General features: G+C 44.7%; 2 long non-coding RNA genes across 2 annotated transcripts; one reads left to right on the forward strand and one right to left on the reverse strand.

Annotated features, from left to right (window-relative positions):
* The first annotated feature begins 21,196 nt into the window (after positions 1 to 21,196).
* LOC108352981 (uncharacterized) lies at positions 21,197 to 81,002 on the forward strand. Its single transcript, XR_001841471.3, has 6 exons — positions 21,197 to 21,319; positions 22,351 to 22,423; positions 28,603 to 28,707; positions 29,272 to 29,359; positions 38,547 to 68,673; positions 80,621 to 81,002. It is a non-coding gene; the product is annotated as an uncharacterized LOC108352981 (long non-coding RNA).
* Positions 81,003 to 93,818: 12,816 nt separating this feature from the next.
* Positions 93,819 to 94,715, reverse strand: LOC134482024 (uncharacterized). Its single transcript, XR_010058078.1, has 2 exons — positions 94,166 to 94,715; positions 93,819 to 94,064 (listed from the first exon to the last, which is right to left on the reverse strand). It is a non-coding gene; the product is annotated as an uncharacterized LOC134482024 (long non-coding RNA).
* Between the last annotated feature and the right edge of the window lie 49,464 nt (positions 94,716 to 144,179).

The following is a 144,179-nucleotide window of genomic DNA, read 5'->3' on the forward strand; positions in this document are numbered from 1 at the left end:
TGCTCTCGCTGTGGCTGGAAGACAGTGTCTTATCTGACATTTCTGAGTGATCCAACGTCTCCAGTCTCTGTACATTGTCCAGTTGCAGTTCTGTGTGTGAATTACCATCTTCTGCGAGAAGCTTCCCTGATAGGGGCTGAGCATTGTACTAATCTATGGGTGTAAAACTGAGCACCATATCAGCAAGCTGTGAAATATCTCAAGAAGCCTAATTATGTTTTTAATTAGAACTACCACAGAAAGAGAAAACGGGATGGTGGAAGGGAGAGGAAGAACAAAAGAAAATATTTAAGGATGCAAGGCTAACAATTTCCCAAACTTGATTTAAAAAAAAAAAACTATAAAATCCACAGGTCCAAGAAGTTAAAAAAAAATCAAGACCAGTGTTATCACTATTAAACTGACTAAAGTGATAAACAGAAAATCTTAAAAGTTTCTGTCGGGGGTTGGGGATTTAGCTCAGTGGTAGAGTGCTTGCCTAGCAAGCACAAGGCCCTGGGTTGGGTACCCAGCTCCAAAAAGGGGAAAAAAAAAAAAGGTTTCTGTCGGGGCAAGGGTGAGCAGAGGACCTGCATTAAACAAAGGGGGAAAGTTCTGACAGAAGACTTCTCATCAGAAATTATGGATGTGAGGTGACAATTGAACATCTTCAATGCAAAACAAAAAAAAAAAAAACAAAAAAAAAAAACTGCACCTATAATTCAATAGCATTCAAACATGAATGTTAAACACAGACCCTTTCATTGTGTGCCTGCTGCTTGTCCACTAAGCTCTCCTGGATAGCTTCATACTTATGGTCTATACCCAGGCAAATGTTGAACATTGTCTAACCAGAAGCCACAAAACAAGAAATGTGAATGAAAGATGATGCCAGACAGAAGCAAACTCCACACAGAGGGATGAAGAGTGGTAATTGCCAAGTGCAGGGCAATGTATCCTGCAGAGCTCCCAACCACCTGGAAGTTCTCCGTGTGCTACAAAGTCAGAGTTAGAGCCATTTGCTGGAGGTTCAGAAGAAACAAGTCACTATTAATCAATTCCTGATTCGTCTGCCACATTGGAGAAAATGGATATTTTGTATGCTATGGGGTGATATTATGGCAAGGACTACTGAATCGTACATTTTCCCTCAGTATATAGATGATAGGATTCATGAGTTTTACCATTCCTGTCCTTGTCCAATGAATTTTTAGTAATTAAGTTTGTTCCTTGACTATTTTATAACCTATATATAGCAAGACTTCCTCAGAACCACAAGCAGTATAAATAATGACACGCGGACTTTTAATACAATTTAAAGCTTGGGCCATTTACTTGGGCAGTCTCCTGGCTCTATGCTTAACCCAACTGTCTTGCCCGCAGCCCGCCACTAGGCTAGTTCTATACCTTTCTCTGTTCCACATGGCTTTGTCTCTTCCCTTCCATGTTGAGTCTCTGAATCTCCTGAATCTCTTTTTCTCCCAGTGTGCCTCACACCTCTCGAAAGTTCTGCCCTCCATTTTCTGTCCAACTATTGGCCATCAGGTCTTTTAACAACCAGTTAGGAGCACGACAGTCTCTGATACAATTCTAGATTGCACAGAAGGCTGTCTGACCTCCAGTATCTGAGCAGGTGTGGAAGGACAAGCATTTACAAATGTGATGGGCCACATTTCTGGTGATGGGCCACAGAAATGACAATACCAGTATCCTGCCAGCCTTTAGCACTCTGCCAGGTACAAAATTAACAATTGAAAATATAGAGACATATCTCCACAATGTGATTAAAAGTTTACCCCAACACCTATATAATCAATCTGGTTATTCTCACCTGCACCATTGAACTTCACCCACCCCTGTTAAGTCCTCTCCCTACTGATCTTTTCCCCATGTTTGTTTTGCTCTGTGACCCACTCTGAGACCATTGGAGTGACTATGGAGCCAGCCAGTAGAGTTGGAACTAACCAGTGGCTGCACGTCTGAAGATACTTAGTCTGCCTCCCTTAGAGTCTGTCAGTAGCCAATGCCATTGCTATGACCCCATGACCACGACACTAACACTTTGGCCTGATGACCGTTGGCTTCTCTGAACTGCATTATCCAACCGGATAGCATCATCCACAGTGTTTGATGATAAAGTGTTTCCCCTGTAGCTAAACAAAACTATGGACACAACAGTGAACAACAGAGACCCAATCCCACCCTTTGGACCTTATTTATTTAAGATCCTTTTGATTCCAGGTCCTTCAAATATTATAGCACCTATAAACACAAGACCAGATGGGTAAAGGGTAAGGCATCTGTCTTAGGTAGGATTTCTATTGCTACAAAGAGACACCATGAACACAGAAAGTCTTACAAAGGAAAACATTTAGTTGGGTCTGGATTATAGTTTAGAGCTTTAGTTCTTCATCACCACCACCACTACCACCACCACCACCACCACCACCACCACCACCATCATCATCATCATGGTGGGAAGCATGGTGGCACGCAGGTATACAATGGAGGGAAGCATGGTGGCATGCAGGTATACATAGTGCTGGAGAGATAACTAAGAGAGCTACATCTGCATACACAGGCAGGAAAGAAAGAAAGACAGAGAGAGGGGGGCTGGCCTAGGAAGCATCTGAAACCCCCAAGCCCACCCCAGTGATACACTTCTTCCAACAAGCCACACCTCCTAAGAGTGTCACTCACTGTGAACCTATGAGGTCCAGTTTCATTCAAACCACCACAGCATCTTTAAACTACTACAATAATTTCCCCTCAGCATCCTAAAGTATTTGTGCACAAGTATACATCAGTCCTCTGGTTCCGAGCTTTGTTTCTTGCACAGATACTCACCTGCCAAAGTTGGAATTGTGAAGAGAACACAGTATGGCAAAGGATGAGTTTTGATAGAAATTTAGCAAATATTTCTTCAATGCAATCACATTCGGATGTTGGCATTTAGGTTGGGAGATCTCAAAGACACTAGGATGCCTGAGGTAGGTAGACAGAGGGAGACCACATAGACTAGAGAGTCTATCTTAGTCAGGGTTTGTATTCCTGCACAAACATCATGACCAAGAAGCAAGTTGGGGAGGAAAGGGTTTATTCAGCTTACACTTCCACATGGCTGTTCATCACCAAAGGAAGTCAGGACTGGAACTCAAGCAGGTCAGGAAGCAGGAGCTGATGCAGAGGCCATGGAGGGATGCTGCTTACTGGCTTGCTTCCCCTGGATTGCTCAGCTCGCTCTCTTATAGAACCCAGGACCACCAGCCCAGGGACAGCACCACCCACAAAAGTCTGGGTCCTCCCCTTGATCACTAGTTGAGAAAATGCCTTACAGCTGGGTCTCATGGAGGTATTTCCTCAAGGGAGGCTCCTTTCTCTGTGGTAACTCCAGCTTGTGTCAAGTTGACACACAAAACCAGCCAGTACAGAGTCTAAGCTCTGCTCCATGGCTGGATGCAGACAGCTTAGGACATTCAGTAGCCACACAGCCCTAACAGGCAGTTCCAATCCACACTGCCTTTCCACAGTGATTTCTGGGTCATCATTCTGCCTCAGACAAGACACTTACCTAACTCAAGTTGCTTTCCTTCATTTACCTCCTGATTTTCCCAGTAGATAGGAGGGCTCGTGTGAGTGCTATACTTTCCTGTCTGTGTCAGATGAAGCTTAGTAAGATGAAAACATACTGATTTAAAGTGGTCTGATGCTCTAACCTGAGTATATGTTCGCTCCAAAACCCATGTTCAAACACAGCTCCTGATATGATAGCATGGAGAGCTGGAGGAGGCATCTAGGAGGCCTCGGTCATGAGGGCTCTACCATCATGGAGGGGCTGATGCCACTCTCATGGATCAAGGCTGCTTCTCATGGGAGTGAGTTCTTACTCTCTTGGACTGGATTTGGTAACAAAGAGAACTGACTCTCTCTCTCTCTCTCTCTCTCTCTCTCTCTCTCTCTCTGTGTGTGTGTGTGTGTGTGTGTGTGTGTGTGTGTGTGTTATAACAACAGAAAGAGTAATAATATAATACACACACTTTCCTCCTTTCGAGAATATGACGTCAAATTGGTCTCTGTACATACAAAATGGAGGAAATGACAAGTTGTGAAAATCTAGTATCACAAGAAATGCCTTTAACAAATCTCAATATCTCAAATTAAGTTCCCAGGAAGCTACTAAGACATTCTATAGATGATGAGAATAACAGTTAACATTTGGGATGTGGTGCCATGAATTCTGCTAAATGCTCTATGTAACAATTCTAAAAGGTCGGTGGAGCAAACCGAGACATGGAAATTGAACAGATTGTCTAAGGAAGGCCATATAATGGTTAGGAGTTTCTTTTCTTTCACTTTCCCATGGTCCCTAGAAGAGTGTATTATACATACTCATATGATCATGATACATAGTTATATGATCACCATAAATACTCATACAATCATCATATGTACTCATATGATCATCATATATACTCATGATCTACATGCATACTCATATGATCTGCATGTATACACATATGATCATCATACATACTCATAAAATCATCATGCATACTCATATGATCAGCATGCATACATATATGATCATCATGTATACTCATATGATCATGATGCATAGTCATATGATCATCATAAATACGCAAATGATCATCATGCATACTCATATGATCATCATGCAAATACTCATATGATCATCATAAATACTCATATGATCAGCATGCATATTCATATGATCAGCTTGTGTTGTAAGATTAAACCTATTTATAACACGTAAGGACTCAGGACTGTCTGTCCCCTTATGGGCCCCTCAATTGGGACAGACAATATGTTTAAGCTAACAGAACGAAGTGTATGCAGGATTATCAGAGAGCCTGCACAGTTGGCTCTGTGTGACAGGGTGCCACTGTACCTAACAGGTGACATTCTGCTTCTCTCTCAAGCTTTTCACTCCTTGTCACTGGCAGTGAATCATTCTCCATCCTGTTGAACATCACTTAAAACCACTCATCTGCTTCTTCATCTCCCTTAATATGAGCCGAGAGCTGCTGGTGGCTGAGCCGGCTTGATCTGGATTTGCAGAGTGGTGGCTGCACCAAGCCCCTCTGCTCATAGTGGGGGCCAGCTCCTGAGGGGTTGGGGAGCCGACAGTGTTCATCGGGAGCATGGTTGCTTAAGGGTGTCATCCCGCACATTCGCTCTGGGGTACAGATTCACGGGCTTCCATGTTTCCTGTTTGCCACAATTCTGAAAGATCATTTATCTTACATAGCTGCAGGTGAAGTCTCTGCTCAAAGCAGCCAAGTACAAAATGTGTTTCTTTGCAAGCTGGCGTGCCAAAATGAGTGCTGCCATAGCTAGCATTTGTCATCTTGTCTTCCTGCCCCTCCTCCCACAGGTTGAAAACAATCTTAATAGATGCTCTAAAATGATTCCTTCAACAACGGCATTTCAAAATTGACATGTTATGGGTGGATCCCAGGTCAAAGAGGAGAGCACTGACTTCTTTTCTCACTACTGTGAGCTAATCCCTGATAAACAGCTTAACGGGGAGGGTTAATTTTGGTTTGTGATATGAGAGGATACAGTTCATGGCGGTGCGGAAGTTCGCACTAAAGAAGAGAGGGGACCGGAAGTGGAGCCTGACTGTAAGGCTTCAAGTCCCACCCCCCAGTGGACTACTTCCCTTATGAGGACCCCACCTCCTAAAGGTTCTACGACCCTCCCAAACCGCACTTCTAGCCGAGCACCAAGTGTGAAGTGCATTAGCCGACCAGGGACATTTCACATTCAAACCGCAATGGACCAGAGCTTGCCTGTGGTGATGTTGTGGAGATCCTCTGCCCTCCTGAGTTGCTATCGTACCATGCTCCAGGCCCGCTCTGCACAGTGTTCCTGAAGAAGGTCTCTCCTGTTTCTGGGAAATGTGCCCGTCTCAAACAGCTAGTGGGGGGGCCCATCCACATGGCTCAGCAGGTAACCCGGCCTGTAGCCAAACCCGATGACCTAACTGTGACCCCCGTGTCCTACATGGCGGAAGGAGAGAACCAACCCCAGAAGCTGCCCTCTGACCTTCAGACACACGCTGAGGCATAAATATGCAAACAAGTAAATCAATGTGAAGAAAAAAAATTTTCAAAACGGGGCTGGTAGAAAACTCACAATTGCATCCTAACCCATTGTGAACCCAAGAGGAAATAAAGAGAGGAAACCTCTGGGACTTCTCTGCCTAACGGAAATTTAATATTGCACCAAGTTCAAAGGCTGGAGATCTCTAGCAGCTAATCAGACTATGTGAGGCATAAGGATGTTGGGAACAAGGGCACAGAATTACCTAATGTGTGACAAACTGACCGTGTTTTCTCTCTCCGTGGAGCTTTTTTTTCCCTCTTCCGTTTTCTGGTTCCCATCCTGAAAATACCACAGGAGATGAACTGAGAGGTATTGGAGCCTCCCCAGTGCTGTCCTTGGTGATTCCAAGTTTCTGTAAGGAGCTTTGGAACTCCTTTTGGCTGGTTCCGCTCTATGCTCTGCTGAGGATGACCCCTCACCCTCCACCCTTGAGGGAAAGCATCCATTTAGATCAAGTCCTCCTGCATCTACCCAGGGAGTGCAGTAGGAAGCAGGCTCAGCAACACAGCTGAGCCTGCATCTCCCTGCTTCTCATTCACATCCTAGGTCACTCCTGAAGTTTCTTGGAGGCTCCAGTGCTGGAGTCCATGAGTCATCAGGAGAAACAGATAATAAGAAACATCACCAACCAAGGAGGCAGTAAAGAGAGTGTGTTTGATGGTGCTGCCGCCTGGTCCAATGGTCTCTGGCATAGTCCACTAGCCCCTCACCTACTCAAAGCCCTGTGTCCCACAGGTGTGCCTGATTGAGTCTGTGGAGCACACAGCTGATGCTGAGTCTGTTACAGGGGCGAGCGATATCCTCGTGACAGGTGGCATGGTAAGAGACGGTGTGGTTAGCCCATTCCTTGAAAGTATCTGTCCAGTGCCAAGATTCTGGGCGTTGAGTACCAAGTAAGAACATCCGCTGATGGATGGGACACAGGCCTGCTATCTCTTTTTCCAGGCTTGTGCCTCTGGCTCCCTAGCCGTGCCCTCCACTCTGCCCCACGGGCCCCTGTGTTTAATTGGCGCTAAATGAAGTGGAATTAAAACATGATGGAGTCTCTGCTTTGCACTTAAACCCTTGTGAAACATTGCATCTGAGTGATATGAGCACTTTCTGCTTCAAGGTGTAACTTGAGTCTGAGGAGAGGAGTGATTATTTTTAAAGTTCCTTTTCTGTAAAGAAGAAAAGATTGCTAAATTTAGCAAGGAGGGAGGCGAGGGGTGAAGGGAAAGCCTGACTGTCCAAGAAGAGTTGCTGGCTGAGGCCTTGGATCCACCCACGAAGGGAGGGGAAGACAACAGTGGAGATGAGCTTTCTGAAGGTTAGAGGACGTAGATGATAAATTGGAGTCTTCAGTTAGTCTTTCTGGTGCCTTCCAAGTCTGCAATCTCCACCAAAATACTAATGCAATTGTGGGGCGGTGGACTGTGAAAGGAATCCTTGTTCCTGGTTGAGCTAAGGCTTGAAACCCTGGTGTTCCTTAAAGGGATGGTAGGCATTTTGCCTGTTCCTAGGCTCCATGCCCAGGTCGTGTAGCTACAGACTCCACAGCCCCTGTGGAGAGGATTGTGACCATCAGTCACGTAGGAGCAGCAACCCCACAAGCCTTCCCACATGTAGATGAGGTGTCCCCAAACTCTCAGTCCAAGCCAATAGGAAATATCTGCTGCCAGACCCTGACCCACCCCAAAACTATAAGTAAGGATCCTATACAGAAGGGATAAACGTGTGTGAGAATTACTCTGTAGTCTGAGAGCTTCTGTCATGAGAGCTGTAACACTGCTGCTTGGCAAAGAGATCTGTTCTCCCAAAAAAAAAAAAAAAAAAAAAAGTCATTCCCCTTCGCCTGAACCCTCAAACCTGGCCAGGCCAGAGATCTCCGAGAAAAGCCTCCAGTGCATAGGCCCACAACATGAATGTTGCATATCCCAGGGCTCTTAGGTATCGAGGAACTATCTCTTCCAGCTCCCTGACCAACCCCACCAACTACTTTCAGTGATGCTCAGAAATGCCAAAACATTTGTCCAAGACTGTATCGATGGACAGTTGCCAACAGACAGCCACCACCAGTTGGCCCCTGTTGGTCTCTCCATTGCTTCACATGGATGAATAAAACACTCAAGGTTGAAAAGCCAATGCTACTAAGACCGTGAGAACCTCAAGGACTGTAGACTGTTTGATGCTACTGACAGAAGATCCTCCACTCAGCCCAGGACAGACCCTCTTGGGAGACTCATCCTACAGCCTCACATTTAGAGAACTTCTTGAGGAGACTGACCTTTCTGAAGATGCTAACTTCTTCCTACAGGTGGACAGGGGCTAGCCTCCTTCAGACATACACACTTACAGGGGTTGCAAATCTAAAGCCTGCACTCTTCCTGCACGGTGCTGAGACTGGTCTAGGACAGTGGCTCAGGAGATCACTCTTCCAATATGAACGGCAGTTTGAAAAGAAATGGACAACTGCTATAACCCTCTGTAATGACAGCTGTGGAGGGAGTCAGTCCCATTTGTGAACAGGGTTCTGATGTTGGCCCTGAGAAAATACATTTTAAAAAAACACAAGATAGCCTATGATATTTAGGGAGACATTATTAGTCTATATAGGGTAACTGTACTTAAACATTCTCTCTCTCTCTCTCTCTCTCTCTCTCTCTCTCTCTCTGCTCTGCTCTGTGTGTGTGTGTGTGTGTGTGTGTGTGTGTGTGATGTATATATTTTAGGAAGCTTCTCCAGTAGTATATTTCTATATGGTTCTTTCAAAAGCTTTTAGAAGTAGCTACACCCTCCCTGTTCCCCAACTCTACCTTGTCCTCCAGGCTCCCACCCTACTGAACCCTCTCTATCCAAACATTCCCTTCCCCCTTCCTACAACCTGGCTTAAACTGCCCCTGCCTTGAAGTCCCCCCTCCCCCCTCTCTCTCTCTTTCCTGTCTCGTATAGGTATTCTAGTTTAAACACACATACCTAAGATTTGAAGCTAGGGTCCACATATGACGGACAACGTGTCCCATTTGTCTTTCTGGGTCTGGATTAGCATATCTGTCTGGTTATCTCTCCAGCTCCACCCATCTGTTTCCAAGCTTCATCATTTCAGTTTTCTTCACAGTGGAAGGAAACTCCGTTGTGTATACATCTCATATTGTCACTATCCATTCACTGGCTTATGGATATTTAGACCATTTCTTTTTTCCAGCCATTGTGAGTAGAACAGCAATGACCATTGGTGAGCAAGCACTCTATAGGAAGACATACAGGCCTTTGGGTATATGCCCAGGAGTTGTATAGCAGCATCCTATGACAGATGTACTTTTAGCTTTGGAGTGGGGGTCCCCAAAACCAACTGAGCAATCAATGGGGAAAATTTGAGAGATCAATGCAAACTGATTTCCACAGTGGCTGCTCCAGGTTGCTCTCTGACCTACAGTAAGGGTCCCATTTCCCCATCTCCATGCCGGCATTGCCTGTCCATTGTGGTCTTGATCTGAGCTATCCTGACTGGAGTAATATGACAGCTCACAAGCAGTGTTCCTGATCATTAACGACACAAAGAGCCCAGCCTCGGGTCCTCCTTCAGGTCGTCAGTCAGCATGGTTCTGTAGACCTTCATAAACAATGCAGTATACTGCCGTGGTGTATTGGTTTAAACACATTAGTGATAATCTCGGAGTACCCAGTGCATCAGTGCCACGTTAAGATACTTTCCCTTGAAGTAGGTAATCTTAACCAAGAGCATCCCCGGGCATGAATTCTCTACTTCTCTCTGTGTCTTCCATCATCTCCTGTCTGTCTGTCTGTCTGTCTGCCTGCCTGCTTTACGAGTCTGAACTTGTGCCTGCCTGAATGTTGTCGTGTGAATCTGTCTGGTCCTGTACGTGTCTGTAACAAAGGGCCTTTCCTCTGTAATTTACTGAATAAAAATGAACGTGGGGACAAAGGGAGGGATGCATTACAGAAATCTGTTAACGGAGTTTTACAAGGAGTAAAATGTTACTGACTCCAACTGACCCAAATAAACCAATAAATACGGTCAAGCAATATCCATATGCTGTTTCCAGTGTTTACAGCAGACATTTATTGTGTAGGCTTTCTTTCCAACCTATTTGCCTCATTCAACACCCATTGCTCCCTGAGTCAGGAGTGTGGAGGAGCACACAATTTAAGATTACAGCTACACATTAGCTTAGGGTGTTAAAAAGTTTACTACATGAGCAATCTAATGTCGGGGAAAGCAATGTTGGCTGTGACACTGTTCTTGCAAAGGCTAAACCAACAGACTCAGCGGGATGACTGTCTTAAGTCCTCGGTGACCTCACAGTGTATTATTAACTCAGCTGTGGGGGTCCAACAAAATGTCCAGTCTCTTTGCATGTAAGAGATATTTGCATAATAATACAGCATCATACCATTGATCTATCTCCCAGAAACTGATGGTAAAGGACCCAATGGCAGAAGACGCTATATGAGGGCCGTGAGATTCCGTGCTAGAGTTCTAAGACATGCAGCAACCAAGCTGTCACTGATACGGAAGCTTCAGCCCTCCTGTCTAGCTTTCACAGCACCACAAGGGGCTATGCACATTCCTGGGGGAGAAAACTCGTCAACAGTCCCAGCCAGCTGTGAACTCCTTGAATTATGATCAACTTGCCTGGCAAGCTATGCCTGTTGGTACAGTCATGCCGTGTATGCTGTAGGAGAACCTTTCCGGTTTATTTAAAGCCCACTCCACAAGATAGAACTGTTAACTTGGCAAAGAGCCTATTCTGCGCAGGCTATATGGCCTAGGGGAAGACCCACTACTATCACTCAGCTAGATGGGTATAATATTAGACTGTACCCTGAATAATGATATTTATACCCATGGATTAATGCAGTTCTCAACCCTCATCAGAGAAGCTCTTTTACAGTGGGTGGTGGTTAATACAGAGAGCCCTATCTGGACAAAAAAAAAATGCAGAGAATAAAAGACTTTGAAGGGTTTGGCCCTATGTGGGATGTTTATAGTACACCGCTCCCTCAAAGGATCGGGGATCACTGCAGAAGAACCAGCAGAAAGATTGTAAGAGCAGAGGCTTCATGTTTTCCGGGCCTTGCAGAGACACTGCACACACGGAGTCGCAGCAACTGTGACTGCATGCACAAGACTCCCACAGTGTCAAGACGGCCAGTACCAGTGTGGAAATGGGAGGAGCTTATGAAGTCCAACCCCCAGCTGTGAAGCTATTGGCTATCAGTGGCTCTGGGGGAATGAAGAGTCCATTTACTTATTAAGGGGCTACCCAGGCCCCAGCTGATGGACTTACACCCATTAGTGAGCAGAAAGCATTAAACTCACACACTCAGCAGATGTGAGAAGGGAGACATGGAGTTGGGTAGGAAACATGTTGGAAAGGATACGCAGGAAGTCGGAGGGGACAGAGGGGACTAGTCGAGAGAGACTAGGCTTGACTTTTTTAAAATGAACATTGTATTCTTGTATAAGAATCTTAAACAATTTTTTAAACCAGTCATCTTGGAAAGCTCAGTAAAGGAATGTTCATGAGGGTTGGGATGCCAGGGACTTGCTACAGATGAACTGTGGCACTTGGGGCTCAGCTGGACAGTCAGACAACCAGGCACAGGCAAAGCAAAGTGAGTAAGACACAGGAGAAGGGGACAAGAATAAGGAACACAAATGACAAAGTCTGAAGGTGACTTTGGTTTTACATGCCACGTAGAAAAGGGTTTCAGATTTAAATCATCAATTTTTAGCTCTCTCCTCTCTCTGCAGTCTTGGTTTGCCTAAAAAAAAAGTCTGTACAATGATTCAAGTAAAGCTTGTGTAGTAGGATAGCTTGCAATGGGAGACCTAAAACCCCTACATGGATTGAACACGACCCTCATCAGATCACCTAGGAACAACCAGCCAAAGACACTGCTATTCTAGATAGGAACAACTCTTGTGGTTTTTATTCATTAATTTATTTATTCACTTTACATCCCAATTGCAGCCCCCCTCCTCCCAGACACCACCTCTCATAGCCCCAATAAACACACACACACACACACACACACACACACACACACACATACACACACACACATACACACTTTTCCCCTCCACTGAGAAGGGGGGGACCCATGGGTATCACCCCACTGTGGCACTTCAAGTCTCTGCAGGATTAGGCACATCCTCTCCCACTGAGGCCAGACAAGGCAGCCCTGTTAGGAGAATAGGATCCACAGGCAGGCAACAAATTCAAGGACATCTACTGCTCCAGTTGGGGGAACTCGCATGAAGACCAAGCTGAGCATCTGCTACAGATGTGTAGGGGTCCAAGGTCCAGCCCATGCTTGCTCTTTGGTTGGTGTTTCCATCTCTAGGAGCCCCCACAGGTTAAGGTTGGTTGACTCTGCTCATCTTCTTGTTGAGTCCCTAACACTTCAGGTCCCTCAGTCCTTCCCCCAACTCTTCCACAAGAGTCCCTGAGCTCCATCTAATGTTTGGCTGTGGGTCCCTGCATCTCTTTCCATCAGCTGCTGGGTGGAGCCTCTCAGAGGACAGTTATGCTGGGCTCCTCTCTGCAAGCACAACAGAGTATCGTTAACACTGTCAGGGATTGGTTCTTGTCTATGGGATGGGTCTCAAGTTGGGCCAGTCATTGGCTGGCCATTCCCTCAGTCTCTGATCGATCTTTGTCCCTGTGCATCTTGTAAGCAGTGGAGGGAGAAGGGAAGCAATCCACCCACAAAACCTTTGACAACTTTGTCTTAATCCTGATATTCAAGAAGCATTTCCTGTAGGGCCCACCAAGCCCTTTGTTAGACTCAGCTCCATATGCCATAAGGCTCACCACAGCCTTAGCTCCAGAAGGAAGAGAATGTCGTTCTCAGGATATTGTTCCTGGCTCCTTTTTGGTTGTTTAGTTGGTTGGTTGGTTGGTTGGTCAGTCTTGTTTTTTGTAAATATTCAAAGATATTAGTGTCATCTAAAGCAAAAGTCCAAGAAGTTGTAATAACCAATAAGAGCCTAAGGAGACTTACTTCTATAACAAAATAGGGTGTCCTAGATGCAGTGCTGGGATAGAAAAAGCACTATGACTAGGAAAGGAATTAGGTGTTAGGAGACAACCATGTGTCACCACTGCCCGTTACCTCTACCAAGTGAGCCACATAAACACAGAGGCATCAGTAAAAATGGAAACTTGATGCAAGGGACATGGGTCTCTGTGCTACCTTCCTGTGATCCTGGGAATTGAAAACTGTTCTAGGACAAAATATGCTTTAGCAGTAACGAGGAAACACAACTATCAGCAAATAGTAATATCCACAAAGGGGGCTAACTCCCATGTGACCCGCTATCCAGTTTCATTTGGATTGGATATTTTTTTCACTGGAGTCACATCCAGTTTAAAACAAACACATCTATTAAAAGCAGCAAAATATTTTCCATAAATGTTATAGTTTGTATATGCTCGGCCCAGGGAGTGGCACTATTAGGAGGTGTGGCCTTGTTGGAGTAGATGTGGCCTTGTTGGAGTAGGTGTGTCACTGGGTGTGGGCTTTAAGACCCTCATCCTAGATGCCTGGAAGCCAGTCTCCTGCTAGCAGCCTTCAGATGATGTAGAACTCAGCTCCTCCTGCACCATGGCTGCCTGGATGTTGCCATCCTCCTACCTTGATGATAATGGACTGAACCTCTGAACCTGTAAGCCAGCCCCAATTAAATGTTGTCCTTATAAGAGTTGCCTTGGTTATGATGTCTGTTCACAGCAGTAAACCCTAAGATGAATGACGCTTTTCTCTAGGGTCCCCACAGTGTGGGAGGGGACAACTCACCAGGAACCCTCCCCTTCTTTCCATCCACCTATGAATATCTCATGAAGCTTGAAAGTCAAGCATCCTCCTCAATGGCCATTCTCTGCTCCCCTCCCCCACAACCCAGGAGCCTGATTAATCATGTACCTGAACCTCTTCATTTCCTCTAATTATTTCAGTTTATCCAAGAGGAAGTCAGTTCTGAAACCACATTCGACCTCAAAGGAGTGTCTCTAATGAGACAGAAAATGGGACCCCCTGCTATGCCCCAGTAAAGGGCTCTATCCATGTATAACATCCTCTGTGTGTCTCCATCCTGCCTTGACCATGAAGCTGTTCAGCACAGAGTCGGAACATGAAAGAACCTGTCTTAGTTAGGGTCTTATTGCTGTGAACAGACACCATGACCAATGCAAGTTTCATAACGGACAACATTTAACTGGGGCTGACTTAGAGGTTCAGAGGTTCAGTCCATTATCATCAAGGTGGGAACATGGCAGCACCCAGGCAGGTATGGTGCAGGAGGAGCTGAGAGTTCTACGTCTTCCGCCGAAGGAAGCCAGGAACAGACTGAGCATCCCCAGGCAGCTAGGAAGAGGTCTCCAAGCCCACCCCTACAGTGACACACTTCCTCCAATACGGCCGTACCTCCTAATAGTGCCACTCCCTGGGCCAAGCATATGTAAACCATCACAGAACCATAGGTGGAGATAACATTGAAAATGTCAACAATTACAAGTAATGTTTATTGTGCAGTCACTATCGGACATTGGGCTTGTTTGTTTGTTTTAATAAGTTATACTCGGAGGAAACACGCAACTTTGTGCCAAAGATCCAACCATTTGTTTGTTTGCATTTTAATTTGGAGACAAATGGAAGAGCAGGTTCTTGTTTACTAAGTATCCAAGCTGACCTTAAACTCACTATGGCCCAGGCAAGCCTTGATCCAGGATCCCTTCTTTCTGCCTCTAGAATATCTAGGATTCCATTGCTGTGTCACTGGTGTTAAACAAGGCTTCAGTCTCTGAAGCTTCCCTTCCTACAGACCTCAGGGCTGGCTCAGTCAGAGAGCTGCTTTTCAAGAGGTGTGCCCCCCGCACGTCTATGCTCTCCGTTCACCTATAATGATGTCAGAGGAGAGGACGGGGAGAGAAGAGAAGATCCACCATTCGAAAATATATTTACTCTCTGAGGATTTTATACATGCACGCAACGTATTTCTCTCACGTTTACCCTCTATTTCCTTCCAAAACCCCACTCATGTCCCATTCCCAACTCTGGGTCCTCCTTTTCTTTTTAAGTCCGCTAATTTGTATATGTGTGGGTACAAGGCCATAAATCAGAGCATGGCTGGAAACCCTACCAGGGACCACCCAAAGGAAACTGGTTCTATCAACAGCTCCTCAGCTAAGAGGTAAGGCTGCTCAGCCCAGCCCCATCCCTCTCCCTGCTAGAGTGTTGACTGGTTTGGTCCTGTGCAGGGTGCATGCAGGCAGCCACAGCTGCTGTGTGGCCATGAGTGCAGTGGTTCCTCATGCCTAGAAGACATAGTTTTACCTCATCTTGTGCTGATATCACTTCAGGCTGGTGTCCAGGAGAGGTGTGTGCCCAGGTGCTAACTCCACACTTTTGAAGGGTCTAGGTGGTCTCCTCAGTAGAGACTACCTACTGACTACTACCTGTCTCTGCCCCTCTGACACAGCCCTGTGAAACCAAATTATCCTTATCTTCCAGTTATAACGAGTATCCTTCAGGGCGCTCTCTTATTAGAGCTGGCCCTGTTGAACAGATCTCTGGAGATGGGTCCCTTCAGCTGCTCCCAACTACCTTTCATGACACAGTCTGGGAAGCTCTACTTCACAGTGGGTGTGGCCACTGAAGCCTTCTGTCCTTGTTTGGCCATCCAGATAGTCTCCCATGTGGAGACTCTGCCCTTTGCACCAGTCTCTCTCCTCTGGTCTTAAGCCTGAAGGTGCCATCGAGGAGGTACAGAGGAAGTAGAGAGAGGGGAGTATCTTAGTCCTTTCGGACTGCTGTAACAGACTACAATATGCTGGGTGGTCCATATGCAGCAGAAATGTATTACTCACAGAACAGCTAGAAAGTTCAAGGTCAAGAAGGCACAGTTGGGTTCAGTAGACACTTCTGGTGAAGGCTTACTTGACACTTTATCCTAGCATCTTCATATGAAGAAAGAGAGAAAGGATCTGTCTCTGGTAGTCTCAACAGGAGAACCACCCAGACACTTCACAAGTGCAGGAGTCAATATCTGAGCACACAAAACTCCCAGACACCAGGACAAGGTGACACTGGCACAAGATCCATTAGCGTTTACCTGCTGCTCCTGGTCCTTTCTTCCAACACTGTTAGAGATGGACAGTGAATGTGGAAGACAGTGATGGGGAAATACCAGAGGTCAAACCTCTACCTCTTACAAAGGTGCAGGACTCTTTTATATGGGTCTAAGTGCTATCCATTAGTGTGGGCCCTTGTAACATAACATCCCAAAGGCCTGACTCCTAATACCATCCTTGGCAGTTCAGATGTCAACACCCATATTTGAGAGAGACTCAGAATTCAAACCACAGCAAGAAGTAAATGTACCAAATATGCCCTCACTTCCTTTTCCTCATGATAAATTTCCAGCACATTTCAAAGTGGAGCTAAAGTGAAAAATCAGAATTTTTTGCATTGGGTAGGGGAAAATTGAGTTTGACTATGTAAACTGATTAAACTCAACATTTCTTTTGAGAAAGGGTTTCTCTGTGTAACCTTGGATGTCCTGGAACTCACAGACAGCCTCTTGCCTCTGTCTCCTGAGTGTTGAGATTAAAAGCATACGCACAACAATATCCAGCCAAGATCAACAATTTTGATAACTAAAATATTCTGGAGTCTGTAATATATGCAAGCAAAACCTGAAAGTGACCAGAAAAACAGTGGGACCAACTTAAAGCATGGCTAAAAGATTGGATACATCATTGTTGAAATACAGAAGCAGGAAGGAAGAAAAAAAATAAAATCTTTTCACAATTCACTCCCACTATGGACAAAGTGTTCCAGGAGCAAACCATACATACTAATTTATCCTTACAACTGTTTTATGGTGTGCTGTGCTAAAATAAGTTCTCTGAAGAAACCAACTGTTCTTGAGTGAGACATTTTGATTGTTCATTAAAATAAGCCAATTCCCACCTATGTTCTGTACCAAATGATGGAGAAGACAACTCCAGTCTCGTGACTGTTTGCTGATATAAAATTCAAAATGGAAGAACTCTAATAATGAAGGACTTAGAGAGAAAGGGGGAGAAAGAGACAAGCAGATCCTGGGGGTTGCTGGCCATCCTCTCTAGCCTATTTATCGAGTCCCAAGTCTGAATGAGAAACCCTGTCTCCCAAAAATACATGAAGAAAAAGAAGTGACAGCCAGTAGCAACTCTAGCTTACACACACACACACACACACACACACACACACACACACACAGATACACACAGATACACACATGCATGCATCCTCACAGATACACACACATGCATACTCACACATTCATATTCTCACAGAGACACTCACTCACACACTCACACACAAATGCACAACTACAAATACACACATACACACACTCACACACATACAAACACACATGCACACCTACAGATACACACATGCACATACATTTATGGAAACACACACTTTTTTTTAAGCATTTTTTGTTTTTATTAACTTGAGTATTTCTTATTTACATTTCAAGTGTTATTCCCTTTCCCGGTTTCCGGGCAAACATCCCCCTAATCCCTCCCCCTCCCCTTCTTTATGGGTGTTCCCCTCCCCATCCTCCCCCCATTGCTGCTCTCCCCCCAACAATCACGTTCACTGGGGGTTCAGTCTTAGCAGGACCAAGGGCTTCCCCTTCCACTGGTGATCTTACTAGGATATTCATTGCTACCTATGAGGTCAGAGTCCAGGGTCAGTCCATGTATAGTCTTTAGGTAGTGGCTTAGTCCCTGGAAGCTCTGGTTGCTTGGCATTGTTGTTCATAAGGGGTCTCAAGCCCCTTCAAGCTCTTCCAGTTCTTTCTCTGATTCCTTCAATGGGGGTCCCATTCTCAGTTCAGTGGTTTGCTGCTGGCATTCGCCTCTGTATTTGCTGTATTCTGACTGTGTCTCTCAGGAGAGATCTACATCCGGCTCCTGTCGGCCTGCACTTCTTTGCTTCATCCATCTTGTCTAATTGGGTGGCTGTATATGTATGGGCCACATATGGGGCAGACTCTGAATGAGTGTTCCTTCTGTGTCTGTTTTAATCTTTGCCTCTCTATTCCCTGCCAAGGGTATTCTTGTTCCCCTTTTAGAGAAGGAGTGAGGCATTCACATTTTGATCATCCGTCTTGAGTTTCATTTGTTCTAGGCTTCTAGGGTAATTCAAGCATTTGGGCTAATAGCCACTTATCAATGAGTGCATACCATGTGTGTTTTTCTGTGATTGGGTTACCTCACTCAGGATGATATTTTCCAGTTCCAACCATTTGCCTACAAATTTCATAAAGGCATTGTTTTGATAGCTGAGTAATATTCCATTGTGTAGATGTACCACATTTTCTGTATCCATTCCTCTGTTGAAGGGCATCTGGGTTCTTTCCAGCTTCTGGCTATTATAAATAAGGATACTATGAACATGGTGGAGCATGTGTCTTTTTTATATGTTGGGGCATCTTTTGGGTATATGCCCAAGAGAAGTATAGCTGGATCCTCAGGTAGTTCAATGTCCAATTTTCTGAGGAACCTCCAGACTGATTTCCAGAATGGTTGTACCAGTCTGCAATCCCACCAACAATGGAGGAGTATTCCTCTTTCTCCACATTCTCACCAGCATTTGTTGTCACCTGAGTTTCTGATCTTAGCCATTCTCACTGGTGTGAGGTGAAATCTCAGGGTTGTTTTGATTTGCATTTCCCTTATGACTAAAGATGTTGAACACTTCTTTAGGGGAAACACACACTCTTACATATGCATACACATGCACACCTACTGATACATACATGCATGCATACCTACAGACACACTCACATGCATACGTACACACACCTACAGATACACACACTCACACACATATAGACACACGCACAGACACGTGTGAACACACATGCTAACACATATGCACCATGCACACCTACAGATACAGACACACACATCTATAGCAACACACACTCTTGTACATGCATTCACACACATGTAAACACATGTATACACATGCACACACATGCACACACATGCACGCACACACACACACACACACACACACACACACACACACACTCCAGGTCCATTTCCCTGCCTCCACTCCTTACGCTTTGTATAGTAATTACTAATGAACCATGCCCACCAGTCTCTAGTAGTTTTTCACTCCCATTGTCTCAAGCCCTGAGACTACACTGAATCTTCTTTATCAAGTTAAATCCCTAAGTTCAGCTGGCACAACACTGGAGGGAAGAAAATGAGAGAATGCACAGATACGTCCGTGAGCAAGCCCAGGAAGACAGACCGAGGGACTGCTTTGTCCACTCGTTTGCTCTGCATGCACTCTCATGGTAGGCAAGGGCATCTGCAAGTGAGAGAAGCATGTACATCAACTGCAGAGAATTAATGACGCATAAATATGCCAGCCACACTTGGGCTGTTGTTTTTTGTTTTGTTTAGTTTTGTTTTAAGCAACCTGGTTTTTTTGTTCTTTGAAGGGTAGAGACAAGAGAAGCTCCTAAAACATCTGCAACAGCTAGAGCACCTCGGGACAAAAATTCCTACAGTCATTTTTCTCTTTTTAAAGTACAAAAAGCAAACTTTAATAAGATACCCTTAACCAAAGAAACCACTGCTCCCACAGAGTTACATTCTACATTTCAAATGACTCAGGACCGGTCTTATTTTCTCCCTAACAATGGTTTAATCAAATAGGTAATTCTTCGTGAGAATCTATCCTTTCATTAAAAGTTGCCACAAATGTCTCAGCTAATCAGCCAGCTTTCACACTATAAATCAACACTCCCAATTTAAATGTATGAGGTCTGCGGAGGTTGATTTAGGAAGGCAAAGCAGAACCGGCTCACATCAAACTGCCTTCAGTTTAGTTAAACTTCAGAGAAGTCCTTCCATGTGTTGTTAGCTTCCTGCTATAGAACACATTTCATGCATTTTAAACCCAAATGGTAAGTAAATATTTAGATTTTTCTTTTATTAAAAATAGTTTTTTCTTACAATATATTTTGATTACAGTTTCCACTCCCCCTACTCCTCCCAGATTCTCCCCCCCTTCCTCCCATCTGGAGCCACACCCTTTCCATAATATGACTAAGGACATTAAAAAATTCATAGGAGACATTTCATGCACACTTTAATATGGTCTGAAAGTTCTTGTTTTGTTTGAACTCATCTACAATAGTTATTTTGATGCCCTTTTCTTTCTAAGTAAGATTAAGATATTGGTCATTATGTTGCCTTTGAAAATGGCTTTGTCATCAAAACCGGCTGACAGATATCTTGAAATACAGTGCTACAAATAGCCCACCTGCTTTAAATTCCTGTGTTGAACTTCTAGGATGGTGGTTTTAAGGAAGTTTCCTCCATGCTGACTGGCTCTCGGAGTCCTGAAAAGTGCTATGTGGGCTTCTGAGAGGTGGAGGAGCTTCAACAGTCTTACACCGCTGTGAATCCTGTGAACTACAATAATGACTGGTCCAACAATGAACACCCATGGGTGTGTGTGCTTGTGTCATGAATGTATGGTGACCACCAAGTGCTTTCTGAATGGATTTAAGGTCTTGCTCCATGACAGGAAAAGATATGGGGTAGAGAAAATCTGAAGAACAATCTGATTGGGGAGCTAACTCTGCTAGCAATGGCAGAACCCTCTACTATTATTCTGCTAAGAAACATTGTATCAAAATACCCTCTAAATTTGTATCTCTACCCACAGAATTTGTATCTCTCTACACACAGGTTAGTGCAGCTCCCAGACTTCATCCGGAAAGTTTCTTTGTGCAGTGGGCAGCAGTTAAGACAGAAACTCACAGCTGGTCAAAGTATAGAGGTTAAAATGCAAGAGTACTCAACCACAAATGAGGCACGCATATCAGTGCCCAAGCCCTACCACGGCACAAGGACTGTCTGGAACAAGGACTGTCTTGGAAGAAGGGTAGAAGCATTGCAAGAGTCAGAGGTCAGAGAGAACCAGAACCAAACAGTGTCTTCTGGTTATGACCACACTTGTGAATTAGAAGTAGCTCTGGTTACCTGTATGAGATCAAGACAGTCAACATTCTAGTCTGAAGGTGGCAGAGGCTCATAAGTCTTCCCTGCTGACTGAGGAGACATGGATAGTTGATGGCTTTGAAGAGAAGTGGAATCTGTTTTCTTCAAGGGTGTGGTCTCTGGTAGGTTAACCACACTTTAACAGATGGTCCCACACCCAAGAGTACATAAGAGACAATGGGACAAAATGGGAGGGAGTGACGTGGGGTTGGGAGGTTAGAAAGGTGCGGTAGAGAGGAGAGGAGTTAGGGGTGGGTGAATATGATCATACCTAGAGATACAAATTTACAGGGTATTTTGATACTAGGTCATGAATATATTGTATACAATTCTCAAAAAGTCAACTTAAAAAGGTTATTTAAAATGAGAGATGGTCTTAAAGTCAGACTATCTTCCTTGAGAATCACTTGAAGGTAATAAGAAGGGAAATTTTTCTTTTAGTGAAAACTTCATTTTTTTTCTTTTATTAATCAGTCAGGAGAATGCCCCCACACTACTAACCAGATGGGTGGTCCAACAAAAATAGAGCAAGTGGGGTTACCTGTAGTAGAAAGGGGAGGAGATGATGCTGTGGCCTTGGGTCTTGGGTTAAAGGCCAGAACATGTTTCTTGGTGATAAGAAACACCCTGGTGAGCAGAGAGGAAGAGCAGAGAGAAGAGCTTGTTTGCAGCAGTAGAGCAGGGGCACAAAGCTGCTACTAAAGCTAATGTTGAGAATGAGAAACCACACTGACCAGGGCGGTTACAGCTTGTTACTGTAGTAACCAGCAAACAAATATTCTACTCCGAGTTCCCCATGGGCTGGGAAGAGGTAAGGATTAAAGGACCAGCCAGTAAGAGTCAGGGGTGATCAGGAAAGGTCTAGTCCCATGCTCTTCCCAACAAAAACCCCCAAAGGTTGCTGATCCCAGAAAAGTACACTTCCCTCAAAGGTAGCTAATCAGAGGATCAAAAGGAACTGTCTCAGGAAGTATTCACAGTAGCCCATGGTAGGAAAAGAGAGAACTACTCACAGTAGCCTATGGTAGGAAGAGGGAAAGAAGAAAACAGCCACAGATAGAACACTTACCATCCAGAAGCAGACAGGAACAGAAAGCAAACACAGGCAATTTGAAAGTTCTAATGAGTCGATTTGCTCCTCCCAAACAATTAGGTATAAAAAACAGGGAATGAATAAAGGTCAGCCAGCTCATCTCAGAAGGACGCAGGACACCACAAATGCACCCGTATGTATGGAAGCGTCAGAGAGACGCTGCCTAGGCCACTAAAGACAGTGATGGCTTAGGGGGAAATTGGACACTGAAAGTCGTGGCGTCACATACCTTTAGTCCCAGCACTTGGAGGCAGAGGCAGAGGGATCTCTGTGAATTACAGGCTAACCTAGTCTACAGAGCAAGTTTCAGGACCGCCAAGCTGCACAATGAAACTCTGTCTCAAAAAACAAAACAAAACTGGGGACATCTGAAACATCAAAACAATGCAAAGGAAAAAAGGTAAAGCTAATAATTCCCAAAAATAAGACATGTTGAATTTACATAATAAGAGGATGTCATATACCAGAAAAAAAAAAACTGACCGGCTGTGTTCGGTATTATCACATACCCCAGCTTACTGAATTTCAAAAATAAGAAAATAATGCTTTGAAAGCCAGGTAAATAAATCATTTCCAACGGAAAAATATCCAACTAATTTAGACATCTCCATGGCAACGATCGATCCTGAGAGGCACAAGAACTTCACAAGACTTTTAGAAAAAGGGATGAGCACAAATAATCTTACAGGTTGACAAACAGAAAATAGTCCAAGGCCTATGCCGTGCAGTGAATTCTGGGAATGTTGCCACCGAAACCAGCCTTCTCCAGGTGCTGCATCTGTGGCAGGGGCGGGGCTAAGGTGCGGGATGGAGGTTAACAAACCACAAGACGTCTGAGGAAGCAGCAAAACCTGTGAGAACAGAAGGAACCTTGGCCAGAGAAAACAAAGGCAGAGTAAAGGCCGAGCACTGGATATTCTGACAACACAGAAGTTGAAAAACAGAAAAGAAGAAAGAACGCGAGAAGCAGCATTCATTCACAGATTTGAAAACAAACAGGGTGTTGGTAGAGATTGATTCTAAAGAGCTTATAACATCTAATAAATACCCAGACAGTCTACGGACAGGGTGCGGACGTCGACACAGACATAAATAAGTCACAGGACAAACGCATACTTACAAGAGAAAGAGAAAATTTGATTGGGCAAAAGTTAAACCCTGGGCTGGGGCTAACCCAGCTCCATTAGTAAACATTTGCCTTAGCAAGCATGAGGCCCAGGTGTGTGGGTTCGTGAACCTAGCTTTATGCCTAGTAACGCAAGATGTTTACTTTGTTTATTTATTTAACTGCATTTACAAGTTGAGCAACAATACATTCAAAGTGTGTGAGACAGGCCTAAACTACTAGTGCAGAAGCTGAATACATCTGTCATACTAAAAAGTGTAAATGGGACAGCCCCCCTTTTGTTAGAAGGAGAACGTTAGACATTGAAACTCAAAGCGAAACTCAACTCAAACGCATTGAAACAAAGTAACTCGGAAAGTCTGAAAAGGCTTCTGAGAGGCTAGGATTTAAAGGTCAAAGAAGGAAATGGAGCCACGTCGTGTCAGATTAATACTGGACAAAACACACAAACTGTGAAAAAAAAAAAACAGTATTCTGGGGATAAAAAGACACCATGGTTTTTAATATGTATATTAAAACATGAAGAGCTATTTCAAAGCATATGCCAAAATCTACAGCTGTCAAAAGCTTCAGCGACTTTCTAGATATGTGACCCCTGTTGTGATGACAGCCATACCCATGGTTCCTTTTGAGATATGATTTTCTATTTATAATGAGTTCTATGTCCTGGGGAATGGGATCAAAAGCCTCTACCCATAAACATTAGGGACCACTGCATGCAGATGAAACGCTTCGGCCGAGGTCAGCTATGGAATAAAGATAGACGTCTACTCTCTCCGAAATCCAAACCCCACCTCACTCGACAAAGAAAAGTGACACAGCAGGGAACATTACCAGAATGCCCTGTACAGACATCTGGTACAACTCTTTTTACTCTTACAAACGGGGTATGTATAAAAACCCCCACATGCCTACCATCATGGCGAGAACATGAGTGTACCTGAACACATACCCGCCAGTGCAGCCTTTCGCCCAAGTTAGTGAGAGTTTAAGTGTAAAAAATAAATGGGGACTGGGTAAAGACACCTGCCACCAACCCTGACAATCCGAGTTTGATCCTGAGGACCCACATAGGGGCCACCAACTCCCGAGGGCAGCATTCTCACCTCCACATGAAGCCTGACATATACACATCTACCAACCTACCCATCAACCCCTACACACACACACACACACACACACACACACACGAGCACATACACACACTTAAATTCTTACACACACATATTCTTGAAATCTAAAACACTTAATTAATTAATAATATAAACATGATAGCCAACTTTCCAGGGGTGCTATAATTAATGACACCCCTAAGCCACACATGAGATCCTGCTGACCCAAGTTCTCACATGTATTCAATATCAGTAAATTTTGTCACTTGTACTTTACGCTGAATTTTTCTAGTCTAAATAAATAAATAACATTAAGTACATGCTATTTTCCAGGAAACTTGTGTTTTCTTATTTTTAGACAGTCCCTGGAGCATTCTCATTTTAATCCTAGGCAGACGGTCTCTGGAGTATGATTGTTTGACCATGGAGATTTCAACCTTATTGTGGTGGGAAAGGGAGTAAATGTTCAGTAGAGGTTGGCTCCACCTTAGACTTTCTGTGTAGCAAGCTACAGCTACAACTTGAGATGGTTCACCATTTGTTTGCTTCTAGTGTGATATCGGGGATTGAATACACACTAAGTAAGCACCCTCACGCTCAGACATATTTCTAGACCTAAACCTAAGTTAGTGATTCAACCACTCTCCCTGTCTAGATCCTTTACATGGAACCCAAATGCCCTAACAATGTTGAAGTTGCCTTGCCTAACGTTCTAGATGCTCTACAATCTGACCCCAGGGGCAAATGCTATGCTTGCTTCATCCTCCTTCAGAGAGCAGTCATGGCACTATGCTAACAGCGGAGACACAGACCTGACCTCAAAGATATAATGAGGGCCGGATATGCAAAGGCAATACGTCAATGCCATGATAAACACCACAGAGAAAAGGTGGGTGTCTCTGGCAGGCATGTAAGGAGGTTCTCGATCTAGTTAGGAGGGGCATCACAACGCTGTTCCACTCTGAGGGCAACATCCACACAGAACAGAGTTGTGCAACGTGAAGCCTGACTTAGACATCCAAATCAGGCCTGGATGAGAGACACTTGGCCCAGGCTGTCCAGGTAAATGGAAGGGCAATTCATTCTAGGACTAGGGATTGGTGCGCTTGAGATACTAAGGCAGAAAGGGAGCTTAGTATGTCTGTGGAACTGATAGGATACTGTGGTTCTGGAGACAAGAGCTGTGGTCCTCCAATTCTGCCCACACTGACCATCTGCCCCGGCCAGATCACAATGGCCACCACTGCCTTCTGTACTTTTCTCTCACATCCTTCCTCCTGCTTTACTAGAATTTAATTCAGGACTCAAAACCAACCATACATCCCCTAGGGCAAAACCTAAAAACTACAAAATTTGTTGAAGAAAGACTTAGCTTTGGGTTAGCCGAAGATGGCTTATTAGATTGTGTTTATATATTTGTTTATATATATATATATATTGAATATAACACTCATGCATGCATTCAAGTACCATAGAGGAGTACAAGGGTGGCCAGAAGATCAACTATGGGAGTCTGTTCTCCCCTCCATTATGGGGGTCCCTGGGGCATTTTGGGGTATGATACCAAAAGCACAATTTGGAAGATTTTAAAACTTTATGAACTGGATTTCATCAACCCTATTTTTTGTTCCTCAAAAAAAATACTGAAAGAATCAAAACCTAAGCTAAACTGGAGGGATGAGCCATACGTGTGACATAGCTCTTGGACCCAGGATACATAAAATCTCACAATTCAGCTACATGTCAGATGCATGCCAGTAATCCACCACTTAGGAGTAGAGACCAACAGGAGAATCAAGAGTTCAAGGTTCTCTTCAGCTTCACAGCTCAAGAACAGTCCATCTACCTGAAGTCCTTTCTTCAAAAAATCTGAGAATATAGCTTAGTAGTAAAGTGCTCTCTTAGCAAACAGGTCCTAAGTTCTACCCCATCACCACAAAGAAAGCCACAAGGTCAATGATAAGAAAACACCAACTTGCTCAAAAGGCAGGAAGATATTTGAATTGACATTTCACCTGTCAAAACATATACTTCTGTCTTAGTTTGAGTTTTATTTCTGTAATGAGACCCCATGACCAAGGCAACTCTTTTAAGTCTTCTCCTCTGAAACCTCTTAAGTCAGGCCCCCACAGTGAAATTACCCTCAGCACCACTGCCTTCCATATTCCTACTAGGATGATCCATGAAGCTCTCCTTAAAGCATTCCACTGCCTTCCTAACCCGAAGTTCCCAAAGCCTACATCCCTCCATACAAAAGCATGGTCGAGTCTATGACAGCAATATCCCCCCTCCTGATACCAAATTCTGCCTTAACTAGGGTTTTATTGCTGTGAAGAGACACCATCACCAAGGCAACTCTCAAAAACGAAAACATTTCAATGGAACTGACTTACAGTTTCAGGGGTTTAGTCCATTATCATCATGGCAGGAAACATGGAAATGTCCAAACATGCTGCTATAGAAGGAGCTGAGAATTCTACATCTTGATCCATAGACACCAGGAGACTTTATACCACACTGGGTACAGCTTGAGCATAGGAGGCTTCAAAGCTCATCCCCATCATGATATATTCCTCCAACAAGGCTACATGTCCTAATAATGCCACACCCTATGGCCAAGCATTCAAACACATGAGCCTATGGAGGCCATTCCTACTCAAACCACCCAAGTAACTGTTCATCAACCAAAACCACAGAAACATGTGTCCATCAACCGTTTGTGAATCAATATCGCATCTTTAATCTGTAGCGGCCCCAAACTGAAAACAACCAGCTAACCATCGACGGGTATAGCAACAGGACAGTGTGACACATCAAGATGAACGTTCACTATTCAACAACTTTAAAAGAAGGAGCTACTGATACAGATGATAACCTGGAGGAATTTTCAAAATAATTGTCCCATGTAACAGACGGCAGAGAAAAGAATCCAGCAAGTGCAAAGGAAAATGACCCAGGGAAAAGGATGAGTCTCTGCAGGTGGAAGGATGACAAGGCCATCACAAACAGGAGCGGGGAAAATGTTGGGTGCTAAGCTTCCTTAGTTCTTGGATCTTGGTGATGATTTAATGGGTATGTACATGGGCCAAAACATACTGTACTTTTACACTTTTAATATATATTCCTAACTGGTGCCAGTTCTTACTCAATAAAGCTGCTAAAATGGAAAGGATGCCTTTGTAAGCACTTTCTAACTCAACAGTGTCTAATGGCTCTGTGTCTCTGTCTCTGTCTCTGTCTCTGTCTCTGCCCCTCCCTCCCCTCTCTCTCCCTCCCTCCCTCCCTCTCCACCGCCATCAGTACTTTGACTCATCTCTCCTTAGGTCAGTGAATACCTCCTACCTCTCTGACTCATCTAACTTCTCACGCTAACTGCCCCATGGGTCTTTTATCCTCTTTCTGGGCACGATCTCGAGCGACCCCTTAGAAACAGAGCCAGCATCTCAAGTCCTCTCTCAGCACTGGAAGGTTTCCTTGCACGTAGTAGACCCCCACCCACAGACACTGTGTTGAAAGATTCATCTCCAGAGAAACATAGTTTGTGTTATTTTCCAGAAGACAAATTATAGGGCTTCCTCCAACCCTTGATCAAGCTGATAGAAACAAATTCCTAATTTAAACTTAAGCAGTGCATTGCCAAACACAGCAATTTCCAGTGCGGGGGATATTAAGGAAGCCAAACACTCCAATAAATCATGTGTGACAAAATGTGCTTTGGGGCCAAGAATGAGAGGAATTCTCATCATAACCCCGTACCATTAGCCAGCCCGGCCAAAGTCAGTATCTCAAGAGGAGCTGATTTGTAAGCGTTCCCATTTGTTTCTTCATCTGTTTGTTTATGGGCAGCCATCCCAAAATGACTATGAATAAAACAAAGCAAAATGTAACCCCCCAAAAAGTCACGGCTCCAAAGTAAGTTAGTATCTCAGCTTCAGAAAACCTAGCGTTCACGCCAAGGTCTTGATTCCATCCTAGAACATCACCAAGGAATTATTGTTACACACAGCCCCAGCATAGGAAAGGTAGAGTTGGAAGCCAATATACATTTCTACTTAAACCCACTTATGTCTACAGCGAATCCCCGACAATGCCTGAGTAAGTCTGTGGAGACTCACTCTTACCTGAAAACTCCTATCACCACATCTAAGCCTGTCCTGAGTACTTCTCACTGAACAACGGGTGAGTGAGTTTTCTTGGACCTCTTTCTCGCGCCTCTTTGGCAGTACAAAGAGCCAGCCTCGGATGTGGCTCATTTGACTTCCCGACAAAGTATTTATAGACTTGGGTTGAGTTTTCATGAAGCTTAAGGCAGAGCCACCATAGCACTGTGGTGTGCAGGAAACTTGGGATAGAACACTGGGCAACCATGCCTTGTGACAATAGACCACTTGCCTCCTGGGGATTCTCATCCTCCGGCCACTTGGGCCACGCAGAGCCCCACAGTCTGTTCTCTAACGGGCTTCTCATACCTTCTCATTCCTACCGTCATGGTTCCCCAACACTCCTCCAGGTCCCATTCTTCTCCCTATGCCCTGCACAGTGTCTCCTTTCCTGTAGTGTTTTAAACATGAAATAGCGCCTCTCCCCCATGGGTTTGTGTGTTTGAACGCTCAAGCCCCAGTGGGGTAGCACTACTTGGGGAGGTTGTGGAACCTTTAGGGGGTAGAGCCTTATTGGAGGGTGGGTCACTGGGGGCGGGTCCTGAGGTCTTGTAGCTCATACGTACTTCCTGCGTATTTTCAGTCTCCTGGTCGCTGATGCAGCATGATCGGCCGGCTTCACTCTTGTCTCCATGCCTTCCCCACCGTGATGGATCAGAGTCCCTCAAACGGTAAGCCGGAACAAACCTTTCTTAAATTGCTTCTCAGTCATTCTTTTTCAACAGCAAGGAGAGGAACAAATCCAGTCTCTCTACCTTCATTCCCAGCCACTGCTCAGCCCTGTCTGGCCGTGTCCACAGTCCCATTAAATTAAGAGATAAACCTTAATTTCTAGTTCCCATTCTATTTGGCGAGATTTGGTTTTAATCCAAAGTTTCACTAATTACATTGGAACCATTCTAATAAACCATAAGATATTTTTAAAAGAACGTTTAAAAGCCAAACTTTGCCACTGCTCAGCCCTGCTGGATCCCAGGGTGTCTCTGCCCTTTGTTCATTCAGCCATCTCTCTTTTCTTTTCTTTTTATTTTGAAATAGCATCTCATAAGCTACTCAGACTGGCCTTGAGATTACTCTATATCCCAGACAACCTTGATAACAGAATCCCCCTTCTTCACCCATTGAGGGTGACACTAGTTACTGGGATGACCGGCAGATGCCACCAGATCCAGTTCAGATGCCAGTCTTACTCTATTTTTTTCCTAAAATAGGTTTCTGTGGGCCCCACAACCTTTAGTTGCTCCTTCTGCTGCCTGGAGGTTTACCTTTCCTGGGTATCTCTGTGGTGTTCTCTTCCACCAGCCTCTGTGGCCACACCAACTTCCACAATGTAGAATGAGCAAAACATTCAGGGAGTAATTGTCAAACCCAAGTATTTGATGCCAATGATGCGTAGTTAAAACTGGACAAGCAATTGGCTCCAGACAGCAAATATACCAATGCCTATAAAAGTCAATCTGTAGGGTTGGGGATTTAGCTCAGTGGTAGAGCGCTTGCCTAGCAAGCGCAAGGCCCTGGGTTCGGTCCCCAGCTCCGAAAAAAAGAAAAAAGGAGGAGGAGGAGGAGGAGGAGGAGGAGGAGGAGGAGGAGGAGGAGGAGGAGGAGGAGGAGGAGAAGAAGAAGAAGAAGAAGAAGAAGAAGAAGAAGAAGAAGAAGAAGAAGAAGAAGAAGAAGAAGAAGAAGAAGAAGAAGAAGAAGTCAATCTGTAAAGACATACATTAGAGCTGGTCTTCCGCATGCACACAGGCAACAGAAGTGGAGAGCATTGACATGCACAGAGGCACAGAGGTCACTGTGCGCTTGTTGTCACTCAGCTTATTCTGAAGGCAGGCTTCCTTCCAACCTCAACTTTCTACTCCTGTAAATGTATTCTGTCTGCACCACCTCTGGAACTCACAGTGCCCACTTCACCAGACGTGACTCGTGCTGGGCATATAGCAACGTCTTCCATTTGGACACCGTTCAAAGGCATTAATCAGAAAGACTGGACAAATCCAACTTCTGCACAAATCCAACACCAACAACAGAAAAAATAAAAGGTCTCTCAGTTATGAGTGTCCAGCCACCTGCTCCTTCAGTCAGCCTTCTGAAGAACAATCATGAAACCAAAACTCTAAGCTCACTGAATACGGGGTTGCATCTAAGATTCCTTTACATAACAACTTGAACTGTTGTGCAAGTTATGTGTAAGGCTGTGTGCATCTGTGTGCATATTCATGCAGATACGCAGGAACAGAGAGGGTCTGAATTAACAGGTGTCTGTGAGTAGCTGTGTTCGATGGCCACCATACCAAGCCACAGGTCATCCATTCATTTAATTATCTGTGAAGTTGCAACAAATCAGGTATCATTCCTAAGACTGGAAAGATTTGTCTTTTGACAGTTGCTTGATTTTCCTCTCTGTAGATAGAGTCGGGAACACTCTCTCCTGCTGACCACAGGACAGCTTGAAACATTACAAAGTAGGAAGAATAAACCCTGTGCAGGCTCCAGCATCACGGAGGTACCAAGTAGGTACCGGGAGACTGAAAGGTCATCAGGTCCATACTCAAGCAGAGCCAGTTGGGTTGGGTGGCAGAAATTATTTAACAAGTTGTAGCTTCTGTCAATGCTGGTATCGAAAGCAGCCTTTAATTGTTCAATCTGCATGTTTCTAAATGACTCCTAAAGGTGGGACAGTGGCATACAGGCACAAAAGTCTTTATTTCATGGAGACAGTTTCATGCAGAAATAATTAGACAAAGTTACATCATTTTTAATGTAGCCCATTGACAAAAATGCCTAAAATATAGATTTTGCTTTTAGATATGTTTAAATTTTTCCACTGGTAAATATGCAAAAAAAAAAAAAGCACACTAATACATAGTCAAGTTCCTTTCAGAATCTCCATGAAAGTGTATTACTCTCCCAGGTCCAAGGCACCAGGGATTACTATTGCCCTGGTTACCACCCTTACTAGGCTCACAGAGCCTATCAATTAAGAGTGCAGAAAGGGTGAGGTGGGAACGAATGCCTGTGTCTACTCCGCCCACCTCATCCTTTCTACTCCGCCCACCTCATCCTTTCTACTCCGCCCACACCATCCTTTCTACTCCGCCCACCTCATCCTTTCTACTCCGCCCACACCATCCTTTCTACTCCGCCCACCTCATCCTTTCTACTCCGCCCACCTCATCCTTTCTACTCCGCCTACCTCATCCTTTCTACTCCGCCCACCTCATCCTTTCTACTCCGCCCACACCATCCTTTTCCTGGGAAGCCTGGAACGTCCAGATTCTATACTCTCATGTCTAGTACCTTGACTGGGATAACTCAGACTAGAATAACCTTGGGACGTTTCTAAGAAACGTTTCTAAGAAAAACGTTTGTCCCAAGAGCGAGACAAAGGAGCATGACCTTTATAGCCTGAACTTGGAAGTTACACTCCGTCCTCCAGACCTTACGGATGGAATAAAAGAATGCTCAGGGGGCTAGGGATTTAGTTCAGTGGTAGAGCGCTTACCTAGGAAGCGCAAGGCCCTGGGTTCGGTCCCCAGCTCCGAAAAAAAAGAACCAAAAAAAAAAAAAAAAAGAATGCTCAGATCCAAAAATGACTGCAGTTCACGGAACCCACCTCTAGACGGAAAGGGAGCTGAGTAATCTTCATTACTTTGAAACCACCTATGGTCAGACATGGTGGTACGCAACCATAAGCTGAGGCATTACTGTGAGCTCAAAGCCAGAGCAGGATACATAGTAAAGTCAAGACAAACCTTGACTACATAACAAGATCTTCTCTACACACACACACACACACAAACACACACACACACAAACACACACACACACACACACACACACACACAAACACACACACACACACACGGGAAACCAATGATGAGAAAAGACCTATCCCAGAATAAAAACAATCTGTAGGCTCTATAAACCTTTTTTTAAAGGTTTATTCAGGAAAGAAACAATGATAGAGCCAGAAAGTCCAAGATCAATGGCCAAGTGTTTTTGACTTTGGGGAGATGCCCTCTCGGTTCACAGCTTGACTAAGAGTTGGGTAAGAAGCTCGCCGTGTGCCCCAGAAAAAAAACCCGGGGGGGTGGGGCAGAAGAAAAAAAAGCTCATTTGTGTTGTCTATATATACTCACTGGAGCAGGGTTAAATTCTTAGTGGCCATCCTCCCAAGAGAGGATGGAAGGGCGGGGCCTCCCAGGGATGGGGCCAGCTCTCAAGGGTGGGGCCAGCTCTCAAGGGTGGGGCCAGCTCTCCTCAGGGGCAGGGCCAGCTCTCCTCAGGGGTGGGGCCAGCTCTACTGGGCCCAAGCTACAACTGGTGTCACCTTGAGGCTGCTGGTTAGGAACAGGGCCAGTTTTCCCTCGAGGAGCAGGGCCAGCTCTCTTGTACTCTGGGACAGTAACATGGCTTCAGACAGCAGCCCAGAACACAGACATCCAGCTGGGCTTCCGTGGTAACACAAGCCTCAGACATCAACACGGCCATATAGGATCACCGGCCCACTCATGGCTCTCAGCAGTTTCATCAGACTACCGGCTTCAACATGGCCTCAGATAGTTACGTGCCACTCATGTCAGGATGGCCCCACAGAGGACATCACCAAAGTATCAGGCAGCCCACAGATTGTATACATCCACATAGATTTCAAGCTTCATTGTGGTCTGGGGCACCAGCATGGACCACAGACGCCAACACAGCCTCAGGTGGCATCGCAGACAATGAGGGTCCATTGAGGAGAAAGTGAACCTTTCCCCATCTTGGGTTTCTATTGTAGCCTAGAGCCTGGGGACTCTGTGGCCGGGCGGGCACAGTTTTGGGGGCAGACCCAACAGGGCAAAGGCAATATGTCCATCTAGGTTATCTCTCACCTGTCGCTGCTATGGTATCTCCTGTTCTGCCTCTCTCCATAGCACAGGCACTTTTAGTTTTTCTAACTTTTCCACCTCTGTGTCATACTGGTTGGTGCCTGCCACCCCCAGCCCAAGGAATAGTTCTTATAGTGACAGAAATGAGTCTCCATTGGGACAAAGTGAATGGGTGCAGACGATGCTCGGCTGCCTTTAGAAACAAAACTACACTAGGGGAGAAGTTTGAACATTTAATCTGGAGTCATGGTGACATGAAGACACAGAGCCTCCTAGAGCTGTACAAGTGTAAAGCTACCCTTGGAATTACCCAGTCTGTCTGGGTCACTGATGGATGGAGGGTCAAAGATGCCACAAGTGGCAAACGATACCAGCTGTTGCTCACTGGCTACCCCAAAAGTCTCCTGTCTCCTTTCCTTTCCAATGCCCTGTTCCTATAGGTAGCTTGCAGTCACGTGACCACCTACTTCCGGCCTCTGTATTGTGACACTAGCAACATGTTCGTTCCCATATAAAATGAAGCTGAATCAATCAATCAACCGACCAATCGATCGATCTCTCAATCTTCTTCCCTCTTCTCTTTCTCCCTCTCTCCCCTTCTTCCTTCCTCCCTCCCTCTTCTCTCCCCCTCCCTCACCATACTGAAATGCTAACACTCTATGAAGGCTGCTCATGTCAGACTTTGCATAAGCAAGACACTGACTCTGTTGTGTGAAAATGCAGATTTACTCCTTCAGCATAGCTTAGCTTATCCTCACTGATAGACTAAGCATTTTTTTTCTCGAAACTCTCGGGTTCATAGTAAAGCCAGGACTATAACCTAAGCCGTCTTGACTGACACACCAGGACCATATGTTATCACGCACAGAAGAACCAGGACAGGCACCACCAAACCACATCTTAAGCAAAAAGCACTCAGATGAAAACAAAAACAGATAAATGGGGGTCAGACTGAAAAGGAGGCTGTACCCAGGTACTGATGCCCAAAATCTGAACCCTAAGAAAGATCCCAAGAAACACAGACAGGAGCCCTGTGCCTCAGATCCAGATTTATTTAACACAACCTAGATTTTTTTTTTAAAGCAATGGACTAGGAAGAAAACGAGTTCTGGTTGCTAAGCAACATCAGTGTAAGGAGCTTTCTTTACCGTCAAGACCATTCTCACCGTCTTCACGGACAAAAGTCACAGAGACCTTAGCAACAGGCATATATTTAGTCGTGACATCAACAGACAGCAAGCGATTTTTCCTGGAAATACCGAGGAGCAGAGCACCAAGCACTCTGAGCTCCCAAGGAGCCATGCTTGAATGCCCAGGTGACACCGTCCATTCTGAAGCAACCGTTTCTCTGTACAGACAAGTGAGGGGGGCTTTTTTGCTGATGTTAGAATAGATGTGGGGATTTTGCAAAGTTGAGCAAATTCTGTTCTCTTCCAGGCCATGCATCACTCATGCAGTGTCGGCCAGCAGCAAAGCCAACAGTAAGCACAGACAAAGGCTGTGGACCACCCTGGCTGCCACCACCACCACTCTGAGCTGCAGAGGCTCTTGCCTTATACACACCATCCCTCCCTCCTTCCCCCGTCAGCTTCACTTCATCTTCTGAGATATACATCTGTGTAGCCCTTGCCCAACTGGAGCCCTGACTCCATGATCAAGATTACCAATTCCATGATCCTTGAACCTCATTTGTTGCTATTTTCCTCTATCTCTAAGCAACGGGCAACTTCCCCAGTGGACCAGTGTGTGTCAGCAAGGATAGTGCCAGGAATAGTGCCTCATGGACGCCACTTGCCCTGGCTTGGATGAGGATGTAGGATGATCCCTCCATCAGGGATCCAGAGAGGATCTCAACCTCAGGTCCCTTATCACCTCCTATGTGTAAAGCTCAGAACTGTGAGGAATATTGGAAAAGAAATACTACGATTCTTGAGGAAACATAGCTAACACAAAAGAAGGTAAACCAGACTGTCCATTTCACTCAGCGCTGTCTTTACGGAAATATTACAGGAGGAAGGGGCAGAGGATCATTTTAGAGACGGTGCTGGGCTTTTGCTATTATGAAAGTTGTCCGATGCAAGATGGCCTATTCCTAATACCAAGACCTAATCAAAAATAGTAACCGTAAAGCTAGGAGGTTTGGGAGAAGGGACTGACATCGGGACCTCAATGTAAAGACCCACGATGTGTGCATCTCAAGTGTGAAGGGTTGTGATAAGCGTCAGGCGTCACTGCTCTTCCTCCCTGGTGATGGAGACACCCTTGGCTTTACAGAAACATGCTTCACATGCCAACCTTCCCATGCCGTCCTGGAAGTTATATCACATCCTACGCAGAAGCAAAGCCAAGAGCTCAGCAAAGAGTTGGGCTGCATCTCATCAGTGTCCCCACCTGGGTGCCCTGAAGCCACTTGTTGTCCATCTCCTGATGAACGTGTTTTATAAGCACAGTTCAAAAAGCACATCTTTGCAAAGTTTGAGCAGATTATCAGCTTGGCTTCCTCTCTATCGATCAGCCTTGCCCTAGCGTCCCTGAGAAATTAAATCGTTCAGCCAAGACATGTACTTCATGAGGTTTCATATTAGTGCCCTGGACGCTTTCATCTAGGAGGCCTCAGACGCACAAAGATTTGTTCAGCACTTCTCCGGGTAGAGAGGAGCACCCTCCAGGATCTCATCCCTGCTAAAATCACCTAAAACACAACAAAAACCATCCTCCTTCAAGTTTATGGAACATGTTCACGCATGGGCTCCCTGTACTACACAGGAAGACGGTCAAGCAAGTAAGGGTTGTGATGTATTGTTCTTACGTGTTGTAAAACGGTGTTGTTGTAAGATCTGAGCTTTTTGTCAGAAGGTGGGTAAGAAACAGATACGCTGTTTTCTCTATTTGGATCCCAGTTCTGAGGAAGGGATCTCTTCAGCAGTGGTGTGGACAGATTGATGACTCGGCCAGTTTACCCACCCTACAACGGAGCCCACTGAAGTATTAATGTTACTTGAAGGACAGGAAACTGTGAACCCTGTGGTCTGGAGACGGCTGGAGCCAATTCAGACACATGGGACAGAACTCCATCAGCGTTCATTCTTAGAACATCCAAGGTCAGGCACCTTCACGGAAGCAGCTGTGGCAGAAGCAAGCCACGTCTTGAGTGGCTCGGCTTCGAAACTGGCATTAAAGGCAAACTCCTGTTGGTGATGTGAGAGCTCTGCTTTCTGTTTAGTTTCTAGACTCGCCCACTAAAGAGGCAAACTAAAACTCCTAGCTGAGTTCAAGAATATTTGTCAAGTGATTTGGCAACCTTAGTGTTCCTAAACAATTCCAATGTTTTCCTGATTACGGCTTTTCCTCTTACCCTTGAGTTTCTCCCACATTAAAATGTGTTCATCCACTCCTCCATTGTTGGTGGGATTGCAGACTGGTACAACCATTCTGGAAATCAGTCTGGAGGATCCTCAGAAAATTGGACATTGAACTGCCTGAGGACCCAGTTATACCTCTCTTGGGCATATACCCAAAAGATGCCCCAACATATAAAAAAGACACGTGCTCCACCATGTTCTTAGTAGCCTTATTTATAATAGCCAGAAGGTGGAAAGAACCCAGATGACCTTCAACAGAGGAATGGATACAGAAAATGTGGTACATCTACACAATGGAATATTACTCAGCTATCAAAACAATGCCTTTATGAAATTCGTAGGCAAATGGTTGGAACTGGAAAATATCCTGAGTGAGGTAACCCAATCACAGAAAAACACACATGGTATGCACTCATTGATAAGTGGCTATTAGCCCAAATGCTTGAATTACCCTAGATGCCTAGAACAAATGAAACTCAAGCTGGATGATCAAAATGTGAATGCTTCACTCCTTCTTTAAAAGGGGGAAGAAGAATACCCTTGGCAGGGAATAGAGAGGCAAAGATTAAAACAGAGACAGGAGGAACACCCATTCAGAGCCTGCCCCACATGTGGCCCATACATATACAGCCACCCAATTACACAAGATGGATGAAGCAAAGAAGTGCAGGCCGACAGGAGCCGGATGTAGATCGCTCCTGAGAGACACAGCCAGAATACAGCAAATACAGAGGCGAATGCCAGCAGCAAACCACTGAACTGAGAACGGGACCCCCATTGAAGGAATCAGAGAAAGGACTGGAAGAGCTTGAAGGGGCTTGAGACCCCTTATGAACAACAATACCAAGCAACTAGAGCTTCCAGGGACTAAGCCACTACCTAAAGACTATACATGGACTGACCCTGGACTCTGACTTCATAGGTAGCAATGAATATCCTAGTAAGAGCACTAGTGGAAGGGGAAGCCCTGGGTCCTGCTAAGACTGAACCCCCAGTGAACTAGACTGTTGGGGGGAGGGCGGCAATGGGGGGAGGGTGGCAATGGGGGGAGGGTGGGGAGGGGAACACCCATAACAAAGGGGAGGGGGAGGGATTAGGGGGATGTTTGCCCGGAAACCGGGAAAGGGAATAACATTCGAAATGTAAATAAGAAATACTCAAGTTTAAAATAAAAAAAAATAAAATAAAATGTGTTCATCCCTGCATCAAGCAAGAATTTGCTGAGAACGAAGCATAAACTGGCCATGTGGGACTAAGTGATTTGGGGGGAATACAAATATATTGATATGATGCAATGCATTGTGGTATGAAAAAGAAGTAAGGGGGCTGGGGATTTAGCTCAGTGGTAGAGCGCTTACCTAGGAAGCGCAAGGCCCTGGGTTCGGTCCCCAGCTCTGGAAAAAAAAAAAAAAAAAAAAAAAAGAAGAAAAAGAAGTAAGAAAAGATCTTTACCAACTGCACGTCTATCCTTAATAATATTACTTTTGCGAAATTTACCAACCAATGAATTAGCTTAAGGACATTTAAACTGTTCAGCCCTACCATGGATAGAGCGAAGGCTCAGATGAACAGTACTGAGTGTCAGGTGACACTTGCACAGACCATTAAATGTTCTTTCCTTTCAGGGCTCCGATTTACCATTCTGCAGAGAGAGCAACCACCTCCAGCCCAATCTCAAAATCAAGTCCAAACGCTGTCCAAAGTCCGTGAAGTCTTAGTCCAATGCCTTGTTTGGTTTCAGTCATCCTTTTTCGCTGAGTTTGCAGTCCAACTCCTTCTCTCGCAGCTCTGCTAATATTGTCCCTTAATTCTGCTTTGTAATAAATACCATCGGCTTTAATGTGTCTTGAAGGACTGCGCCAAGGGCTCCTGGGATCCCTATGATCCCTATGATTCCTCATCAACTTGACACACTTTGAATCACCTAGGAAGACAGTCTCGGGAAGGGACTATCTAGATTAGGCTGGTCTATGGGCATGGCTGTGATGGATGTCTTGATTCCATTAACTGATATGGGAAACTTCAGCCTAAATGTGGATGGTGCTGGTCCCTGGGTTTGGGTCCTAGGTTATGAAGGGAAAAGAGAGCTGATCTGGCAGGAATGTATGCAAAGCTCTTGACTGTGGGCGTGACTTTCTGCATCAAGTTCCCGACGCCTTGACCTCTGTGCAATGGTGGACTTGAACCTGGATTTGTAGAATAAGTTACATTTTGCTTTTGTCACAGCAACAGGGAATAAAACTAAGATGATAACACCCACCCCTTCCTAGGAGTGCCTCATTCAATCAACATTTAATAATTTGTTGACATTGTTTAATTTCATCATAATATAGGAATTGTGCTATTCCTATATTAATAAGAACTATGTGCTATCTTCACACAGAGCTTCTGTGGGACTTTTCCAACTGTACTAAGCTATGAGTTTCTCGAGGCACCTACCACTGAGTTATGCATGCAACGGACAGATTTTGGTCATTTATTCCTGTTTTCTATAGCTTATCTATACGAACAGAAAATTAGTAAGTCTAAAAATTACGGCACTACAATATTTTTTTTCATCTTTAGCATTTGAACGTGAAAACAAAAGGTATGGGGTCGCTCTTTAAACACGCACAGAATGCATGTTATTTCAGTTGCATCTTCATGGATTGGTAGGAGTAACATACTGAAAATGGCCATCTTACCAAACTCAGTCTAAAGATTCAGGGCAGTCCCCCATCAAAACTCCAACACAATTCTTCATAGATCTTGAAAGGGCAGATTTGTGCTTTCATCAAACATGTGCACGCATACACACACACACACACACACACACACACACACACACACACACACGCAGGATAATTAAAACAATCCTAAATAGTAAAAGAACTGCTAGGGCTGTCACCATCCTCCAATTTCAGATTGTACCACAGAGCTACAGTCATAAAAAATCGGCCTAGGACCAGCAGGAAAACAAACTGTACATAGAAGAATGCAAATAGATCCATACCTACCATCCTGCGTAAAACTCAACTCCAGATGGACCAAAGACCTCAACAGAAGTCCAGATACACTGAATCCAATAGAAGAGAATGGGAAATAGCCTTGAACTTGTTGGCCCAGGAAAAAGACTTTCTGAGCAGAGCACTGTGAGCATAGGCACTAAGACCAACAATTAGTAAGTGGGACCTCATGAAGCTGGAAAGCTTCTACATGTCAAAGGACACTGTCATTAGGACAATGCAGCAGCCGACAGAATGGGTAAGATCTTTAGTAACTGCACATCTCATCCAGAATTAATATCCAAAGTATACGAAGAATTCGAAAAAACTAGATAACAAGAAAACAAACAATTCAGTTTAAGTGGGAGTACAAGTTTAAACAGAGAATTCTCAAAAGAGGAAACTCAAACAGTGGAGTACAACGAACTGTTAGGGCTATCACCATCCCCCAGTTTCAAATTGTACCACAGAGCCGTGGTAATAAAAGCAGTGGAATCAAACTGAAGGCCCAGACGTAAATCCACACCTGGTTTTTAATAAAGAAACAAAAAATACATACTATAAAAAAGGAAAGTTAGCACCTTCAACAAATGGTGTTGGCCAAACTATCAGCAGAAAATACAAAACAAAGCTACCTTGAGATTTCCTCACACACCTGCCAGAACAGTCAAAATCAGTAGAACACGGTAGCTCGTGCTGGCGAGGATGCGGAGCAACGGGAACACTCCTCCATTGCTGGTGGGAGTGCGAGTTTGTACAGCCCCATTAGAATCAGCATGGCAGCTCCTCAGGAAGATGGAAATCAATCTTCCTCAAGATCCAGCTCTACCACTCATGGATGATACCCAAAGCGTGCTTCATCCTACCACAGAGACATGGTCATTGCCACTTTGTTCATAGTAGCCAGAAACTGGGAATACCCTAGATGTCCCTTAACAAGGATGTATGAAGAAAACATGATACACTTGCACAATGGAGGATTACTCCATTGTTAAAAAATAAAATAAAATCATGAAATTTCCAGGTAAGAGGAGCTAGGGAAAAAAAATCATCCTGTGTAAGGTAACCCAGAAAGGAAAAGATGGTTATGTGTTGGCATTAGCTGTTTAGTCAGTGATAACCAATCTCAAGGTGCAGAGGTCATGTATAAAATAAGGAACTGGGGGTGGGGACAGACAGATCTCATTAGGAAGGGAATAGAATAGATACATATAGGTAGAAGAGGGGCTGGACTTGGAGGATCCGGTGGAAAAGGGGAGGAAGGAAGGGATTGAGGGATGGATTATGGATAGGGACAGCTATAATTAAAGGTCATTTGAAGTATTGTATGGAAACCTAATATAGCAGAAGCTTATTTCTAAAGTATATTTAATATATATATGTGTGTGTGTGTGTGTGTGTGTGTGTGTGTGTGTGTGTGTGTGTATACACACATGAAGACTATCTAAATAAAATGGCCAAATAATGGGAGAGATGGAGCTCTGTGCCGGTGTGAATAGGAATGCCCCCCCCCCCCGTAGAATGGTCCTTAGGGAGTGGCATTAAGAAGTGTGGCCTTGGGGTTGGGGATTTAGCTCAGTGGTAGAGCGCTTGCCTAGCAAGCGCAAGGCCCTGGGTTCGGTCCCCAGCTCCAAAAAATAGAAAGAAAAAAAAAGCGTGGCCTTGTTGGAAGAGGTGTGGCTTTGATGGGGGAGGTCATTCTCAGGTCATTCTCCAGCTGCCTACGCACTGCCATGATTTCCACCATGATGAAAATGGACTAAACCCTTGAAGTAGTAAGCCAGCCCCAATTAAATGTTTTCCTTTACAAGAGGTGCTGTGGTCATGGTGTTTCTTCACAGCAAACCCCAACTAAGATAAGCCCTTACCAGACATCTTCTGTCACCAAATAAATTCCCCAGTACTGGAGCAAAGGTACATGTAGTTGAGTTGTTGACCAATGGGGTCCCATGGGAGTTCCCGAACAACGTAGGCCAAGACTATAGGTTGTCCTTAACAAATTGACAGGAAGACTCTCCTACTGACGATAACGACTCATTGAACACAAGATGAGCTGGTGCCTACCTAGAGCCTCAACCCCTGTTTTCTAGCATCTTTAGTACAAAAAGATAATCTGTACTCTACCAAAGGAGAAATGTAAACACCGAGCAAAGCATGAACCCTCTGCTGTACAATGGTGTCCTCCCTGCAAGATAAGCTGGTGTAATCATGGCATACAGCTCGTGGGGGTCACCAACCAATATCTTATTTGACGTAAGGCCACTCTATGAGATCAAACCCATCCCTGGACACTGGTCAGGGTGACCAGGAACCTGAGACTAGAGAGCCCAGGGACCCAAGGGAAGGCAAAATACTACTGTTCTATAAAAAAAAAAGATTTAATTAAATTTTATATAGCAATAAAATGACATATTATGCCCAGATCATTGTCTTGCTCAGCCATCATCAGAGAAGTTCCTCCTGCAGCAGACGGGAACAGGTGCAGAGACCCACAGCCAGACGTTACGCAGAGAGTAAGAGACCTTGAAACACTCAACCTTAAATAATATGTCTCCGATAATCCCTCCCTTCAGAGCTCAGGGACTCTTGAGGAAGAGGGGCCAGACTGAGTGTTAGAGTCGGTGGGGGTGGAGGACACCAAGAAATCAAGACCTATGTATAAATCAACATGATCAAAGCTCACCTGACCTCACAGAGCCTTTGGCAGTGTGCCCCGGGTCCTTGGTATGTCTATTGTGGTTTCCATGTTAGTGTGTTTATGGGATTCCTGGGTGTAGGAAAGTGGGCTTCTGTTGTTTATGTCATCTTTTGGGCTCATTTCCTGCTATTTGTTTGTTTTGACCAATTTTCATGCTCTAGTTTTTATCTCATCTAATTATACTTTCTTTCATTATTTTAAAGGGGTGTGATAGAGCCTTTTTCATTGTAAAGTGTACCTACTTACATCATAAATTAATTCTGAAGAATAAATGAGAATACGAAAATAAACTGAGAAATAGTAAATAATGCCGAATATTTGTTATACATCTGCACGTGCTGTGCTAAGCTTTCTGCATGAGTTATCTAACTGATCATTTTACAAAAGGCCAATTTCCTATATTTTTGCTGTCATTACCCATCTTATTCTCTCCGGTGAATTTGTCTTTGTTTTGTTTTTAATCCTCTCATTTAATTTTGGTGAGGTTTCAGAAAGGAAAAAAAAAAAACATATAATGTTTGTGTCCAAGCAGCTACTGGGGCTGACCAGCATCCAGTGTTTGTTAAACAAAGGAATTTTAGTGGAACGGTCAAAAGAGCTGACTCTGATGTCAAACTGCCAGAGTTCGAAGTCAGGTTCCAAAAATTATTAGCTGTGATATTTCCATAAACTATTCATAGAGAAAGGGAAACTTAAAGTGGGTTTTGTCTCTTTGAAGAGATAAGAAAGGTTTGTATCTAAAAACAATGACAGAGTGCTAGAAGAAAGAGGAGGAGGAGAAAGAAGAAGAAAAAGAGGAACAGGAAGAAGAGGAGAAAGAGGAAGAGGAGAAAGAGGAAGAGGAGAAAGAGGAAGAGGAGGAGGAAGGAGATTCAAGAAAGAAATGAAAATGAATCTTAGAAATTTACAAACACAATCACTCAGTTTAAGTGTTGGGAGATAAGACTGAAGAACTCTGGGGTGGTGTGGAAGACCTGAAGAGAGCTAAGGATGTGCAGACCAGAATAACAGTTTAATAATCTCAAATAAAAAGACATTTCAAACTGGGGAAATGGATAGAAACAAAATCGTCAATGAGATATTGCAAGAAAACGTCTGGCTGTAGGCGGCTCTAGACACAGAGCGTCTGCCCAACATCTTTAAAAAAATCGGAGTTAAAGATCGGGGTTTCAAGTTGCAAGGACTCATCCTTCCTCATAACAATTGATTAAACTAGAGCTGCCAAAGGTCACCTCAGTGAGAACCTTCAGCGCATGCGGAGAACAGATTCTCACCATACACACGTAGATCTCATGTGATCAGGGATCAGGCAACTGTAGATGCCGCCACAGCAAGACTAGAGTCAGGAAGACAAGGGCACCGTGCCTTCCTTCAAACGGTGAGGGAAAGTAGGGGCCTGCTTTCTAACTTAGATGGCTTTATAGCTCAGCGTCAAGTTAATACGAGAGTCGAAGAGATTTTCATAAGCACGATGTCTCCAAATCTTACCTGCTAGCCTCATACACCCTTCCTAGGAGACTCCTAGAAAATGTGCTCTGTTAACATGAAGATGAACCTAGAAGGAGGGAAACATGGAGGTGAGGGGATTCTGTGGAACCCTGACAACAATTAAGCACTAGTCACACAGAAGCCCAAACTGGGGCCCCGCAACCCAGGGGTGAGATAACCCTGGCCCTTTGTCTTAAGCCAGAGATACCACATGAACCCAGCACAGACTGATGGCACAGACACACACGTGTGCATGCACACTCACACACACTCACACACTCTCACACACACATGTGCATGCACACTCACACACACATGTGCATGCACACTCACACACATATACTCACACACACTCACGAACACTCACACACTCACACACTTACACACACGTGTGCATGCACACTCACACACACTCTCACACACTCACGCACACTCACACACTCACAACACACACACACACACATCTATGCAGCATGCTGCATATGTGAAACAATGTCCCTTGCAAATACTAATATATTCTCTTAGGCACTTACAAAGTCTTAGTGTGCTTTTATTTTTACAGCTGAGGAAGCCCAGAGAGGTCAAACAGCCATGAATATGAGGTCAGATTTCAATTCCAGAGAAACCGGCTTAGAATCCAAGCTCTGTAACTCTAACGCCCATGGAGTACCGTGTGGTAACAATTCGTGGATATGTGTATGCAAATCAGGATAATTTACTTTTCCATTTGCTCATTATTCCGTGGGTTGGAGCTTTTGAGTTCCTTTCTCCGGGTCATTCATAAAATATACAATAGGCTATTGTAAGACAGAAGCATCCCACATTGCTGAAGAACACTAGGACATCTTTCTCCTATGCAACTGTATTTTTGTAGCCCTGATGTATTCCCCCAACCTCCCCAGCCTCTAGTCATCCCTCTTCTACATTAAAATTCGTGTTATTTTAGCTTCCGCCTATAACGGAGAACATGTGGTATATATCTTACTGCCTCTAATTCACTGAACGCGATGTTCTTGAGTCCTGTTTCACACTGGTAACCATGGAGTCTCGTGGACGTGGACTGGCAGGAATACTTATTCTCCCTGGTAGAGATTAAACTCCACGATTCCAGAATGGCTCTGAGCCTCTCTCTGCCAAAGATCTAGTACCTGGTTCCAAAAATGTCCTGATACATGCCCTGCCTGGCCCAAGGTCAGAATACACAAGCCCTGTCTCCACCCATGCCTGCCAATAGGATGTTAGTCACTTTACTTTTCCTCATGAAATCCTGGTTCCCTGGTGGCCAATAGAGACCTCTCTTTTCTGGTCTCCTCCCGGCAGTTTTGAGAGAAGAAATGGGCCTGCACATTTGCGAGTGTTGTGTACGATTTGTGAACAGCAGTAATGACTGTTGCAGTAACTCTCCACTTGGGACGTCTCTAAATTGGGTGAGCCCATTTCAAGGTCCCCGTGTCACATTCCATGTGTGATTCCAGATGTTGTTATCGGGCTCTTTGCTATTTTTGGATGCCTTTGATTACATCACAGATATCTGTTTCCCCCTGGGAAACACTCGATGAGATGGGAGTGCCGCCATTAGCTACCCTTTCTGGAAGACAGGCACAAAAATGACAGCCTCCGTCGTGCGGCATCATCATCACGACCTTAGTCCTACATCAGGCACCATGGGAAGACTCTCTATAAACTGCTTCAGAGAACCCAAGGGCAGGGTCAGCTGTGGCCAGAAAGCAGCATGCTCAAAAGCCAGCTCTCAGAAGAACCTGTAGCACCAAACAGGGCAGGAGACAGCCCTGTGTCCTCCTGTGTACCTGACTCGTCTGCTGGCCCGGAAGTACGTTTAATCTGTACTTCGTGTTCAAAGCAAATACCTATTTCACAAAGAGAAGAGACTCGAGTTACCCTGGTGACATTCCCACTAATGAGGCCCAAGAAGACAGGAGTATAAATTTGTTCTTCTTTAGACAGATCTCCCTGTGAAGGTCTCAGATTGCCCCTGACTGAAAGCGCCATAACTGTCATGATCAACCATGGAGTTCAGCTAGATCCTACGATTCTATATGAGAGCAGCCCACACCAGCTCCTATCTTCATGATGTTTGCTTGCAAACTCACAAATAAACTAAGACAGTATTAAATTCCATGGCCAAAAGGCCAGTATCCAGTAATCCGAGGGTCTATAGTGTGAGTTATTTCACCATAGCCAAGTTGTTACTGTCATCTGATCTGCACCTTTAAGAGTCTTCTTTGAAGCTGGAAAGAACCCAGATGTCCTTCAACAGAGGAATGGATACAGAAAATGTGGTACATCTACACAATGGAATACTACTCAGCTATCAAAAACAATGACTTCATGAAATTCATAGGCAAATGGATGGAACTAGAAAATGTCATCCTGAGTGAGGTAACAAAGTCACAAAAGAGCACACATGGTATGCACTCACTGATAAGTGAATATTAGCCCAAAAGCTCAGAATATCCAAGAAACAATTCACAGACCACATGAAGCTCAAGAAGGAAGACCAAAGTGTGGATGCTTCAGTCCTTCTTAGAAGGAGGAACAAAAATACTTACAGGAGTAAATATGGAGGCAAATTGTGGAGCGGAGACTGAAGAAAAGGCCATCCAGAGACTGTCCTACCTAGGGATCCATCTCATATACAGACACCAAACCCAGACAAAATTGCAGAAGCCAAGAAGTGCATGCTGACAGGAGCCTGATATAGCTGTCTCCTAAGAGGCTCTGCCAGAGCCTGACAAATTCAGCCAACCATTGAACTGAGAATGGGCTCTCCAATGGAAGAGTTAGAGAAAGGACTGAAGTAGCTGGAGGGGTTTGCAACCCCATAAGAAGAACAACAATATCAACCAATCAGACCCCCCAGATCTCCCAGGGACTAAACTACCATGCCAAGAGTACACTGAGATGGACCTATGACTCCAGCCACATATGTAGCAGAGGATGGCCTTGTCAAGCACCAATGGGAGAAGAGGCCCTTGGTTTTGTCAAGGCTTAATGCCCTAGTGTAGGGGAATGTCAGGGAGAGGAGGTGAGAGGGAGGGAGTGGGTAGGTGGGGGAGCACCCTTATTGAAGCAGGGGGAGGAGAGATGGGATAGTGGGTTTCTGGAGAGGAAACAGGGAAAGGGATAACATTTGAAATGTTAATAAAACTATCCAATAAAAGAAAAAAAAAAGAACAGTTTTCTTTGAAGAGAATCATGTTCCTGGACCCCAAGTTCATATGCTGAAATCTTTATCCCTGAAATTCATGACTGCTTGTTTGGAAATATAAACCATTTTAACTACAAGTGACTAAGATAAGGCTGTGAGTGTAGGCTCTAATCCAGTAAGTCAGATCATCCACATACGAAGGGAGATTTCCCCAATGCCAGAGTTGGTACCAGGTGTTTTCTGCAACCAACAGCAAGGAACCATGCAACACACAAGAAAGACGAGTGAAGACTCAGGGGAAGATGCACCGGTTGCACCCATGGTGAGGGAGCAGTAACCATGGGCAAGCCAAAGGGAGATCTGGAATAGGCCCTTGCCTCACAGCCCTCTGAAGGAGACAGCTCTGGCCAGCTGGTAAAGACATTCCCACCTATATCTGCATAGAACAGGACCACCTCTGTGCTAACTTTTCTGCTTGTTCCATTCTGTTTGCCTTCTAATATCTCAGGAAACTTCAAGAGGCAGAAGTTCATATGTGAGCTCCAAGGGTCTATAATATGAGTTATTTCACATAGCCAGGTTTGGTTTAGGAAGGTGGAAATCTGTTCTGGCCTGGATGTAAAATTGCTCCCAATGGGCTTCTGTGTTTGCACATTTGGACCTCAGCTGGGGTGCTAGTTTGGAAGGCTGTAGACCCTTGAGGAGGTAGGATGTAGATGGAGAAGCGGGTCACCGGGATGCAGGCCTGGAGGGTTGTAGTCCATTCCCACTTTCAGCCCTAGTCTGGCTCTGCCTTCTGGTGTACCAAGGTGCAAACAGGCCAGCATACGGCCCATCCCTGTGAAGCCACCAGACACTGTCTCCCCTCACACTGTGAGCCACTGTAGAGCCTTTCTCCTGTATGTTGCTTTTGCCAGGTGTTTGATCAGAGTAATGAGGTTAACTAATGTGTATGCCAAGCACCCTATGCTCTTTCAATACCATCATTCCATAGCTATAAGCTGAGCCACTCTGACAGCGTAAGCTCTGATCTGCACCAAAGACCTTAGAGACAGAATAAAGATCCAAGCTCCTTCTTTCTGTCTCTTGGTCACTGGTGGCCATTGTTCTGTGACCTCAGGCACTTTAAGTCCTTCTGACCTGGGTCTCCAGGATGCTAACAGTGGGTTCATGGCCCTGCTCCAACATCAGCCTCCGCACACTTAACACTTCACTCAGTTGGGAAAACCCACCCGGTTCTCCGGACCAGCCCTATCTGCTCCCTCCGTCCCTTTCTTCTTCCTCCATGGAGTACTTCCTTTCTGTTCTTCTTGTTCACTGAAATAAATGTAACGTCCCCACCTGGAGTACGAAGCATGGGCAGATTTGACCAGCTACGCCCCCGAATTTGTTGGATTTGAACATAAAGGGGGAAAGGGCTGAGAACTGAGCCGATCTGGCAGCCATTCAGCCGGATCTGGACAGTGTCAAGAGGGCCCAACAGGACATGGGCATCTGTGAAGGGAGACACTGAGCTCTCCCTCAGAAAAACCCACCAGGGCCAGGCACACCAACACATGTGTGTAATCCCAGGACTCCAGAGACAAAAGCAGCAGGATTGTGAGTTTCAGGCTAGCCTGGACTACATCGAGAGACTATGGCAAAAGTAAAAGAGAGGTATGAAAGAGAAAGGTGGTAAATAACAAAAAAAGAAAGAAAAGATCAGATGTCGAGATACCATGTCATGCTAGTGCCAGCGGGCCACAGGGGACTAGCAGGGTGTTTCCTTCTCGACAGGCTCTCTGGCCCAGAGTTCTCAAAGCATCTCCACCTGACTCGCTAAGTTCCCTCGGCGAGTCCAGTCGCTTCCACACCAGCCCCATAGTCACAATTCCCAGTATGTCGGTAAAAATCAAAACTCTAGAGGCTTATAATTTATCAATCAGATTTATATTAGTAAATTCTCACTCTACAAATCGTCCATATAATACACTCAGAGCCAACTGATATTGACATAAACTGCCCACCTAGATAAGACAAATTATCCTATAATGACTCATCCCTTACAAGATATTTATAGCTACCTGTGGCTAATTAAAGCCATACGGGGTGGGTCATCTTTCTCCTCTTCCATCTTCTCTTCTTTATTTTCCCTCCTCTCTCTCTCTCCTCTCTCCAAACTCTGTCCCCGCCTTACTTTTTCACTACCCAATCACAGACCTTGCCTTATTTTGTGCCTGCCCTCACCTGCATATAGACATCAATCCACAAGTATTAGGGCAGAATATACAATATTCAATGTACAATATATACTTGCATGAAAACTAGAGTATCATGTACTATAAATATATACAATATGTTTTATAAAGGACGGGGGTACTGCAGGGGTCTAGCAACCCCAGTTATCCTTGCTTTTAATTCTACCCAGTGTTTGTGTTTGTTCAGAGGCTAAAACAGGGTGATCAACTCATCTCTGTGGGCTCAGATGTTCCCAGCACTCAATGGTGCTCACACACACAACTCCTGGGTGTGCTGAGCCCCAGGGAAAGCCAGTTCTGGTTCCTTATTGGATGCAAGACCCCATCCCCAACCCCACTCTTACCCCACAGCTTCTGACCCACTGGAGAGGACCCTACCCATGCCTCCTCCTCCTCTTCTCCTCTGCTTTCATTCCCAGGCACAGAGCTGGCAGTAACCTGAAGGCCCTCCTGCCTCCCTGCCCTTTCTCCTGTCTTTCACAGGAATGTCTCCCACTTAGTTGCCTAATTCTCCAGTCCTGTGCGAGCATTTGGTTCTCAAAAGATCAGCTCCATACAGAGACCCACTTGTCAGCCATTTTCTTTTTCGGTCTCCCTAACTAATTGTGTTGGGTCCAGTGTGAAAACCACCAATACACCTGCCGGCGATCTCAGAGGGAGAGTGGTGTGCAAAATCATCCTTTGAGGAAAACGTAGAATATTGTTGGCAGTGATCCAAGCTGAACATCTTAGGAGCACCGAGGAAGAAGGACTGAGCTGCCTCAGTGAGGGGAAGGGTGAGAGTCAGCAGCAGGTGTGCCTCTCAGATTAGCAGACAAGAATTCTTACTGTTCTCCTCCGTCAGGTCCTAGTACGATAATAAAGCCTTCATGTGCTTTGGATGGGAATTCACAAAACGGAGATGTGCTTTGCAGTGAATTCTATTGCGATCAGCAGGGAAAACAGTGGCTTGTTCTAACTCCCCAACCAGAGAAGCTAGGGTGTGTGTGTGTCTGTGTGTCTGTGTGTGTGTGTGTGTGTGTGTGTGTGTGTGTGTGTGTGTGTGTGTACGCACGTGTTCACTGCTATATGTAGGCCTGAGCCTGTCATGTGAGCAACACACATATTGTAGAAATGTGGAGATTTTTACATCACTGTCTCCTGTAATTTCTGGTTTTCCATTTTAAAGACGCATCACTAATTATAGGATAGTTATCCCAGCTGGAAGTCTTTTCTCTTCACTGGATACAACCAATTCCCAGTAAGGTTAAAAAACAGATAAATGTTCTATGTGGCATTTCAAAGGCTAAATATTATACAAGGTCACTGTGAGTCACTTTTTTTTCCTTAAATTAACACATTACTTTGATGCTCCAGGAAAAACATTCTAATACCTATTTCCCTTTAACTTTAGTTATGAAACAATTCCACGCCGAGCCCCATGCTACAATGCACCTCCAGTCTCTGAACTGGAAGACATTCATACAGGTTCATGTTGAACGTGTCTAGAAATGTGATAGAGTTCTAAAAAGGATGCACACACTCAGACAGATCAGGGTCCCACTGTAGTGTGCTCATTTATGTTTGAATATAGTCCTTGGCAGTTAGGGCTTCCATATATGAGGCAGATTTGTTAGTACCACAGTGGCCATTGAAGTCCAACAGGAACTTTGTAGGGGGCCCGCTGTAACCAATGCCTTCTGCATGATGGAACTAGAATACCATGTCGCAAAGCTAGGGCTGATCCTTGACTATTCCTACACACAGAGCTAGAGACATTTACCCATGGCTTGCTTCTGAGGGATCTCCTTGGTCCACCCTTCCATTTCCATCCCTCTTCTCCATCTCTCAGTCCAGACTCAGAGTGTGCCTTGCCTCCACCACTGTCTTAGTCTCCCTTCCCAAGATTTCCACTACAGTAACTCAACCAGGGTAGCCTCCAGGGCAGCATCCCAGACAGCCTCCAGGACAGCATTCAGGACAGCACTCAGGGCAGCACCCAGGACAGCATCCCTGACAGACCTTGGTGGAGACGATCATCTAATGGCAAGACTTTCCAAGAAAAATGTCCCTCAGCTTGGTATCATTGTTAGCCACTGTTCCCAGGCTTCACGTCTTGTCATCCCAAGACCCTGCTAACTGTGACAGTCGCTGCTTTCACACCTCCTGTCTTCCCTTAGCCAAGACTTTCCATCAGGGATGTTCCTGCCTTCCTTCTTCAGATGTTCCCTGGGTTAAATACAAGTTCCGAGAAGCACTTCTCAGACCCACCTGCTTGGCTGCATCAGCCCACTACTCTACCCTCGTCATAGCCTCTGCTACATTTATACCTATCTCTGCCCCTCAAGCTGTGGGTCTTAATGAAAGGTGACCAACTACTTTAATCTATGAATGTTGCTACAGAAGAAAAAAATCTGAGACTGGATACGCTATAAAGAACACAGTTTTTTTACCCTGTCATTTCAGAAGCTAAGGAGTACAAGCTCAAGATGGTGGCAGGTGAGGGCCTGCCGCACCACCACCATCTTTTACTGCTGCTCCCTCATGAGGAAGAGAGCAGAGGGACAGAAAGAGGTGAGAAGGAGCCCCTCTGGCTCTGCTGTAGTTACTGATCCCACCCATGACAGTGACACTCTCCTGACTTCACCACTTTAGGAGGGTTCACCTCTGACTACCACTACAGTGGGGATTCTGTTCCAAAATGAACCTGCAGGGGGCGCTCTCTGATCCCTCTGGTCTGAATGACTGAGTTCCACCCCAACAGTTCTCCCATAGCAGACCTGGCTGTCAGACTCTTTTTCGGTTATGTCCTGGGGTCATTTGATTCCTCTAAATTGTGTTTCAGGCTTTAAGATGGGTGTGTTCATCATCTCTGTATAGTAGCGCATCTTCCTTCCGAGAGTGGGTAATGTGCACATGGACGAGTCCATGCTCATATGCACACAGAAGCCTGAAGATGAGGTCAGGTGTCCTTGTTTATGACTATGGCTGTCTACCTTGAGATAAGATCTCTACTCAATTTGGACCCAGCAAGTCCCTGGGGCTCTGTAGCAGTACCAATTAAATACTCAAATTGATCTCAGCGGTGGCATTCCTCATACCTTCCCCAATGTTCTAGGTTCCTGAATGAAAGACACAAACACACAGCCTTTATATTTTGACAGGCCTAAAACAGCTCAGTGGCTGGGCCACATCCTAAGCTCCATGTAGCTAATCTACCTCCCTCCAATACTCCCAAGTTATTACTTACTAACATTCTACATTCCATCTTTGCTGCCCCCGGACCAGTCGGGCAGCTCTTGGGGCTGCTTTCCTCTGGCTCCTACATTGTGGCTGTGCTCTCTGTCCCATACCTTCTCAGTCATGGCATCTCTCCTCTCCTCCTAACATGGTAGATCTCCTTCTTCCCTCCTTTTCTCTCTGTTCCTAGCCCAGGAATACTAAAAGTCCTGCCTCTGTCTGCCCTGCCCGGCCCAGCCATTGGCTGTCAGCATCTATTTACCAATCAGAACCAACTGGATGCAGGATCCCTGAGTGTGCAAACACTTGTGTGAGCAGTTTGGGGGGCCCAAATTAACATAAGAATATAAGCAGCTACAGGGCCCTCCTGTCTCTGCCCCTTCAGTGCTGGGTTTGCAGACTCCATTGAGCCTTGCCCAGCTGCTTTTGCCTACATGCTAGAGATCTAATCTCAGGGTCTCCTCCTACCCACAGAGCCATCTCTGCATTCCAGGAACACAACTTTCGAAAGGAAATGTGTAGCCCTTACAACCAGAATATCTCATGCACTATGTAAATGTGAATTCTGTGAAGGCAATAGCCTTCCTGGTTTAGTTTTTACCCAGTTATGGTAAATTTAACTTAAATAAGCCCAAAGGAAGGAGATTGTGGCTATTCTTCAACTTAAACATGTTTTGGGGTGAGTAACCTGACCTCTCTTTGCAAGCACCAGGAGTTTTGAAGAGTGTGTAAGGTGGACTGAACTCAAAACCAAATCCTCTTTTTTTTTTTTTTTCGGAGCTGGGGACGGAACCCAGGGCCTTGCTCTTGTTAGGCAAGTGCTCTACCACTGAGCTAAATCTCCAACCCCAAAACCAAGTCCTCTTAATGAGGTAGACTAGTCTGTGGGTGTCTACAACCACCAACCCCAGAACAGCACCCTTCTTCACTGCTGTCCATTGAAGCATCAGCTGGAGGAAGAACATTTGACACAAATGCAAGCTGAGTCTTGTGGGGATGGTGTGAGAACCATGAGGCAGCCCTTACAGAGCATTTGCTGGCTTTTGAGCCAGGCTTCACGGAATGAATGGCAGAAGAAGTCGTTTTGGTTAGAGTGTTCCTGAGGCACAAGGAAGTCCTCTTTGACCGTAATAATTCAGACTAGAATAGGAATGACCCTCGTAGGATCATATGTTTGACTGCTTAGGCATCAGGGAGTGGCACTACTTGAGAAGGATTAGGAAATGGAGACTTGGAAGAAGTGTTACTAGATGTGGACTTAGGCATTTAAAAAGCTCACACCAGGGCCCAGGATCTCTCTCTCTCTCTCTCTCTCTCTCTCTCTCTCTCTCTCTCTGCAGATGTAGCTCTCTCTCTATCACTTCTCCAGCACCATGCTGACTACATGCTACCATGCTCCCCACAATAATAACAACAGATGAAACTTCCAACACTACAAACCACCCCCTGATAAGTGCTTTCTCTTTAAGAGTACCTTGGTCATGTTCTGTTCACAGCAGTAGACCAGTGATGAGACATGGACTCAGACAAAACTCAGATGTTCTTTCTCACACATAGATGCTAGCTTATAATGTCTGCCAGGGGCCAGCCCCGACATTGGTCTTCTTTCTTGTGTTGGTTCTTCTTGAGGCAGCGGAGGGCAGGGGGAGCATCGGCGGAGGGTAAGACTTTGTCTTACAAGATATTTAGGGTTGCTGTATAATAATAAGTTTACTTATCTAAGTTACTATGTTACTGTAGCTGATTTACTTATCTATGTCTAAGTCACTATGCTCTGCTACTATAACTGTTCCTCTGAGGCCAGAAACTGCAGCCTCTGGCACTTAGCACCTCATTCTAAAACAGCAGGAGATAAAGTAGAGGATTACTTGCTGGAGCCTTTTCCCTTTTGTCCCTATGTCTCTTGTTTGTCAGGCTAGGGGAAAGTTTGGAGCAATAAACTTCTATTGAACCAAGAGAGGTGAATAGCGCTTGCAGAAGGAAAAGCGTCTACATAGCCAAATATGGATAAACATGTATAATTTCACACATGGATTCATAAATGCGCATTTATACATTTACACTCAAAAATCAGTTGGGCCCAGCTTACATACATTATCACAATTACATTCTTTTTTTTTTTTTAAAGATTTATTTATTTATTATATATAAGTACACTGCAGCTGTCTTCAGACACACCAGAAGAGGGCATCTGATATCATTACAGATGGTTGTGAGCCACCATGTGGTTGCTGGGATTTGAACTCAGGACCTCAGGAAGAGCAGTCAGCGCTCTTAACCGCTGAGCCATCTCTCCAGCCCCCACAATTACATTCTTACACACACACATGAATACATTCTCACAGTCACATACTTACACACACATCCATACTTACATACACATATGGAGCAAAAGACCAAGCACCAGTGCAGAAAGAACTCACTCATTCTGGATGAAAGATGAGCTCCAATATTTATCACATAGAGAAAGAAATTGCTTCTACCCTTTTAATGCTAAGTGAATTAAACCCAAGTTGGTAAGAGAAAAGGCTTGTTCCTTTTAATAAGACTAAGCCTGCCTTGCTATTAAGAAATGACCTGTTCTGTCCCATAGTAAAGCGAAACCTGCCTGTGCCTTCTGTTCTCTCCAGCTTCTTCTTTTTTCCTCTTTTCCTCTGCATTCTGCACATTGCTCTCTTATGTTACCTATAGTTTCTAAGTTATTCATCTCTGCATTTCTTCTCAGCCCAGATCTTAGTAGCTCAGTTCTCCTTAGCTCAAACCTGACTCTTCAGCTCAGTCCTTCTCCAGCTCAGTCCTTCTGTATCTGTCTTGCTGTGTGTCCTTCGTCTCAGTCCTTCTGTGTATCTTCTCTTTGTCCTCCGCACTTAAACATCTTTCAGAATACATGATCACGTGTTACAAAGTTCATCACAAGCTCATATGAAAGATCAAAGCATAAATTGAAATAGAAGTTTACAGCTGAGAATGTTTACATGAATATCCATCAAGAGTAATTATCTGGCTAAACATTCATCACCAGTGTCAGCTCTACAGGTTCACTGAAGGTCTAAAACCATAGTTGTTAGTGAAGTTTTATATAGATAAACCCAGTCAATATTTTATCCTCTGTCCTAACACCTATAATAAATCATTTGTTCTCTTTTTATGACCCTTGATAATTATTTTACAACCTCTTGGAATGTGTTCTGAGTAGGAGAAAGTCTGGTTACTATCTAAGAGCAATTAAATGGTGACACCTGGGAGACTGGCAGAGTTCTAACTGCAATTTTGACTATTAGAAAGAGACTTAATAACAGTCCCACTATAAAAAAGCTTAATAGTCATTGACATAATTTTAGGAATTCTTATAGGATCATCATTAAGACTAAAGAAGTCATCTATTTGTCTATATAGCATCACTATGAGACAGTACATCTTCGTAGATCTGCAGAGATCTGCTCCAAAGGAGTGTGCTATTACTCAATGATTGTTATATATGTCTAATAATAACAACAGGAAAAGCATTTTAATAGGAATCTTTCCCAAAATGAATCCCTTACAGCCTTGCTTAATAAGGGCGAACCAGTCACAGATTATATAATATTCCGAGACTGGCCATCTCAGAATGATCACCTGCTAGTTATTAGCTTGTCCTTTTATGGCTCCTGACAAATGTCTATGCACTGTATGTATGGAGGGTGGAAATAAACATGAAACTAGTAAGGAGACCACTTCTTAGTTATTGTTCTGATAAAACACCCTGACAAAATCAACCCAAGTGAGAAAGGCTTTATTCAGGCTTACAATTGAGAGGGATAGTGTATCAGTCCGAAAAGGCATGGTGCAGCGAGCAGGAAGCTGGCTGGTCACATTGTATCTGTTCTCCCCAGCAGAGCATAAACACACTGAGGCCAGGCTGTAAAACTGCTGTAATGACTCATTTCCTCCAGCAAGACTCCACCTCTTAAAGGTTCCATAGCCTTCCCAAACAGCAGCCAGAAACCAAGTGGGTAGGCACAAACATCTGTGTGAGACACTCCACATTCAAACCACAGCACTGTGTATGCTTCTCAAGGTTTTATTATTTATTTATTCGTGTGTGCATGTGCACATGTGTTGTGGATGTGCTTCTGTTTCTCTGTGTGTGTCTGTGTGGGCCTGTGTGGGTCTGAGTGTGTATATATGTGTGTGTGTGGATGTGGTGTGTCTGTGTGTTTGTCTGTATGCATGCATCTCTGTGTGTGCATGTGTCTGTGTGTGTCTATCTGTGTGTCTATGTGTCTGTCTATACCTGTCTGTCCATGTATCTATCTGTACGTCTGTGTGTCTGTCTGCCTGCATCTGTGTGTGTGTGTGTGTGTGTGTGTGTGTGTGTGTGTGTGTGTGTTTGCTCACATACAAATAGCACATGTGTGGAGCTCAGAGGACAAATTGCAGGAGTTGGTTCTTTGTCAACCCTATGAGTACTGGATCAAACTCAGATGTCAGATGTGGTGGTAAATGCCTTTACCCCATGAGCCACCTGGCAGCTCTTAATTTTTGAAAAATAAAATGAAGGCCCAGAATGTTAAAGCAATAAGAAGTCTTATTTACTTGTCTGTCTCTAACTTTGAGCTATCCTTGGACACTACATGTTGTGTTTCCAGTGACTTTGGGGGGTGGGAGGGTTGTGCCTTTGGTGGAAACAATCAGATTCTGGGTTATGAAGAAGATAGCCATAAGTCACACAGGGGTTTCAAGACACCTCCATGAGGACTGTTCTCTGAGGTGATCTTAACATAGGAGAGGGAAGAAAAGTGGGCAGAGGTCAGGATGCATAAGGAGAGCAAAGAAAGGATGAAGGAAGTGGGGGATGGTCTAGAAGGAGGCTGATGGTGACGCTGCAGATGAGGGTGATGCATAGCCAGCTATGGCTTTGACATCAATCAATAGATTGTCATTGGCCAGCTGGGGACAGCTGCTCTATTCACATGCCACCCCCTTCTCACACAGGGCCAGTGTAGTGTTCTGAATGGCAGCTTATTAACTGAGCTCCCTCTGGTACTGTACTCACCGGGACACTGTCCAACTCTCTCAAGGTCCACTCTCCAAAGGGAAGAAAAACGCACATTGATAGTACCCTGAGCGAACACGTGGCTCTATTGAACATAAAAACCTAACTCTGTACACACTGCGACATTCTCTTTTCTTATTTCTGTCCCATTCCTCACCTCTCACTACTGAGGCAATGCTGGAGAATTAGAAAGGGCTGCTGCCCCTCTGTGTAGACAAGGAGAGCTACAGAACTGTTCCTGGTGGCCCTGCTTGCTATGAACACTTCACACGTCTGCAACCCATGAGGATGATTGGGGTTTGGAACCATACCTTCAGAAGAGGGTATGCACATATGTTGATATTTAACATGGGGAACAGAGGCAGAAGGGGGCAGAACTACACATCCCTTTGTATTTTCCTTTAAAATAGAAGTTTCCCATATTAAAGAATTGAATTGTGAGTAACTAGTTATCTAGCTTCAGTAGCAAATGCCCCTGTTTAATCCCATTACTCCTCCCCACCCCTCACAGAGAAAAGTTGTTCTGTGGTGGAATTCCATCTACTGAGTCAAGAACCTGATACTTCTGAAGAAGCAAAGACAAGTCATTTCGTGCCTATAAATTTTAAGAGACAAAATGCACTATGAAGCTCGAGTATAGCTTAAAAGGAAGAGAAACAGTCACAACTTCTGATGGGTAAATTAATTTGGCAGGGTAGGTTATTGGGTTTTGTTTTTCTCCCTCTTGTGAGAGTCCGAGAAGATGGAAAGATGCTGAGAAAGGAGGGTGTGTTTGGAGTTATTAGTAGATTGTGTCCATCTCAGATGCCCAGTGACACTCAAGAGCTACAGGCACAGATAACAGAAGGAGTGGGGCCTAACTTGGGAGTAGGGACCATGGGACACAATTTCCCACAGATGCCTTAAGGGATGAGGCAGGAATGGTTTATAAATGTCAGAGACTCATGTACCACATGCTTCTAGGATATCAAAAGGAACTCAGAACCAGTGTAGTCTGGGGAAAGTGGCCCCCAAACTTCCCCCAAGCAACTTCAGATGAACCTCCTAGGTCATGACTAACTGATGCTGCAGCCAGACTCCTGGTGTGACCCTGAGCCAGAGGCTCTCCAACACTGAGTTCTGTTCAACAGCCTTGCATAAAATCGTAAATATTGCCTACAAATTCTTTGTATTTCTTCCCCTAAAGCGATGGCACCCATACCCCTCTCTTCCTCTAGTTGGCTCTTAGTCATATCATACCAGCTTCAGCCCACTGTCCACAAATAGAAACTTGGAAAGTGCTCACTTCTTTGGGCTTGCCAATCCCAGACAGCCAGGGAGAACCAACTCAAAGCTGAACAAACATACCCCAACTGCCCACATTATGAGAGTCAACCACAACCCATGCAAGAGAGGCCATTTAAGGACCAACCAATCTCCTCTCACCTCCCCTATGCCCTGTGAGCTGCCTTGTTGTGGTCTGACTGTGTATATCCCTCCAATTCGTATGCTGAGATCTAAAGCAGTATTAAGAGGTAAAGACTGGGACCAGAGGTAACCAAATCTAAGAATGTAGGAAAAGCCATATAGGAGCCTACTTTTTTAAAAGCAAGCTAAAGGAATGGCTTGTTTAAGAGACTTAGTCAGGGATATGGTGTAGGTAGAAACATTGCTCCCACCTGTCACAGGTTAGGTCTAAATCCCAATACCAGGTGTGGGGTGGCTCTCTATGAGCTGTTAGCCAGGGGGCCTCCAGAGATCCCAAACCAATATAGTCTATCGCTACTGCTCTTGAACCAGAACTACACAATAAGACACTGTAAGACAGTATACACAGAAATCAACACAAAGAAATAAGGTTGGAACTGAACTGGGAGCCTCCTCCCTGCTGACCAGTGCTCAGAGTTCCAGAAGGTGTTGTACAGGTTATTGCAAGCAAAAACAACAATATTATCCAGCTGTGAACCTATGTGCTACAATACAGACCTGCCAGACAAGACTTATGCCCAGTGGTATAGTCGTGGCACAACCGTCCAAGGAATAACCAGCCATTTCCTGGTTGGATCTGAGACTTGACTTCATGGGAGGTAAAACAGCCTTAGTAGTATAAATCTTGTCCCGGGTGCACAAAGAGACCCCATGAAGACAGACAGAGCCGGGGCTCAGTTAGCTCCTATAGGAGTAAGCATACGCATCTAATTTAGATGCTCTTCTTGTCCCTTGGCTTTTCTATTACCAACATCATATGCTTTTTATTGCTGTAACGTTACAACTCTTGAGTTGGGTACTGCTACTCCTTGCGGATGTCTGGAGAGGTTTTCAAAATTCTACACAGATGAAATGGTTAACATGGATCCCCTATAAGAAAAGAGATAGAAGTCAGCATTTAGACACCTACACATTTCCAGGCTCTTGTCATTTGGTATCTTTGTGAACTTGAGACTCCTGTCAGAAACAAAGTCATCACCAAAGACCACATGCAACCCATGCAAGGTGCTCACACAGTCTTGGACTCTGACTCCCTCAAGCCTTAAACCAAGTAAAACCTCCATTATGTTAGCCTGCCTTGGGAATTTCGTTATGGTAAGTGTGATGATTTATATATGCTTGGGAGTGGCACTATTAGGAGGTGTGGTCCTGTTGGAGTAGGTGTGTTACTGTGGGTGTGAACTTTAAGACCCTCATCCTAGCTGCCTGGAAGCCAGTCTTCTGCTAGCAGCCTTCAGATGAAGATGTAGAACTCTCAGCTCCTCCTGCACCATGTCTGCCTGGACTCTGCCATGTTCCCGCCTTGATAATGGACTGAACCTTTGAACCTGTAAGCCAGCCACCAATTAAATGTTGTCCTTATAAGAGTTGCCTTGATCATGGTGTCTGTTCACAGCAGTAAAACCCTAAGACAGAAATGATAGAATAAATTAGATAATACTGTCTCTCATTTCTGTTCCTTGTCAGTTGCTGTGTGGGCCCCTTGAACATCCACAACAACCTTAGAATCAGCCTATGCATTTCTACAGAACTTAATGCTGTGCTTTCTGTGGGATTGTGTTGACTCTACGGGTCAACTTGGGAAGAACTGAGATCTTAGCAATATTGAGTCTGTTTACCTAGCAACACCATGTATTTATGTCTCCAATTATTCTCAGGAATATCTAGTTCTCACATGCTTTGCCAGATATTTAGCATGTTGATGTCAAGATGTTTTACATTTCACTTATATTTATATTTTGGAATGTTTATTCTTATAGAAATATAACTAATTTTTTCTCTTATTTTTTCTCTTTTAAACAGAGTTTCTCTACAAAGTCCTGGATGTCCTGGAGCTCTGTGTAGACCAGGCTGAACTTGAACTAATAGAAATACTCCTACCTCTGCCTCTCCAGTGCTGGGATTAAAGGTGTAAGCTACCACACCTGGCATCATAACTAATTTTCATGTGTTCAACCTATACTGTGTAATATAGTTAAACTTACTTCTAGTGGCTTGTTGTAGATTTTTCTACAGAAGCAGTATGTCATTTTCAAATATTTCCTCTTTGCAGTCTGAGGACTCTTCCTTCCCATACTGCTCACCTTATTGCATTTTCTAGGCCTCTCGCCAAAGGCTGCATACAATTTATTCATGTAGATGTTTGCTTCTCCAGATCTTAAGGATATAAATTGTTATAGCCTTTTAACTTTCCTGGAATGACCTTTATAAAACTGCTAACATTTCTAACAACACCTTTAAGAAGTCACGAGTAAATTCTGGCATCAGACTTTCTAAGTCTTTTAATGACAAATTTACTTTATATAGCTGTGCAATATAAAGTAACTCGGAATGTATATCTTATCCTGAGTGTGTTTCGGTAATTATGTCTTTAAATAGATTTGTCTCTTTATCCAAGTTGTCAGTTTGTTGTGGAATTGTTTGTGACCTCTTATTACCTCTCCATGTCTGTATTGTCTGTAGTGATGTCTCCTCTTTCCTTTTGATGTTAGTCATTTTCCCTGTTGCCTCTCTTACCTGAGCAGTCAGCCTCCAGAACTGTCAATGTTACAGACATCCACAGAGAACCGACGTTTACTTCCAGTGATTTCTTCTTACTTGTTTGTTCCATTTATTTCCTCATTTCCGTTTTTCTGCTCCCTTTGATTTAAATTTACGTTTTCCTAGTTCCTTAATGTGGAAACCAAGATAACAGGTTTTTTTCTGAGTATTAAAATTTTCCCTCTAAGAACTGTGTTATTAGCCCGCCACAAATTTTGATACGTTAGGTCAAACATTTTTCCAAGATAGGTAAGACATCATAGTCCAACAAGCAACTATATTTTGAATATTTTTTTAAGATTTTATTTATTCATTTTATATATGATGAGTACACTGTCACTGTCTTCAGACACACCATAAGAGTGCATCAGATCTTGTTACAGATGGTTGTGAGCCACCATGTGGTTGCTGGGATTTGAACTCATGACCTCTGGAAGAGCAGTCAGTGCTCTTAACCACTGAGCCATCTCTCCAGCCCTATTTTGAATATTTTTAAGTTACTGTATATTTACCAAGTTTGTTACCATGGTTTCCACCCTGGCACTATTTTCTTTCTAGTTAAAGGACTTTGCTTAACCTTTTTAGAGCATGGGACTAGCTGTTGTTGACCTATGTCGGCTTTTGTTTGTCTCAGACAGTTCTCCTTTCAGCTGGGTGTGCTGAATCACATCTACAAGCTCAGCACACTGGAGATAGAGAGAAAAAGATCAGACGTTCAAGGCCATCCTCGGCTACATGATAAATGTGCAGTCAGACTGGACTACATGAAAATCCAATCTCAAAAAAAGAAAACAAAAACCTTTGTATGAGGAAATATTCACTAGCTATTGAGCTCTAGTTTAAAAGAGTTTTAGGAATGATGCTTTACTCTATCCTGCCCACTTTGTCTCTAAAGAAACGGAAATGAGCCATTATTCTTACCTTTGTCTTCTGTAAACAAAACACCTTTCCTCTAACTCTTCTACTATTTCTCTCTGAAATCACTTGTTGTGTAGCTTATGATTGACCTGCTAAGAATTTCCTCCCTGTTTCTTATGGTTGGAGTTTGTTGGGCATCTTAGACACATGCTTTTATAATTTGTATCTAAATCAAAAATGTTTCACTCATGCATGCTTCAAGTGATTTGCATACCCCTCCTACATACCCCATTCTTCCTCCCAGCAGGGATTCCACTTACATGCTGCCCAGATTAGGGCTTCTGTTTCATGATAAAACACTATGACTAAAAGCAACTTGGGGAAGAGAGCATTTATTTCAGTTTACAAATCTCAGTTACAATCGGTCACTAAGGAAAGTCGGGGCAGCTATGTGAGGCAGGAACTGAAGCGGAGACCATGGAAGATTTGTACTAACCAGCCTGTCAATTCGCTCTCTTCTATCCCAGGACCACCTGCCCAGGAGTGGCACCACCCATTTCACAGCTGGGCACTCCCATATTAGTCAATAATGTAGAAAATGTCCCCACAGGTTTGACTACATTCCAGTGCAATGGAGGACATTTTCAACTGAGGTTCCCTCTTCCCAGATCGCTTGTATCATGTTGACAGAAAGCTAACCACGTCTCGTTAATGCTCTGTTTTGCCTTATTTTTCCTCAGAGTTTTTACCTCTGTGTCTTTTTAGACTAAGTTCTATGTCTTCAAAATATGTTTTTGTAACAGAGTATCTGACGTTAGATTTGTCAAGTCCATCTTTTACCTCAGAGATTATAATTCTATTTCTAGAGGCTCAATTTGGGACTCTATCTTGTGTGTCTCTAGTTAATATAGTCAGCCTTCTCTTCAGCTACTTGAACACTTTCAACGACTTTAAGGTGCTTAATAGCTAACTTCAACACCTGTGTCAGTTCTGGATTCATTTCAATTAATGTTTTTTCTTCATTGTGCTTCTTCATATTGTCTCACTTGATTTATGAATTTAAAATGTAATCAATTCTTTATCAAAGTATAGTCACCTCATTGTTATTTTAATAGAGAAATTGGAAAATCAATCAGTAGTGGACTAGATACGTTAGAAATAGAAATACAAATATAATTAAATAGGCGTATGATGAAGAATGAGGTCACTCCCTGTTTACAGATTGGACATCTTGCCTAATGGTAGATTAAAAAACAACTTTCATGACAGTAAGAAATAAACAAAGGTTTGAATGTACGTGTACATGTTATATTGATGTGTGCATGTTATACTGATGTATGCATTTTTTTTCTGCTCAGACACACACAAAAAAATACTCTTAAAATGAAAGTGGGCCACTGAGATGGCTCAACAGGTAAAGGAGCTTGCTGTCAAGGCTGTGGATCTGAGTTCAATCCCAGTAATCCAAGAAGATTGATTCACACAAGTTGTTCCCTGACCTCCATACACATGACAGGCATGTGCCCCCCCAAAAAAATGAATCAAATGCACTAAAAAGACTCTAAATATCAAAAGTGTGAAAAGGATAGTCCCTTCAAGAAAGGAAGTAGAGTTGGAAAGCTTTGCTGTCCTGCTAAGTGTTGGCATTTTCTCACCATGAGTCTGGAGCACATGCCACTGTGAACATAGAGCACATCTCACTGTGAGCATGGAGCACATCTCACTGAGCATGGAGCACATCTCACTGAGCATGGAGCACATCTCACTGTGAGCATGGAGCACATCTCATGTGAGCATGGAGCACATACCTCACTGAGCATGGAGCACATACCTCACTGAGCATGGAGCACATCTCATGTGAGCATGGAGCACACACCATTTTAACTCTGATTCTAACTTGTTCTGCTTTGAGAATGTTAGTCGTGTCTTTTTAGAATTGTCATTCACCACGTCTACTGTTTCTGGCACTCTTTTATAAACTGAAGTAAATAATAAATATAAGAATTACTTAACAGAAGGGACAGATTCAGATCTCAGTTGATGCTGAGACCATTGGAAGAACCTGCTGCAGATATGAAAACACCTTAATTCATCAATTTTGAGGGGAAAAAAACAAAAACCAACATCAGCAAAAAAACTCATGACCACGTGAAGGGCTGTGCACCGAGGAGGAGCAGAGGCTTTGACTGGGCTCAGTTTCTGCTGTGCAAATGTCTAGTGGAGGCCAGGGATGAACTGAGCTTTCTGGAAAGATGAAAGTTAGAAGGAGAGGACAGGAAGTAAGAAGGCTGGAGAGTGGGGGATGCAGACGCTGGATATACAGAATGCTTTCCAACACGTGCTCTGTCCTAGGGCTTATGTCATTCATTCCACAATGTCCTCTGAATGGCGATAAACGTTCCACATGCACACAATGTCCCAGACACCGACCTCAAAGCTCTGAGACAGCAAGGGGTGTCATCATCAACATTGTCTGTTGTTCCCATGTGACTGTGAGGATACTGAACTGCAGAGGAGTCACAGACTGCCCACACCATCAGGAAGGTGTGACAGAGGGGGCCCCTTGGCAATCTGGTCCCAGGGTCTTCAACACCATACCACTGCTACGTCATCTATAGAAGGCACCGTTTGGCTCTCCTCAAACCAAATTGTACCTCTTAAGGAAAACCAGTACAGTCCAATATGAGACAAAGACATCTAAGAAAGTACCAAGCCCTGTGTAAAAGAGGTCCCTCCACAAGGCAGCAAATCCCCTAGCATGGTGTCCTTCACAGACATACAGCCTCTTCCCTGAAGACCAGGTTGTTCCAACTGGCAACCCCCACATTCGCCTTCCTCTCCTACTTCATTGTTTCCACACCCATTCCACTTCAGCCAATCACAGTCTACCTGAGCTCGCTGTCTGTCCACGTTCCTTCAGCAGAATACAACCTCCGTGAAAGCTGAGTGTTTTGTATGGTCGTTCACAGCTGTACTCCTATGACCTAATCTGCGGCAAATAATAAATATGAGTCGAATGAATCACCCAGTCAAGTGAGAGGCTGAACTCTGACTTGTAGAGTCTAAGCCAGCTCTATGTGTGACTGGTAAGCTTGGTATTGAAGACTTCTTTCTCCCTCTTCCTCCTCTACTTCTCCAAACCTACTGAAGAAATTCACTTACCCAGCCTGCACTTTCCGTAAGCCTGGGGTGTGAGCGTGTGCCTCTTGTCACACACTTGAGAGACTAATAGCACACCTTGAGAAACTTGGAGCTGCCCTCGGCTTGCCTGCTGTCTGCTGGCAAGTTACCAGGCCATTACTGGCTATTAAATCTTAATCACAGCCTTCACCTGCAATCAGGAGCTTTGATTAGCTCTATTCACAAGCCTGTCAGGTCAGAAATGAGGAAGCAGGGGGAACAGAGAAATGGGAGAACTCGGTCATTGAGAACATCATGACTTATCCAGAGTGACCATTGCATGTGTCCTCAGCCTCCAAGTGACTGCACAATGGGACTCTCATTCTTTGGCAGCCAGACTTCTCTCTATGCTGTGAACCACCACGGGTCCCTGCTTTCACAGGGAAACTTTTACCCACTGAGGATCTGATACCAAAAAAAAAAAAAAAAAAAAGTCAAGCAGAGAGTGGGCCTAACCAGCAGAAGGGAATCCACTACTGTTCTGTTAGAAGGGCAATCTAGGGCAGTTCTAGGCTTGATATCCCCTGAAGCAGTCACATCCCCCATACAAAGCACTGTTCCATGAATCTAAGCAAACTCTGGCACTCTGGGAGGCAGCTGTGTACTTGAGGGTCAATGAAGAGGCTGCAGCTGAGATTCCATTCAACCCTGAGTCCCTGGACACAGACACAGCACCACCTGGCATACATTTGCTCTGTGTCCATGACACTACCCCGGGAAGAATTGTCACAATATTTGAACCTGGTTGATTCCCATCACATTCAATAAGATCCACAAAGGCTCTCAGTTGTAATAAAATCAGAGAAGCCCCTTGATCCAGAGGGCACTGAGCCCCAAATGTACCATCTACACCTATAAGAATGTTTAATTTGTAAATTCAGAATAGCAAAAGATTAACAACTAATGATAAAAATAGAAGACTTATAGCATGTTACGTACATAGTAATTTCAAAATGAAAAGAAGTTAAAAATCATGAGTTTTTGAAAGTTCTGAAAACTTCCATTTAATATTTTTGGACCAAATTAGAGAACTTAAACTGTGGGAAAGGAAACCATGAATGCAGGGGATAATTGCATATCCTTTAGGTGGGTTGGCATGAAAACTGATAATTGAGCCACAAGGCAAAGTAATGAGTTAACCAAGGTCCCAGCAAGGGTCAAGGGACTGAGGCCCAGCTGAACATTTACCTGCAGAGATTTCAGAAAGCTCCAAGAGAGAGTAGCTTTGGAATGAGCCTAGAAGATGAAAAAGCTGAGGAGATGGCTCAGTGGGTAAAGTGCTTGTTCAAGGATCCTAGTGTGGCTTCTGGGCACCCACAGAAAGTGTCAGGCATGATCTCAGCACTGGGAGACAGGGACAGAAGAATCTGACAGCCTATGTGCCGACCAGCCTAGCCAGTATGTGAGCTCTGGGTTCACTGAAGTGAGAGAACCTGTCTCAAAACAATAAGGTAGAAAATGACAGGAAGATACCCAATGTCAGCCTCCGGCCACAAACGCATGCACACATGCACGCAAGCACTGTGATGGTTTGTATATGCCCAGCCCAAGGGATGGCACTATTAGGAGGTGTGGCCTTGTTGGAATAGGTGTGTCACTGTGGGCGTGGGCTTAAGACCCTCACTCTAGCTGCCTGGAAGTCAGTTTCCCACTAGCCTCTGAACCTGTAAGCCAGCCCCAGTTAAATGTTGTCCTTTGTAACACTTTCATTGGTCTCTGTTTACAGCAATAAACTAACTAAGACAGAAAGGTACCAGGAATGGGGTATTGCTGTGATAGGCTGGACCATGCTTTTGTTTGGAAGAATGTGGATCTGGGGACTGTGGATTTGGAAAGTGGTGGGGCTTAATAGGCCAAACTGGTAAGGATATGAAAGGTTTTGCTGAGAGTAATTTGAACTGTGCAGACCTGGTCCAAGAGGTTTCAGAGGAGAATTTCAGTACGTGGCATAGAGACTGTTTTTTATGGTATTTTGATGAAGAATGTGGCTGCTCTTTGCCCTTGTCTGAAGAGTCTACCTGAGGCTAAGGTAAAGAGATTTATATTAACTACATTGGCAACAGAAGTCTCAAAAAAGCCCAACAGAAACCTTATTCTCTGGTTAAGTTTCATGAAGAACATTTTAAACAGGCGTAGCAAGCTTAGAAAAGAAAAATATAAAATATGTGGCTCGAGTGTTAAAGGGGGCACCAGGAAGTGAACTGGAGCTGAATCCTGTGTTCAAGGATATTAAATCGAATTAAAGGGAGTAGTGACCTTGGGGCAAGATCCTACCTAGCTAAATTTAGATCCAGGCATGGTAGTGTGCACCTTTAACCCCAGGAGATATCTGAGTTCAAGGTCAGCCTGAGACAGAACAAATGCTAGGTGAAGAAAAGCTTAAATCCAACCTTGGTGGACCACACCTTTAATCCCAGTGCTCAGGAGAAATGCATGCAGATCTCTGAGTTCAAGGTCAATCTACAGAACAAGATCCAGGACAGCCAAGCTTAGGCAGTGAAGGAGTTGGGAAAGCTAGTAATCATGTATTAGAACAAGGGAGCCATGTTCCAGCTCCTGCAAGCAGCAGAACTTGGCAGCTTCAGCCATGTGAATCTAGGTTTAGAGTGAAAAATCAAAGGGACTACTGGGACAATTGACGCTGGTTAGCTAGAGCTAAGAAATTAGTAGTTGTTAAGAAGAGATCAGCATCACTGAGGTAAAATCTTCTGGAAAGTGTTTTCTGAGGGCACAAAGAAGCTGTGTTCTAGAGATAGCCAAGGTTGTGCCTCATGCTACAGCTGTACTCGGTACTGTTTAAGAGTCACCCAGGTGGTATGTGATTTGAAGACATTAAGGCATCGTGAAGAGCAGCTGAGGGAAGGCCATTGGTGAAGGTGAAGGATTAAAAATTAATAATAAGCCGCCTAGCTACCCAAAAAGAAGAAGTAGGGTCTGTGAGAACATGAACTTTTCACCCCTCCCTTGCTGTACAATGGTTCCCGGAACATTCTTGCATGAAAAGTTTCCTGGAACAGCCACAATGACCCATAGCCTCCGGCCACAATGGTCCAATGGCCCTGTAAAACGTCACTACCCCTAATCACAATGTCACAAAGTCCTGGGTGTGTTGCCTAGTGTTACACATGACTAGCATATGACCTAAATGTATGGGCAGTTTATGGTTTTGGAATTCCCCTCCTCCCTCCCTCTTGATCCCCCTGGTTTGTGGTTTTTTCCTTTATAAGCTCTGTGAAAATTCAGGTCGGGGTCGAACTCCTCTACTCCCTGTGTGGCGTATGAGTCTCGACCCCAGCATGCTGGCCTGAGCTCTCGTTTCATCTCGCTTACAATAAATCTTCCTCATGTGATTACAGCAGGTCGGTGTCTGTGTCCTACTGGGTGCGCGTCTTTCCCGAGACTTGAGTGGGGGGCTCCCTTCGGGGGTCTTTCATTTGGGGGCTCGTCCGGGATCTGCGCGACCACCCAGGGGTCCTAGACCCACTTGGAGGTAAGATTCTCTGTTTTATCTCAGCGCTGTGTCTGGGTCTGTGTCTATGTTCTGTCTGGGAATCTGGTGCGATCGCTGTTTCGGTTTTGCGGACGCTCAGTGAGACCGAGCTCCAGGAAGGAGAGCGGGGTGGATAGGGATAGACGTGTCCAGGTACCCACCGTCCGTTCGCCCTGGGAGACGTCCCAGGAGGACACAAGGGGGGACCAGGGACGCCTGGTGAACCCCATCTGATAGGTCCAGAGAAGACTTTACTCCTTGACGACCGGTTTGTTAGGCAAGGTCTGCGACCTGCCGATCAGTTTCAGTGCCTCTGGTCGACACGAAGTCGACGTTGGTTTTGTTTTCTTTTTTCTCTTTTGTTTGTGCTCGTGTGTGTGAGTGTGTGTGAATTAAGTCCTGTAGTCTGTGTTTTTCGGTACCGGTTTAAGGTCTTAGTGCACTGTCTGGGCAGATGAAGGATTCCTGCCCTGTGCACGAGAGTCTTAGTGCACTGTCTGGGCAGAAGAAGGTTTCCTGCCCTGTGCACGGGTGGAAGAAGGTTCCCCACCCCGAAATGGCGCCTGTGAGTAGATGAAGGATTCCTACTCCAAATAGTCTTTTTCTTTCTTTTTTTCCTTTTTAGAAAGCGCACCGGGGGACGCTCCAATCGCGCAGGCTCTGGGACTCGTGAGAGACGTTCCACGAGTCAGCCTTTGTTGGGTCCTGGCTCTGGGACGCGTGAGAAACGTTCCACGAGCCGAATTTTGTCGGGAGGACCCGGCAACGGACAGTCAAAAAGATCTGACTGTGACTTTGGAGGTCATGTTCGGCTGCCTATTTAAGTATAGGCACGGACAAGTGTGCTTAGATGTGTTAGTGTTTGTTGTCTGTATTCTGTTTCTGTGTTTGGTATCCCAGAAGCAGCTAAGGTTAAGCTGCAGTTTGGGCCAGGTACTGAAGGTACCAGGCATCTGTGGAAATTGGTTATAGGATGCTTTGTCTTGGTCTTGTTTGTCTGGATTGTTTTCTGTGGTATTGTCCAGTGTCTTTTTGACTTTTGTTTCGTGTTTGAATTTGGACTGACAACCGTGTTTAAAATCTTGGACCGACGACTGTGTTTGAAATCATGAAACTGTTTGCTTTGTTCGTTGAAGAGTTTTACTTGGTCCCCTTAATGCTTAGTGAGTAAGGAACTTAATTTTGTGGACCCCGCTCTAGTGGCGGTGTGTTGGTTGATAGCCAAAGTTAATTTTAAAACAGTGTTTTATCTTGAAAGACCCCAGCTTAGCAGCAGTAACGCCATTTTGCAAGGCTATATTTAAGATGACTGGTTCAGAGAAAGGTTAGAACACTGAGTACACAGCGGCTGCCAAACAAGATGTGTTTGGTTGAAGGCCTGGCAACAGGAGGACTGCCGTTGAGCACCTGACAATGAGAAAAGCCCCAGGAGAGGTCCCACACCCTGGTGGGGGGCCGAGTCAGCCGTTATGTTCCAAGAAGGTAGCTAAGAAACTTGCCCCCAGGCTGAACCCTTGGGGGGCCGAGTCAGTCCTTATGTTTCAGGAAGGTAGCTAGGAAACTTGCCCCCGGGCTAAACCCTTGCCATATTAGAATCCACCAATTATATCCCTGTAACCATGCATCTGCTTCTGTATGCTTGCTTCTGCTCCCCAAAATCCTATAAAAGCCCATCCTTGGTTCCATGGGGCGCGCCAGTCCCCCGAGTGACTAAAGCGCCCGCAGGTGCCTGTGCCTGTGTATCCCGACAATAAACCAAATCCTCTTGCTGATTGCATCCTGTGGTGTCTCGGTCTGGTCTTTGGAGTTGGAGGGTCTCCATCCTGAGGGAAAGTTCTCCCTGAGAGCTTTTCATTTGGTGCGTTGGCCGGGAAAGGAGATCCTCCACCCAGGGACCACCGACCACCCACTGGGAGGTAAGCCGGCCGGCATCTGTCTGTCTGTCTGATTTTGTCTCGTTCTGCCTTATTCTGTCTGTTCTGTGAGCGCTCAACCGGGTCTGTTCTGTGAGCGCTCAGCCAGGTCTGTTCTGTGAGCGCTCAGCCAGGTCTGTTCTGTGAGCGCTCAGCCAGGTTGTTTGGAATTTGGGCGGGACGAAGAAGGAGCTGACGAGCTCGGACTTCTCGCCCCGCAGCCCTGGAAGACGTTCCAAGGGTGTTAGGGGCCCGACTTTTCGGGGCCCAATCTGGGAGGAGAAAGATCCGGACTAACGGCATCTCTGTCTGTATTTTTGGCTTTCAGAGGGCCCCGGACCTTTGCCACCTCCATCTGACTTTTTGCTTTCAGTTTGGTACCAAAGCCGTGCAGCACGCCTGTCTGTTGTTTGTTTGACTGTTGGTGTTGTTTGTTTTCTCTGTGTTCTAATCTTCCTTAGAACTAACATGGGACAGTCCCTAACAATGCCCCTAAGTCTCACTCTTGATCATTGGGAAGACGTCCACGACCGGACACACAACCAGTCCGTCGAGGTTAAAAAAAAAAAAGGAAAATGGCAGACTCTCTGCACATCCGAGTGGCCCACTTTCGGAGCGGGATGGCCAGTGAATGGCACATTTAATAAGATCATTATTTTACAGGTTAAAGATTGGGTCGTCCACGGACATCCTGACCAGGTTTCTTATATTATCACTTGAGAGAGTCTCGCCTTAAACCCCCCCCGGGCGGAACCCTTCGTGGACCCGAATTGGCCTCCCCTCAACCCCCAGCCTGTCCCCTCGGCCCCGCCTGGTCCGCCTGCCACGTCTTCCTCTCTCTACCTTTGTGAAATCAGAGCCTTCTAAGAAACCTGTCCTCCCGGCAGACCCAAACTCCCCTCTCATAGATCTTCTCTCTGACAGGCCCGGCTAAAACGGAGGAGGCAGAGCCGCCGGCCAGATCAGTTGCCGGGCCACAGTCTGATAAGGGTTTCTCCCCTGTCGCAGGGAGATTGCGCAATAAGCGCGAGGTGATGCCAGATTCAACCTCCCAGGTTTTCCCACTTAGACAGGGAACCGGTGGCCAGACCCAATACTGGCCGTTTTAAACAACACAACCCTTCTTTCTCCAAAGATCCGGTGACACTCACCGACCTAATAGAATCTGTTTTACTTACCCACCAGCCTACTTGGGATGACTGCCAACAGCTCTTACAGGCCCTCTTAACCTCAGAAAAAAAAAACAAAGAGTGTTCCTAGAGGCCAGAAAGCATGTTCTGGGAGATGATGGGCGTCCCACCCAGCTGCCTGAAAAAATTGATGCTGCATTCCCACTTAAGAGACCAAACTGGGATTTTAATACAGCTGAAGGTAAGGGACACCTACGCCTTTATCGCCAGTTGCTTCTAGCGGGTCTCCGAGGGGCTATACGACGCCCTACTAATTTGGCTCAGGTAAAACAGGTATTACAGGAAGCAGGGGAAACTCCCTCCGCCTTTCTAGAGAGACTTAAGGAGGCCTACCGTATGTACACTCCCTATGACCCAGATGACCCAGGACAAATGACGAGTGTCTCTATGTCCTTCATCTGGCAGGCTGCTCCAGATATCAGGACTAAGTTACAGAGGTTAGAAAATTTACAGGGCTATACATTACAGGATTTACTTAAAGAAGCTGAAAAGATTTTTAATAAGAGAGAGATTAAAAAAAAAAAAAAAACAAAGAATTGAGTCAAATCTTGGCCGCCGTAGTTCAGGGCCAAAAAAGGAAGGGAGATAGGGGGGGAGCTCGAAAGGGGCTAAAGCTAGATAAAGATCAATGTGCCTATTACAAAGAGAAAGGGCACTGGGCCAGAGAGTGCCCCAAGAAGCCTGGCGGACCCCGAAAGCCTCGACCACGAACCTCCCTCTTGGCTCTAGATAAAGATTAGAGAGGTCAGGGCCAGGAGCCCCCCCTGAGCCCAGGGTAACGCTTAAAGTTGGGGGACAGCCGGTTACTTTCCTGGTAGACACAGGAGCCCAGCATTCAGTCCTCACCCAAGCTTCAGGACAACTCAGCGACCGGACGGCCTGGGTACAAAGAGCTACTGGTGAGAAACAATACCGATGGACTACAGACCGCCGGTTCAGCTGGCTACCGGTAAGGTGACCCATTCCTTCTTACATGTTCCGGACTGCCCGTACCCTCTGCTGGGCCGTGATCTGCTCACCAAACTAAAAGCACAAATTCATTTTGAGGAAGGAGGGGCCCAAATAACTGGCCCCCACGGAACTCCCCTTCAAGTTCTAACCCTATAAACCGGGACAGGACACTGGCTTGGGCAGAGACTGGTGGGATGGGGTTGGCGCTCCAACAGCCCCCCTTAATTACAACTCCAGTCTCCATAAAACAATACCCCCTGTCACATGAAGCTTATCAAGGTATAAGGCCTCACATTACGAGGCTTCTAGATCAAGACATCCTAATCCCCTGCCGGTCGCCTTGGAATACACCTCTTCTGCCTGTTAAGAAACCCGGCACTGGAGATTATAGGCCAGTACAAGACTTGAGAAAGGTCAACAAGAGGATAGAAGATATTCATCCGACTGTTCCAAACCCTTACAATTTGCTCAGTAACTGTTCATCGATGAGAAACAGGGGTATGCTAAAGGGGTCCTAACACAAAGGTTGGGACCCTAAAAACGCCCTGTGGCCTACCTGTCTAAGAAATTGGACCCTGTGGCCTCCGGCTGGCCACCGTGCCTAAAGATGGTGGCTGCTATTGCTGTCCTGATCAAGGACGCTGGAAAATTGACTTTGGGACAGCCACTCACCATCCTAGCACCCCACGCAGTGGAGGCCTTGGTAAAGCAGCCCCCAGACCGCTGGCTCTCTAATTCTCACACCAAGCCTTGTTACTGGATGCAGAACGGGTTCAGTTTGGGCCCGTAGTCGCCCTCAATCCTGCCACCTTGCTTCCTCTACCTGAGGAGGCAGAACAGCATGACTGCCTAAGTACATGGAACCAGGCCGGACCTATCGGACCAGCCTCTTCAGAATGCTGACCACACATGGTACACGGATGACAACAGCTTCTTGGCAGAGGGAGAGCGAAAGGCTGGAGCTGCGGTCACTACGGAGGACAAAGTGATTTGGGCGAAAGCCCTGCCTGTTAGTACCTCCGCACAACGGGCTGAACTCATCGCCTTGACTCAGGCGCTCAAGATGACAAAAGGTAAGAGGCTAAATATATATATACAGACAGCCGTTATGCCTTTGCCACGGCACACATCCACGGGGAGATCTACCGGAGGCGGGGGCTGCTCACATCTGAGGGTAAAGATATGGCTAAAATTCTGGCCCTCTTAGAAGCCCTATTCTTGCCCAAAAGACTGAGTATTATACATTGTCCAGGACACCAAAAAGGGCACAACCCAGAGGCACGAAGAAACCGGCTGGCCGATGCCACGGCGCGAAAAGTGGCCATGAGCAAACAAATCTTGCCCTTAAATAGCCCAGACCAACCCACACCCCCACCAGTGGGACAAACCAGTTGGGTTTATGCCCATGAGGACATAGAGCTCCTAGAAAAAAAAAATGGGGGCCATCTACCACCCTCAACTAAAACAGTGGGTCTACAAAGGACTTTTGAATTGATCTCCTTTTTACATAAATTAACCCATTTGGGGTTTAAAAAGATAAAAACCTTACTAGATCGAGAAGAGATAAATCTGTGTTTTTTTTAAAATCGGGACAAAGCGATACAAAAGGTGACTGAGAGTTACAAAGCGTGCGCTCAGGTTAACCCGGAAAGGACCATGATTGGACAAAGAGTTCGTCCTAGGGGACACCGTCCCGACATCCATTGAGAAATTGATTTTACTGAAATTAAACCAGATATATATGGATACAAGTATCTCCTAGTGTTTATAGACACCTTCTCAGGATGGGTCGAAGCCTTCCCCACAAAGCACGAGACTACAAAAATGGTCACCAAGAAGCTCCTCGAGGAAATCTTTCCCAGCCCTTCTCTGAGGGCCCATTTACAGGCCCTACAGATTGTACAGAGAGACGTCTAGAGACCTTTGGCCGCTGCTTACCAGGACGAGCTTGAACATCCGGTGGTGCCACACCCGTTCCAGATTAGAGACACCGTGTGGGTACACAGACACCAGACCAAGAATCTCGAGCCACGGTGGAAAAGACCCTACACCGTCCTCCTGACTACCCCGACCGCCCTAAAGGTAGACGGAGTCGCGGCTTAGATCCACACATCACACATCAAGACAGTCCGGTCTGAGAAATTGACTAATCACAACACTACACCCCAGACATAGAGAGTTCAGCACACTCCAAACCCCTTAAAGTTAAAACTCCTACGTGGCTCCTCCTAGTCCTTTTGTGGCCTAGAGTCAGTGGGGAAATAAGCCCCCACCAGACAGAAATTTCTTGACCAAGTCAAGTAAAAGATTTCACTCAAAGTTAGCAAAAAAAAATGGGGGAATGAAAGACCCCAGCTTAGCAGCAGTAACGCCATTTTGCAAGGCTATATTTAAGATGACTGGTTCAGAGAAAGGTTAGAACACTGAGTACACAGCGGCTGCCAAACAAGATGTGTTTGGTTGAAGGCCTGGCAACAGGAGGACTGCCGTTGAGCACCTGACAATGAGAAAAGCCCCAGGAGAGGTCCCACACCCTGGTGGGGGGCCGAGTCAGCCGTTATGTTCCAAGAAGGTAGCTAAGAAACTTGCCCCCAGGCTGAACCCTTGGGGGGCCGAGTCAGTCCTTATGTTTCAGGAAGGTAGCTAGGAAACTTGCCCCCGGGCTAAACCCTTGCCATATTAGAATCCACCAATTATATCCCTATAACCATGCATCTGCTTCTGTATGCTTGCTTCTGCTCCCCAAAATCCTATAAAAGCCCATCCTTGGTTCCATGGGGCGCGCCAGTCCCCCGAGTGACTAAAGCGCCCGCAGGTGCCTGTGCCTGTGTATCCCGACAATAAACCAAATCCTCTTGCTGATTACATCCTGTGGTGTCTCGGTCTGGTCTTTGGAGTTGGAGGGTCTCCATCCTGAGGGAAAGTTCTCCCTGAGAGCTTTTCAATCTGTGCTTGTGCTCGGCAGCCAGCTGAGATAAGCTAGAGAAGTGAGTAAATATTGCTTGGGAGCAAAGAATCTTAAAGGCGGAGTTTCAGCCGGTATGACACTTAGTGTGTAGCTGCCTAAAAGATCAGAAATGCTGTTAACAGGCTATAAAAAAGGGACAGGCTGTGTTAGAAATGCTACAGGAAGAATGATCTAAAAGGGCTGAGAGCTAAGTGGGGCTATAAGGAAAACAAGAACAGGAAAGGAATTTCTGACATTTGCTCACAGTAGGAGAGCACTCATTTAGAGAAGTTCTTTAAGGAAGCCTGCCTTATCTGCTGTCTTTATTCCAAGGGAGGAGTCAGTCTCCAGCACTAAATTACTTGGCGGTGGCCAAGGTCAGGATTAATGTTTTCTTTTCCTTGGCCCCTTTAAACCCAGTGAGACAGTTTGGTAAAGGGTTACTACTGAGGTCCTGATAGCCCCAGGTGAACTGGTTACAATTCTTTTATCAGCCCCCTGGCATCTAGCACCCAGGTTCTAACCATCTCTCCATCCTTTTGTTATTAGTTGTTACTAGAAGCCTAGTGTCATTTGGAGGCTGGTTCTCTTGAGAGGCAAAGCCATGGAGCTGACACTGACAATGGCCTTTTTGTTCCAAGAAAGGCCTCCTGGTTTAGCTGTGTGACTAAATGCTGTTTGCCCTCTTCGGTAGACTCTATTCTCAAGATTCTCTTGTTTTCTCACCATCCCATTTGATATGCTTGTTAGTAACTGTTACAGGTCTTCTTTACCACCGAGGAAAGACGGAATCCTACTAGAGGCCAGAAAAAAAAGGGTTCCAACACGCATAGAAGGCCCTCACTTCTGCCTGCTCTCTTCATACCCCTGAAGGTAGGGAGTGCTCCAGGTCTGCCCCCAGGCTCCAAGGGTGGGTCTCCTAGGGGCTGGAAAATGCCCCACCAATCTGGCTAAGATAAAGAAAAGATATGAAGAGAAAGTTACAGAAACTTGAAGGGTTAAGCTAAGTCACTGAGAGAGTTATTGTAAGTTGCAGAGAAAATAAGTTGATGCATGGTTCAGGGTCTGTGCAGAAAAGTGGACAGCACCTAATAGCTGTAGAAGAAGATGCAGAGAGACTGAAAAAAAAAAAGAAAGAAAGAAAGAAAGAAAGAAAGAAAGAAAGAAAGAGGTAAAGAGTGCAGGAAGCTAGGGAAGAAAAGAGACAAAAAGAAGAGGAAATTAGAGAGCTAAAGAGATAAAAGGCGAGAGAGGAACATATACTGGCCACAGTAGTTAGGGAACCTAGGAAGATAGTACCTGGCAACAGAAGAGAATTCCTGGCTAAAGATCAGTGTGCCTAATGCAAAGAAAAAAGGACACTGGGTCAGGGACTGCCCAAGAAAGAACAAGAGAGGCCACTGGAGAGCTTCTTGGTCCTAGAGTGCTGGCTATGTACAGAGATAGAAGGGAAGTGTGGATGCAGGGACCCAATGCTCTGTGCTCCTATGCTCCAGTGGGCCAGTATCCAAAGACCTTGGGTACAGGGGCCTACTGGCAACAAACAATACTTATGGACTGCCCGAAGAACAGTGGACCTTGGCGTGGGCCGGGTAACCCACTAGTTCATAGTCATCCCTGACTGCCCCCATCCCTTGCTCATGAGAAAATTGCTCCCCAAAATGGCTTGCGTGGGCTGAAATGGCTGGGTGAGGCCATGTGTATGCATATCTACAGACTGTGTATGCGGAGCTTAAGACCTGTCTCAGTGCACCAGTACCTGATGCTGGGAGATGAATGGCTTAGCGCTGTTCTACTTGGAACATATCACTCCTGCCAGCCGGGCACTAACAATTATCACCCAATCCAGGACTTAAACTGTGATAGAGTGGCTGATGTTTGCCTTTGAATAGAGTGTCCCAAAAGATGGGACCACTGGTCAGCTGCCATGGACTAGATTCTCCACCTGTTGGGGGCAATCTGGTCACCTTGCTGCCCAATCCTGACCTGGAGCCACCACAGCACGAGTGTCAAGCACTGGCAGAAGCCCATGGGTGGAGGAAAGACCTCTGCGACTGGCTGATTGACCCCTGCTGAAAGCCGAGGCTACCTTGTCCACAGACGGGAACAGTTCTCTTCATGAAGGTCAGAGATAGGTGGGTGCTGCCATGGTGGACAACACAATGTCATCTGGGATGGCTGAACCTCTACCCCCCCAGTACATCAGTGCCGCAGATGCCTTTGCCATCTCTTGGATGCCCTGGTGAAGCCAACAACTGTGAGTACTATTCATTGCTCAGGATATCAGGAGGGAAGAGATTCAGTGGCATTGGGCAGTAACAAAGCAGATAAAGTGGCTCGGGAAATGGCTATGCAGGAGCCTATCCTGGTTGCAGGCCTGCAAGAGACAGCCACTGAGAACTAGGATCGGACTAAGGGATGGCCTCACTTAGAAAAGGCCCAAATTGCTTAAAAGATAAAGGACAATGGCACACTTGTGGGGGAAGCTATACTCCCCCAGAGAACAAAGAAAAGACTCACTTTGCCAAATACAGAAATGGACTCATTTAGGAGATAAAAAGTTTGTCCAAGTAGTTAAGTGTATGTAATAGACTTTAAGATTTTAGCCAGAGAGGCAGTAGAAAGTATAAGGTATGTCAATAAGTGAATGCTTAGCAAGCAAACAGGGCAAAGAGACCTAGAGAGTTTGGTGAAAAGTCGAAGTGAACTTCACTGAGATAAAACCAGAAAAATATAATCACAAGTATCTCCTAGTGCTTGTAGATACTTTTTCAGGAATAGATAGAAGCTTTCCTCACCAAACAAGAGACGGCCTCTGCAATCATCAAGAAGATACTGGAAGAAATCTTCCTCCGATTTGGAATGCCCAAGGTAATCTGGTCAGACAACGGCCCTACTTTCGTTGCCAAGGTAAGCCAGGGTGTGGCCAAGTATTTAGAGGTCGATTGGAAATTACATTGTATTTACAGACCTCAAAGTTCAGGACAGGTAGGGTAAATAAATAGAACTCTAAAAGAGACCCTGACCAAATTAACCATGGAGACTGGCACAGACTGGGTGACACTCCTTCCCTCTTGCTCTCTTCAGAGCAAGAAATACCCCTTCCAGATTCAGCCTTACCCCCTTTGAGATCTTATATGGGGCCTCAGCCCCCCTGACTGTATTAGATGATGTTACTGAACCAACATGTCATAGTGCCATAGTAATAATGATTTGTGTGCCAGGCTAAAAGACCTACAGGTGATACAGAAAGAAATCTGCTCACAGCTGACAGCAGCCTATGCCCCGGAGACCCCTGAGACATCCCATCAGTTCCAGGTTGCAGCTACACTGAGTCCAGACACTCGAGCCTCGCTGGAAAGGACCGTACCTGGTGCTGCTGACCACCCTGACAGCTGTCAATTCTCAGCCCTCACCAGCCGTGTACTAGCTGTTGGGGCTGAGAGCTGGGACCTAGAGGGAAACTCAGTCATGTTTGTCCTGGGTTCTATCAAGATAGGTGTGGGATAGGCTTGATTTCCATTACAAATGATGTAACATTGCATATGTTAGTACTCTTAACACTTCTTGGGACTGTGCCTCAGGGATCACAGTCCGTATAAGCTTAGAAGTTCTAAAAGCTAGTCATGACCTTGGTGGATAGGCTTGGATAGTGTCCAGGTTAGAATCCTCATGTTAAGACTACAATACCAAGCTGTTATGCTAGATGAAGCTGAGTTCTCCATGAAGTTCTAGGATTAGAACTATTAACAAAAAAAAGAAGAAGTGGGGAATGAAGGATTAAAAATTAATAATAAGCCGCCTAGCTACCCAAAAAGAAGAAGTAGGGTCTGTGAGAACATGAACTTTTCACCCCTCCCTTGCTGTACAATGGTTCCCGGAACATTCTTGCATGAAAAGTTTCCTGGAACAGCCACAATGACCCATAGCCTCCGGCCACAATGGTCCAATGGCCCTGTAAAACGTCACTACCCCTAATCACAATGTCACAAAGTCCTGGGTGTGTTGCCTAGTGTTACACATGACTAGCATATGACCTAAATGTATGGGCAGTTTATGGTTTTGGAATTCCCCTCCTCCCTCCCTCTTGATCCCCCTGGTTTGTGGTTTTTTCCTTTATAAGCTCTGTGAAAATTCAGGTCGGGGTCGAACTCCTCTACTCCCTGTGTGGCGTATGAGTCTCGACCCCAGCATGCTGGCCTGAGCTCTCGTTTCATCTCGCTTACAATAAATCTTCCTCGTGTGATTACAGCAGGTCGGTGTCTGTGTCCTACTGGGTGCGCGTCTTTCCCGAGACTTGAGTGGGGGGCTCCCTTCGGGGGTCTTTCAAAGGTACAGCCTTGCTGCAGTTGGCGGCCCAGGACTGAAGGGGTCATGCAAAGGAGTTGAGGCTTGGAACCATGAAGAGAGCCTAGGAGAGGCTACTGGTGAAGCCCAGTTGCAGCAGAAGACCCCAGTGTATTGGAGATGCCAGTACCATGGGACGATCACCAAGAACAGCAGCATCAGTGGAGTGGATCAACCTGAGTTTAGAGTGCTACAGAGGGCAGAGCTGGAGAAGTGACAACAGCCCTTTGGAGGAAGCCAGAAGATCGTGTGTGGGTCCCAGACATTGGAACAGGAAGCTGTAATGTTGAAGTTGCCCTGGAGACACCAAAATATTCGATTCGAGATGACAGATCTGTGAGATACCTGCTGAGGAAAGCTGCTAACAGGGAGGGGAACCAGCCCAGGAGAAAGAACTTTACTGATGTCAAAAAAGATGAAAAGGGTTGATGTCTCTATGCAGGTGAAGGCTGGCACAAGTTAGGCCAAGGCCCATTATTGGTCAGTAAAAAGTAAGACAACGTTTTTGTAAGGTGAGAGAGAAGACAAAAAGAGAGAAGAATCAAAAGGCAGAGAAGGACGACCCAGATCCCTGTGGCCTTAAACGGCCACAGGTAGTTATGAATATTTCTTAAGGGATGGATTTTTATAGGTCAATTTGTCTTATCTAGGTGGGCAGTTTATATCATTATCAATTGGTTGTGTGTTTATTGTGTCGACATAGTGTGGATTGAGACTTTAACATATAAATCTGATTGCTAAATTATAAACATGTGAATCTTGATTTTAATGGGTTGCTGGGAGTTTATACTGTAACTACCAGGGGGTGGTTGCTGGGAGCGTGGGCAGAGTCCATGACAGGGAGCTGCAATAGGCCAGCTGCTGCTGGACCTCTAGTGTCCTGATTTTACCAAGTAGCTGGGACCAGAGAGTTCCCAGCTGACTAGCCAGGAGAGAGCAGCTAGCAATGAGGGCTGAGAGACTGCCATGGCTAGAGGATAGCTAGAGGTAACATGGCGTGGTGACACACTAGAACTGGCCACCACTAAGATGAAGATACTCCACATATGCCATGTGGCCCTACGGTGCCTATACTAGTGTGAGATAAAAGATGCCATTTTTTAATAATTACTGCAACAGAGATCTGAAGACAACTTTGACAACAAACATGGGGATGCAGAGTTTGGAGTTTGCCCAGCTCGTTTCCTGACTTGTTTGGGGGATTACAGTTAAGTAATTGGATGAATCTCAGAAGAGACCTTGAACTTTGGACTTTTAACATTGATACTGCTCTAGACTATGGGGACTTTTAAAATTGAACTTAAATGTACTTTTTTATTATGGCTAGATATGGCCCCCGTAGACTCATGTGTTTGAACCAGCCTATGGGGGCCAGGGAGTGGAATGTGATGGCTTGTATATGCTTGGCCCAGGGAGTGGCACTATTAGGTGGTCTGGCCTTGTTGAAGTAGGTGTGTCCCTGTTGGGTGTGGGCTTAAGAGCCTCACCCTAGCTGCCTAGAAATTGGTCTTCCACTAGCAGCCTTCAGATGAAGATGTAGAACTTGCAACTGTAAGCCAGCCCCGACTAAATGTTGTGTAAGAGTTGCCTTAGTCATGAGGTCTGTTCACAACAGTAAAATCCTAAGACATGCACACACATGTATATACACATGTATACATACGCACATACATTACACACATGTGCATGCATAACTCACATGCACACACACACAAACACATAGATGATGTACATGCATGCACACATGCACATACACACATGCACATGAGTGAACACACAGGTACGTACATACATGTATACACACACAGATGCACACACACACACATACACAAACACACATGCTCACAGAAAGTGAAAATTAAGGAGAAAAATGTCAATAAGAAGATGGGTCACGAGTCTAAAATGCTCCTCTCAACTTCTCAAATATTCATTCCCACCCTTCAGTTTTTCACTAAGATGTGTTGGACACCACTCCGTTCCAGCCCCCACGTCTGCCTCTTTGCTTTCTGCAGAAGTCACAGTGGAGCGGGAACAGTGAGATCCCACATCTACCGATGGCTGGTGAAGGTGTGCATAGTGCCCACGAGCCGAGAGGTCATCCTGGCAGGCAGGTCGCAAACTCCACCTCCGATTTATGTGGATAATCCAAGGCCTCTCCGTGCTTTGATTTGCGTCCACTCTGAAATGATGACCAATGGTCGAGAGCAGCAAAGTTTGGTGATGGGTCCCACGTTTGCCTCCCTGTGGGAAAGATGATGTTCTCCACCATCAGTCCCAGCCGAGGGATGTTTTCACAGGTGTGAGGCCAAATAAGACTGTTGGGCAGGATACATATACAGCCACCCAATTAGACAAGATGGATGAAGCAAAGAAGTGCAGACTGACAGGAGCCGGATGTAGATCGCTCCTGAGAGACACAGCCAGAATACAGCAAATACAGAGGCGAATGCCAGCAGCAAACCACTGAACTGAGAATAGGTCCCCCGTTGAAGGAATCAGAGAAAGAACTGGAAGAGCTTGAAGGGGCTCGAGACCCCAAAAGTACAACAATGCCAAGCAACCAGAGCTTCCAGGGACTAAGCCACTACCTAAAGACTATACATGCACTGACCCTGGACTCAATAGGGTAGCAATGAATATCCTAGTAAGAGCACCAGTGGAAGGGGAAGCCCTGGGTCCTGCTAAGACTGAACCCCCAGCGAACTAGACTGTGGGGGGGGAGGGCGGCAATGGGGGGAGGGTTGGGAGGGGAACACCCATAAGGAAGGGGAGGGGGGAGGGGGATGTTTGCCCGGAAACCGGGAAAGGGAATAACACTCGAAATGTATATAAGAAATACTCAAGTTAAAAAAAAAAAAAAAAAAAAAAAAAAGACTGTTGGGCAGGACACCCTCGCACCTGGATCAATCCAAAAGACACCCATTATGACCTGGGGCTTTCTGTGCCTGTGAATACTCACTCTGAGCCTCGGGTTTTACCTATGTCCTTGTGTTCAGTGTCTTGGCTGAAGGTCAAAGAAGCTGTCGCTGGGCTGACAAGGGACCCCAGCCTGCTGTTCCCACCGTCTACAGGATGTGTCTCTAATCTGAATGACTGAAGAAAAGGCAAACCTGCTCATGCCTGCTTACATTTATTAATTAGCTCTTCATCTATAGCGCTGTCCTCTCCGATTGAACAAATGTTAAGGGCCCTTCTGGTTCCATTTGAAGTCAAGGCAACGCTTGCTCGGATAACACACAGCACTGTCCAATCAGACTACCAGAGCATTCATCATGCAAGGTCCAGTCATGGCACCCTGAGGACACCCAAAGGTTTATGAGCCTGTCTTTGGAGAACTGTAAATGCTCTGATTTTTTTTTTTTTTTTTTTTTGCATGTGTTCACGCCGTCGTTTACGTTTACGTAAATACGGCCTCAGGGTGAGCTCCCAGTGAGCAACCACCTCTTCGGATTCTGTTCACATTTGCATATACGTCTGAAGTTACGCTGGAGGCAAGAACTGTCAGCCGGAGAGAGGAGGGGGACGCGCCCACAAGTGAAGTAAACTATCGCTAAATGAAAACAACATGGTGTTGAACTGACTCGACTGTACAAAATGCGGGTTTGTCACGGTTTACACAGCAGAATTCGGTGAGGAAAATGGATTAGCCACACAGCCCGTGGGCGTAAAGGCACAGAAAACATATTATTAAACTCAGGTGGTGAATCGCAGCTTAGTTCCGGCAAAATAATGTTACCCTCCACACCCAACTGATGCCAGCTACTCACTGTTTAAATCGCTCTTTGGGTTAGCTCTATGAAGCTTATCGCAATGAACTGTTTGTAAGAGGAATAAACACAAGAAGGTTATCTCTGGTTTTATATCTACTCACACTTAGGTAAAATGGTAAAAGTTTCTAAAATGTCTTAAATAAAAATATGACAAATTGTGTATTGCCCTTTGGTTCAAATTTGACAAATGACGAAGTCTGATATCTTCCCATTTGAGTTGGGGTGAGCTGTGGCAATAAGCCCGGACCTTCGTGTCAAAGTGTGCTAACCAAGAAAGAATGTCATAGACCCAGGCATTCAAACACTAACTACTCTCCACTCGCAGGTTAAGAAAACCTGAGGGGGGGATTGGGGATTTGGCTCAGTGGTAGAGCGCTTGCCTAGCAAGCGCAAGGCCCTGGGTTCGGTCCCCAGCTCCGAAAAAAAAGAAAAAGAAAAAAGAAAACCTGAGGGGATTGGCGCCCTTTCCCTTCCTGGGCCTCAGTCTCATCCGCTATGAAACCGTTCTTGGTGAACGCAGTTGGTTCTGCAATGTTCCTGTATTCGGAATTAATCAGCAATCTCAAACCCTGGGAAGCCTGCCCCTGCTGGCCGCAGGCATAGCTGTGCTCATGAACTCTACGACTGTGAAGGGAAAGAAGCCCCACCTATCTGGCTAAGAAAGATGGAGCAGTTGCTTAGTGCCTCTCTCCGCCCTCCCCTAACTTTCTCCGTCTCAGAGTCAAGTAAACATTGAGTGCAACCCTTACAAACAGCCCCATCTCTTCCCCGCTCTAGCATTGCCCAGTCTACGTAACATCACTCTAATAATAGGTTTATACCACACCATTCTACTCTCACCGAGTCAAGGTCAGGTGACTGCTCAGCAGCCAACGAGTGGCCTGGATGGAAAAGGGGCGCTACATGGAATAGAGACTTGTAACTGAATTGGTCCACTCATAACCTGGAGTGGAAGTGGCGGCTCACTCCCGTGCATCCTCTGGGACCCCCACTTCCTGGACCGTGCATCCTTGTGGCATTCTCTCACATAGTAAATGTGACTGGCCTGTGTTACTGACAGCCTTTACAGAATATGCAACATGTGATGTCTACAGCCAGTTGTAAGAGACAGCTGTTCCAGCCATGCTCCCTCTTGGAACACCCACTCCAGAGGCAGGTGCCACCTGCGGTGCTGTGAAGATAGGCAGGTAACCTACACTGAGTCCATGTTAGGGGAACCTAGGTCTCTTTGCCAACCGCCTTATGAGAGAGTCTTCTTGGAAAAGGATTCTCTCTCCACAGTTAAGCTTTAAGGTGTCTTAACCACTGTCTTAACGGACAGCATGAGAGATCCTAGGGGTGATCGTGTTACCATCATTAGGGACCCGGAAAGCTGACCACTGGAAATGACGTGATATAATGCACCGCGTCACTGTTTGATGTAAGTCATAGGGTGATTAGTTATATCATAGTCCACATGTAAATGCTCAAGAGAAAGTCCCAGTGTCATTATTTAGACAAGTTAGGGGAGAGTTGGAGCCTTTGAGTAGAGTATCCTTTAGAGTATAAGTAAAAAAAAAAAAATATATATATATATATACACACATATATATGCACACACATATATATCCATGTTATATATGCATTATATATAATATATGCATATAGTATATATATGATATATACATTATATAATATATACTTATATAAGGATATATACACATATATACTATATGTATATATAATATATAATATATATTATATATATAGCCTTCGAGTATCAGTAAGTCCCACTAGAAACCCTGAGAAAGACAATCTAGAAGTTCCCAACTACAGTGAACAATCATAGAGGCAAATGTAACCAGGGAGCATATCTCTGTAACACTCCAGTCAACTGCATAGACAGACATGATATAAATGCATGAAACAGTCAGTAGGAAAACCCAACATTTAAATGCTTGTGTGAAATAGCTTGGCAGAGGTCGTGGTGGAACACACAATGATACAAAGTATAGAAATGTGGTTGTCTCCTAAATCTGTTCAGGGATGGTGTGGTATACATGTATATTGGGAGGTAAGCACACAGGATAGATACAGTGATGAGCATTGAGAAAGATGGGCTGGAGAAACATCCGAATCTGTAGACCTGGTCCCAGTACACAGTCACCAAAACACCTGGAGTAATTGTGACCCTGCCTGGATAGAATGGACATCAATGTCCAGGGAGGTTTGCCTACAATAACGGGGACACAACAGCTAGTCCTGCAACAAGCTTGGCCTTGAGTAGTCACCCCCATAGACCATCCAGGTAATGGATGCAGAAAGAGGAGCACAGTCGGGAAAAATGTCAGTAAACTTTGGATCAAAACTCCTGGCTCAGAAGTGAAATCCAGACATTGGATTGGATCTTCCCAACAGATCAAAAAGGATACATAAGTGAATGTGTGCCCAGCGGAGCACACAAGGCACAGGCGCCAGTTGTAACTCATGGTCTCGGCAGTTCATGACTGACTCCCTAACTGCGTAAGGCTGGGAAGGGGGGATTGTTAGACAATTTGAATGTTGTTGATGACAATTGTTCCTCCAGTATTGTTCCAAATATGGGAGGGAGTTTTCACTGAAGATTTCTGGAAACCCACTCTCGTCACCACTGAGAGAACATAGGTACCCACCCAACACTGGAGACAGGATGCCCACTCAACATTGGGGACAGGATACCCTCTCATCACTGAGGATAGGGTGTCCACTCCATATCGGTTTGAACATCAAAGCTGATCATTCCATAGGTATGCTAAGAGAGTGTGGGAAGGTTTATTGTTTAAGAACTAATGCTTTCTGGGGAGAACTGGATGTCTCCCAAACAGATCTTAGAACCACTTAAAAAGGCAAGGAAACAAGACCACTGTTTTACAAAAGCTGGGGAGGACCTGGGGGTCAGCATTAATCTGTGCTGAGTTGACCTTGTGTCGGTGCCAAAGGACAGGCTGGACTTTCTAGTCAGCATCCCTAGATGTATAGGAATAAGTTCCCAGTCAGATTATTGTCAGTCAGTAACAATACAGTCATGTTATGTGTTAAAAAATAATTTGTATTTATTTACTGAGGGGCATACCATGGGTCTTAGTATTCTATTGCTATGAAGAGAAACTATGACCATGGCAACTCTTATGAATAGAAGCATTTAATTGGGGTTGGCTTACAGTTCAGAGGTTCAGTCCATTGTCATCATGGCAGGAATCATGACAGCATGCAGGCAGACAGGATGTTGGAGACGCACTAATTGCTGTACATCTGGATTGGGAGCAGCAGGAGGAGAGAGAGACTGGGCCTGGCATGAGCTTCTAAAACCTCAAAGCCTACCCCCAGTGACACATCTCCTCCAACAAGGCCACACCTTCTAATAGTGCCATTGTCTGGTTACCAAGCATTCAAATCTATGAGTCTATGGGGGGGTGGGGCATTCCTATTCAAACCACCACACCATGACATATGTGTGGTAGTCAGAGGACCTGCAGAAGGTTGGTTCTAAAGATCCACTGAGTTTGTTTTATGCATATGTGTCGTGTGTGTGTGTGTGTGTGTGTGTGTGTGTGTGTGTGTGTGTGTGTGTACCATGTGTATGCAGGCACCAGCAGAGGCCAGAAGAAGATGCTGTATCCCCTGAGGTGTAATTAAAAGCAGTTGTGGGGCTCTTAACGTGTGTGGGCCAGGAGCCAAACCTAGGGCCTCTATAAGAACAGCTAACATCTGAGCTATCCCCCTGTCTCCACCCAACAACTCTTAACTAGCAACAGTTTGGATTTGTATACTAGGTTTTATAGTTTTCAAAAAATTATGCGGGTTTTAGCAGTAGGCTTGGTTTAAAGGGATTCAATTTAAGTAAGCAATCTGGGAGACTTGGTCAACTTTTCACATACACACACACACACACACACACACACACACACCCCTCAACAACAACAACAGCAGCAACAACAACTTGGATTTTTATTTAACACTATCTTTACAGATTTTTAAATCCAACGTTCTGTCATAGCCCTGTAGATATCTACACCCTATCTGGAATCTAACGCCTCATGATTAATTTCTGATCCTATCAGAAAAAAAAACAACTGAATGGTAACAGAATTATTTTCACCACAGTCAACAAGAGCAGATGCCAGCTTAGTGACAGTATAATGAAGCCTTGCCAATCCGAGAGCAAATCAGGAATGCGTAAGGGGCCCTGTCTCTGTTCTCTACGAGGAAGACAGCCGCCATCATCAAAGCCATATGGTAAATATAAAATCCCACAGTCTAACAGTGCGTTGTGACTTGAAAGTTCCTTTAAACTACTTATCATCTGCCCTCCAGTGCAGAATGTAACCTGGACGGGAGAACAGTCTCTTCCACTTTGCTCACTGTCTTGGGAGCAACACGTAATTAACGACACCCAGCAGGCATGAGTAGATGGGTGAGTGAGTGAGTGAGTGAGCGAGCAAGTGAATTAGCAAGCAGTAGATGATACGAGAGAGCTTACAAAGCGCTAATACTTGAGCTCAAATAATTGCTTGGTATGAAAACCCAAGTTCTTTACCATTACACCTGGCAATGTAAGAGGTAGCCTATGGTCAGAGAGAACTGGCTGCCGCTGTTCACATCATAGAGATGCCTGGCCTTGGCTCTCAAGAGATCACCCTGAGTGGATTTAGACTATCACGGGCAAAACATCCGATCCAATGCTGCTCGCATGCAGGAATGGCTCTTGTGCAGAGGAGCGGTGGGGGGGGGGGGTGCCCACCGTCCAAGTCACACATAAGCATCAACAGCCAGAGCGTCTGCAACAACAGTGTCCTGTTGGACTGGTTACAAACAGCCGCTTCTTACCCCAAAAGCATTTCCACTGCCCAAAGTATTCATATTTGTGATTTGTCGTGAGAAACACATTTCACGAAATCTGACTCTCAATGTAGTATGGACATAGATGCCTACATAAGAGATCCTTCAATGGTCTCAGTGGTCAGAAAAGCATTTTTACTGTAAGGGAGTGGGGAGTTACCTGGAAAGAGTATAGAAGGCGATAATAAGTTGAGAGCATACTAAGATGTTTTTACCTCTTTGCCACTCTCAAATGGCTTGATTGTTTTAACATAAACACACCGTGTTTCCATAACTCTTAAATTTTTTTTTTTTTTGGTTCTTTTTTTCGGAGCTGGGGACCGAACCCAGGGCCTTGCGCTTCCTAGGTAAGCGCTCTACCACTGAGCTAAATCCCCAGCCCCCATAACTCTTAAATTTAAAACCACCTCCTACATATACCAAAACTACAATAGGTACTAGTTAAAAATATACCTGTTATGGTCTCCCTTACCAGGTTTCCCTTAGAACCACTTTAACATTTATTCACATATTTATACTTATAAAAGTATATATTTTACAATTGTTTTAGATTAAAATTAGTTTGGGGGGAAGGGGATAGCATTTGAAATGTAAATACATAAAATATCCAATAAATATATAATTAAAAAAATATAATTAGTTTATGTAAGTATTTTTACCCAATTTAGGATGGATATCTCAGTAACAACTCCCATCAGTAGGATCTCTAAAACCAAAACAAATTTAAAACTACTTTCCAAAATAAATAAAACAAATATCAGAGAGGATGTGGAGAAATTGGAACCCTTTTACACTGAGGGCAGGAATGTAAAATAGTCTGACCTCTATGGAAAACAGTGTGATAATTTCTCAAAATACTAAAAAAGAAAAATAGTTCTAGGGCCTGGGAGGATGTCTCAGTAAATTAAAGCACGTGCCTGACCTCCTGAATTTGACCCCCAAAACTTCCTCACAGCGGGAGGAAGAAACGACTCCCACAAGTTGTCCTCTGACCTCCCCAAGTGTACACACACAATACACACATGAACCCATACATGCACACACTTACACAAACATATACATACATAAATACATACATACACACATACATACATAGGTATGCACACACATACACAGACACACTCAGAGACATGCTTACATAAACACATAAGCACATATATGCACACAATGCATGCACATACACATGCATTCCCGCACACTCTCGTGAGGGTGTGTGCTTGGCGTGTGCACAGGCACAAACACATAGACACACACACACACACACACACACACACACACACACTGTCTCTTCCTGGAGTTCAAATGATGAAAACAGATTCAAACAGATCAATATTTTAGGAAAAAAACAAGTACAATGGGACATGCTCAAGGAGTGGCCAGGCATGTCCTGTGACCGTCAGCTGCCCAAGTCAGGTGGGTACCCTTGCAGCAACAAGGGAGGCTGGACGAGCCAAAGGGTTGGTTCATGTCCTTCACCCTTTGTTCAACTGTGACACAGTGAGGTCCAGAAATACGTAGTATTTTAGTGAAGTGAAACAAAACCAGATTAACAAGCCAGCTCTGTGCCTTTGCTGACACACTGGTAAAATATCTTGGGTCTTTTCTGCAAATTCTTAGTCTCACGTCAGGATCATTTATTTACTATGTGTTAAACAAAGCAACTTTGTTAAATGTGCGTAAAAGCATTTGCCTTTGAGATGATAAATAAGTGTACTGTTTCCATTAAAAAGCACAATGCCGGGGCTGGGGATTTAGCTCAGTGGTAGAGCGCTTACCTAGGAAGCGCAAGGCCCTGGGTTCGGTCCCCAGCTCCGAAAAAAAGAACCAAAAAAAAAAAAAAAAAAAAAAAAAAAAGCACACTGCCTGGCTTCTAGACTTTCGGCCGATGGCTGCTGCATGAATAAATTCGTCAGAACTATGACACTGATAGGTCTGAGCTAGTTAAGAAACATTTCTTTGGGGATCAGAAGCGTCGAGGCTGAAGAGAAGGCTCGGTGGGTGAGAGCAGTTGCCACACAGTCAGGTTTGGATCCCTGCACCTATGTAAAAAGCTGGGGGTGGCTTCGTACAACAGTAACCTTGGCGGCGCTGTGGGGAGTGATGACAGGATGGTTGGGGCTTGCTGGCCACCAGTGAGAAGGAAGAGCGCGCCCAATTCCAGAGCTGGTCACATGACAGCTTTCAACCACGAGGCAAAGGAACGCTTCGATGAGGAAGTGAAACGAGCAAATGCCTGAAAGAAGGAAGCAGCGGCCTGGGAATACACTCCTACATAGGAGAACCACTAATGTCTGCACTCAGACTGGAGAAAGCCTGATGTGTTCAGCAACATGTGTGGTTGGAGCAAAGTCAGCTCCAAAACAAAATGAGCCAATAGTTTTAATTAATTAATTAGCTATTTAATTAATTACATCCCAAATATTGCCCTCCCTCTCGGTCCTCCCTCTCAGAGTTCCTCCCCCATACCCCCTCCCTTTGCCTCTAAGAGGACAGCCCCCACCCCGCATGCCCCCATCCAGGTGCATCAAATCCCTGCAAAATTAGGCACATCCTCTCCGATTGAGGCCAGATGTGGCAGCCCTCTGTTACATATGTGTCAGGGCCCGTGTACGCTCGTTGGTTGGTGAGCCAGTATTTCAAAGCTTTCTGTGAGAGAGACAACAGTTACTCCTGTGCCCCTTGGTGTCATGATTGCCATCCTGGTACGTCGAGCTATGCGGCCTAATGTAGCTCTGGGCTCTTTTAGACGACGTCATATTAGGAAACCTGACTCAGTCCCCAACTCGTTGGCTCTGTTGCTTTCTATTCCTGTGATGAAACACCATAACTAAAAACAACCTGGGGAGGAAAGGGTTTGCTTGACTTGCTGGTCCATCATCAGGAGAAGCTAAGGCAGGAACCTGGAGATTGGACCGGAAGCAGAGGCTGTGGAACGGTGCTGCTCAGTGCTTGCTCCCCAGGGCTGTCTCTGCTTTCTTACAGAACCCAGAACCAACCACCCGCCCAGAACAGCACCACTCATCGCGGGCTAAATACTCTCACATCCACCAGTAACCAATAAAACACCTTACAGGCTTGCCTACGGGCCAGGTTGACGAGGACATGTTCTCAACCGAGGGTCCCCCTTCCCAGATGACTCTAGGTTGTGACGACCTGACAAAAACCTGGCCGACACGCCCACTCTGCGTTAAAACTCAGCTCTGTGAGCCCCAGCTGGCTCCGTGCCAGGTTGAACAGCAGTTGCGAGTCACGAGGACAGAGTCCAAGAAGAGGGCGCTGCTTCAAAAATCTAACCTAACTCCTAGGAAAACAGAAGCGAAATGTATCCCACGGAGAACCCACATCCCTACCCTGAAAAGAAAATAAAGAAAAAGAAATAAAAAGCATTGGGTTTTTGTTTTTGTTTTTTTTTTAATGCTCAAAGCACAGCTCATTCAAATAACTGGACTGGACAAGAGTTTCTGCAGCTGTGACAGGTTTAACAATGATGTCACCTCATCTGAAGCAATTCACATTTTAAATGGTGTCTGTAAGTCCAAAAATGGAAGAACACACTGGCAATAAGACAGCCATTTATGCCTGAACAAGTCTCGATTTCCTTAAAGTGGGGCTCACAAAGGACTCAGCTCAGAGGTAATTGAACTGCGCTGTTCTGATGCCTCATTTTTTTTTCCCAGCAAATTGGCCGCTTTCTTTATAAGTCTCCCCCTGGGACTCAGAAGACATTAATAACAACGATGATGCTTGTTGGAGGGCCTAATCCTATTTCAGGAAGGTTCTCTTGAGGGTTAATATGGTTGTATACATATTTTTTTCCTCCAAAGATACCAGGAAATACTTAATTTTTCAGCCACTGGCCCAAAAGAATATTAGAGCGCCACCTGGTGGACTTGTTTATTCGGTAAGCAAAATCCTGTTTTCACCACGGCATTTCACCACGGCGTAATAACACACCGTGCTTTAGTACTGTCACATTATAACAGTAAATCTCTGTCTCTTAAGACTGGGTTTGGGAGTTAGTTCCTCCTGCTTGAACTGCTGTATTCTTCTGGCAGTATCTACCCACAGCCCCCTTCCCTTCCTCGGGGAAACAAATAGCGTTCGTTCACCTAGAGAGTGAATCATACCACTATGCTTGATACATAGAAAATAACATTTGAAAATGTGTATGTTAGCACCAGCCGGAGTGAGCCATGACTGTAATTCTAGCACCTAGGAGGTAGAGGCAGAAGGATCAAGAGTTCAAGGCCATCCTCAGCCAGTTTGTGTGTGTAAGGCTAGCCTGACATACAGACCTTATCTCACAGGCTGGGAGTGGCTGGCTGACCAGACGGCTCAGTGTATAAAGACGTTACAACTGAACCTGACAACCTGAGTTCAATTTCTGGGACCCATATACTGGAAGGAAAGAGCTGTACCGGACAAATTTTCCTCTGAACTCTACATGCACACCAAGGCAGCCCCCCATTCCCAATAACAAATTTAACAAAAAAAAAGTATCTTAAAAAGAATGTTACCAAAATAGACTAATTAGATAAACTACTGACATACTCAAATTTGATTAAATGCATGTACTGAACTTTAGACAGACCTTATCGGTGTACATAAGACACACTAGTCAAGTTTCAGAAATGGAGTACTAGCAGCATTAATGTTCTCAACACTGGACGCAAGGTAGTCTGCTGAGGTGCAAAAGCTGACAGGCAGGTGGCAGATGGTTCCGACAAAGTGTTGCTGAGAAAGAGCAAACACCACTCCATGAGAAGCAAAGCAAGTCTGAGCTGTACCCTGCTCCTGATAACCTGGGGACAGGGTGGAAAAATTAATTCCAGATTTTTACATGTGTGAGGATCAACTCACTAAAGTTGAGGTTAGCCAAGAGCCAACATTTTCAGCAGCATACTTCAGGCAGCAATCCTAACTGTACTCTTAGGGATACGGGATAGGCCAGACAGACCGCAGAGAGAATGTAGCGTGGACTACACAGGTACTTGGAATCACTAGTAAGATAAAATGAAAAGGGGAAGTCGACGCTGACCTTCCCAGAATCTATTCCCAACCTCATTCCTAACGGCAGCATTGTTCCGTGTGGCCATCTGCCCAACTCAGCTCAGCCAATGAGGGGCCATCTAGCTCAGCGCAGCCAATGGGGGCCATCTCTAGCTTAGCTCAGCCAATGGGGGCCATCTGCCGAGCTCAGTCAATGAGGTGCCGATGGCAATCCCTGAGTCAGGCTTCCAGGATGAAAGGGTAGCACTTAAGGAGAAGTGTTGGCCGCTCTGGTCACCTTCCTCTTCTCCCTTCCAGATATAAAGACACAATGCCCGCAGGCACTTAGGGCAGCCATCGTTCAGTCACAAAGGTGAAAGGCAAATGAAACATGTCAGACAAAGGAGAAAGACTCTGACTTCATAAGAACTCAGAGACTGGCTCTAGGTTTGTTATGAGGGAAAATGAACTCCTTATTTAAGACATCGTGGCGAAGGTAATCTAATCAGAACTAATGAAATGTCTATCGTTGCAACAAGAGTCGAATCAACTGGGCATTCTGAGGGAAAAACAAAAACGGGGGGAGGGGAGACTTTGAAAGACTTGCTGAGAGCAGGGAACTTGAGAAGGAAAGCTCTAGGAATCACTTATAATCTTGTGAAAACGACAGACCCAGAGATGATTTCAATATATATGTTTAACGTTATAAAAAAGAAAGACAGTAAATTCTGTAAACACTGCCTTAGATACTGCTCTATTGCTGTGAAGAGACACTATGACCAGGACAATTCTTATAAGTGAAAGCATTTAGTTGGGGCTGGCTTTACAGTTTCAGAGAGCTGGTCCATGATCATCATGGCAGGAAGCAGCCAGGCACGGTACTAGAGCGGTAGCTGAGGGATTATATCCTGATCCATAGGCAGCCGTGAGAGAGGCAGACAGAGACAAAGACAGAGACTTGGTGCCGGTTTTTCAACCCTCAAAGCCCACTCACAGCGGCACACCTCCTCCAACAAGGCCACACCTTCAGATCCTTTCACTCTCTAGCAACTAAGCATTCAAATATAGGAGTAGATGGGGGCCATTCTTATTCAAACCACCACAGACACCAAGAGGAAATAGAGGTAACAAATAAAAGATAATGCGAGATAATGCATGTGCCTAACTTTGCAAAGGGTGACCTGATTTTTAAGACAAAATATGTGCACTATGGCGAAGGCAGTCTTGGTAACCAGGTACACAGCAGCTCTTGAGTTTCAATAGATGGTGGAGTAGGGGACAAGCCCAGCACTCGTCCAACATGAGCAAGGGCCTGGGCTCAGTCCCCAGTATGGATGCCCAGTTGAAGGTGGGGGCCCACTCTGTCCATAGCTAAAGAAATAATCCAAAATTGACAAATGGGACTCTGAAATTAAAAAGCTGCTTCACAAACAAGGAAATGATCTCCAGAGTAAGGCGAGCCTGCAGCACGGGAGGAAGGCCTTTGTCAGCTACACATTAGGTGGGGCAGGAGGCTGCAGAAAGAACTGTCAACCCCCCCCCAAAAAAAGGACTGGAGAAATAGCTCAGCGGTTAAGAGCACTGACTGCTCTTCCAGAGGTCCTGAGTTCAAATCCCAGCCACCACATGGTGACTCACAACCATCTGTAATGAGATCTAATGCCTTCTTCTGGTGTGTCCGAAGACAGCTACAGTGTACTTATATATAAAAATAAATAAATCTTCAAAAAATCCAACCAAACAAACAAAAAAACACACCAAAACCCTACATCTTGCTATTGGAAGATCACTGTTAAAAGTAATCGGGAAACTGCTATTAAAAGAAGAAATCCAATAAATACCTTTAAAAGTGTTCAACATTCCTAGCCCTCAGGAAAATGTAAACCACCAAGAAAACAAAGGACAACCAATGCTGGCCAGGATATGGTGACGGAAGGTGGGAATCCTTACACACCGTAGAGTGTAACTTGTGCAACCACTATTTAAACCAGCATGCCTTTCTACCATATAACCCAGCTATGCCGCTCTTCTGTATATACCCAAAGGACTCTGTAAGTTAATGCCACAGAGATTCTTGGACACCTAGGCTTGTCGCTACCATACTGAAATCAGTACAAGAAATAGAGCCAGCTTAGATGTCCATCAAGAGATGAATGGATGATAAAATGAGAAAGTATCATTGGCGGCCAGATCAAGGGGACATATTTTGTTCTGATAATCAGATCATCTGTGTTATTTGGCACAATGGAATTTTATGCAGTCAGGAAAAACAATAAAATAACATTTGCAGGAAGATATGTAGTGGTAGAAGTCATTCTTTTTATTAAATTATTTATTTACATTCCAAATGCTGCCCCCCTTCCTGGCCTCCCCTCCACAAGTTCTTCACCCCATATCCCCTCCACTTTGCTTCTGAGAGGGTGCTTCCCCACCCACACTCCCACACTCCCACACTCCCACCAACATCCCCCTTCCCTGGAACACCAAGTATCTACAGGATAAAGCACATCCTCTCCCACTGAGGCCAGACAAGGCAGTCTGCTACATATGTGCCGGGGGCCATGGACCAGCCCATGTATGTTCTTTGGTTGGTGGTTTAGTCTGTGGGAGCCCTGAGGAGTCAGGGTTAGTTGACACTGTTGTTCTTCCTACAAGTTGACATCTCCCTCAGCTCCTTTAGTCCTTCCTCTAAGTCTTCCATAAGAGTCTGCAACCACCATCCAATGGTTGGCCATAAGTACCTACACCTGTCTTAGTCAGCTGCCCATAGACCCTCTCAGAGGACAGCCATGCCAGGCTCCTATCTGCAAGCACAACATGGCATTAGTAATAGTGTCAGGGTTTGGTGACCGCCCATAGAATGGATCCCAAGTTGGGCAGGTCACTGCTCGACCTTTCCTTCAGTCTCTGTTCAGTTTTTGACCCTGAATTTCCTTTAGACGGGAATAATTCTGGATCTGAAATTTTGAAGATGGGTGGATGGTCCCCTGCCTCAAATGGGAGCCATGTCTCGCTACTGGAGGTGGGCTCCTCAGGTTCTATCTCCCCACTGCTGGGCATTTCAGCTAAGGTCATCCCCATTGAGTCTGGGGAACCTCTCACATCCCAGGTCTATGGGACATTCTAAAGGTTCCCCCTGCTTCCCCCACATCCCATCCCCTGGATATTTCCTTCCATCCACTCTCCTGGCCCTCTGGGCTTCTCTCCAGTCTTTCCCTATACCTGATCCTGCCCCCCTTTCCCCTCCACCTTCTCTCCTGCACCCAGGTCCCTCCCTCCCTGTGCCTCCCATGATTATTTTGTTCCCCTTCTAAGTGGAATTGAAGTATCCACATTTGGGCCTTCCACCTTGTTAAGCTTCCTACAGTCTGTGGGTTGTATCTTGGTTATTCTGTACTTTTTGACTAATATCCACTTATTAGTGAGTACATAACCATGCCTGTCCTTTTGGGTCTGAATTACCTCACTCAGAATGATATTTTCTAGTTCCACCCATTTGCCTGCAGAATTCGTGATGCCCTTGTTCTTAATAGCTGAACAGTGTTCCATTGTGTGAATGAACCACGTTTCCTATATCCATTCCTCAGTTAGGACACCTGGGTTGTTTTCAGCTTCTGGCTGTTACAAATCAGGCCGGCCGCTATGAACAGTGGAGCATATTTCCTTGCAGTATGGTGGGGCATCTTTTGAGTCTATGTCCAGGAATGATATAGCTGAGTTTTCAGGTAAAACTATTTCCACTTTTCTGAGGAACCACAAGGTTGATTTCCAGAGTGGTTGGAACCAGTCTGCAATCCCACCAACAATGCAGGAGTGTTCCTCTTTCTCCACATCCTCTCCAGCATCTGCTGTCCCTTGAGTTTTTGATCTTAGCCATTATGATTGGTATAAGGTGGAATCTCAGGATCATTTTGATTTGCATTTCCATGATGACTAAGGATGTCTTAACAATCTTTAAGTGCTCCTCAGTCATTCGAGAGTGCACTATGGCGAACTCTCTGTTTAGCCATGTACCCCATTTTTTTAATTTGGTTTGTTGGAGTCTAACTTTTTTAATTCTTTGTAAGTTTTGGATACTAGCCCTCTATTGGTTGTAGGGTTAGTGAAAAATTAGGGTTGTAGGTTGCTGTTTTGTCCTAATGACAGTGTCCTTTGCCTTATAGAAGCTTTTCAGTTTCATGATGTCCCATTTGTCAATTGTTGATCTTAGAGCCTGAGCCATTGGTGTTCTGTTCAGGAAATTGTCCCCGGTGCTTATATATTTGAAGCTATTTCACACTTTCTCTTCTATTAGATTCAGATTTCTGGTTTTATATTGAAGTCCTTGATCCACTTGAATCTGAGCTTTGTACAAGGTGATAAATATGGATCAATTTTCCTGCTAACTACCAGTTAGACCAGCACCATTCTTTTTTCTTTTTTGCCACTGTATGGCTTCTTTGTCAAAGATCAAGTGTCCATACGTGTGTGGGTTTATTTCTGGGTCTTCGATTCTATTCTATCGACTAGCCTGGCTGTCTCTGTATCAATACCATGCAGTGTTTAATCACCGTAGCGCTGTAGTACAGCTTTGAGGTCAGGGATGATGACTCCCACAGAAGTTCTTTTATTGTTGAGAATTGTTTTCACTATCCTTGTTTTTTTGTTTTTCCATATGAAGTTGAGAATTGCTCTTTCCATGTCTATGAAGAGTTGTGTTGGGATTTTGATGGGGATTGCACTGAATTGTAGATTGCTTTGGGGAAGATGGCTATTTTTACTATGTTAATCCTGCTGATCCATGAGCATGGGTGATCTTTCCATCTTCTGAAGTCTTCCGATTTCTTTCTTCAGGGACTTGAAATTCTTGTCATACAGATCTTTCACTTTCTTGGTTAGAGTTATACCAGGATATTTTATATTATCTGTGGCTATTGTAGAGGATGTTGTTTCCCTAATTTCTTTCTCAGCTCATTCATCATTTGTGTAAAGGAAGGCTACTAATTTAATTTTATATCCAGCCACTTTGTCAAAAGTTTTTTTCAGCATCTAATGAGAGGATCATGTGGGTTTTTTTTTAATTTATGGTTGTTTATATATTGGATTACATCGATGGACCATCCCTGCATTCCTGGGATCAAGCCTACTTGATCATGATGAATGAGTATCTATGCACTATATTCATAAGCAAAATTGATCTGAAGTTCTCTTTCTTTGTTGGATCTTTGTGTGGTTTAGGTATCAGAGTAAGTGTGGATTCATAACATGAATTAGGTAGTGTTCCTTCTGTTTCTATTTTGTGGAACAGTTTGGGCAGTATTGGTATTAGGTCTTCTTTGAAGGTCTGGTAGAGTTTTACATTAAAACCATCTGGTCCTGGGCTTTTACTGGTTGCAAGTTTTTCAATATCTGCTTCTATTTCCTTAGGGGTTGTGGTAGTGTTTAGTTTACCTGATCTTGATTTAACTTTGGTACCTGGTATCTGCCTAGAAAATCATCCATTTCATGTAGATTTTCCAGTTTTGTTGAATATAGGCTTTTGTAGTAAGATATGATTTTTTTTTATTTCCTCAGTTTCTGTTATTATGTCTCCATTTTTGTTTCTGATTTCATTAATTTGGATACTGTCTCTATGCCCTTTAGTTAGTTTGGCTATGGGTTTATCTAGTTTGTTGATTTTCTCAAAGAACCAGCTCTTTGTTTTGTTGATTCTTTGTATTGTTCTCTTTGTTTCTAATTGGTTGATTTCAGCCCTAAGTTTGTCTACTTCCTTCCATCTACTCCTCTTGGGTGTGTTTGCTTATTTTTGTTCTAGAGCTTTCAGATATACTGTTAAGTTGTTAGTATGAGATCTCTCCAATTTCTTTATGAAGGCATTTAGTACTATTAATTTTTCTCTTAACACTGCTTTCATTGTGTCCCATACATTTGGGTATGCTCTGTCATAGTTTTCATTGAATTCCAGAAAGTCTTTCTTTATTACTTCCCTAACTAAGTCACCATTGAGTAAAGAGTTGTTCAGTTTCCATGAGTATGTGGCCTTGCAATTGATTTTGTTATTATTGAAGCCTATTGTGATCCGATAGGAAGCATGAGATTATTTCAATCTTCTTGTACCTGTTGAGGCTCGTTTTGTGTCCCATTATATGATCAGTTTTGGAGAAGGTTTCATGAGGTGCTGAGAAGGTATATTTATTCTATTGTTCTGCGGTGAAATGTTCTGTAGACACCTGTTAAATCCATTTGGTTTATAACTTATGTTAGTTTCACTATATCTCTGTTTAGTTTCTGTTTCCATGATCTGTCCATTGGTGAGAATGAGGTGTTAAAGTCTCCTACTCTTATTGTTTGAATTCCAATGTGTGTTTTGAGCTTTAGTAAAGTTTCTTTTATGAATGTGGGTGCCCTTGCATTTGGGACATAGATGTTCTGAACTGAGACTTCATCTTGGTGGATTTTCCTTTGATGAATATGAAGTGTCCTTCCCCATATTTTTGACTACTTTTGGTTGAGAGTCTATTTTATTGAATATTTGAATGACTACTCCAGCTTAGGACCATGTGCTTGGAAAACTTTTTTCTTTTTTTTTTTTTTTTTTTTTTTTGGTTCTTTTTTTCGGAGCTGGGGACCGAACCCAGGGCCTTGTGCTTCCTAAGCAAGCGCTCTACCACTGAGCTAAATCCCCAACCCCTGGAAAACTTTTTTCTAACCCTTTACTCAAAGGTAGTGTCTGTCTTTGTTGCTGATGGATCCCGTTTGCATATCCAGTCTGTTAACCTTTGTCTTTTTATTAGGGAATTGAGTCTAGTGATGTTGAGAGATATTAAAAACTAATGATTGTTAGTTCCTTTTATTTTTGTTGTTGGAAATAGTATTATATGTGTGTGATTCTCTTCTTTTGGGTTTGTTGGAAGATGATTGATTTCTTGTGTTTTTTTGGTTGTTGTTACCCTCCTTGTGTTGGAGTTTTTTGTTTTGTTTTTTGTTTTTTCAAGTATCCTCTGTAGAGCTGGATTAGTACAAAGATATTGTTTAAATTTGGGGTTTTTTTAAAGCAATATCTTATTTTTTCTCCATCTATGGTGACTGAGAGTTTTGCAGGGTATAATATTCTAGTTCAGCTTTTGTGTTCTTTTAGGGTCTGAATGATATCTGTCCAGGATCTTCTGGCTTGTAGAGTCTCTGTTGAGAAGTCTGGTATAATTCTGATAGGTCTCCCTTTATATGTTACTTGGCCTTTTTCCCCTTTTAAAAAGCTTTTAATATTCTTTCTTTATTCTGTGCATTTAGTGTTTTGATTATTATGTTGACAGGAGGATTTCCCTTTCTGGCAATCTATTTGGTGTTCTGTAGGCCTCTTATGGTCATCCCTTTAAGTTAGAGAAGTTTCCTTCTGTGATTTTTCTGAAAATGTTTTCTTGCCCTTTGAACTGGGAATTTTCACCTTCTTCTATTCCTATCATTCTTGTGTTTGGTCTTTTCATTGTGTCCTTGATTTCCTGGATGTTTTCAGTTAGGAGCTTTTTGAATTTTGCATTTTCTTTGACTGTTCTGTCAATGTTTTCTATGGTATCTTCTACACTTGAGATTCTCTTTTCTATCTCTTGTATTCTGTTGGTTGCATCTGTAACTCTGACCTCTTTTTTTTTTAAGATTTATGTATTTATTATATATGAGTACACTGTAGCTGTCTTCAGACACACCAGAAGAGGGCATCAGTTCTCATTACAGATGGTTGTGAGCCACCATGTGGTTGCTGGGATTTGAACTTAGGACCTCTGGAAAAGCAGTCAATGCTCTTAACCACTAAGCCATCTCTCCAGCCCAACTCTGTGACATGGGTTAGATCTGGCCTTCTGGGAGGCTGGCCGTGCTATCCCCAGAGGGTTGGGGTCCGGGATGGGAGAGGTGGATCCTGTGTCCCTGGTTACAGCAGTCTTTCTGTGCCCCTGGTTAGGGCAGACCTCCTGTATTCCTTGTTATGGCAAACTTCCTGGGAGACAGGCAGGCTGTGTCCCTGGTTATAGCAGTTCTCCTGGGAGATAGGCAGGCTGTGCGGTGTGGGAAATGGGCAGGAATAACAATCTTCCCTGGTGGAGGTGCAGACTGAAAGCTATAAATCATTTTTAAGCAAAATAAGCCAGTCTCGGAAGATTAATATTTCACATTTTCTCCCATACACAAAACCTGCATATAAAATTGTGGGGAGCAGGGAGGGGGAGTCTAAATCACAAAACCAAGAGGCTAATAATGAGATAGGCAAAAGAGATCTTATAGGAGGAAAACAAAACTAAGAGAGTGATGAAATACAGATAATAGGAAACTGGAAGTTAGGGCTAACAAGGGAAGAAGGAACCAGCTGTAGGGAGAGGGGCCATGGTGGAGAGCAGTGGGAATCAGTTGGGGAAAGGAGGTATGCGGGAGGGCAGTAGAGGAAGTAATGAGAAAAAGGATAATGGTACCTGTGTGAGGTGCAAATTTCTGGTTTCTTTGGAGACTCAGTTAGGTCATAATGTTTTGCTGAAGCAGACGCAGGTCAGAGGATGCACGGTATTAAGAAAGAATATAACTATGACCCCCGCAGACAGTGGGAGGAAGCTATCGCATTGGTTTGCCTTGCTTTGCTTCACCTGTCTTTGCTGACTACACTCATGTACTGGTTCACCTTGCATTGCATTGCTGATCTTCGCTTGTATGACTTTGTAGAGAGCAACTCACCAAAGAACTTCTCGTGATATTCCTGTGGCTCCTTGACCCTTCCTCAGACTCCGGCTGGTTGGCGAGCCTCAGCATTTCTTCTGGATCGAACTGCCATTGCCGATTCACGAGTGCTGATTGCCAAGTGGACTAGACTGCAGCTGCTGACCCGTGTTAGTGACTTGCTAGAGGGCTGGACTGCTGACAATAAAGATCAGAATCTCCCCAAAGAATGGGTCCACATCCCTGTTTGCTGTATTAACCTTTCTTTTCCACTAACTCTGGTGGGTTGAGGGCTGGAAGGAAGGTTTAAGCATTTAAGAACCCTTATTACAGTAGGTTTTGAAAAATCAAATTCTACACCTGTGTATAAAGATGCCCCAAAGACAACCATTGCTCTGTAGGAAAAACTAAAAGACTAATGAAATCAAAATACTGGGGTGCACAGAAGGTACACAGCACACACATTCTTTAGAAGATGGTCAGTAGCTAGAGGGGGAACTTGGGGTGTCCTGTTGAGATGCTGGCGAAATGAGGAGGAAAGCACAGTAACAGAGCAAACCTCTCCCTACAAGAATGTCAAGGCCTGGGAAGCCGACCTCAGCAGGGAGTTCCCGAGGCATACCTTCTTCTAGACATCATGCCCTGGAACACATGTGCCTGTCATCTGCCCATGCCTGAGGCAAAAGGACTAGTTTTTATTCCTTATATTTATCTTATGTCTTTTAGTGTTTTGCCTACGTGTATATATGTTCAACATATGTGTGCCTGGTGCACAAAGAGGTCAGAAAGGTTTAAGCTTTATAAATGGAGTTCTGTGTGGTTATGAGACACTCTGTGGGTACTGGGAATTGAACCCAGGTCCTCTGGAAAAGCAACAAGTACTCTTAACCACTGAACCATCTCTCCAGCCCACCTCACCCCAAACTATTTTTAAAAGTAGACTCCTGTTGTTGTTGATGCTGATGCTGATACTGATGATACTGTTGTTGCTTTTGTTGTTGCTGCTGCTGTTGTTGCTTTTGTTGTTGCTGCTGCTGTTGCTGCTGCTCTTGTTGCTGCTGTTGTTGTTGTTGCTGCTGCTCTTGTTGTTGTTGCTTTTGCTGCTGCTCTTGTTGCTGTTGTTGCTATTATTGTTGTTGTGCTGTTGCTGTTGTTGTTGCCGTTGTTGCTGCTGCTGCTGCTCCTGCTATTGTTGTTGTTGCTGTTGTTGTTGCTGTTGTTGTTGTTGCTGCTGCTGCTGCTGTTGTTGTTGCTGTTGCTGTTGCGGTTGCTGTTGTTGCTGCTGTTGCTGCTCCTGCTATTGTTGTTGTTGCTGTTATTGTTGCTGCTGCTCTTGTTGCTGCTCTTGTTGTTTTTGCTGCTGCTCTTGTTGTTGTTGTTTTTTCTGCTGCTCTTGTTGCTGCTGTTGCTATTGTTGTTGTTGTGCTGTTGCTGCTGTTGTTGCTGTTGTTGCTGCTGCTGCTGCTGTTGTTGTTGTGCTATTATTGCTGTTGTTGTTGCCGTTGTTGCTGCTGCTGCTGCTCCTGCTATTGTTGTTGTTGCTGTTGTTGTTGCTGTTGTTGTTGTTGCTGCTGCTGCTGCTGTTGTTGTTGCTGTTGCTGTTGCGGTTGCTGTTGTTGCTGCTGCTGTTGTTACTGCTGCTGTTGTTGTTGTTGCTGCTGCTGTTGTTGTTGTTGCTGTTGCTGCTGTTGTTGCTGTTGTTGCTGCTGTTGCTGCTCCTGCTATTGTTGTTGTTGCTGTTGTTGCTGCTGCTGCTGTTGTTGTTGTTGTTGCTGCTGTTGTTGCTGTTGTTTGAGACAGGGTCTCATTGGGTAGTCTGGACATATCAAGAACTCATCTAGCAAGCGCAAGGCCCTGGGTTCGGTCCCCAGCTCCGAAAAAAAGAAAAAAAAGAAAAAAAAAAAAAAGAACTCATGACATACCTAAGCTGGCCTTTAGCCTGCAATCCTCCTGCCTCAGCCTGAGATTAAAGACATGCACTCTCATGCCGGGCTCAAATGTACACAATTTGCTAAGGCCAAGCACACCATGCATAAACAACAGACACAGGACCTATGTGCTCTTCATGGACAGTTAATATTCACAAATGTTGAGATATTTTATCAAACAGGTAACTTAGCAGGAGAGAGAGAGAGAGAGAGAGAGAGAGAGAGAGAGAGGGAGGAGAGAGAGAGAGAGAGAGAGAGAGAGAGAGAGAGAGCTTCAGTGGGAAGAGAAATAAATCAAGGGTATTGCCCAAAAGCCCTAGAGTGAGCCGGTCCAGCTTCCCTCTGGTCAGCCTCACCTGTTCAGGAACCAGCCCTTCCTTAGTAAAGCTAGCAGTCACTTTCTTCCTCCTCGCTGTCCACAAAGGAGTGTTAAACAAAAGATTTGTTCCTTACCTTCCTATCATAGTCACTTTTCAGTAGAGAAGAAGCACATGGACAGAGACACAGCATCTGTGATCTCTGCTGACCATTCTTCCCCACAGCACCCTGCGCTGTGGGAGTCCGGCTTTTGGGCCTTTATTGCTCCTCAGCCCCTGCCCTTTTCCTTGCTCAGCCTCGAGATGCTGGAACTGTCCCTACGGACGTTTCTCCTTCGCCAGTTAGCTTGACGTTGTTTGCAGGGGACACTGGAGGAAACTTGGCCAAGGCAGAAAGAAAGAAGGAACTGTCTTTCTCCTTCTAGTAATGAAGGTCAAAGCCAGGACTTCATGCATTCTAGGCAAATACTCTACCAGTGAGCTACAACTCACAACCCTCTTTCCTCCTTTTGTAGTGTTATCCCCCTGACTTCCTCCAGAGGGCACTGCAGCACACTCCGAGAGGCTTCACAGACCCACCACAGTCTAAATCCACCGCCGAAAACCCCTGCCAGGGTATTCCTTCCTGAGGCTTTTTTTAACTGCATCTTCAGCATATTCATCTTCAACTCTAGTGTGTCTCCTCGTCCCTAGCAACAGCACATCCTGTGTCTCCCAAGCCCTCTTCATAGGTTACCCTACAACCCTGAGCTTCAAGATTCTTTTCCTCCTCGCACTCCCTCAGTCAGTCAGAGATAAGTAGGTGCTCCAGGAAACGGCTGCTCCTGGAGTCCCTGGAGTCTTGTTTATTTCTATTAATAATTATCTCAGTCACTTTCTATTGCTGTTAAGAGACACCATGACCAAGGCAACTCTTATTTTTAAAAAGCATTTAATCGGGGGCTTGCTTGCAGTTTCAGAAGCTTAGTCCATTAACAACATGGCAGGAGCATGGCAGCAGTCAGGCAGACATGGTGCTGGACCAGTAGCTGAGAACTACATCCCCATTGCAGACAGCAAACAGAGAGAGAGACTGGGTGTGGCACGGGCTTTTGAAACTTCAAAGACTGCCCCCAGTGACACTCCGTCTCCATCAAGGCCACACCTCTTAACCGAACTTCTAACCCTGGCAAACATTCCATTACTGGTGACTAATCACTCAAAAATATATATAAGTCTATGAGGGCCATTCTCATTCAAACCATCACAACTTCTTACTAGATAATAGTCCTTTATGCTATTTTGTGTCTATTTAAATTACTAGGGACACAGCCACCAAAACTAGACAATATTGATGAAGCCAAGAAGTGCATGCTGACAGGAGCCTGATAGAGCTGTCTCCTGAGAGGCTCTGCCAGAGCATGTCAAACACAGAGGCGAATGCTAGCAGCAAACCATTGAACTGAAAACTGGGTCCCCATTGGAGAAATTAGAGAAAGGATTGAAGGAGCTGAAGGGGCTTGCAACCCCATAAGAACAACAATACCAACCAACCAGAACTCCCAGGGACTAAACCACTACCCAAAGAATACACATGGACACACCCATGGCACCAGCTGCATATGTAGGAGAGGATAGCCTTGTTGGGCACCAAAGGGAAGAGAAGCCCTTGGTCCTGCCAAGGATGGATCTTCCCCCACCTCAGTGTAGGGGAATGTCAGGGGAGGAGGCAGGAAGTGGGGGTAGTTGGGAAAGGGGAACACTCTTATAGAAGAAGGGGAGAGGGATGGGATAAGGGGCATATGGCCGGGAAACCAGGAAAGGGAATAACATTTGAAATGTAAATTAAAAATACCCAATAATTAAATAAATAAATAGCATAGTTGTCTCCTGAACTCTGAACATCTTCCAGGGTGAGTTTGGTTCAAAATCCTCTTGTCCTACATCCTGCACTGTTATTTTCAAACTCTTTGAAGACAACTTCTCATCCCTGCTCAGACCATGGATCACATGTCTGCCCATCTATGTCCCTTCCTTCTATCTGGCCTGCATCACACTGTGCCCAATAGCAGCCAACTGTGACAGTTTTGCAAAAAAATAATTTTGGCAGATCTGTCAGGTGAGTGGCACCAGAAGTCAGCATTCCTGCCACTGGACTCACAATAACCAAGGAAAGTAAGTGAAATCCAAGCTGGAATGAAGCTTCAAACACAGAGGGCTAACCCACCTCCCCACCCCACCCCCAACCTTGCTGAAGTCAATGAAGGGTCATTGCTCTGCACATGGTCCTCTTGTACTACAGCAGAAGGACCCCTCAGGAGACAGATGAAGCAATGAGCTATCCCCATGCAGTGTGGTGCACACATGTAAGCAGGATGAAAGAACACATGTTGTGGGCTTGGCAGGACTTCAGTAGTCATTGCTTTATGACAGAACTTATCTTATACTGTTTTACCTTGTCATTTAAATCATGTGGTTATTTTCTGAACATTCTCCCTTTTCTGCTTAGAATATAAAACTCACTATGACTGGTAGTTTATATTGGACTTTTTTATATGCTCAGCACTCATCAAAGTAAGTCCAATCTATGACACATAACTTGAATGAATTTGTCAAAGAGCTAACAGCTACTTATAACTCTCACTTACGGAAAGACAAACAGGGTTAGAGCCATACCTCTGAAGACACATAAATACAAGACAAAGCTACAGTATTTAAAACAAGATGGTCCTGCTTTAATTAAATTGATTTAAAAGCTCAGAAATCTTCAAACTATAAGTGGATTTTGTTATATAAAAATGATGGCAGATGAAACCCTTAGTGAACGGATGAGAAATAATTAAACACTTCAGAATACAATGATGGGGAAATGACTATAGATTTAGGGAAATCTGGGTCCACACATCCTCACCCTGCACCTCAGAATTAATTTGAGACAGAATAGGGTTCAAATTTTTTAAGTTTCTTTTTTAAGATTTATTTATATAGTATGTCTGCATACCAAAAGAGGCTGCCAGATCTCATAAACAGCTATGAGCCATGATGATGTAGTTGCTAGAAATTGAACTCAAGACCTTTGGAGAAGCAACAGGTGCTCTTCGCCTCTGAGCCATCTCTCCAGTCCTGTTCAAATATTTTTTTTAATTTCCAATTTCTGGTAATGACATTCACATTCTTGTGCGGAAATAGCTGAAAATGATGGGTAAAATATGTCTAAGTGTCTCAACCACATCATCAAAAGAATCACAGAGCTAAGAACAAATGAAAAACCAAGTGCACCCTTGGAGCATATGTCACTTTCCCCTCAAAATATTTTCCAAGACAGGCACACTTGGATGCTTGTTTAAGTGAGTCTGGACCAGGAAAGGACCAGGAAGGGACCAGGAAAAAAAAAGAAATAGTTATAGAAGTAAAACCTGAAAAGGTTTTAGAACCAATTAGAGATAGGCAATGTCAGGAGCCTAAGAAATCCCAAGACTAGGAATATTGTCAAGAAACTACAGAAAATGAAGCTGCAGGGAAAACTTTTTGCAGCTGAGAGCAGGGCTCAAAGGCAGATTGCTTGCAAGGAAACCATAAGGAAGCAGAAAACCAGTGTGTCCCCAGTAGCCATGTTGTTCTTCTGTGTTCAATAAGCCTACCATAAAGCCATCTGGTCGACCTGTCTCCACCAAACCTCAAACATTGAAGACGTGAAGCATGTACTACTACTACTAGACACTGGCCTACTTCTATCTCAATTCTAGCAGTTCTATATATGCATGTTTGCAGGAAATACACACAAATTAATTAATTATGGGATGTATGCCCCATGGCTAGGCAAAAAGCTAAAGTTCCCATCTGTCCAAAAACAGTTTATTAAGGCAAAAACATGATAAACCCTCTTCCTCTCTGTTAGGTCTAAAACAGGAACGAATGACAGTGCTGCTGACAGTGCCATAAAACTAGTCTGGTAAACAGAGGAATTGCTGGTGGAGGGTTTCTGTTTGTCAGGAAAAGCCATTGCTTCTCTTATCCACCATTACAGCCAGCTACCTCCTGCAATCGCGTGCCCAGTTTCCTATTAACTCAAGCCAGCTGTTTTAGGGTTTCTATTGCTGTGAAGAGACACCATGACCAAGGCAACTCTTCTAAGGACAACATTTAATTGGGGCTGGCTTACAGGTTCAGAGGTTCAGCCCATTATCCTCGAGGTGGGAAAATGGGAGCATCCAGTAAGGCATGGCACAGAAAGAGCTACATCTTGCTCCAAAGGCAAAGAGGAAAAGACTTGTTCTTCCTCACTGGACGGAGATTCATAACCCACCCCTACAGTGACACACTTCCTCCAACAAGGCCACACTTCCTAACAGCACCACTCCTGGTGGGCCAGGAATATTCAAACCACGACACCAGCCCACAACAAATAAAATCTTCACACTAGCTCCAAGGCTGTTCTGGCCCGTTATTTACTCCCTGGGCCCACTACTCCAACTCCTAGGCTGTTCCAGAATACAGGCTCTCTCCTACAATAGCACACCTCTTTAAAACTGGCAAGACTCTCTCCGCCTGTTGCTTTAACCCCAACCCCCTGCTCATGTGATTGCTCTGGGTCAGCGAAGCAGATACTTCTGATGAATGCCCCATTGTCTGAATCCTCTCCTGGCTTTTGACCAGCATTCCAGCCTTCCTGAACCTGCCAATGACATCATAATCTCAGCCGAGAAGCAGTTGCAGAAGAGATTACGTCTCTCCTTTTCTTCTATGAAGGCTAAAATGTTAGACCTAAAGGAAACTCCCTGGCAACGGAGACAAAAAAAAATGACTGCACATAAAACCTATTGGCATACCTGGCTTCCCCATTATCAGAAAGGTACCTGTTAAAAAAACAAATAGACCAAGATCTATCAGCTAGTACATTCGTTAGCTGAAACAGTTTACAATGTGATAGGGCACTCAATCTGCTCTACCCAGAACAAAAAGATAGCCTTAAGAAAAAATGTATTCTTTCTATGCTAACCAATCAGATGTAATTAGAGAGACCCTAGCCATGACACAAATGTTTCTCTCTCCAAATAAAAAATATTAAGGTGCCCTACCAGAACACAGCCAGCCCCATACTAGAGATAAAAATAACCATTACCTAGCAGGATATAGATGGACCAACCTGATTCCATCTTAAGATTAAAAGTCATTTTATCACAAGGTCGAGATAACTTCATTCGTGTTTTCTGTAAAACTTGAGTTTGACCATGTCCTGACCTATTTTGTGGAATTTGATATGCTTATACTCTGACCTCCATCCTGAAAAGAAATAATTTTGAGCTTTCCACTGGGGCAGTCATCTTCCAGTAACTCACCAAAATGACGAACACTAAAGGAAAGAGGAGAGATGCTCGGTATATATTCTCTAGACCTTTTAGGAAACATGGAGTCGTTCCTTTGGCCACATACATGTGAATCTACAAGAAGGGTGATATTGTAGACATCAAGGGAATGGGCACTATTCAAAAAGGAATGCCCCATAAGTGTTACCACGGCAAAATCAGAAGAGTTTACAATGTCACCCAGCATGCTGTGTGCATCATTGTAAACAAGCAAGTCAAAGGCAAGATTCTGGCCAAGAGGATCAATGTGCGGATTGAACACATCAAGCAGTCGAAGAGCAGAGACAGCTTCCTGAAGCATGTGAAGGAGAACGATCAGAAGAAAAAGGAAGCCAAAGAGAAGGGCACCTGGGTTCAGCTGAAGCACCAGCCTGCGCCACCCAGAGAAGCCCAGTTTGTGAGGACTAACGGGAAGGAGCCTGAGCTGCTGGAGCCCATTCCATACGGATTCATGGCCTAATGGACACAAAGGAAATAAAGGACCTGGACTGCAAAACAAAACAAAAAGAAAGAAAGGAAGAAAGAAAGAAAGAAAGAAAGAAAGAAAGAAAGAAAGAAAGGAAGGAAGAAAGAAATAATTTTGAGGGATTCTGCCAAGTTCCTATGTGACCCCTGGCCTTGCAGTTTGGGGGTTCATGTGAACCCACCTTCTCCTTTGTTCAATGCCATTTTCTCAAACCCCACTTTAGAACATAACACCTGTCTGACAGAAAATAAATCTTACTTAATTCAACTAAAAAATATTGGGTAACAGGCTTTACTGTCAGTGGGATTAACACTCAGAGTGAAGCAAAAAGAACAGAACAAAATCATGAACAAGGTTTGTGGAACTTAGGAGCAGCATCAGTGTGACAACTGAGACTTATAAATTCCTGAGGGTATAGGGCTCCATTCAGGCTAACGGAATCTGACTGGAGATGCGTGTCTAACCACTAACTTTGTTAAACTTCAGCTATTTGGAGAAACTGAGTCCTATAAAAAGCGGTGTTTTGTAAAGGTTCGCTATAAAAGGATCAGGAAAATAAGGTTCCTGGTCGCTCCCTGAACTGTATTTATCTTTTCAACCTTATTTTGATACTAAAGGGTCTTCAATTCAAAAGTTACACATTTTTAAGGCTCAAACTCAACAGAGATAAAAGTATAAAACCCTAATCTTAAAAAAGTTACTAAATTGCTGTAAACTATTAAAGACAGTTAAGACATACAAGTGTATGGCCAGCCACTTTATAAATAATTAAATTCTTTAATGTGTTTAGAACTGTGTTTGTAGTCATGCTTGATACAAATATAATTCATTTACAAAGCCCAGCTTGGAGGAAGAGACTAATCTATGTCCTCCGTTTGTGTTGCCAAGTTAAGCCTGAAGCAAGTTAAGTGAAAACAATCTTCAAGGTTTAGAGGTATCATCAGAACCACGGCTCGTTTTAATCTGTATTGACATCTTTGTTGTAGGCAAGGCCGTTAATAAGTGTCTGCAAGCTGCTCGAACAGACTCGTGTTTTGAGCCATAGCGAAAATAAAACCTGTAGGTTATCAACAAGAGCGTGAACGTTCATCTGTAATGGGACAAGAAAAAAACTGAGGGGAAAAAAGGCTTGAGGACCCAAAAGATGGTTCTGGAACGGAAGCACTCACCCTGCCCTTCTGTCCTCACGCTGCCTCCTGGGTAGTTATAGATTGAACTGTTAACTCTTTTTGTCAACGTCTTTAATCTTCACCTAAGTGTCAGGGTGTTCAAACTGGGATCCACTTGCCACAGCCCAAAATGAGCTTTAGACCACTCGCCTAGACCGCTCGCCTGAGAAGAACTCCTACCATTCAACCGGATGCCGAAGCTTCTCCTTCCTAACACCTATCCCTGAGGTTGAGCCTCTCTCTCTCTCTCTCTCTCTCTCTCTCTCTCTCTCTCTCTCTCTCTCTCTCTCTCTTTCCACCGGGACCACCCACCAGGTCTGGAAGTTTCAAACATACACCGAAGACAAAGATCCCCTGAGCACCTTAACTTTACGTTCTGTCCACGCCTATATCTATCTTAGCGGATTTCCATTCAGCTGACAAATACCACCCAGAAATCAACCTCCACCCTACAACTGCAAAACCAGTTCCCCTCCCTAGCCTCCGCGGTCCTACAAAACCAGCAAGCCCTGAACTTGCTGACAGCTGAAAAGGGAGCCACTTGCCTCTTCATCAATGAGAAATGCAGCTAGGGTGTGAACCAGTGCAGGCAAGCGGAAAAGAGGATTAAAGGCTTACATGAGCTGCTCACAAACCTATGTACGGGACAAACCTATGTATGGCTCTCTTTCCTGTCTTCCTTGGGCCCCTGGCTCGTCCGGCTCCTTGGCCCGCCGTTATCTGTATTTCTTGTAACAACGATGGTACCCAGTCTCCAGATTCTTTCCGGAGACAATTGGTGAAATTTGATGGTCAGTAAACCAGATGCTTCTGGTGAAATTTCCCCAACTCTCCTACCTTCACCTGCCTGCCTGACTCCCCACCTTTGATCCCCATTTCACCTTTCCTAAGGCGACTCCCATGATAGCCCCCGCCCCCGAAAGCAGTCACATGACAACCATCACACCTAGTATCAAAAAAGTCTGGAACGTTAGGTCCAAAATGGGCCCCAAAATGGCAGTGCTGCAAAGGATGTGGGAAATTACAGTCCCTGTACTCTCCCAGGCTGCTGTGACTCACAAGCTTCCTCCTGAAGCAACCTGTGTCCTTAAAACTGGCAAGTCTCTACGCTCCTTTTGTAATTTTCTCTGCCTGCCCCACACCCCCAGGAATAGCTTTGGCAGTTTGAATTTCCCCAAACCTTTTTTCCCTCTTCTGGAGTTTTCCAGAGACCGCCAGAGTTTGGCGGTCTCACTGCACCCTCACCCACACAAGCAGCTCCTCCTTCCTCCCCCAAGACTCTCGCCGAAGGCGCACACAGGAAGTAACCTGGAAAGGGAGTGGGTGTGGTTGAGCAATCTCCCCAGAGCCTGCTGAGCCTTCTGAATAAAACCCACACCACTTTGCCTTTTGTGTGAGCTTCTTCGGATCTTAAAGACGCCAAAAAGCCAGGATACAGCCTGCCTAAGAGCAACCACCCACAAAACGATTACTTTCTCCTTTTTCCACTCGGTATTCTTTCTGAGACCTGGACCCAAGGGATGGTTCTACCCAAATACTGGGTGGGTCTTCCCTCCTCACTTAAAGCTCTCAGATCAGGGGCCTCGCAGGGCGTACCTCACTAATGCCCTAGGTTTTCCACTGGGTGTTCCTGAATTCAATCAAACTGACAATCAAAATCATCGCCCTTCACAGACCTTCTCTTGCTGGGGGAAAAAAAAAAACAGATTTCTGTAGAGGGAAAGATCTAAACATTAAGCCAGACAGAAATACTCATAGCATAGGAAGCACGGCATAAAGAGAATATTAACACTTAAGTAGCATGTACTTTTACTTTGAGAGGATAATGTTAGAAAATATGGTTTTCTTATTCTATTCCAGTCAGTGTAGGAAACAAATTCTGGCAGCCAGAACCCAGAGCTAAGCAGTTTTTTACTTAGTCCAGTTTCACTCTCCAGAAGACCAGTTGCTTGAAGGTCATAGTGAAAGAACAGAAAAATAGAACTGTGCCAGTGACACGACAGTTTTTCCTCATCAAACCACGCACACCGAAGCAGGGGCAGTCGGAGGGTGCAGTTAACATCAGCGGTAGAAATTCGAATAGTCTGTTGGAAATGAAAACACCACAGGCTCTTTGGAAGAGCCAGCAGACTCTTGCTGTATCCCTCCAGCAATCATCCTCCTTACTAGTTACCCAAAGGGACCAAAGATACCTGTCCACACAAAACCTCACACACGTTTGCTGATGATGGTAGTCTATAAACTATCCAGATTGGGAAACAAGATGCCAGGCATGGCGACGCATGACTTTTAACCTTGGAAGACAGAGGCAGGAGCTCTGTGAGTTCCGAGCCAGCCTGGTCTACGCAGTGAATTTCAGGACACCCAGAACTATACGGTGAGACTCTGTCTGAAAAGGGGTGGCGTGAGCCTCTTCTGGCCCCTGGTATGCACACGGTGCACACACAAACACATTCAGGCAAGCATCCATATTGTAATAGACCCCCAGACCTTAGCGCAACTGACTCCATCAAAACCTAGCACGTAGAGTCAGCCAAAACAAAAGCAAAGACTTGATCCATTAAAGTCCATAACTCTATGAAAGTCTCTAAATGTAATAAACTTGCTTTTTGGCTTCTGCAGTTCTGCTTCTGACTAACCATTCTTGTCAACTGAAGAATCTAAACCCAGAACGGAGGGAGATGGGGGTGTGCATCCAGTGCTCAAATGAAGTTCATTATTTCTCTCCAGTTTTGCATAATAATTCAAGCAACGAACTTGAATTGCTTTCTTGATATCCTTCAAAGCACAGGGCAGGTTGCTATTCGTTAACATGGGTGTTTTAAAGACAGAATTCAACTTCTCCATGAGCAAAAGCCCAGCTGTAAAAAAAATATCCCAAATACCCACTTCAGCACCTCTGTGCAATCCCAGTGCATTGTTAGATCAAAGCTATGGCAAAGTCAATCTGTGTGTGACTGTAGAGTAAACATGACCTTTGGTCTCTAAGATTCTGTATGATACAAGCGTCCCCTGGGTCCTGATTTGGTAAAGCACAGACCACGTAGTGGCGAAGGAGGTTTGGGTCTGGATAGAAATGCCATCCAAAAAAAAAGAACCAAAAAAAAAAAAAAAAAAAAAGAAATGCCATACCTTGATCAACCGAGTAAGTCTGTTCTTGCGTTCCATAGATACCGTGCCTCTGGGTAATGTTGCATCATAAGGCACATTCCTCTTAACTCCACAAATCACTCATAAATATGAAAAGTTTCGGGGTTGGGGATTTAGCTCAGTGGTAGAGCGCTTGCCTAGGAAGCGCAAGGCCCTGGGTTCGATCCCCAGCTCTGAAAAAAAGAACCAAAAAAAAAAAAAAAAAGAAAGAAAGAAAGAAAAGAAAAGTTTCACAAAATGTAAGGCATCCCGCAAATAAAAAGAGTTTCCTACTCCGTCTACTCAGAGCGGATTGTGATCATTTACGACACTGGCATGCTGATATCTCTCAAATACCCACTTTACTGATGATTTTAGAAGCGGTAAGTTGCCAGGGTCACCATTGTGTGATCAGTGCAGAAGCTCTAACCCAGAGCATTGCTCTGTTGTGTAAAGTCTGTCTACCTGAGCTTGTCTGACCCCTCAGAGAATTAAGACCTCTATCCTGCTGACAAAACGCCCTCAGGGATGGAGCAGAAGGCCAAGTTCGACAGCATCTGTCAAATACTTGCTTTGTGCACATGTGACCACGGACATGCATATGCATGTGCACACACACGTGGAGGCCAGAGTTGTCCCTAAGCAGCTCTCCCCCAGACACTTCTACCTCATTGTTTTAGAGGCAGGGCCTCTCATTGATTGGTCTAGACTGGCTGGCTGAGAGTCTCTCATTGATTGGTCTAGACTGGCTGGCTGAGAGTCTTTCATTGATTGGTCTAGACTGGCTGAGGGTCTCTCGTTGATTGGTCTAGACTGACTGGCTAGCAAGCTTCAAGGATCCCGGTGTCCAGCACTGGGATAACAGCCGCGTGCTGCTACAACTGTCTTTCATGTGAATGCTGCAAACTGTGCTCCATCCTCGTGCCTGAGTGGAAAGCATTTTTTCCACTGAGTCATCTTTCTTGCCAAATAATTTTCTTTAACTGCTGGAGGCTGGAGAGATGGCTCGGTAGTCACAAACACTTGTTCCTCTTCCAGAGGACCCGGGTTTGATTCCCGGAGCCTTCATGGTGGCTCGCCACCATCTGTAACTCTAGTGTCCAAGGAGTCCACTACCCTCTTTTGCCCTCCATGGGAACCAAACCGCAAAACACACATACACATAAAAATAAGTAAAATCTAAAAAATGAAAATAAGAACCACTAGCTACAGTCAGGGGCACCTAGCTGGCAAAGGCACCCACTGCCAAGACTAACAACCCGAGTTCAGCCCTTAGGATCCACATGGTAGAAGATGACCCTTGACCTCCACGTCTACACATGCAAATACAATGATAAACAAACAAATAAACTTCTTTTCTTTTTATGTTTTAATTTGTGGGCTGAACGGGTCGTTCAGTGGTTAAAAGCACCTTCTAACCGTGGACTCTGACCTCATAGGTAGCAATGAATATCCTAGTAAGAGCACCAGTGGAAGGGGAAGCCCTGGGTCCTGCTAAGACTGAACCCCCAGTGAACTAGATTGTTGGGGGGAGGGCGACAAGGGGGGAGGGTGGGGAGGGGAACACCTATAAGGAAGGGGAGGGGGGAGGGTGATGTTTGCCCGGAAACCGGGAAAGGGAATAACACTCGAAATGTATATAAGAAATACTCAAGTTAATTTAAAAAAAAAAAAAAAAGCACCTTCTACTCTTGCAGAGGACCTGGATTCAGATCTCAACACCCGTAGTGGGCAGCACACAACTTCCTGTAACCCGGGCTCCAAGGGCATCCGGTGTCCTCTTCTGGCCTCCACAAGCTCCTGCATGCGTGACACACACCAACATATGCTCAGGCACCTGTGTGTGTGTGGTGTGTGTGTGTGTGTGTGTGTGTGTGTGTATGTGTGTGTGATGAGCATGTGGGCATGCATGCACATGTGTGTGCACACCACAAGTGCACAAACACACGTAAGATAAATCTTTCAAGAAAAGTGAAAAACTACCCATGTGCTGTTTCTTCTCTTTCTTCCCACTGCTGCTAAGGCGTCGGTCGTTACAAGAAGGAACCTGTGGTGCCATCCCCCAGCCATCTATCTGGGCCTTCCCTGCAGCTTCCTTTCCTCATAAGCAAGAGCTTGTAAGAACGCACTGTCCCTTGAGGAATGATTGCCGTCTTTCTCAATAACTCTGATGAGCAGCCCTATTTTTAACTCACTCTAAAATGCATTAGGGGAGCCATCTAGTGTTTTGAAGTTGGCAGCTAGAAGCTGTGGGGAACGTCCCCGCTCCCCAAATTCGATTTGCCATCTGTATCCTTTCTCTGCATTCTGAAGCAGCAACAGGGCATATATTTCATTTGTGGGGAGAATAGGTTTTCAAAAATCAGAGCTCACCAGGCTGTGGTTTCCCAGTATTTGGAACAAGGAATTTGGATCCACGGTTGCAGCAACCTCTTCTTTGATATTGGGAGCAGCATGGTAACAACACGGTTTGCGGCTGGTGTGCTTGAAGTGAATACATTGTTTGTTCAAAACTTCCTGAACAAGAGTCCTTTTATAAGTTGCTATTTTTGTGGCACCAAAACCTGGCTATTAGCAGCACAAGCGACGGTTGCTGTGAACTCTCAGGAGCTTCAGAAAGGGTCACAGAACATATTCTCCACCTTCTGGCTCATGTCCACCGACTTCCCAGGAGCTCCGCTGAGGTGTAGCTGATGGAGAATAGACTGGCATAAGGCATTTAGTGAACTTCGATTCTGTTACATTCTGACTTTTGCATAAGCAAGGAACTATGCCCTCAGTCGTTCTAAAATGGGGCAGGGGATGCATGTGGGTGTGCCTGTGTGTGTACATGTGTACATGTATGTGTGCATGTGGGTACATGCATATATATGTGCGTGTACATGCACATGTGCATATGCCTGTGTATGGTGTGTGTGTGCATGTGTGTGCATGTGGGTGTGCCTGTGGGTGTCCATATGCATGTGTGTGAGAGAGAAAGAGCATTCATCTGGGAGATGACTCCATAGGAAAAACACTTGGCCACACAAGTATGAGGACTCTGAATCTCCAGGACCCACATAAGGCTGGATCCCTGTGGACGTGTGTGGAAGCATGTGGCTAGCTAGCCTGCCATCCAGTGGTGAACAAAAGGTGACCCCTTCTCACCCAAGGTTGTCCTCTGACCTCCTCATGCACACACACTGTGGCAAACACTCACACGTGTACACAGAAGGACAGGCCTCACTCACACACACCCACGCACATGCACACGCATGTTAGAATGATAATGAACATCTATTTTATCCTCCGCAAAGGCTTCATCAAGGCCCTGGGTGACCTTTCTCCCACCTCTCCCCACTATCTCTGAAGGAACTTTTGTTCTGCTTCTTATCACTGTGGGTTACCTGGCGGATTGGAACACGGCAGCGTTGGAGCGCGTGGCCTAACACGCCCAAAGTCCTAGGTTTGATCCCCAGTACCAATGACACAAAATATCAGATTACCCTGCGTGTCTGAAATTTTATTTAAAAAAAAAAAATGAAGCCACGCGATACGTGCTTGGGTTTTGGAGGGAGGAATATCTGGTTTTCTTCATTTGGCAAAATAATTTTTAAATTGCTTCATGCTGTTGTGGTTGTCATTGTCTTGTGGCACTTGATTGGTGAGTAAACCTCCATTGGGGAGATACACCGTATTCTGCTCACTTTTTGATAGGCATGTATGCTGTTTCCATATCTTATGATCACAGGTAAAGCCACTGTGGACACCCAGGCATAGACACTTTCACTTCCCTTAGGTAAATTCCTAGAAGGGGACACTGCTTTCTAGACTGCTCACATGCCACCAATGATGATGTGTGAGCACTCCAGTAGCCCCAGAGCCTAACCACCTTCCTATGACCACTCCAATGTGTGTTAGTACCACATTGTCCTTCTAACTTACTCGAAGGCCTGAAGATTGGCATATTCTCATGTGCTTAGTCTGATGATGAAGCACCTTTCAAATCATTGGCCATTTTTATTGAATGCTTTAAAATCTCCATATTATTGAATCGTGAGTGTTCTTTCTATACCCAAGATTCAAATCCTTTACCAGAAATAGGTACTAATATATCCTCCCAGTCTGTGATTTGTTGTGTGTGTGTGTGTGTGTGTGTGTGTGTGTGTGTGTGTGTGTGTTACTGATAGAAACTTTTGAAGAGCAAATGATTTTTGATTTTTGTCTTGCTCTCAAATAAGAAATGGGCAGGGTGAGTCATGTCTATAAGACCAATACTCTGGAGTCTGAGACAGGAGCATTTCCAATTTGAGGCTATCCTGAGCTATGGAATGAAATCCTGTCTCAAAAAAAGAAAATCTGTAAATTGCAAATGAAATTGGGAAGGAAGGAAGGAAGGGAGGGAGGGAGGAAGGGAGGAAGGGAGGAAGGAAGGGAGGGAGGGAGGGAGGAAGGGAGGGAGGGAGGGAGGGAGGAAGAAAGGAAGGAAGGAAAGAGAGAAAAAAACTCTACCAAGGCCATAAACATTTTCTCTTATTTTCTTCTAGAATTTCAACAGAACCCATTAGTTTTAAACTGTCTCCATACTTTTGAGTTTCTACCATAGTGTGGTGGTTTGAATATGCTTGGCTCATGGGAAGTGGCACTATTAGGAGGGTGACTTTGTTGGAGGAAGTGTGTCACTGTGTAGGTGGGCTCTGTGGTTCCCTAGTGTTCAAGCTCCGCCCAATAAAGAAGACAGTCTCTTCCTGGCTGCCTTCAGATCAAGATGTAGAAATCTCATCTCCTTCTCCAATACCATATCTACCTGGATGCTACCATATTTCCCACCATAATGATAATGGACTGATGTTGGGCCCTACCTTGGTGTTTCCCTTTCCCCTCGCTGAGCCTTTTAGCCTGCTATAGCAAAAAGTTGTTTACACCCTTGGCAGCTGCTCTTAGTCCCTGATTTGGGGCTGGGATTTTCCATGGCACCCTTCCTCCCCACCTAGCCTACCAGCTTGTTGTTGTTAAGAAGTTGTTTATGCCCCTGATTGGGTCCAGAACTTTCCACCACACAGACTTTTCCTGTTTTCCTGGTTGGGGATTTTCACCTGCCTTGTTTTTCCACGGCTTTTGCCTCGGGTATATAAGGAGATCTCAGTAAAGCCTTGGTGGCACTCTCTGAAAACGGATGACCCGTGTTTTCTTTCAATCCCGCAGACCTACGCCCGATATCCACACACTGGTGGCACAGGCGCCGACAGACTGAACCTCTGAAACTGTAAGCTATGAAATGAAATGAAATGAAATGAAATGAAATGAAATGAAATGAAATGAAATGAAATGAAATGAAATTGAGTTGCCTTAGTCACAGTGTATCTTCACAGCAGTGAAACCCTAAGACAACAGTTGGTCCGAGGGACTGGGGTATTACTGTGATAGGCCTGACCATGCTTTTGTTTGGAAGAATGTAGATTTTTGGACCTTTGGATTAGGACAGCACTGGAATGCATTAAGTGGGGTGTAATGGGCCATCCTAGTAGAAGCCTAGAAGACAGTGGTTCTAAGGGTGATTTGAACTGTGGGACCTGGCTCAAGAGGTTTCAAAGGAATCAAATTTTGGTTATGTTGCCTAGAGATTGTTCTTGAGGTATTTTGGTGAAGGCTGTGACTGCTTTTGCCCTTGTCTGGAAAATCTGCCTGAGGATAAGGAACTGGTTCCCACATTCAATGATTTACCTAAGCTGTAGAAAGTGTACCAGGGACTCAGTTAAAAAATCAGGGCTAGGATTAGTGTTAGGGTTAGGGCTAGACTTTGTCCAGTGGATCACTCTCATGAGGAACATTTTGATCAAGCGTAGCAAGCATAGGAACAAAAAATACAAAATGTAAGGTTCAAAAATTAAAGACACACAAGGAAGTAAAGTGGAGTTAAATCCTGTGTTCAAGAATATTCAATGAAATTAAGGGACTGGTAACTGGGGCAGGATCCCACCCAGCTAAACTTATTGTTTATGTGTTTGCAGTTGGACACAGGATGGTTATATCATGTTAGACATTATTATGACCTTGTTATTGTTTTTATTTGGTCAAAAGGAGATATGATTGTGTGTCAAATGGACAAGGGGTGGGTTATAACGGCTATTCCCAATTGTCAGCTTGTCTATATCTGGAATGAACTACAATCCAGAATTTATAAAGATCTTGTGAAAAGATAAAGAAAGGCTTAGGTTCAGGTATGCTGGTACATGCCTTTAACCCCAGAACACAGAGGTAAGCATATCTCTTGAGTTCTGAGGCCAGCCTGGTACAGAGTAAGTTCCAAGTTGAAAAGAGTTTATGTCCAGGCCTGGTGGTACACACCTTAAATCCCAGCATGCAGGAGACAGAGGCATGCAGATCTCTGAGTTCAAGGTCAGTTTACAGAGCAAGTTCCAGGACAACCAAGCTTGGGCAGTGAAGCAGTTAGTAAACAGAAAGCTGGTGATGATGTAATAGAACAATGGGCCATGTTCCAGATCCAGCAAGCACCAGAACTTGGTAGCTTCGGCCTTGTGGCTCTGGCTTTAAAGTCAAGAATAGAAGGGACATCTTTTGAGTATAGACCCAGGAGTGGTATAGTTAGGTCTTCAGGTAGAACTATTCAAATTGATTTCCAAAGTGGCTGTACAAATTTGTACCCCCACCAGCAATGGAGGAGTGTTCCCCTTGTTCCTCCATATCTTTGCAAGCATGTGTTATCCCTTGAGTTTTTGATCTTAGCCATTCTGATAACCGTAGTATGGAATCTCATAGTTGTTTGATTTGCATTTCCCTGATGACTAGGGACTTTGAACATTTCTTTAAGTGCTTCTTGTACATTCAAGATTCTTCTATTGTGAATTCTCTGTTTAGTTCTGTACCCCATTTTTAACTGGATCATTTGGATTGTCGATGTCTAACCTCTTAAGTTCTTTGTAAATTTTGGATATTTCGCCCTCTATCAGATGTAGGGTTGTTGAAGATAGTTTCCCAATCTGTGGGATGCCAGTTTGTCCTATTGACAGTGTTCCTTGCCTTATAGTAGTAGCTTCATGAGGTCCCATTTATCAATAGTTGATCTTAGAGCCTGAGCCATTGGCGTTCTGTTCAGAAATTATCTCCTGTACTAATGTGTCCAAACGTATTTCCCACTTTCTCTTCTATTATATTTAGTGTCTCTGGTTTTATGTTGCGGTCCTTGATCCACTTGGACTTGAGTTTTGCTGGGGGTGGGGGGTGATAAATATCGATCTATTTTCATTCTATATGTAGACATCTAGTTAGTCCAGCACCATTTGTTAAGATGCTTTCTTTTTTCCACTGGATGGTTTTGACTTCTTTGTCAAAGATCAAGCATCCATAGGTGTGTGGGTTTAACTCTAGGTCTTCAACTCTATTCTATTGACCGATCTGTCTGTCTCTATACTGATGCCACACAGTTTTTATCACTATTGCTCCACAGTATAGCTTGAGGTCAGGATTGTGATTCCTCCACTTCACAAAGACACTTGCTCAACTATGTTCAGAGTAGTTTTGCTAATAGCCAGAAACTGGAAATAACCTAGATGTCCCTCAACTGAAGAATGGATTTTTTTTTAAAAATGTGGTACATCTACACAACAGAATACTACTTAGCTATGAAAAATCAAGACATCATGAATTTTTCAGAGAAATGGATGGACCTTGAGAATATCATCCTGAGTGAGGTAACCCAGTCTCAGAAGGACAGGCATGATAAGTGACAGGCAGTGATAAGTGAATATTAGCCATAAAATAAAGGAACCATGCTACAAACCACAGACCCAAAGAAGTTAAACAAGAAGGAAGGCCCAAGCAAGAAAGCTTAAATCTCACTTAGAAGGGGGAATAAAATAGTCGTAAGAGGCCACTGGGTGGAGGGAGGGAACTGGGATGGAGGAAGGATGGGGAGGGGAATGGGGGGTTCAGGATCAGGAGTGGGGAAAGACAGGAGAAATGGCTAGATGGCCATGAAAATGAATGTAAATCTACAACTGATGATGGTGAGGAGGTGGAGGGAATCTCCATGATGAGACATAGATCTGGGATAAGGGAGGTGCACATGAATCAGTGGAAGTGACCTTAGCTGTAACTCACAACATTGGGGATGTGGAACCTGAAGAGGCCATCTCCTGTAGCCAGACAGTAACACCAGTGGGGCAATAGAGACACCAAAACTTTCAACCCAAATCCTGTCTAAAAGTAATGCAGGAACAAGGGAGGGAGCAGAGACTGAGGGAATGACCACCCAATAACCAGCCCAACTTGAGACACAGCCCATGGGCAAGCATCATTAATGACACTATTAATGATACTCTGTTATGCTTGTCCTCTGAGACATTCCACCCAGCAGCTGACTTAGACAGATACAAACACAGTCAAACAGTGGATGGAACTTGAGGACTCTTATGGGAGAATAGGGGGAAGGATTGAGGATACTGAAGGGGGTAAAAACTCTATAGGAAGACCAACAGAGTCAACTAACCTGGACCCTTGAGTCTGAACCACCAACCAAAGAACATACACAGGCTGGACCTAGTCCTCTCTGCTCATATGTAACAGTTGTGCAGATTGACCTTCATGTGGGTCCTGAACAACTGGAATGGGGGCTCTCCCAAAAGGTGTTGCTTGTACATGGGATATGTTCTTCTAACTGGGCTGCCTTGTCTGGCCTCAGTAGGAAAGGAAGTGCCTAGCTTCACAGAGATGTGAAATGCCAGGGTGGGTGGACACTCAAAGGAGGAGGGGAGGGGGAAAGGGTTGTGGGAGGGGTTGACAAGTGAGTGGGATGTAAAGTGAATAAGTAAAAAGAAAATTAAATTAAATTTTAAAAATTCAATATCGTACTATAAAAATACCACATATGTTAAATTGCTTTTTAAAAAAGAATAGAAAGGGGTTCGGTCCCCAGCTCCGAAAAAAAGAACCAAAAAAAAAAAAAAAAAGAATAGAAAGGACTATGGGATGATTGATCCTGGTTAGGTGGAGCTTTGAAATTAGTGGTGATTAAGAAGAGACCAGCGTCACTGAGGTGAAATCTTCTGGACAGTTTTCTGAGAGCCCAAAGAAACTGTTCCAGGGATACCCAGGGTTGTACCTCATGCTACAGCTGTACTTGGTAATAGGTAAAAGTACTGGCTTTGAAGGCATGAAGGTATCATGAAGAACGCCTGAGGCTTAGCACTGTGAGAGGCTAGAGAAGGCCATTGGTGAAGATTCAGCCTCGGTTGCAGTTCATGGCCCTGGGTTAAAAGGGTCATGTAAAGGAGTTGAGGCTTGGCACCATGAAGAGAGCCTGTGAGAGTCCATCGGTGAAGTCTAGTTGCAGTTGAAGACCCTCATGTATTGGAGACACCAGTACCATGGGATGATCACCAAGAACAACAGCAACAGTGTAGTGTGGATCAACCTGAGCTTAGAGTGCTACAGAAGGCAGAGCTGGAGAAGTGACTCAAGCCCTTTGGAGGAGTCCAGAAGGTCACATGTAGATCACAGACATTGAAACAAGGAGCTGTAACATTGAAGTTGCCTTGGAGACCCCATAGATGTTAGAGATGTCAGAGCCGTAGGATACCCGTTGAGGAAAGCTGCTAACAGGGAGTGGAACCAACCGAAAAGAACTGTGTTGCAGTCAACAAAGATAAAAGGAGTTTGAGATCTGAAGAGTGCTTTGACATCAAACATGGAGATGCAGAGTTTGGAATTTGCCCAGTTGGGTTTTGGTCTTGCTTTGGTCCAATATTCCCTCACTATGACATTTTGGAATGGCAGTATATATCCTGTGATGTTGCTTTTTTATTTTAATTTTATAGGGATTACAGTTGAGAGATTGCATGAATCTCAGAACAGACTTTGAGCACAGTGCCATTTCCTATGGGCCAAGCACAGTCAAACCAGTGCATTCCATTCCCTGGCCCTCATAGGCTTCTTCAAACATAAAGTCTATGGGGGCCATACCTAGCCATAGCATCATACAAAACACATTTAGTTCAACTTCAAACGTCTCCATAATCTATCATAGTCTCAATGATGTTTAAAGGCACAAAGTCCCACCCACGCCTGCCTCCCCACCCTGGCATTCCCCTACACTGGGACATTGAGCCTTCATAGGACCAACGTCCTCTCCTCCTATTGATGCCAGACAAGACCAACTTCTGCTACATATGCAGCTGGAGCCATGGGTCCCTCCATGTGTATTCTTTGGGTGATGGTTAGTCTGGGAGTTCTGGGGGTTCTGGTTAGTTGATATTGTTCTTCCCATGGGGTTGCAAACACCTTCAGCTCCTTCAGTCCTTCCCCTAACTCTTCCATTGGGGTCCCCGTGCTCAATCTGATGGTTGACTGTCAGCGTCTGCATCTATTGCTCTTCATTCACAATCCTTGCACACACCTTTGTCATCTCTATCGATAAATATTTTTCTTCCATGCCGTTTAAAACTGGTGCTTAGTTGCTGTAAAATTAAAAGAAAAGCTTTCTTTTACCCCGCACTAGAGCCATCACCATAGTGCCCCAAGATATCTGGTAGTTATCATCATCTCAGTCAGCAAAGCCTCTCACCCGCTCTGCTCCATCCCATATCACACTGCCGATGGCTTCTCTCTGAGCCTGGCAACAATCTCTCTACCCATCTAGTTCCTAAGGCAGGTTGCCACCATGCCAGACACACACATCCCAATTCTGTGGTGGCCCCGTGTCTCCAGCCACCACATACTCTCTTGAATTTAAATCTCCACATGAAAGAACACACAACACAATAACATCTGATCCAATTGATAATATATAATTTGCTCATCTAGACACACAAATCCCTGTACACATCCCTTAAGAATATTCATAATAACCCACAAAGGTGAGAAAGGAATCTTAACATCTGCCTCTATGTTTTCCTGGCTGGGCTGCCTCTTTCTCCTCTTCCTGTTCCAATCTCCTCCTCTTCCCTCAAACTTTTCTCCCACCCATCTCTCCTTCTCATCCAATGACAGGCCTCAGTCTATCTTGTACCTGCCTTCACCTATATAATATCATCCTACAGTGCTTCTTAAATTTTTGATTGTGCATTGCTAGTACATGGCATTTGCTGCTGGTAAATTTGTTTACACTCTGCATTATTCTTCCCTTGCATTCCTGACAAAAGTCAATGACAAAAACTGAAGTTCAGACAGTGTTGAGTTACTGTGTGGGTGCTGGGAATCGAACTCGGGTCCCCTGGAAGAGCAGCTAGTGCTCTTCTCTGCCCCAGCATTTGTGTTTTACCTGTTTCTGTAAATGTGCTCATTGACCTGGTATTTCTTGAATAGACTAGTCTTGGACTCATGGTTCTCTTGCCTCAACCCCTTTAGGGATAAGATTACAGACATGTTCAGTTACATCTAGCTATGGGATTTCTTTTTTTTTTTTTCTTTTTTTTTTCTTTTTTTTTTCTTTCTTTATTTACTTGAGTATTTCTTATTTACATTATGATTGTTATTCCCCTTCCTGGTTTCCAGGCCAACATCCCCCTAACCCCTCCCCCTCTGTTTCCATATGGGCTTCCCCTCTCCATCCTCCCCCCATTGCCGCCCTCCCCCCAACAATCTCGTTCACTGGGGGTTCAGTCTTGGCAGAACCAAGGGCTTCCCCTTGCACTGGTGCTCTTACTAGGCTATTCATTGCTACCTATAAAGTCAGAGTCCAGGGTCAGTCCATGTATAGTCTTTAGGTAGTGGCTTAGTCCCTGGAAGCTCTGGTTGCTTGGCATTGTTGTACATATGGGGTCTCGAGCCCCTTCAAGCTCTTCCAGTTCTTTCTCTGATTCCTTCAACGGGGGTCCCGTTCTCAGTTCAGTGGTTTGCTGCTGGCATTCGCCTCTGTATTTGCTGTATTCTGGCTGTGTCTCTCAGGAGCGATCTACATCCGGCTCCTGTCGGCCTGCACTTCTTTGCTTCATCCGTCTTGTCTAATTGGGTGGCTGTATATGTATGGGCCACATGTGGGGCAGGCTCTGAATGGGTGTTCCTTCTGCCTCTGTTCTAAACTTTGCCTCCCTATTCCCTGCCAAGGGTATTCTTGTTCCCCTTTTAAAGAAGGAGTGAAGCATTCCCATTTTGGTCATCTGTCTTGAGTTTCATGTGTTCTATGCATCTAGGGTAATTCAAGCATTTGGGCTAATAGCCACTTATCAATGAGTGCATACCATGTATGTCTTTCTGTGAGTGGGTTAGCTCACTCAGGATGATATTTTCCAGTTCCAACCATTTGCCTACGAATTTCATAAACTCGTTGTTTTTGATAGCTGAGTAATATTCCATTGTGTAGATGTACCACATTTTCTGTATCCATTCCTCTGTTGAAGGGCATCTGGGTTCTTTCCAGCTTCTGGCTATTATAAATAAGGCTGCGATGAACATAGTGGAGCACGTGTCTCTTTTATATGTTGGGGCATCTTTTGGGTATATGCCCAAGAGAGGTATAGCTGGATCCTCAGGCAGTTCAATGTCCAATTTTCTGAGGAACCTCCAGACTGATTTCCAGAATGGTTGTACCAGTCTGCAATCCCACCAACAATGGAGGAGTGTTCCTCTTTCTCCACATCCTCGCCAGCATCTGCTGTCACCTGAGTTTTTGATCTTAGCCATTCTCACTGGTGTGAGGTGAAATCTCAGGGTTGTTTTGATTTGCATTTCCCTTATGACTAAAGATGTTGAACATTTCTTTAGGTGTTTCTCAGCCATTCGGCATTCCTCAGCTGTGAATACTTTGTTTAGCTCTGAGCCCCATTTTTTAATAGGGTTATTTGTCTCCCTGCAGTCTAACTTCTTGAGTTCTTTGTATATTTTGGATATAAGGCCTCTATCTGTTGTAGGATTGGTAAAGATCTTTTCCCAATCTGTTGGTTGTTGTTTTGTCCTAAACACAGTGTCCTTTGCCTTACAGAGGCTTTGCAGGTTTATGAGATCCCATTTGTTGATTCTTGATCTTAGAGCATAAGCCATTGGTGTTTTGTTCAGGAAATTTTCTCCAGTGCCCATGTGTTCGAGATGCTTCCCCACTTTTTCTTCTATTAGTTTGAGTGTATCTGGTTTGATGTGGAGGTCCTTGATCCACTTGGACTTAAGCTTTGTACAGGGAGGGAGATAAGCATGGATCGATTTGCATTCTCCTACATACTGCCCTCCAGTTGAACCAGCACCATTTGCTGAAAATGCTATCTTTTTTTCCATTTGATGGTGTTGGCTCCTTTGTCAAAAATCAAGTGACCATAGGTGTGTGGGTTCATTTCTGGGTCTTAAATTCTATTTCACTGGTCTATCTGTCTGTCTCTGTACCAATACCATGCAGTTTTTATCACTATTGCTCTGTAATACTGCTTGAGTTCAGGGATAGTGATTCCTCCTGAAGTCCTTTTATTGTTGAGGATAGTTTTAGCTATCCTGGATTTTTTGTTATTCCAGATGAATTTGCAAATTGTTCTGTCTAACTCTCTGAAGAATTGGATTGGTATTTTGATGGGGATTGCATTGAATCTGTAGATCACTTTTGGTAAAATGGCCATTTTTACTATATTAATCCTGCCAATCCATGAGCATGGGAGATCTTTCCATCTTCTGAGATCCTCTTCAATTTCTTTCTTCAGAGGCTTGAAGTTCTTATCATACAGATCTTTTATTTGCTTGGTTAAAGTCACACTGAGGTATTTTATATTATTTGGGACTATTATGAAGGGTGTCATTTCCCTAATTTCTTTCTTGGCTTGTTTCTCTTTTGTGTAGAGGAAGGCAACTGATTTATTTGAGTTAATTTTATACCCAGACACTTTGCTGAAGTTGTTTATCAGCTTTAGTAGTTCTCTGGTGGAACTTTTGGGATCACTTAAATATACTATCATATCATCTGCAAATAGTGATATTTTGACTTCTTCTTTTCCAATCTGTATCCCCTTGATCTCCTTTTGTTGTCTGATTGCTCTGGCTAGAACTTCAAGAACTATATTGAATAAGTAGGGAGAAAGTGGGCAGCCTTGTCTAGTCCCTGATTTTAGTGGAATTGCTTCAAGTTTCTCTCCATTTAGTTTAATGTTAGCTACTGGTTTGCTGTATATGGCTTTTACTATGTTTAGATATGGGCCTTGAATTCCTATTCTGTCCAGGACTTTTATCATGAAGGGGTGTTGAATTTTGTCAAATGCTTTCTCAGCATCTAATGAAATGATCATGTGGTTTTGTTCTTTCAGTTTGTTTATATAATGAATTATGTTGATGGTTTTCCATATATTAAACCATCCCTGCATGCCTGGGATGAAGCCTACTTGATCATGGTGGATGATTGTTTTGATGTGCTCTTGGATTTGGTTTGCCAGAATTTTATTGAGTATTTTTTTTATATTCTTTTTTTTTTTTTTGTTAACTTGAGTATTTCTTATATACATTTCGAGTGTTATTCCCTTTCCCGGGCAAACATCCCCCTCCCTCTTTATTGAGTATTTTTGCGTCGATATTCATAAGGGAAATTGGTCTGAAGTTCTCTTTCTTTGTTGGGTCTTTGTGTGGTTTAGGTATAAGAGTAATTGTGGCTTCATAGAAGGAATTCGGCGGGGTTGGGGATTTAGCTCAGTGGTAGAGCGCTTGCCTAGGAAGCGCAAGGCCCTGGGTTCGGTCCCCAGCTCCGAAAAAAAGAACCAATAAAAAAAAAAAAAAAAAAAAAAAAAAAAAAAAAAAAAAAAAAAAAAGAGCTTGGTGCAACAGCCAAGGCCAAGCAAAAAAAAAAAAAAAAAAAAAAAAAAAAAAAAAAAAAGAAGGAATTCGGCAGTGCTCCATCTGTTTCAGTTTTGTGGAATAGTTTGGATAATATTGGTATGAGGTCTTCTATGAAGGTTTGATAGAATTCTGCACTAAACCCGTCTGGATCCGGGCTCTTTTTGGTTGGGAGACCTTTAATGACTGCTTCTATTTCCTTAGGAGTTATGGGGTTGTTTAACTGTTTTATCTGTTCCTGATTTAACTTCGGTACCTGGTACCTGTCTAGGAAATTGTCCATTTCCTGAAGATTTTCAAGTTTTGTTGAATATAGGTTTTTATAGTAATATCTGATGATTTTTTGAACTTCCTCTGATTCTGTAGTTATATCTCCCTTTTCATTTCTGATTTTGTTAATTTGGACAGACTCTCTGTGTCCTCTCATTAGTCTGGCTAAGGGTTGATCTATCTTGTTGACTTTCTCAAAGAACCAACTTTTGGTTCTGTTGATTCTTTCTATGGTCCTTTTTGTTTCTACTTGGTTGATTTCAGCTCAGAGTTTGATTATTTCCTGCCTTCTACTCCTCCTGGGTGTATTTGCTTCTTTTTCTTCTAGAGCTTTTAGGTGTGCTGTCAAGCTGCATATATATGCTCTCTCCTGTTTCTTTCTGCAGGCACTCAGAGCGATGAGTTTTCCTCTTAGCACAGCTGTCATTGTGTCCCATAAGTTTGGGTAGGTTGTACCTTCATTTCCATTAAATTCTAAGAAGTCTTTAATTTCTTTCTTTATTTCTTCCTTGACCAGGTTATCGTTGAGTAGAGCATTGTTCAATTTCCACGTATATGTGGGCATTCTTCCCTTATTGTTATTGAAGACCAGCTTTAGGCCGTGGTGGTCTGATAGCATGCATGGGATTATTTCTATCTTTCTGTACCTGTTGAGGCCCGTTTTTTGACCAATTATATGGTCAATTTTGGAGAAAGTACCAGGAGCTGAGAAGAATGTATATCCTTTTGCTTTAGGATAGAATGTTCTATAAATATCTGTTAAGTCCATTTGGTTCATGACTTCTCTTAGTCTGTTTACGTCTCTGTTTAATTTCTGTTTCCATGATCTGTCCATTGATGAGAGTGGGGTGTTGAAATCTCCTACTATTATTGTGTGATGTGCAATGTGTGTTTTGAGCTTTAGTAAGGTTTCTTTTACGTATGTAGGTGCCCTTGTATTTGGGGCATAGATATTTAGGATTGAGAGTTCATCTTGGTGGATTTTTCCTTTGATGAATATGAAGTGTCCTTCCTTATCTTTTTTGATGACTTTTAGTTGAAAATTGATTTTATTTGATATTAGAATGGCTACTCCAGCTTGCTTCTTCCAACCATTTGCTTGGAAAGTTGATTTCCAGCCTTTCACTCTGAGGTAGTGTTTGTCTTTGTCTCTGAGGTGTGTTTCCTGTAGGCAGCAGAATGCAGAGTCCTCGTTGCGTATCCAGTTTGTTAATTTATGTCTTTTTATTGGGGAGTTGAGGCCATTGATGTTGAGAGATATTAAGGAACAGTGATTATTGCTTCCTGTTATATTCATATTTGGAATGAGGTTATGTTTGTGTGCTTTTCTTCTCTTTGTTTTGTTGCCAAGACGATTAGTTTCTTGCTTCTTCTAGGGTATAGCTTGCCTCCTTATGTTGGGCTTTACCATTTATTATCCTTTGTAGTGCTGGATTTGTAGAAAGATAATTGTGGAAATTTGGTTTTGTCATGGAATATCTTGGTTTCTCCATCTATGTTAATTGAGAACTTTGCAGGATACAGTAACCTGGGCTGGCATTTGTGTTCTCTTAGGGTCTGTATGACATCTGCCCAGGATCTTCTGGCTTTCTCTGGTGAGAAGTCTGGTGTGATTCTGATAGGTATGCCTTTATATGTTACTTGACCTTTTTCCCTTACTGTTTTTAATATTCTTTCTTTATTTTGTGCATTTGATGTTTTGACTCTTATGTGACGGGAGAATTTTCTTTTCTGGTTCAATCTATTTGGAGTTCTGCAGGCTTCTTGTATGTTCATGGGCATCTCTTTCTTTAGGTTAGGGAAGTTTTCTTCTATGATTTTGTTGAAGATATTTACTGGTCCTTTGAGCTGGGAGTCTTCACTCTCTTCTATACCTATTATCCTTAGGTTTGCTCTTCTCATTGAGTTCTGGATTTCCTGTATGTTTTGGACCAGTAGCTTTTTCCATTTTACATTATCTTTGACCGTTGTGTCGATGATTTCTATGGAATCTTCTGCTCCTGAGATTCTCTCTTCTATCTCTTGTATTCTGTTGGTGATGCTTGTATCTGCGACTCCTTGTCTCTTCCTTTGGTTTTCTATATCCAGGGTTGTTTCCCTTTGTGCTTTCTTTATTGCTTCTATTTCCATTTTTAATTCCTTCACCTGTTTGATTGTGTTTTCCTGGAATTCTTTCAGGGATTTTTGTGATTCCTCTCTATAGGCTTCTACTTGTTTATTTATGTTTTCCTGCATTTCTCTAAGGGAGTTCTTCATGTCTTTCTTGAAGTCCTCCAGCACCATGATCAAATGTGATTTTAAATCTAGATCTTGCTTTTCTGGTGTGTTTGGATATTCCGTGTTTGCTTTGGTGGGAGAATTGGGCTCCGATGATGCCATGTAGTCTTGGTTTCTGGTGCTTGGGTTCCTGCACTTGCCTCTCGACATCAGATTGTCTCTGGTGTTACCTTGTTCTGCTATTTCTGACAGTGGCTAGGCCTTCGTATAGTCCTGTGTTCAGGAGTGCTGTAGATCTGTTTTCCTGTTTTCTTTCAGCCAGTTGTGGGAACAGAGTGTTCTGGTTTTGGGCGTGTAGTCTTTCCTGCCTACTGGTCTTCAGCTGTTCCTGTGGGACAGTGTCCTGAGTCCACCAGGCAGGTCGCTTGGAGCAGAAAAATTGGTCTTACCCGTGGTCCCGCGACTCAAGTTGCTCGTGGGGGGCTGCTTTTGAGCTCTCTGTGAGGGCAGCAACCAGGAGGACCTGCGCCGCCTTTTCCCAGAGCCCCCGTGCACCGGGGTCCCAGATGGCGTTAGGTGTTTTCCTCTGGAGTCAGAAATGTGGGCAGAGTGTAGTCTCTTCTGGCCTCCCAGGTGTGTCTGCCCCCCTGAAGGTTTAGCTCTCCCTCCCACGGGATTTGGATGCAGAGAGCTGTTGATCGGTCCCTTCAGGTCCAGGCAGTGACTGGACCTCGGGGGTCATTGGGAATTCAGCCTTCAGATTGTTCCTACAGACAAATGTCATCTGGAAACTCTGTGTTAGCACCTCGTGTCAAGGTCTCCACTGAGCCACACTCTCCCTTCTTGGCCTCACTTGTCTCTCCCGTCCCCCTTCCTCCTGTTCTGTCTCAATCTATCTTCTTCCTCCTTCTGCTTTGAAGGTAAGAGGAGGTGGGGAAGCTCTCTGGATCTCACTCTGGTTCAAATCCTGACTTTGTCAGTAGCTATGGATCCCATATCATATTCCCAACACTGTGTTAGTACCAGCAGCCATATTTGATTATGAGGGTGAGCCTGACCGTCACCTACCTAACTTCTCTAGTCTGTGCCTTGGGTTTCCCCATCTGCAGAGTGGTGCTAATAATTATTTCTACCACTTACATGAATGTGAATGAGGAGCATTATATAGAGGTTCATGCCTTTAATTCCAGCACTCGGGAGACAGAGGCAGCTGGTTCTCTGTGAGTTCAAGGCCAGCCAGCGCTACACAGTGAGCCCTTACCTCACAACAAAGGACATTAGTGACATACAATAATGTGTATCAAAATATACATTTTCCTGGTTTTTAAATCAGTAAACAGGTCAGCAAGGTGACAGATATAAACTCATAAAGATGCATATAGACATGTTCACACACAGGCATGCACACAGAGAGAGGTCTAAAAGCGAGGATGAGAAATAGCAATCTTGCAGGGCAGAAGAGTGCTTTGCTGACACTAGTGGACTTCTTGTGATATTGTATGTTTTCTATGCATGTGAGTGTTCATTATCACAAAATCACAGAGGCTTGGGAATGGTTCAGAAGTTAAAATATGCTTGTATTAACCTCTGACTTCCATAAGTACCCCTTGCCCCAATACACACACACACACAAATACACACACAAAAGCAAGTCCATGGGATCTTACATTCAAATAAGCATGCTGCTAATATCTATGATAAATATAAACAATGGTGATAAATTATTGACTCAATAAAATTTGCAGCCTGATTTCTACTTTACTAATTAATGAAACCTACAACCAGGAATACTAGGCATCTAGAGCCATAACAGACTTGTATATGTTCAACTATCTACTATGTGTGTGTGTTTGTGTGTACATGTGCATGTGTGGGGTGTGTGTGTACATGTGTGTGCATGTGTGGAGTGTGTGTGCGTGTGTATGCATGTGTGCCCATATGCACTTGTGTGGGGTGTGTGTGTGTGTGTGTTCGCGTGTGTGTGCATGTGACCCACACATCAACGGGTGTCATTCCCTAAGTGCTGGCCACTTGTTTTTGAAGATGTCTCTCCCTGGCTTGGAGTGAGCCACATAGGTACCTGGCTGGCCAGTGAGCCCTAGGGATCTGCCTGTCTCTGCATCCTGCACTAGGGTTACACCAATGTGCCACCAAGGCTAGTTTCTACATGTGCTCCTTGGATCAAACTCTCATACTTACAGGGCAAACGCGTAACACATAGGTCCATCCCTCTCCTCCCTGCTCCATAACAAGTGGCACATGACAAAACAAAGCCAGGAGTCTCGTGCGGTCACTATCTCTGTTTTAAATGTGGCCTCTAAGTGTGTAAGCTCTATGTGTCCCTACCATTCACCTCCTGGAAGGTCTTGTGCGTTAACTCTCCATGGTGACATGATAGAGTGAGGACTGGAGAGATGGCTCAGTGGTCAATAGCACTGTCTGTTCCTCCAGAATACCCAGGCTTGAGTCCAGACCCAAACGGTGGCTCACAATCATCTGTAATCCATTTCCAGGGCGTCCAATGCCCTTTTCTGGACTCCATGGGCACCAGACATGCACGTGGAACACAGACACAGACACACAGACACACAGACACACAGACACACAGACACACAGACACACAGACACGCAGACACACAGACACGCAGACACACAGACACGCAGACACACAGACACGCAGACACACAGACACGCAGACACACACGCAGACACACACGCAGACACACACGCAGACACACACGCAGACACACACGCAGACACACACGCAGACACACACGCAGACACACACGCAGACACACACACATACACACAGGAATACATTCATACACATATAAGAAATAAATCTAAAAAACTTAATTACTAGTATATGGAAAATACAATAGACTGCTGAGAAACCAGGAATGTTCATGGGCTGTGGCTCAGTGACGTTTTGGTACTGGGAGTATTTTACACATATGTTTAGTCTCATTCACAGACAGCCTTTTGTTATATCATACACTATCTTTAACATGACCATATTCCTTCTGTTATCAAAAACCCATAGAATCACAACAGTCCATTGAAATACTAATTCTTAAAAGCCAGCCAGGATTGATGCCCCTCCGACCCCATGAAGAGATCAACTCCAGACTTTTATTTCATTAGACAGTCAGGGAGAAATCACTGCCTCCCGTCACCGATAGATGGTCCAATCTGCCTGTCAATCAAGCAGACAAACTTCAAATTTATTCACAGAACACGTTTCACACCTCCCCTGTTAAGTTTATTCAGCTTCTGATTCCGTGCTGCTGCAAATGCATAGCTGAGCTCGCTCTGCTGTGACTCGTTTTAAAATAACAAAATTCTGAAACCAGATTGATGCTTGCCCTGGCCCTGTGCAAATCCGTCTTTTAAAAAATCACTTTGTGCAGAAATGAATTCCTCTTGGACTGTTCTTCAGGGCTGTGATAGGGTGGGGTGGGGGATACTGTGTGTGTGTGTGTGTGTGTGTATGTGTGTGTGTGTGTCTGTATGTGTGTGCCTGTGTGTGTGTGTGTCTGTATGTGTGTCTGTGTGTATGTGTGTGTGTCTGTGTGTATATGTCTGTGTCTGTGTGTGTGTCTGTATATGTGTCTGTATGTGTGTCTGTATGTGTATATGTGTGTGTATGTCTGTACATGTGTGCCTGTGTGTGTATATCTGTATGTGTGTCTGTATGTGTGTGTCTGTATGTGTGTGTGTCTGTATGTGTGTGTGTCTGTGTGTGTGTGTCTGTGTGTGCTTATGTGCCTGTGTGTCTGTGTGTGCCTGTGTGTGTGTCTGTGTGTATGTGTGTGTCTGTGTGTGTGTGTGTGTGCATGCGTGTGTGTGTGTGTAAGGCACAGGACAATGTTATGGATCTGGTTCTCTCGCCTTTACATGCATTTTGGGACTGGAGCCATAGCGCCATGCCTTCACAACACACACTTTTGCCCACTGAAACATCTCACTGTCCCCCACTGAGCTATCTCACTATCCCCCCACTGAGCTATCTCACTATCCCCACACTGAGCTATCTCACTGCCCCCCCACTGAGCTATCTCACTGTCCCCCATTGAGCTATCTCACTGCCTCCACTTGGCATTTACAATTGGAGCGAGTTTTAGGCATTCCCAGAAGTTTTGTTATACCAATTATTTCTGGGCAAATCAGAACAAAGTATTGAAATCTCTCAGAGTTTTACATTAAACTATGATTATTTTAAATGAACAACCGATATTCTCTCTAGAATGTCTAGTCCTTCTAAGTAACAATGACAGCGTTGATTATGAACAGCTGACAGCACAGTGTTCAGAGAGGTCAGCTTTCTCCCCTCAGTGCTAATCCAAGGGCCAGTTCACTAATTAGCCACTGAGGTGGCTTTGCTACAATTACTAATCGATTCCAGGCCGTTCTCCCTCAGGTGGGATTGACAGACACCCAATTAAATTGGCTTGGTCAAAACAGAAGTAATTGAGACTCCCAGAACAGCTGTAGAGATCGGGTGGGTTAGGGGGAGCTCAGACAACACACACACCCACCCCCCCACCCACCCACCACCCCCCCCCCACACACACACACACACCAGCAGCTCAGCACACAGCCTGCTGCTCGGTTCCCTGGCTCTCGGAAGGAAACTTCTCAAGGCTGGCCTTGCTCACAGGCAAGCTTCACTCCACTGCATATGCAAAAATTGCTGAGACTAAGGGTTCTTGTGAAAAGAAAGTATGTGAGGGGACAAATATGCTAATTAACTTGGTTTTATCACTTCGTACCTCGCGGTTTGTGTGCTAGATTAAAAGGGGTATTCGTAGTACTAATATTTGATAAAGCCACTTAGATACGCCTTTCTAGAATGAGTCCTATGGTGTGCCACTCATTCATGAATAGTGTGTGTACGTTACAATAATCCGGTCTGCACCTGTCCCCTTTCATTGTGACTGGCAATAATTTCACTCTCGGGTGTTATGTGCGCTGTACACATTGTTTACTGCATTTCTCTGTGTCAAGCAAATATATTTCAATAACATTTTAAGATGAAAATAAGACAGCGTTTTCCCAAGACACTCCCTGACTTCTGTATCTCAGTGGTGGGCATTTGTGATTTGTAGCACAAAGCCTTGTGCATCGTAGGTTATGCATGCGAAGTCCACGAGAGGGCGATATAGCCTCGCTTTTTTAAGCTCTACGCCATCAGCACAAACGCGGTCGGCGCAAACGCAAGCGCAAGTGCTCGGGTGCTATGGGAAATCATTACCAACTTCCTCTCCACGGTGAAGTCAGTGACCCTTCTGTCACTTGGCAAAGCTAGCCGGGCAGTGAGCCTCGAAAGGCCGTTCTTTAAGTTAATGATTTATTGATTTTGCTGCCTGGTTTTGCTTTCACTGAGCTGGGGGGGGGGGGTGCTTTTTAAGCGTTTGTAGCTTGTTGCTGGAATTCTAAATAGAAAGCTACGCCTGCCTTGTGTGTTGAAATCCTCCAGGTAAGCAGTGGCTTTGTGGATGCTGACTGAGGACCTGCCCCCTAGCTGTTTAGTTCAATGAGAAGAAAGCAGGAAAGCAGGAAGACAGCAGATACTCGAAGTGACTCAGCTGCCCTAGGGCTACAGCAGACCCAGCCCCGTGACCCAGGCTGGAACAACGTCTCAGTGTGGGTTTGCACAAGCCACAAGTGAAGCCAGCTGAGAGCTCAAGAGCAGAGCTGCTCAGAGAATGAGTCAGCCTCCAGGATTCCATATGCAGATAAAAACCGGAGCCCTCCCCCAGATGCCTGGATGAGTTCTTGAATGCTTGGCAGTTCCCACTGACGGTTGGAAGCTGCCAGCACATGCGATCTGAATCCTACCATCATTCCCACCCTGGAGAACAGGAAAGGCCATAATGCAATGTGCTATGCGCGTGTCAAGAGGCCTCTGGTAAATTCTACCTGCATCTGGTTTTGTACCTTTTTGTCCCGTGATAGATAGAAGTCGCTCTGTTTCAGAAGGGCAGAGCCGCCAGTGAGGCATCAAAATAAGAAAAGGGGTGGATCTCACTGCAGATACTCCTGTCCTTAGAAGGAATTGTTCCCTGTGGCTAGCCAAAGAGCAGAACTCGACTACCTCTGTCCGGAGCCTGAAGCATGAGGTTCTCCAGGGGAAGAGGAGACCACACAGCTGTCCCCTGGACCTTCTTACCTCCTAATGGCCATTCTTCTGGATAACTTTATGTCAGCTTGACGCAAGCTAACGTCATCTGACAGGAGGGAACCTCAGTTAAGAATATACCTCCACACTGTAAGGCATTTCTCAATTAGTGATTGATGGGGGTGGCCCCAGCCCATAGTGGGTGGTACCATCCCTGGGCTGGTGGTCATCGTGGGTTCTGTAAGAAAGTAGACTGAGCAAGCCAGGGGAGGCAAGCCATGAGGAACAAGCCAGTAAGCAGCACCCCTCCATGGCCTCCGAATCAGCTCCCGCCTCCAGGTCCCTGCCCTGCTGGAGTTGCTGTCCTGACTTCCTTCAGTGATGCACAGCGATGTGGAAGTGTTACACCAAATAAGTCCTTCCTTCCCCAGCTTGCTTAGAGCCATGGTGTTCCATCGCAGCAAGAGAAACCCTAACTAAAGGAAGTTGGTGCCAAGTTAGCGGTCTGTGGCAGTCTTGATCATGTTGTTTGGGGGAGGATTGTGGAAGGACTTTGGAACTTTAGTCTAGAAAAGCCATTGAGTGCTCAGTACCTGGTGAGCTGTCCTGTAGGAGTTTGGAAGATAAGAATGTTAAAAGAAAATGAGGCCTGGGGGACTGGAGAGATGGCTCGGCGGTTAAGAGCACTGACTGCTCTTCCAGAGGTCCTGAGTTCAATTCCCAGCAGCCACATGGTGGCTCACAACCATCTGTGATGGGATCCGATGCCCTCTTCTGGTGATCATGAAGATAGTGTACTCATATACATTAAACAAACAAACAAACAAATAAATAAGTAAGTAAAAGATGAGGCCTGACTTGTGAAATTTCAGGGGGACATTTAAAGACTATCAAGGTCTTTTGCTATTTTGACTTAAGATGTTGTAAGTCTGGTTAGCTGGGGCTGAAGAATCAATTGTGCTTAACAACTAAAGCGAAACTTTTGCTTTGCTTGGGGTACTCGGTGCTGGCCAGCCGGAGCTGAGAAATTATCAGTGATTAAGAAGAGACTAGCGTTGTCGAGGTTAAATCTAGTAGGAAATGTTTTCTGAGAGTTGGCACACAGAAGCTGTGTTCCAGACGCAGCCAAGTTTGCGCCTCACGCTGGCATCTGGTAGTATGATAGCCACCCAGGTTGTACTGGTTTTGAAGTCATGAAGGGGTCATGGAGAGCTGAGGCTTGGCACTGTGAGAGGTCAGGAGGGGACACTGGGAAAGGTACAGCCTCAGTGCCTCAGTTGAAGGCCCAGGGCTGAGGAGGCCAGGCAGGGAGGTTGAAGTTTGGCACCATGAAGGGAGCCGATGAAGAGCAATTGATGAAAACAGAAAGCCCCAGCATTTCGGAAATGGCCGTAACCATGGGACAACCACCAAAACCAACAGCTGCTGTACAGTGGGGTCAGCCAGGGTCTGGAAGACAAGCTGTGGGATTTTCAGACTCAGAGCCAGGGAATGACCCACATCCCTTGGAGGAGCTGGGAGATCATGAGTCAATCTCAGCCACTGAATGCTCAGTTATTTACACTTTCAGAGTTTGGTTTTGCTTTGATTCCGTTGTGACTGTTCCCTGGTTCTTCTCTCTTGAAGAACTTATTTAACTTATTTAATTTACTGGAGCTCATAGTTGAGGGACTCTGAATTTTTAACGTGTTTGAATCTGTGGGATTTTTTAGTCTTTATTTGTATTTTTAATGTGAGGTCTTGGGGATGAATGAGAAAGGAAAGTGACGTTTGTGTCAAGCTGACAAAGGGTCAGTTGTGTGAGCAGTTTTATAGAAACTTGACACAAGCCGAAATCACCTGAGGGGAGGAAACCTATCCAGTGCTTATCTTAGTTAGGGTGTCATTGCTATGAAGGGACAACATGACCAAGGCTGCTCTTAGAAAAGAAAACATTTCATTGGAGCTGGCTTACAGTTTCAGAGGATCAGTCCATGGCAGTGTGCAGGTAGACAATGTGCTGGAGAAAGAGCTAAGAACTCTCACTCTGGCCATACTTGAGCATATGTATGAAACCTCAAAGCCCTTCCTCCACAGAGACACACTACCTCTCACAAGGCCACACCTCCTCCAACAAGGCCACACCTCCTCCAACAAGGCCACACCTCCTCCAACAAGGCCACACCTCTTTAACAGTGCTGTTTCTCTTGGGCCAAGCATATTCAAACCACCACAGTGGTTGATGGGGAATGGCCCAGCCCATTGTGGGTGGTACCATCCTTGGGCTGGTGGTCCTGGGTTCTATAAGAAAGCAAACTGAGCAACCCATAAGGAGCAAGCCAGTAAGCAACACTCCTCCATGGCCTCTGCATCAACTCTCATCTCCAGGGTCCCGTTCTATTGCCATTCCTGTTCTGACTTCCTTCAGTGATATAGTACTGATGTGGAAGTGTGAGCCAAATAAACCCTTTCCTCCCCGAGTTACTTTTTGGTTATGGTGTTTTCTTCCAGCAACAGAAACCCTGACTGATATGGCCTCACGAACTGAAAGACTGACCTATAAAATTTATGAACCTAGGAATCTGGAAGAAGCAGGGGTCCTCATCCTCCCACAGGGGCCACAGTGGTTCCACAGAGGACAGTCAGTATTGAAACCAGCCTCCCTCTGTCAGATGGGGGTGGGAGGAACTAGAGGACCTCATTAGTCAGGGTAACTTTCTGAAGTGGGAGCCCTTAGCTCAAACCAGCAAGTGGTTACTGGAGTCTAGCCCAGGTGTCACTGGCCCCACCAACTGCCAAGGGCTGTGTCTGCCCAGAGGAGCTGCCCTTCTCTCCACTTTGGGAGAGCTCAGAGTTAGCTCTGACAGCCACGTGACAGCCAGAAGGAGTCATAGTACTGATTGAAGCTTGTTTTTTTTTTTTTTTTTTTTTTGTTTGTTTGTTTGCCCTGCCACCTGCCTGTCTTCAACCACAGGACTCTATAACCCTCTGGGTCTTAAACACTCAGAGACGGGCGGCCCATAGAAGGAGATACTGGCCTTTCTCCTAGTGGGGAACATATGATGTTGGCTCGGTTTTAGATTTTCAAGACATGAAATGATGGTTGTGATCCGGCGCTGGGAATTAACAGCCAGAAAGACGCTCAGCCTGCACGGCAGATGGAGCTAGGTCTCTCTTCTGATGCCAAACCAAGCAAGTCTTAAAACCTCGGGGATACATAATGAGTAAAAGACCTTCAAATCCCCAAGTCTCTCCCCCTGTACTCTCACCTGTCAGGTTTGAGAGCCGCAGTCCTGCTTTTAAAATGCATTCTTCAGGGCTGGATGGCTGCTCTTCCAGAGGTCCTGAGTTCAATTCCCAACAACCACATGGTGGCTTACAGCCATCTGTAATGGGATCTGATGCCCTCTTCTGGTGTGTCTGAAGACAGTGACAGTATATATATATATATATATATATATATATATATATATATATATATATATTATCTCCTGGCCTCTTTGGGAACACACACGAACACAAACTCTCATGTGCGGGGACACACACACACACACACACACCCCATTATCCTCATGCAGACATTCATTCACACATACACTTGAGTAAAAATAAAAATAAAGGGCTGGAGAAACAGCTCAGCGTAGCATATGCTGCTCTTGTAAAGGACCCAAGTTGAGAGCCCAGCACCCACTTTAGATGACTGACGTCCTCCTATAGCTCCAGGTCCAGGGGATCCGATGCCTTCTGGCCTCCATGAGCACCCCATGCACATGTATAACCCACACACCCCTGTATGCTCACACACATACACACATGCACACATGTATGCATGCCCCCATACACACACTCCTCCATACATACATACACACACACGCCTCATACACACACACACCTCCAAAGACATACACACCCCTCACATGCACATACATGCACACCCTACACACACTCACATCCGCCCATACACCACACACACACCCCTTCATACATATATACACATACCCTTGACACACACCTCTCACATGCACATACATGCTCACCCTACACACATGAACACACACCCCACACACACACACAGAGGCACATGTGCTCGCATATGTAATAATTAAAATAAATCTTTTTAAAAATAGAAATATTTTAAAAGATTCATTCATACTGTCCCATGATGAGTTAAGAGAATGTCTAGCCAATTCTACCATAAAAAAATCTATCGTGACAAGCCATGCGACAGACTTCCCAGCCCTGCTTTTTGAGATCTTCAGCTAATCTGAGCTGAAATTCTACAAAACCTATGGGGTGGAGGGAGGGAGTTGACATGTAATTTCCAAGGGTTCTTGCAGCTGAAAAATCCCTATATTCTGACCAAAAATAAATATCACTTATAAGACAGGTTTAAAATACACTTAAACAGAGCTGGGGTGTGGCTTAGTGGTAAGGCTTGTCACCCTCCCTGCATCAGTTATGCATGCAAAGCACTGTTGGGGGGGGAGGTGTGGTTAACCCTGAGAGCTCCCACCATGCTTCAGGAAGAGCCACCTGGTCGACCTCTGTCTATCAGTGAGGATGGATGCAAACATGGCAATCAGGGGTTTCCTGAGACAGTGGAGGACACGGGACATTTTATCGACAGCTGAAGTGGTTCTCACCCTTCCTAAGGCTTCAGCCCTTTAACACAGTTCTTCATGTGGCAGAGACACCCCCCCCCCAACCGGGAAGTCATTTTTGTTTCTACTTCACAAACGTAATTTTCGCTACTGTTATGGGTCGTAGTATAAATATCTATGAAAGGGTCATTCGACCCCAGAGGGGTGGTAACCTACAGGTTAAAAACAACTGGTCCAGAGGGAGAGTAGGAGCCATGAGGACAGTGTCAGCACCTGGACAGGTACTAGATGCTAACAGGTGGAATTTGGAAACATTAAAATGAAATACCTTACTGTTCGAACTGTAACAAAAAGCAAAGGATTCTAAGCCGAGGTAGACGGGATGGCCTGCCAAGGAGTTCCACCTCCTAGTCTGTGACCTGCAAGGACATCTGTGGCAAAGGATACCAAGATTGCCCGGGGTTGCTATTGGACAGGTTGCTACTCTCCTCTCCAGCACGTAGTAGGCTCACCCTGGATTATCCATGGAGACCCAGAGCAATCACAGGTCCTGGAAAGGGGGAAGGGTGGAGGAACATGGCATAACATTGCTGGCCTGTTGCCGTTTTGTTGTTTTTTTGTTTGTTTAAGTTATTTTTGGAGCCTTGGATGTCCTAGAACTCACTCTGTAGACCAGGCTGGCCTCGAACTCAGAGATCTGCCTGTCTCTGCCCCCCAAGTGCTAAGATTAAAGATGTGCGCCACCTCTTCCTATCGAAATCTCTAACCTCTAAACAAGCTAATAACTCAATCCACGCAGGAATTGATGGAGGTCGGGGTGGGTTGGTTCGGGAAAGACAGACACTTGAGGCTACCTAGGTTATAAACCAGCTCTCCTTTATTCCAAACCAACGATGAAAACACAGCTTGTCGTGCAGTACGAACCTTTCCAGGGAGCTCCTCCCTCAAGAGAGACAGGATGGGATAGACGGAGA

The sequence above is a fragment of the Rattus norvegicus genome, chromosome 15 (assembly GCF_036323735.1).
Source record: "Rattus norvegicus strain BN/NHsdMcwi chromosome 15, GRCr8, whole genome shotgun sequence".
In the NCBI taxonomy this organism is placed as follows: domain Eukaryota; kingdom Metazoa; phylum Chordata; class Mammalia; order Rodentia; family Muridae; genus Rattus; species Rattus norvegicus.